Genomic DNA, 132947 nt, shown 5'->3' on the forward strand with positions numbered 1-132947 from the left:
TTGAAGCTTCCCTTATGCAATTATCAGTGGAGAGTAACCTCTGGCATCAGAACATTGGGTCAGAGGAGATCTGGCCATGTTGACATTTGCCTGAAAAGTTCATTCTCAATGGGAAAGCAGTCAGATTATTAACTTGCCTCTTCCCCCTCACTATGTGAGCACCTAAGCATACAAGTTTTCCATGCTTGTGCTGTGAACATTTTGAGGTTTGTGTAGATCACAGCTTACACTCCTCTAACAAACTTGATGATTGAAGAATTCCCTTCATTTTATTTTTTGTTTGTTTGGGGCCACACCTGGCAGTGCTCAGGATTATTCATGACTCTGTGCTCAGACCTGGCAGTCTCAGGGGACCTTATGGGAGGTTGATAGTCAAATCAGGGTCTACTGAATGCAAGGTAAACACCCTACCCACTGTACTATCACTCTGGCCTCAAATTCCCTCCATTTTAACAAAGTCTGCTTAATCCCCAACCATCCCCGCATGCACACATACTCTGTTCTAGACCCCCATGACTAGGTGTTCTTTTCCCTGGAAAAAGAACCCTTCAGAGACACTTTTTTAATCTCTACCTACCCGAAGAAGGCTTGAGTGCACATGGACTATGGCTTGAGTCCAGTACAAGATTGAGGCCATGGGGAGAGCTAGATCTCACCTGTCTGTAAACTCTTCTGCTCTAGATACCTCTGCTCTTGGCCAATGCTACTCTCCCCTGCCCACCTTGGACACCCCTCATCCCATCTATATGTGAGGTCTGAGCTGGGAAGTATGCAGCAAATTCTGTTAATTGCCTGGAAGCTATGTGGCCCCCCCTCCCATTTCACAGAAAGGTCAAGAAATGCTCTACCTGAAGGCACTGAAGCTGCTCCTTTTCCTGGAAGTCTCCTTGACCCAGGAGGAGGCAAAAGAAAGGATGAACTGAGGAGCCACTTGTTTGTGGTTCTGGCAGCCATGCCCAGCCTATACTCAGGGCAGATACCTTCTGTTCTTTGCCTCTTACCCTCTCTCCAGAGATTATCTCATAGATATCTCTTGGAATGACTTAGAGTTCTGGCTGTTTGGGACCAGAATTAATCCCACAAGCAATTTAAAGTTTGGTGAGAAACCTCACAGGAGTGTAGGGCCTGTGTCCCATATACCCAATTAGTTAAGTTTCAAGAGAGATCCAAAAAGTATTCTTTAAGCCCCAAAATTCCTGTCATCACCTCATTGACTCTCCTGGAAGTAAGGGCAATAATTAAGCTTTGACTGTGTCTTAAACACTAAAATGTATCTTTGGTTGTTATTTTTTTTTATTTTAGCTTTTAATTTTAGGCACTGTGATTTACAGGATTGTTTATGAGAAGGCTTCATGCATACTATGTTCTAGCACCACATCCTCCACCATTTTGTCTCCCCTGTTTCTTTCCACAGCATCAAATCTCTCTCCACAGTAAGATCTGTTCTGTAGACCAGTTCTCAGATTCTGTTGCCTTTGGCCATGTTATTCCTCTACTATGTTTCTTTATATCCTACATATGAGAGGGATCATTTTGTGTCTGTCACATACCAAGATATATGGTGAATATACACACCAGGATGTATCTTTTAGAAGGGCCCTCCACTCATCATTGAAAATTCATAATGAAATAAGAGATGGGAGGTTTGTCTTGACCCCATCATCCACATACAGTAGTTCCTCACTGCAGTCCCTATCCAGAGGTAATCAGGCTTGGCCTCTGCCCCTGAAAATAGAAAGCTAGAGATACAGACCACAGGCCAGCACCAAGAATTTGAAAGCTAGCAAGAATAACCTAGGGAGATATCTGAATTCAAAAAAAAAAAAAAAGCCCTGGTGAAAGTAACAGATTTTAAGATGCTTACTAAGAACCCTCCAGTCATTTGGGAATCTAAAAGCATGAAAAGATCAGAGGAAGCAGATCTGAGGGGATAAGATTCAGGGATCCAATGCAGGTGACCAGTTAGAAGAACTAATAATTATGACTTAGTATCAGATCAGAAATTTTAAAAAATGATGGCGGTTAAGAATTTCCCATTGAGACCCAGGTCAATGTGTCCCAAGGAAAAGAGAAGCACAGGACAAGGGAAAGATATTTCAGTCACCCTGACTGAACACTGTGCAGCTGCACAATACCAAGAAACTGAAACAGATAGGCAAGAAACACAATGAGAGGAAACACAGACTCAAAAGCCAAAAAGTTGGAAATCCCTCAAGCAAAGAAATCTGGGTGCCCATGCTAATATCAGACAACATAGATTTCACTCTCAAAAGGCTATAAGAGACAGAGTGTCATTTCTTAATAATAAATGAATATATACACCAGGAAAAAAATCACATATACATATGGACCCAATAAAGGGCTAGCAAAATACTTAAAACTACTGTTAATAGACTTGAAGAAAGATGTTAATAGCAACACAGTAGTAGTTGGAGACTTTAACACCACTCTATCATGTCTTGATAGATCAACCAGGCTAGGAATGAAATACTGGTTTTGAAGAAAAAAATGGAAGAGAGGGAATTAGGATATATATGGTTTTGTGTGTGTGTGTGTGTGTGTGTGTGTGTGTGTGTGTGTCTGTGTCTGTGTGTCTGTGTGTCACTTTTCATCCCTACAAAAGCTAAGATAATTACACATTCTTCTCCAATGCACCTGGGACATTTTTCAATATAGACACATGCTGGGTCACAAAACATACCTTCATAAAATCAAGAGGAAAAAATTGTATCAGCTATCTTCTTAGATCGTGATACACTTAAAATAGAAGTGAATTACAAATAGAATCAAAGAAATAACTCTAAAACCTAGAAATTAACTGTTCACTAATAAAACTAGTGGATCTGACAGAAAATCAAAGAGGAAATTAAAAGATCCTTGGGAAAAAACCATCCTTGATTGAGGACACAAACTATCAGAATTTGTGAGACACAGCAAAAACATTATTAAGATGAAAGTGTATAGCTTTGCAAACATTCATCAGGAAGAAAGAAAGGGCCTACAAAAATAACTTAACTGCACAATTTAAGAAATTGGAAAATGGGGCCGGAGAGATAGCATGGAGATAAGGCGTTTGCCTTTCATGCAGGAGGTCATCGGTTCGAATCCCGGCGCCCCATATGGTCCCCTGTGCCTGCCAGGAGCAATTTCTGAGCCTGGAGCCAGGAATAACCCCTGAGCACTGCCAGGTGTGACCCAAAAACCAAAAAAAAAAAAAAAATTGGAAAATGACCAACAAAATGAATTTAAAATAGATAGGAGAAAGGAAATAATAAAACTTGGAGCAGAAATGAATGAACTGAAACAAAAAATAATCCAAAATACCAATGAAAGTAATAGTTGGTTCTTAGAAAAAGTAAACAAGATCTATAAACCAGGGGCTAGCAAGGTGGCGCTAGAGGTAAGGTGTCTGCCTTGCAAGTGCTAGCCAAGGAAAGGACCACGCTTCGATCCCCTGGCGTCCCATATGGTCCCCCCAAGCCAGGGGCAATTTGTGAGCATGTAGTCAGGAGTAACCTCTGAGCATCAAACGGTGTGGCCAAAAAAAAAAAAATCTATAAACCACTAGCAAGACTCATAAAGAAACAACTATAGTAAACAGAAATGAAAAGGTAATGTCACAACATAAATACAAAGGAAATCAAAGATTATTTTGAGAATCTTTATGCCATTAAATGAGAGAATCTAGAAGAAATAGATAAATTCTTGGACTCTTAAAATCTCAAAGGGAAAAAAAAGAAAAAAATATTTCATAGGGTTGAACCAAGATGATGTAGAATACTTTAAGAGACCTTTTACTATCAAGGACATTGAAATGGCAGTCAAAAGGCTTCCCAAAAACGAAAGCCCAGGCCCAGATAGATTCACTAGTGAATTTTTTCAAACCTTTAAAGAGGACTTACTGCTAATCCATTTTAGGATCTTCCAGGAAAATGAAGAAGCAGAAACACTCCCAAACATTTTCTATGAAGATAATATCATACTGATACAAAAAGCAGACAGAGACACACAGGGGAAAAAAAAGAGAAATACTTGAAAGGCTTACTTTCAAATTACTTGAAAAATTACTGTAAAGAGAATTACTTAAAAGGCCGACATCTTTGATGAACACAGATGCAAATATTGTCAACAAAATTCTAGCAAATTGAATCCAACAATTCATCAAAAAGATCATACATACACAAGTCAATCAACATAATACTGTATGATTGAAACTCAATCATGAACAACTTCATAACTGTGTATCTCACAGTTATTGAATAAAAAAAAGTATTTAAAAAAGAATTTCTTTTTATTTTTGGGAGGAAGGCCACACCGGTGACGCTCAGGGGGTCACTCCTGGCTATGCACTCCGAAATCACTCCTGGCTTGGGGACCTTATGGGACACTGGGGGATCTAACCGTGGTCAGTCCTAGGCTAGCGCATGCAAGGCAGACACCTTATGGGACAGCTCTGGCCCCAAAGAGAAGCTTCAATTTGTTTTGCTTTTTTGTTTTGGGGCCACACCAGGCAGCGCTCAGAAGTTACTCTTGGTTCTGAGCTCAGATATATCTACTGGCAGGCTTGGGGGACCATATGGGATGGCAGGTATCCAACCCGGGTCCCTCCCGGGTCGACAGTGTGCAAGGCAAAAGCCCTATTGCTGTGCTATCGCTCCGGTCCTAAAAATAAATTTCTAACTGAAGAAAAGGAAAGAAACGTATACAAGCACATTCACAAATACATCACACAGTGCAGAAGGGAAAGTATTTAAGTTGGCAAAGGAATGTGGAATGGAAGTGTTGCCTTGCTATTCAATCAGAACAATGAATTCTTCACATCATCACTTATTCTATGCTAGCCACTCTGACAGTACTGGGGATGAAGAGATAAAGAAGAAATCTTCTCATAGTAGTGGGACCTGTGGGTTAATGAGCATGTAGTTGGAGTGGACATTGAGTGGACTGAGCAACACTAATATTAGTGGTTGATACTAATTGAAAACTGGAGCATTTATAGATAACCTCTTCTTCGAAGGTTCTATAGACTAAGCAGGAGTAATCAACCCTTTTGCAAGATGCATAAAGCAACATCCATAGAGATTACAGAGGAAACTGTGGGCTGCCATTTGTGTTGAGGAGGGGCACTAACTTTGAGGCCTCTTCCCTGTTCTGCTCAACTTAATTCTTGCAGTCAAGTTAATTTAACTTAAATTACATAAATTAGGTTTATAAAAGAAGAAATCAGGGGCAGGAATCATATTCAGCGGTAGGGTGTTTGCCTTCCACGCGGCTGACCCAGGACGGACCTCGGTTCGTCCCATATGGTCCTCCAAGTCAGAAGCGATTTCTGAGGGCAAAGCAAGGAGTAACCCCTGAGCATCACTGGGTGTGCCGCCCCAAAAGGAAGAAATCATTGCTTTTCTGTAAACCAAGTTAAATATACTGAAAGACTCATTAAAAACAAGGTATTTAAATAAATTGCTATCATAGCAGATGTCAGGGAGATAATTAAAATTCAAGACAGATTCTGTACTCTGATCCTTATGCAAAATGATTCCGTTGAAATTGAAAATAGCAGACAACTTGTCAAAACCTCTAAGCTGTTTTTTGTGGTTTTTTTTTAGGAGTTCTATTTATGGATTCATAGTTTAGTTGGCTTCTATGCTACTTTCTTATCTAATATGGTGTGCTCTTACTGGGTGCCAGTATTGAGGAATTTGGAGGTACTCCAGGAACTTAAGAGCCTGTGAGTTTACATGGCAGCAGCTGTGGGATGTGGGTGTGGTTTCTGGGGCTTCTGGAAGTATGGGAATGGCGAGTAGGGTTGCAGGCTGCCATCCCCCACTCCGAGAAGATTGCAAAGTTTTCATTCCCCAAATCTGTGTCCTGAGATTTTTTTTTTTTTGTCAATTTGGTGTTTCTAGAGATTATTTATGAAACAGTGAAGTTGGGCCATTACATTATTGCAACTGTGTGTGGATGTAGCTGCTGGGACTTTGAAAGGGCAGGGACTCAGCCTGCTCCACTCCAGAGCGCACCCTAAACTCTTCTGAGAATAATTGTGAATCTGTGGGGCTTGGTCAATGAGCTTACATGAGAGTGGCTGTGGGAAGTCTATTTTTATTTTTTAATTAATTTTGGGGGGCCACATTTGTCGGCAATTCGACTAATTATTCCTGGCTGTGTGCTCAGGGATCACTTCAGGCAGGGTTTGGGGAGTCATATAGGGAACCATGTTCAAACACAGGTAAGCCCCCTACCCATTCTACCATCTTTCTGGTCCCTTTCTCTTGCAATTTTAGATATATCATTGTATTCTTGAGCTCCAGATTCTTTGTCTAGTTCTTTATTTTTATGTTTTATATCTTATAAAATCTAGTTTAACTTTCCTAATTTTTACTTGATTTCTTCATCTGCTTTTTTATGTTCTCTTGTAGTTTTCTGAGCTTCTTTAGAACAATTATTTTTATTCCTTCTAAAGCAAATTGTAGATCTCCAATTATTTTGGGTATGCTACTGGAAGTTCTTTGTGCCCTTTTGGTTGTGGCACATCTTCCTAATTTGGGTGTTCCCTTTTAACTGGCACATTTTCACTTTTCAATTGGCACATTTTCAGAAATAATCATTTCTTCTAGATCCTTTATATTGCTTCAGTAAGGAAAGACCTTCACCTGTGGATTTGAGCCCAGTGAATACCCTAGAATTATGTAGCAGTGTGTGTGTGGCAAAAAAGAGGTGGGGGCTAGTGAGGACTTTGCATTCAGGTAGGTAATGAAGACCAGAGCTACGGCCCAAGGCAGACCTGGAATATGTGTGCATATGATGGTGAAGGTCATTACTAGAAACACACGAGGTTGTAGAGACTGGGACTGGAATACTTTGCTTATTCTGTGGCCAAATAATACTACTCCATCGTAACTACTTTATGTATCCATTCAGTACAAGTGGAAGATTAATCATTTCTTCCTCTGACTCTTAAGACTGCTATATACATTTCTGTACAAGTGCCTATGTGAACATATATTTCCATTCTTTTGATTCTAGGTACAGGAGAAAGCTGTCGGGTTAGATAGTAACTCTCTGCTTCATTTTTGGGAGAAGTACCAAAGCATTTTCCTCAAGTGACTGCATCAATTTTACTTTCCTGCTACCAACATTTGAGGACTCCTATTTCTCCACATCCTTGCCAACATGTATCACCGTTTGCATTTTTTCTAAGTGGTTATTTGACATAAAACATAATATAGTTTCCAGTGTACAACCTAGTAAATGATTCAATATTTGGTCTTTTGCAATACTAGACCCATTTTGTATGTTTACTATATTTTCTTAGCATATTTCAAGCTTGCAATAAAGTATTTTCTCCATAGTCCCCATGCTGTATATTAGACACAAGTACTTACTTATTTTATAACTGGAAGTTTGTATATCTTGATCATCTCTGCCCATTTTTATTTCTTTTTAGTTCTCATTTCACTCTGGTAACCACCTATCTGTTCTCTATATCTGTGCACTTTTGTTTTGTTTCTAAGTTCCTATATAAATAAAACTATAAGTTTATATTTGACTTATTTCACTTGTCATAATATTTTCAGGTTCGGGCCCGGAGAGATAGCACAGCGGCGTTTGCCTTGCAAGCAGCCGATCCAGGACCAAAGGTGGTTGGTTCGAATCCCGGTGTCCCATATGGTCCCCCGTGCCTGCCAGGAGCTATTTCTGAGCAGACAGCCAGGAGTAACCCCTGAGCACCACCGGGTGTGGCCCAAAAACCAAAAAAAAAAAAAAATATTTTCAGGTTCATTTGTTGTTGCAAATGGCAAGATTTTATGGCTTACTGTTGGGTAATATTATGTGTGTGTCTAAAACATCTGTGTGGATTATTGGGTTATTTTCTTATCTTGGCTATATGCTACTACAAACATAAAGTACATGCATCCTTTCCATTGCATTTTTATTTTCTCTAAATAAATAGCCAAAAGTGGAACTGTAAGATCATATGAAAAGTTTTGTTTTGAAAATTTTTGATGAACTGCCATAGCTTTTTTACAGTCACTTGATAACTTACATCCCTAGCAACAGGGCATAGTGATTCCTCTTTCTGTACATCCTCATCAACACTTGTTATTTCTCATCTTTCAAATAATCATCATCTGAAAATTGTGAGGTTGTGGTTTTAATTTACATTTCCCTCATAATTAGTCCTATTGAGCATATTTTCATGTCTTCTTTGGGGAGAAAGCCCTTGCCCATTTTTAACCAGATGTTGTATAAGTTCTTTATGTATTTTGAAATTTAATCCTTTATCATTTTATTATTTTATAAGTATCTTCTCCCATTCAACATATTTTTCTTTTAGTTTTTTATAACTTTTTTCACTGTAAAGAAGACTTATTTGATTGTATTTAAAATTTTTGCTTTTTTTTTACCATTGTCTTTGGAATCATATTTTTTAAAAAATCACTAAGACCAAGAATTCAGGTCCTTGTATATGGCCTCTCTATACTTTCCTTTGTATTAGGGTCCAGTTATTCCTTTTCAGGAATTTAAGATAGAGTGGGGTATTTATGAGTAATGTTCAGAGTTGATATTCTTAATTCCTCAGAGCTAGCTTCTGGAGCTAGCTTATTTCCTATCCTTGCTGGAACCTAATCCCTGAGCCTTTTTACTTTTATTGTGGGAAAAGTGAATTACAAATCTTTCACAGTAATATTTAAGGCACATAGTAGTAATGAATGAGGGGCATTCCCACCACCAATGTTGCCCTCCCTCCACCCCTGTTTTCAGCATGCATCCCACTTCCCCCTCCTCTACCCACTGTAATGCTAGTGCAACCATTTCCCCCATGTACAGCTGATGTAGATTGGGTATCATTTCTGTTGTAGTTGACTTTGAATTTTGTATTCAAGTCTGATCATTTTTTATTTCCACCAAATAGACATATGACTGTGTGGTCTTGGTACAATCCATTTTTCTCCCTCCAATTAGCCTTTTTAATCCAGCTTTTGCTGACTTCCTCTGGGTCACTGGATGCTGAAGCATTTCCTTCTCTTCTGCTACCATTGAACTCCATCCTGTCCTTAGAATCTATTCCCAATAGTATCTCATACAAAGCAGATGGACTGTTGGTGCAAATATTCCTGTTTGACTCCATTTCAAGCTATAGAGTCAGAGCATGGCAGTTGGGAGGGGACATACAGGATTGGTGAACTAACTCCAGCACACACAGGTCTCAGATCAGCTCCATCTGCTGTGAAGCCCCTGCGTCCTGCTCCATAAAGGTTTTTCCTCCAGATCTTCTCCCTGTTCTGGTCAGTTCTTCCTTGCCTGCTATTCTCTTCTTATTCACCCCTCTCCTGTCTTGAAGGAGGGCACTTGCAAAGGGATGAACCAGGGTTTCTCTGCACATTTCTGCTTTCTAGTAGTCCACACCCAGCCATCATTTGATGAATGAAGAAAACTCATTCTCTATTCGGGGCCATATTTGGCCTGTGACACATACACAGATGATCAGAAACTGACAAGAGAGTGATTTAGACACATGTCAAGAAAGAATGATGAGAAAGGACATGATAAGTGACTCCAAAGGGTCTCACTCAATAAGTTGGAAAGGAATGTACCTTGTGCTAATATGTGCACACACACACACACACACACACACACACACACACACATACAGAACACTACATCAGAACACATAAGTAGATGTGGGAATGGACCAGGATGAAAACCTGAAGGGTGTGAATGAGTGGTGTGCTCATTGAGCAGCTGGTTCTGTGCATGAATGAACCTGTGTCTTTCAGAAAGAAGGAAGGAAGAGAAAGGAGGCAGAGGGACAGGAAGAAAAGTTTCTCCGGAGCCCTCAGTATAATTGGATCTTGGGGATGTTATCCCAAAGGAGATAAAGTTTCTTGACTAAGTACAACTCACATTTGAAACATTAAATTACTTTAGGGACAGAAATGATCCCAAAGAACAAACTGAAGTTTAAATGATCTTCTAAAGAGGTGGCCAGTCCTTTAGTGCTAGTGCCCTGAGCACACACGGTTGAAGGAGACAAGCTATTGGGAACACCTTCTTCCATCACACAGTTCCCTCATGAATGCTGCAGATCGAGGATTACTCACTGACACATTCGGTCTATCATTCATGCATAGAGAAGGGCTCATTCTAGCTTCCCATGTATCTGAGAAAGGTGAGTGCACATTAAATCCTGCCAGCATTTCACTACAGAATTTGTACCATCAGGCTTGACTGTAATGGACTGGGGGCTTGGGAAGGGGAGAGGCAAAACGCTTACAATTATGTGCTTTTCTCAGAGTCCAACAGACCCATCAAGCTGCCAGGATTTTCTGCAATCATCAGCTTTATACAGAGGAAAGTGGTCTTGCTGAGGTTGTTTCCTTCACCAGTGCAGTAGTTCCCATCTGAATTAAAACTGGTGGGTGCCTCTTCCCTTCAGAATTGAATCCCAAATTCAGTGATTAGGAATAAGCACTGTGACTGGATCCATCAAGATAGAACAGAGGGAATTTTTCCTTCCTCTGATTCTGACTTCGGAGAAGCGAGTAGACAGGCCTGCAGGGAGTAAAATTCCAATTTGGGGCCAATTGTCTCCAGCACACACATCTCAGATGGACACCAGGAGATATCATTCGAAGTAAAGAAATATGTGTGTGTGTGTGTGTGTGTGTGTGCGTGCGTGCATGCACGCGCGCGCTGTTTTCATTATTTACTGATCTCTCTAGTCTATTCCTGAGTGGTATATTTGTCTCTCAGAGATATAATGTTGATTTTTTTTTTGAAGGATCTGGAAGAAAAATAAAAAGTTCTTTATTTACTTTCATGTTGATGTAAAACTGTTACTGCATCTTTGGAGACCTGCGGAGTAGAAGAGACATTATAATATCAAAGGAGCAGATAAAAAGAAGAACCAGTATAAAGGAGAACCAGCTCAGGATGAAATGAGATGCTGCAAGAGGTAGGGAGCCCCAAGTTACTGAGGTAGCCAGACCTAGGTTGGAGACCCATGAGGCATGTGGCAAGGGCCTTTCTTCATGGAAGCATGAGAGCAGCAGTAGAAGGAAGGTGGTGTCAGTAGCAACCAAGTAATATTTAGGATTCACGGTGATGCTGCGGTTACTCTTTTGCTTGTCAGCTGCCCTCCCTTGCCTTAAGCCTCTGAGATTTTGAGCTCTTGAAGTCAGGGGCTATCCCTTTCATTGCTATGCCCTTATATCTAAAATGATGTCTGGTGAAGTGCAGATTTTCAATAACTAACTTTCAATAAAATGATGATGATACTGGCTCAGTCACTGCTATAAAGCTAAGCTTCAATACAGGAGATACTTAGAGTCTCCAGGCAAGAAATACTTTATTCCCTGAAAAAAAAGGGCTAGATTAGAGAGAGAGCACCTGACAGATGCATATCTACTAAATTCAAAATAGATACGTTGAGACTGAAGAGAGTACAGGAGCTAAAGCACTTCTGTGGGGCAGACTCTGGTTTGTTTCTCAGCAGCACATTTAGTGGCCTGAGCACCTTCAGGGATCACTCCTTAGCAGAGTCAAGAAAAGCTGCATACTACAAATTTGGTCCAATGCACGTCCCCCACAAGAGATTATAGATATTATGAAAGAAAACAGGGGTCCAACATCCTGCATACTGCCATCAAGTATTTCTATTGAGCTATAATAAAATCCTAGTTTGAGAAGATTTTAGACCTCTTTAAAGGGATTGATTCTTCCTAGCAATGAGAGCTGAGTGGAACTGTGGGCATTGAGAAGAAGGGCACTTGGGAAGAAGCTGGTGTGGCTGGAGCAGGCAGGTGGATATTAATAAGAGGAAGCATCAGCTGAACACAGGGACACCAAAGGGCCAAATGATGCCCCAAATGTGCAAAAGGATCACCAGAATATTAAAAACCACAGCACTGGGTGGTCGGAACGGTGGCGCAGTGATAGGGTGTTTGCTTTGCACGCGGCTGACCTAGGACAGGCCGAGGTTTGATTCCCCGGTGTCCCATATGGTCCCACAAGCCAGGAACGATTTCTGAGCGCATAGCCAGGAGTAACCCCTGAGCATCACCAGGTGTAGCCCAAAAACAAACAAAAACGAAAAACAAAACCACGGCACTAGGCTGGAGCAATAGTACAATGGATAAGGTGCTTGCATTGCATGCAACTAACCTAGGTTTTATCCCCTGCATCCCATATGGTCCTCCAAACACAGGAGTGTAAAGCCAAGAGTAAGCCCTGAGTACTGCTGGGTATGACCAAAAACCAAAACAAAACAAAACAAAAAAATCATGACATTCTAGTTTCAACTAATTCTCTCATCAAAGTATACCAGAGTTTCCACCTGCCCCAAGAGAGGCTTAATTTTCTGTGTTATAAAATGAAATTAAAAAGATAAAATAAAATAAAATACACTTATTTTGAAATTTCCATAAATATGTTATTTCTAGAAATCTGCAGTGTTATTTTAATTTAAAAATTTTTAATTATTTAAAATTTTTTTTAAAGCTTAAGCCACTTTATTTATTTGGGTCATACTCAGCAGTGGTGCTCAGAGATTATTCCTTGATATGTGCTCAGAAATAACTCAAGGCACTGTTCAGAGGACCATTTGGGACAATAGGAACTGAACCCAGGTAAGTTCTATGCAAGTCAATTGCCCTAACCACTATATTATTGGTCTGGCCCCAAGTAAATATCATTTTATTTATGACACAACATTGGTCTACAAGAATAAAATGTTTTTATGTTTTAGAAATACAATGTTCCAATACCCTTCCATCACGAGAGTGCCAATTTCCCTTCACCTGTCAATTGACACATCTACTACTCCCAGTCTTTGGGAGACCCTATTCTGTCATCAGAGTCTAAGGGTTTGTTGTTAGGGAGACATATTTGTTCTCTTGAATTCTTCCATTATTCTACATATGAGTGATATCATTTGATATTTATTTTTCTCCCTCTGACTCCCTATAACAAAATAAAATAAAATAAAATAAAAGTTTTCTTCTTTTCGTATAGCTTATTGGTATTCCATTGGGTATTTATTGCCCAATTTCTTTATTCATTAGTCATTGGGCACTTGAATTGTTTCTAGATCTTGGCTACTGTATATAATGCTGCAATGGAAGCAGGTGAGACTATATCTATTCAAGTGAGCTCTTGGGATGGGTATCTAGGAGTAGAATTTCTCGATCTGATGTTAGTTACACTTTTAAAACATCTTGAGAACTTCCATACTATTTTCTATAGTTGGTGAAATAATTTATATTCCCACTAATAGTAAATGAGGGATCTTTTATTCTCCATACAAACACCATTTCTAGCCTTTTGACATACCTCAGCTCAAGTATGTGAAGTGATAGCTTATAGTATCTATTAACATTTTCCTGGTAATTAGTGGTGATAAGCATGTCAGTCTTTGAAGAAGTGTCTGTTCTCATTTTTTTATATTTTCTTTGTTATTGCTGAGCTTTGTGAGTTCCTTTTATATCCTAGATATATGAACTTTGTCAGAAGTGTGTGAATAATTTTTGGGGGGGAGCCACACCCAGTGATGCTCAGGAGTTACTTCTGGCTATGTGCTCAGAAATCACCCCTGGCTTGGGGGACCATATGGGATGCCATGGGATCAAACCATAGTCCATCCTAGTTAGCGTGTGCAAGGCAGATGCCCTACCACTTATGCCTCCTCTCTAAGTCCATGTGAATATTTTCTACAATTTAGTAGGATATCTTTTTGTCTTAGTGATAGTTTGTTTTACTGTAAAGAAGCAATTTCATTTGCTGTAAGTCCATTTGCTTATTTTCCCTCTCTATTTCCTTTGTCAATGGAGTCAAATCACCAAAGACATCACTGAAGTCTATATCCTGGAGTATTTTACCTTTTTTCGCCCAATATATTTTATACTTAGGGTGTTAACATTTATGTCGTTAATCCAGTTTAAGTTTAATTTTGTGCATAGTGTGCAATAGTGACATAATTTCATTATTTTGTAGTGTCATCTAGTTTCCCTAGCACTATTTGTTTAATAAACTCTCCTTTTTCCATTTTATAGTTTTCACACCTTCATCCAAAAGTGACTCTTTATGTATGTGAAGGTTTAGTTCTGAGATCTGAGTTCTATTATATTGGTCTGTGTGTCTGATTCATTCTGTGAGGCACCAGAATAAAAACAAGACACGTCAAAGGTTTTTCTAATGATCTGTTGCCTACTTTTTAATGTGTGTCAGATGTTTTATTTGCAAAATAATTTGTAGATATAACTTAGAGATAGCCATTTGTCCAGTTTTGGTTTTATTTTTTTTTTAGAGTAGATTTATGTTTGCTTCTGGTAGATAGGTGGAAACACCAAACATGAGGGACCACTGTAATGCAATTGTGGGAGGCATACCTGGCAGTGTTCAGGGCTTATCCCTGGCTCTGCATTCAAAGATTACCAGTGCTAGGGGTATGAATGGGGTTCCAGAGAACAAACCCAGGTTAGCATGTGCAAGACAAAATTCCTGACATCATGCAATTTTTAGGCTTGTATTTCAAAGGTGAAATACAAAATGTGTAACAGCATATTTCTTTTTGACTCATTCCTCTGGCATTGCCCTATACTGTCTCCTCCCTATAAAAACAAGTTTATTTGGAGTCCTTCATAGTGGGTCTTATTCTTCAAAATACTTACCCACCTCCCTGAGAGATTACTTGGACTTTCCAGACTTTCAGTGGCCATCTTCAGAAATTGTAGACACCCTTTCAGAGAAAGAGCTCTGAAATGTAATTTCAAATGCTCAATTTACTTCTCCAAGTTCCTCTTCTTTTCCACAATTATGACCTATAAGTTTCTTAGTTGCCTATTAATTTAATCAATTTTTACACTGATGTTTTATATCATTTGTTCAGTTATTATTTTGCAAGATAATTCTTCCAAATTAACTTGGTCATTCTCACTGGGAGCAGAAGACAGAAGTTGATCTCTACTACAATTTCCTCTGGCATTCCAAAAATGTTCAGATGGTCTGAGTTATTCTCCAATTGCTCAGACATATAGGCTTCCCTATAGAGACTGCCCAAGTTTGACCTGAGTTTCTGCAAGGGACAGAGCAGATGCACCATGGACAGGTCCAACTGGACTTCCCCAGTAATGGGCTTCATTCTCCTGGGTCTCTCAGCCCACCCAAAACTAGAGAAGACATTCTTTGTGCTTATTTTGGTGATGTACCTGGTGATATTGTTAGGCAATGGGGTTCTCATCTTGGTAACCATCTTTGACTCCCGCCTGCATACACCTATGTATTTTTTCCTGGGGAATCTCTCCTTCCTGGACATCTGCTACACCAGCTCCTCAGTTCCCCTCATTCTGGACAGTTTCCTGACCCCCAGGAAGACTGTCCCCTTCTCAGCCTGTGCCGTGCAGATGTTCCTCTCCTTTGCCATGGGAGCCACAGAGTGTGTGCTTCTGGGCATGATGGCATTTGACCGCTATGTAGCCATCTGCAACCCTCTCAGGTATCCTGTGGTCATGAGCAAGACTGTCTATGTGCCCATGGCTGCCGGTTCCTGGGCAGCAGGTATCATCAATTCCACAGTTCAGACTTCTCTAGCAATGAGACTGCCCTTCTGTGGGGACAACATCATCAACCACTTTACCTGTGAGATCCTGGCAGTCTTGAAGTTGGCTTGTGCTGACATCTCCATCAATGTCATCAGCATGGTGGTGGCCAATATGATTTTCCTTGTGGTCCCAGTCCTGTTCATCTTTGTATCTTATTTGTTCATCATCACCACCATCCTGAGGATCCCCTCAGCAGAGGGACGGAGAAAGGCCTTTTCCACCTGCTCTGCCCACCTCACTGTCGTGGTGGTCTTCTATGGAACCATCCTCTTCATGTATGGGAAGCCCAAGTCCAAGGACCCCTTGGGAGCAGACAAACAGGATCTTTCAGACAAGCTAATCTCCCTCTTCTATGGAGTGGTGACCCCCATGCTAAATCCCATTATCTATAGCCTGAGGAACAAAGATGTCAAGGCTGCAGTTAAGAACCTGGTGAGTCACAAGCACCTGACTGAGTGATTGTCATAAGTCCCAGACTCCCAAAACACACCAACTTTAATCTCTTCCTTGTGTTCCTAGGAAAATAAGAAAACAGAATATAGAGGGGACTCTCCTCTCAAGTGTCAAGAACTGAGAAGGGGAACTAGTTTCCTACTCACTGTCTCACAGGCCATAAAAGCTTCTATTTAGGAACCTAGAAGGAAAGAACCTTCATGTTTCTAGGGTCACTTTCTAGAAACGGCTACTTCTTATTTAGTGACTGTCTTTGGGCACAACCACAGAAACATCATATAAATTATTTTAGGCTGCCAATCTTAGCTCTTTAGCCACCAGAAGCTGGTCCCTATTGGTGAAGAGTCATTCATGTTGAAAAATTAAGAGACAAATAAATAACCTAGTTTGAGCAGCTCTGGTCTTGTGGAGTGCCCTGTGATGTAGAATTGCGTTCTGCGAGAATAATATGAGGGATCGGCAAGGTGGTGCTAGAGGAAAGGTGTCTGCCTTGCAAGTGCTAGCCAAGGAAGGACCGTGGTTCGATCCCCCGGCGTCCCATATGGTCCCCCCAAGCCAGGGGCAATTTCTGAGCACTTAGCCAGGAGTAACCCTTGAACATCAAATGGGTGTGGCTCGAAAAATTAAAACAAAAAAAATAATATGAAAAGGGGCAGGAGGATATTACATTGGTTAAGACTCTTGTCTTACATATGATCCACTGTGATTCATTCCACAGCACCCTATATGGTCCCCCAAGAACCAGCAGGGATCACCTCTCAGCAGAGCCAGAAGTAAGCACTGCTGAATGTGATCCATCATGGATTACCCCTGGTGGAGTGCAGGGGCCATATGGGGTGCCAGGAATTAAAACAGGGTTGCTTTTGTGCCAGGAAAGAGCTCTCCTCTCTGTAGTCTCTGCAACCCCCTATTTTAAAAAATAAAATACAGTGAATTTATGGAAAAGTAGGGCTAACTTCCTGCCTGGGCTGAAGCTCCAGCTTCTTTGTTCAGAAATTCTAGAATCTTTACTTTTCCTGTGTCAATTTTGTTCTCAAGCAGATTCATCTCACAAGGGTTGCTGCAAGTCAAGGGAAGACTACAATCTTCCCTGCATTTATGGGAGAGAAATTATTGGCTCAAACAGCCAGGTAACAAGTTTCCAAAAGTTTGTTCTGATTGGCTATATGCAAACCAGAGACCCATCCAGGTGCCGAAAGAACTATGCATACCACTTTAGAGGGAAAGGACAAACTCTGCCACGGCAGAGAAGGCCAATTTCACCTAAACCTAAGGCTTCTCTTAGAACTAAAGTCTACAACAGTTTAAGAAGGAGTGCCCATCATTTTGAGGGCCCCAGCTAAAGCATCGTGACTCTGGGGATAGAAAGTCACTGCCTGATAGAGACAGAACATTCCTCTCAGCACAGAGACTTACTGCAGACCTAAGTTTATTAAAGAAATTAAGTACATAACTACTTCTTGTACAACTGAGTTTCTGTCCTCAATTCAAACCACTTTAGGTGAACTGTTGTGCTGCTGCCTATCTCAACTCAGCAGCAGGGAAGGGTTTCTGGGTCATTTTAAAATAAATCACACCTCTCCTCATCATTGAAATGTATGATTTTTCTTTTCTTTCTTTTAATATTTTTGACATTTATTGTATTTCAGTCACTATGGTATATAAAACTGTTATTAGCTTGGTTTCATACAAGAAACATTTCAGCACTACATCCTTCATCAAAGTCTTCCCTTCCCTTCACCACTGTCATAGTGTGCTTCTCCCTTCCCTGGGATATGTTTTCCACTGGAGACCAGTGCTCAGTGTCTGTTGCCTTTGGCATTTGTTATTTCCCTCCTGTGATTCTTTATGTCTCGCATATGAAAGAGATCTTTCTTTTCTGTCCCTCTTCATCTGACTAATTTCATTCAGTATGATACTGTCCAGATCCATTCACATAACAGGAAATTGCATAATTTCATCTTTTTTTAATTTTGGGTTATGCCAGTGATAAGGGATTACTTCTGGCTCTGAACTCAAGATCACTCTTATTGGAACTCAGGGAATATGTGAGGTACCAGGACAGAACCCACATCAGCAAGGCAAGTGCCCTTTCTGTGGTATTGCTCCTGCCCAATTTCACCTTTTTTTTTTCTCTTGTAGCTATCTCCCCATCCTTCAAAACTGACAGGATTAAGGAAAACACAGCTAAACAAATATTCCCTTCCCATGGGCCCCAAGAGTATTTTCACAGGGCTTGAGTGGTAACATGGTATGTAGGATGTTTGCCTTGCATGCAGCCAACTCAGGTTCTATCCAGGGCATCCCATAGGGTCCCCCAAGTCTTCCAGGAGCAGCTTCTGAGCACAGAGTCAGGAGTAACCCCTGAGTGCTGCCAGGTGTGGTCCAAAAACCAAAAAAAAAAAAAAAAAAAAGTATTTTCACTTTGCACTACCCTCTATGAGCCCAGTCCCCTGAAATTCAATATGTTACAGAGCTTGGTGATTATAATTATTTCCACATGTAGACTTCGAAGACTTGAGCACAAACCTCCATGTGCAGATCTTAGAGAGATCTTAGAGCTTTTGTTCTGGGAACCCTTAAACATAGATCTGTCTAGCAATTGCATATGTATGAGTCACCTCATTCCCAGATTCTGGGCGGTAATGGAGGCTCTGTTCATGGCCTATAGAATGCCAACCTATGTAGTTCATGGTGGTACAGAACTTGCATGTGTGAGAGACTGGTCTCATACCCCACCACTGCAAAAAATTAAAATCCGATTAAAATGGGGTGGGTGGGTCAAGGAACTAGAGACCACATGATTTGCACACAGGAGCACCCAGCCAGGAATAGCCCCCAGAGTGCCAGTTCTCACTCAAAACCCCCACACAACACTATTATGCAATGATTAGAACTTTTTTCGAACTTTCTAGAAGGAGAGGAAACTAAGAAAAGCAAGATATATTGTTATCCTTTTCCAGCTCAGCCTCAGTAAGATGAGGTGCTAGAACCTGCCTTACTGGGAATCTGTAATATTTGGCTCTGCTGTTGACTTGGCCACACTCTGACCTTCCTCCCCATCAGAGTTGGGTAAAGTCTCTGGCAAGAAGAAAGTAGCTCTAGCATAGTGGAAGCTGGGGCCCTTTGTGGGTGTCTCTCCTTCCTGTGTTGCCCCTCCCTGCACTGGCCTTCATTTTATAGTTGCCAGCTCATCTGATTCACTACATTAACCATGTGGTGAGAACAAGCCTTATAAATAATTAATAATGGGTGGAGTTGATTATATTACAACCCTTTGTTCCACCCCTCCCCCAACTCACCAGATATTTTTTGAATTTTCTCAGTCTGGGCATATATAGATAGGCTGTTCCATTAAGACCTTAGTTCTAGGAGCTTTACTACATCAGTGCAAATGAATTCATACTTTAGAAAACAAAAATAACAAGATACTAATTTTACCTGCACTTGTATCTGTGAATCTTTGTTATTATAGCTAAAAGAGCAAAAGTAAAGAGGCTGGGATGAAAGTGTGTTGGGCAAAAAGTGGCTTCTAGGCTGATGCTTGCCAAAGCCATGGGGCCCATTAAGATTCTCAGGGGGCCTTTAAGAGACATGGGCTGGTCCTGTTTGTTCCCAATTAAGAGGAATGTTTTGTTTCCTTGGGGAGTTAAGTCCAGGAGCCTGAGTACTGTGAAAACCCCATTAACATTCCAAATTGAATTATTGCAACAGAGCCTTCTAGGCGCCCAAAGCAAACAAGATGGCTGAGCGTTTCAGTGGGGGAGTGTGGACACAAGGAAGGTCAAACACACAGACTAGTACAGATGGGCTGTGTCAGTTTGCCTTGTCCCCACGGAGAGTGTTTCATACAGGCCAGGCAGTGTGACAACCACCACCCCATTCTGTGTCCAGTATCATTAGCTACTATTTAGCTATCTGGTACTCATTATCTGGTACTTTGCTCCATTTCTTTCCTATTCTGGGACTTGCATTTCTGTGCAAAATATAAATGCATTTATTCATTCTTCTCTTTAGATGGGGTCTGTAAAATCCATTTTCCATAGCCACTGGTTAGTGGTCTTTCTAAGTTCCTCTCCAACCCCTGTCATTCATGTTCCCCACCTCCTTTCATGAACAGAGTTTAGACTTCAAACCTTGCTCGGGCCTCTCTGAAGGAGCCTGGGAGGTAACCTTTAATTCTGGCTGCCTGTGCCTGCTGCAAAGCTGCCATCTGGTGGACGGTTCTACAAATTCCTGAAATCTGGGCTTTCCCCCAATTTGAAAGTGCTCCTGAGAGAGCAGAGGGATGCAGTTGTATGGAGGGTGATGTAGCTGTGAAAAGCTGATTGAACTCAATGGCAATGAAGTGGGACTTGAAATGCACCCCCTGAAAAGTTCTTAGGGGACTCCCACAGGGCATAAGTGGTCCCTGACATATACAAGTCCTTCAGCATCAGCAAGGGAAACAAGTTCCCTGGGACCTTCCTTGGACAGATCTCTAAGGTGTGTTACATTTAACAAGTGCTTCAGCTTCTTCACCTGGCGGTTCAGAGTAGTGGGTGCTTTCATGCCAGACCAAAGCCAGTCATTATATTCGTAAAAGTTAACAGAAAAAGTCAGTTCAGACGTTAGAGATGGAAATAATTTCTCAATATGCCTATGCAAGTGTAAATGAAATGGGAACAAACATAATTCCATGCATGACAAGCTGAGCCAGGAAAAAGCTGAGTGTTGTGAGAATTGAAAGGAAGGCAAGCAACTGTCCAGGGGTCTGGAAAAAGAAATGCAATTAAAATCCCTTATTGTCTAAGGTGGAATATCTAAACTAGTAACAAATAGAAAAATGTTTTTAATATGCATATTCCTGGGTTGTGCTCCCAAAGATTCAAATGCCACTATGCCTGAGCCAACATCAGGAGGAAACTTCAGCTTAGAAGCAAAGTTATTTAGTGTTTTTAATTACCCACAAATATTCTAGTCATCTACATAAAAGCATAGTGAAAACAATTGAATAATACAAAGATCTTTTGAAGTGTCTGGTTTTTCACCACAAGTTGAGCTTATTACAAAGTAACTGAACTGTGCCCACTGATTTTTGTTTAAATATTGTTAAGTCATTGACTCTTAGAATTAACAGAAAAATTATTGCAACAATAAAAATGTGGGATCAGAGAAAGAGTAGAGGTAGGGCATTTGTCTCACATATGATTGATTAAGGTTTGATCCATTGCACTCCATAAAGTTCCCTGAGCACTGCCAGGAGTGATCCGTGAGCACAGAACTGAGAGTAAGGCCTTAGCACAGCCAGGTGTGACAGAAAAAAATGAAAATTTAATTAACTTTGCTTGAAGAAATTGCTTTTTAATAAGTAGTGGTACAGTTACAATATTCAACAACTGAGTAAAGTTGAATTCATCCCTGTGCTTTGATTCACACACCGCACTATATGCTGCCACAAAGTTCAGATGGATTAGAATTAAACAAACACAGCCATGATTACAAAAAGAGAGGAAGAAAAGAGAGAGATCAGAATGACATATTTATTCCAGCTGTGGAATGAGACAACACTTCATTATTTTCTAAAAGAAATAAGGAATCAGAATTAAAATAAACATGTCCAAACATATATTGAAAAACTTTGGAATTAGAAAATATGATCAAAGGATCTCCCATGAGAAGTTTGTCAAGTTCAATAAGTGTTTGGTTTGGGTTTCGGGTTTTTATTGTTACTGCTGTTGTTGTTTTGGATTTTTGGCCATCCCCTGGATGTAAGTCCTTAGGACTTACTTTTGGTGCTATAAGTGCTCAGGGGTCACTGCTAGAGATGCTCAGAGAATCACACATGGTGCCAGAGATTGAACCTGGATTGACTGCATGCCAGGCAAGCACTTTATCTGCTGTATCCTCTCTCCTGCCTCTGCTTTGAGATTTTTTTTAAAAATATACATATATAAAATAACTTAAAATCAAATATATTATTTAGAATGTATGTGTAATACTTAGCTATTATAATATAAATATTATATAATTTAATATGTAGTAAAACAAGACACATACAAACTTGTTACATTTTACTTTGTGAGGGCACACTCTAAAGGACACCCTCAGGGTACAATTGAGTTCCTCAGAGAACTCGTAGCAGTGCTCAGAGGGTCCATGTAGTACCAGGAGTTGAACCCAAGTTTTCTTCATACAAAGTATGATGCTCCAGTCCTTTGAACCATCTCCTTGGTCCACACTTTACTTTTGGCACACTAGAAATCACTACCCCCTTACCAAGTGTTAGTGAATTGACCCCCTTTTTTTCTGGGGTCACCCCTAGCAGCACTCAGAGGTCATTCCTAACACTGTATTCAGAAAGTACTCCTGGTAGTCTAGGGGACCATAAGGAATGCTGAAGATTGAACCCAGGTCAGCTGAATACAAACAAATGCTCTACCTACTATGCTATCGCTCTAACCCTAAGAATTGATCCCCTTTTGAGTCGACCTGGGAATATCTTTTTTTCTACCATCTCTGTCAATGTATTTTATCTTATTTAAATGTGTCCTTGATTATAAAAATGTGTAGTTCTGTGCTGATCTTTTCTTTACTCCCAGATTAAGCACATCTGCTTGAATATGCTCATTTGCTAGTACCAAGGAGTATACAAGTGGACTGTTCTCAATTAAACATTGAGCAAGTCTAAGAATCATCTGCTTTGTGCATGTTCTCAATGTGGTGTCATAGCCAGTTGCACAATCACAGTGAATATATATTGGTCATGTAGTAATAATGCCACATAATAAATAGTATTGGTCTGAATCATGAACTTAGGGTATTAGTTCTCTGATTTTATACATATGATAAGTTAACTTACTCTTTTATATTTATTCTGTTTTTGCTTTTTGTTTGTTTCTTGGGCCACAACCAGGGGTACTCAGCGGTTACTCCTGGCTCTGGGCTCAGAATCACTCCTGGCAGGCTTGGGGGGGATGCCGAAGATTGAGCCCGGATCAGCCGTGTGCAAGGCAAATGCCTACCCTCTGTGCTATCACTCCGACCCTGTTAACTTTCTCTTTTATTTTTCTTTTTTTTTGTGGGGGAGGGTTCGTCCACACCCAGTGATACTCAGGGGCCACTCCTGGCTATGTGCTCAGAAATAACTCCTGGCTGGGGCTGGAGAGATAGCACAGCAGTAGGGTGTTTGCCTTGCATACAGATGGAAGGTGGTTCGAATCCCAGCATCCCATATAGTCCCCTGAGCCCGCCAGGAGTTTATTTCTGAGCAAAGAGCCAGGAGTAATCCATGAGCACTGCCGGGTGTGACCCAAAAGAAAGAAAGAAATTGCTCCTGGCTTGGGGAAAGTTAACTTACTCTTTTTTTTTTAAAGTTAAGTTACTATTAAGGCTAAATTATCAAGTCTTATTATGAATCACCTTTAAAAGCTGTTTGCTATCTAACTGGCATTTTTATTTGTATATTTTATTTTATTGGTTTCCTTTTATGGTTGCTTTTGGGTCGCACCTGGCAGCTCTCAGGGTTTGCTCTTGGCTTTGTGTTCAGGGATAACTCCTGATCATGCTCAAGGAACCATATGGGGTGCCAGGAATTGAATCAAGGTCAGCTTTGTTCTGCTGACTGTTGAGTAGAAAGAACAGAAAAGTCACTGTATATACTTACTTTCAACACATGAGCAAACTTTTCCACCATCAGTGCTTGCATGTAAGGGTCTTTGCTACAATGACTGTACAACACAACTTACATTGGAGTTCACTCTTGGTGTTGTACATTGTATGAGTTTGGACAAGTATATGATAACATGGACCTATTATTCTAATATTGACCAGAATGGTGTTATTACTGAAGAACCCTTTGTGCTCTGCCTTTTTCCTCCTTTCCTCAAGCAAACAATACTTTTTTGTTAGCTCAAAATCCCTACTTGCTATACTATCTCGATGACTCCTTTATTGCCTCTCCCCCAGACTACCATGTAATTGAAGTCATACAGTAGTATATGACTTTTCAAATTCACTTCTTCATTTAGTAATGTACTTTCAAGCTGACTCTATGTCTTTATATACTTGATAACATTTTTTTTAGGGCTAAAGAAATTTCATTTTCTACATGGACCACAGTTTATTTGTTTATATATAGAAGGATATCTTGACTGCTTTCAGTTTTGTAAATTGTGAACAAGGCTTCTATAAGTACACATGTGCAGAATTTAATATGGATATATTTTCATGAATCAAAATGAAAATAAAAATTTCTCAGTACTCCTTTTTCAAACTACCATCTTAATTCTGTCAAAAACAAATTGTCAAAAACACTTTGACAATGCATGGTCAGCTATTTCAAAAAATATAGTCCTAGGCTAAGGAACAATTCAACAAGCTGAACATATACTTTGCATGCAAAAGATCTAGGTACAATCCCTAGCACCACATGGTTCCCTGAGCACAACCAGTAGTGACCCCTGAATATCCTTTCTACATCACCATGTGTGGTTCAAACACAAACCAAAACAAACCAAAAGCCCATAACTCTTTGTAAGTACTCATCTATATGAATTAGAATTTTTTTCTACATTTGGAAACTAAAACTAAAACTACAAACAAAAATGAATTTAAAGCTGAAACTGATAGAACTACCGAAGTTATTCATAATTCCGTATTTTTATTCATTAAAAATCTCTGAATTATTACTCATTATCTGTGAACCAATTTATAAATTTGAACTTATAAAATAATTGCAGTGATAAACCACAGCCTTATTTTCTATTCTATATAAAAGAACATTTTAAGGTTTCATTTGGGGTTTTGGGCCACACCTGGCAGTGCTCAGGGGTTACTTCTGGCTCTAAGCTCAGCAATCACTCCTGGCAGGCTTGGGGACCATATGGGATCCTAGGATTCAAACTCTGGTTGGCCACATGCAAAGCAAATACCCTACCTGCTGTGCTATTGCTGTTCTAGCCTCTAAAATGTTGAAAGATTTTGTTGGAATAGAGAAACCACTGCTAAATAATATTTTTGATGATTTAAAGTTTGGAAATTATTAAATAAATAGCAAAGAATCAAATACAATGGAGACAATGTCATACTTCCATACTCTCCTCTTTAGAAGGCACATGCATAAAATGCCAATTTGGGGCAATAGGGGCTGAGGGGTGAATTTGGACCTCATCGGACTTGGTTCAGGGATCATTCCTGGTAGTATTCAGGGAACCATGTGTGATACAGGACATCAAACCAGTGCCAGCTACATATAAGGCAAGTCTTAACTATGTGCTTTTTCTCCACCGCCAACACAATGTTGAATTGTATAGCATGGATATGGTGTATGCTTAGCGGGTGGGACTTCTTTTTCTTTTCTAAGATCTCACTTGGTGATTGGGGGCACTAGGTCTGCTCCAAGGTACAGGAATTCGTTGAACTCCAAAGCTGGACTTCAGTTCTTAAATGAATAATGAACCTGAGAACAATTAGCAAATTCCTCTGGGTAGTTGCTTCCAAGCAACAATTTCTAGAAAGGTGTTATGAGCCTAGCTAGCTGTCATTGTGAGCCCACTTCTTGCAGAATGACTTTAGCTGACACTTGAGCAAGATCTCGGTCTATTCATGGCTTCTCCCAATCTCTTTCTTAGTTTTTAGAGAAATACACAGAGCCAATCCCACCCACTGGGAATGAAGATAGGACATCTGGTCCTCAGTTGTCATCATCAGTCCCTGTTGACACTAGCATTCTCATATGGTATTCAGTAGTACAGACCACACAAATAACAGCAACATCCTCCTTGTCCTTTGCTTGATGGTTGATTTTGCTTTAGTTTTATTTGGGGTTTGGGGGAGGAAATGTCACAACAGCCATGCTCAGGGGCTACTTTCAGCATAATTTCGAAGAGTCCCTGCTAGAGGGATGCAAAGGAGGCCTGAGGATTGAACCCAGACCTCCTTCCTGGAGAGTTTATTTCTCCAGCTTGACTTATTATCTTGAAGTCTCTTTGGAGTCTCAACTCTCCTTTCTTCCTACCTTGATTTTTCCTCTTTGAAGGACATAGAATACATTCAATCTTTCTGTGGTATTCAAGCAAAAAAATAGGACATATCCATAGCCGTTTATCCTCTTCTCAGCCCATGCTATGTGCAGGGAAACTGTGAGGTAGGACCTTCCTGAGTTTCACAGGATCTGAGACTCAGATTCACTCATATTCTCACTCCCCACTCTGCGCGCACGCACACGCACACACACACACACATACACACACACATGAGAAGAGAGAGAGAGAGAGAGAGAGAGAGAGAGAGAGAGAGAGAGAGAGAGAGAGAGAGACCTGTTCTTTTGTCCAGGGATTCATCGGAATGATTGAATTTCTTGAAGAACAAATGGAAACAGGCAAACTGTTCCTGATTGATCACAGTATGCTTCCAACCCTATTATAGTTAGACACATTATATCATATAATATACAAATATGTATTTCTGCTAAGGTTCTGATACCACAAAAGATTTTGCTTTAAGGGACATTACACCCTGAACATTGACATAACGACCTGGCACCAGACCTCAGAAGAAAGGGCATAATCCATTTTCCCCTGAACCAGGGAAGCCATCCACGAAACATCCAGGCTGGTCTATAACATCACCTGGAAGCAATCCTCTACCAAGGAAGACCTACACTGCTCAGACTTCGACCTGCTCAAAAGAGACTTCCCTTAACACTGAGAAGACTTAATAACAACAACGACCTGCTTACAGGACAGGGCTCCCTGCATTGCCCTTTGATTGTGAGGTGAAAGGAGAGGATGCTCCACATCCTGACTTCAATGTAAGATATGCAGATTCCAGGATCTTTACTACAGAAACATGATACCAACAACAGAGACTGTGTGAAAAATAAAAGTGTGTTGGCACTACAGACAATGTATTGGATTGGACGATCTAGCTTGCCTGGAGCCTAGACTTGGTCTTGTGCCAGGAAACTTCAGGGGTCTGGTCTCTTTGTACTTAGGCCAAGGTTATTTCTTTCCATGTCCCTCATATTTTGGTGGGCCTATGCAAACAACAATTGCCACTCTAACACCATTTTTACTGTGCTCCTTTGACTCTAATCCTTAAAAAGAACTCACTTAAAATTTGAAGTTAACTTAAGCTAATATGCATGTATATGGAAATGTAAGAAAATACTATGCCTGTAATGTTTAAGGAGTTACGTAAGTTTTATGGCTTTAGATTGCCTTGTGTACTGTTAAGAAATATTATAATGTGTTACAATCTGGGGACTTGAGGGACAAAGTAATTGTACATGGATTCTGTCTTATTTATCTTAATGTTCTTTGGCTGAAATTTCAAAGTTAAGATATCAGCAAGGGGACTTCTGAGAATTATGTTATGGGTGATTGTCCTTCCACTGTAACTTTACCTTGTCCTCTTTCTTTGCACCCTTGTTCTCATAATTAAAAATAAAAATTAAAAAAAATATGCATGTACATGGAAATGTAAAAAATACTATACCTCTAATGTCTAAGGAGTTACATAAGTTTATGGCTTTAGATTGCCTTGTCTGCTGCTAAGAAATATTATAATGTATTACAATCTGGGGACTTGAGGGACAAAGTAATTGTACATGGATTCTTTTTTATTTATCTTAATGTTCTTTGGCTGAAAGTTCAAAGTTAAGATATCAGCAAGTGGGCTTATATTCTGAGAATTATGTTACGGGTGATTGTCCTTCCACTGTAACTTTACCTTGTCCTCTTTCTTTGCATCTTTGTTCTCATAATTAAAAATGAAAAGTAAAAAAAAATGATTTTGCTTTTAGAGTCACACTTGCTGTCTGGAATTTAGATGAAAGGATTATCAAAATGGCAGTCATACCCAAGGCACTGTACAGATTCAATGAAGAATATATAAAAGTGCCCATGATATTTGGGGGCACACCCAGCTCTACTCGGGGCTTACTCCTGGCTCTATGTACAGTTATCACTCCTGGTAGGGATTGGGGGACCATATGTGATCTGAATATTGGACCTGGGTTGGCTATGTGGAAGGCAAGTGCCCTACCTATAGTACTATCGCTATCAGCCCCCCATAATAATTTTTATTTCTTTTGTTTTGGGGCCACCCCTGGTGACACTCAGGGGTTACTCCTGGCTATGTGCTCAGAAATAGCTCCTGGCTTGGGGACCATATGAGATGCCGGGAGATCAACCCGCAGTCCGTTCTAGGCTAGCACGCAAGACAGGTGCCTTACAGCTTGCTCCACCACTCTGGCCCTAATCCCATGATAGTTTTTAGAAATATAGACCAAATACTGTTGAAATTTATATAAAGCAATATCCTACCCTTCACCCCCATAGCCAAAGGCATCCTAAGAAAAAAGATAGGAGAGTTCTTTCTTCTCAACTTAAAATTAGACTATAAAACTATATATAATAATCAAGACACTGTGATACTGGGAAAAGGACCTTCAAACCAGTGGGTAACATTGAGAATCCAGAGACATATCTACAGGTATATGTGACCTAATCTTTGACAAAGGAACTAAAAGTATGAAGTGGAGCAAGGAAAATCTCTTCAACAAATGGTGCTGAATGGGGCTAGAGCAATAGCACAGCGGTAGGGTGTTTGCCTTGCATGTGGCTGACATAGGACAGACCTCAGTTCGATCCTCGGTGTCTCATATGGTCTCCCAAGCCAGGAGCGATTGCATAGCCAGGAGTAACCCCTGAGAGTCACTGAGTATGGCCCAAAAACAAAACAACAACAACAACAATAATAAAATGGTGTTTAAAAATGATCAATTAGAGGTTAGTGAGAAAAAAAATGAACCCAGATCCTTTTTTAACACCATGCATAAAAGTTGATTTATAATGGATTAAATATCTTAATATCATATCTGAACCATAAATTATATTGAGTAAAACATAGGCAGAACCTTTCATGACATTAAATCTAGAGGTACCTTTAATTACTCAATCACATTAGTCAACCAAAGGCAAAAAATAGGGCTACATCAAATAAGTAAGTTTCTGCACTGCTAATGAAATGATGACTATAATTAAAAGACAACCCACAGACTTGGAGAAAATTTTTGCTCACCATTTATCTGACAGGGTTTAATATCTAAGGTTCATTTTTAAGACAAAACTGCCAAGATAACACTTGGTCAACTTTCTATTTCAAAAATCATTCCTGAATACATGAACACCTTTCTCATGTGTTTTAGTTTATTAAAGAAATAACTAGCATTATAAAATATACTAATATGTTTTGTCTGACATAGAGGCAAGCAAGGGCAGAGTGCAAGAGGTAGGGCAGAAGAGAAACTGGGAACATTGGTGGTAGAAAATGTGCACTGGTGAAGGGATGAGTGTTAGACAGTGTCTGACTGAAATTAAATTATGAACAACTTTGTAATTGTATCTCACAGTGATGCAATTAAAATGTATCAAAAATAGTCTAAAATATGCTAATATTTGTATAATTGACCCATTAAATACATATGAAACCAGATGTCATAAATTTTAGTGAAACAACTCAGAAATATTTATTCCTTGTCAAAGATGATCAGCTCATCATGATAAAATAATTTAGGTTTTTTTATTCAGAGCCAAAGTCTTATTTCCACTAAGTATTAATAGAAGCAATGTCTGGAGTCTAGTTGATTTTTGAAAAAATGAACAAAATACAATATTCTTAATAAAAAAGTTTCTTTTCCTCAGAAATTCAGTATTGCAGAAAAAAATGAAGAAAAAAGGGATTCTTCAATAAGAGTCCCTGTTCAAATGGAGTAGGAGGTCATATAATAAAGAACAGCATCAAAGTAATTGTAATGGATGAGGGGGTGATTTGGCATTTGAAAAACAATGAAACAAGCAAGGAGTGTGTAGTAGGCTGTCATTTTAAGACAATGGAGGAAGGTCTTTAACTTGAGACTTTACAAAGACTGAGAGTTATATATATCTGGGAGAAGAAAATTCCAGACAAAAGTACCTAAAATTTTGTTCAAGGATGCTGAGACTGGAGGCACTTACAACAAGTAAGGCACAGAGCAAGATGTTAGAGTCCATAAAAAAAAAAAACAAAACTAAGAATTTCAGGAAGACAAGAAGATGAAAGTGGCTTGAAAGGACAGGTCAAGGGGCTGGAAATATGTCGAGCATGCAGGAGGCACTGAGCTTGATCTCTGTTACTACATAGCCTGCTCCACACCACCCCATTCCCTGAGCCTCCAGAACATCCAAACGCAGTATGTGGCCCTCAGCTTTTCCAGAGGCAGCCTGGTGTCATCCAGCACTGCATGGAAGGTGCCTCCGAGTTACTACTTCATACTCTGCAAAGAAATAAAATTGAAAAACCATTATAATGCATTTGACTTTTTCTCTGTATGAGTTGACTTTGGACAGAGGACAGAAATGATGCAAACAAAATCACGTTTTTAAAAGATCACTGGTAGAACATGGCTGTTGAAGCACCTGGCCTGAGACCAAGAATTTAATCCACAGCATCACTTCCCACAATGGGTACAAACCCAGAGATTATGAAGTTTGTCATCTCTATAAGTTTAACAAAGTGGGTAATCTTCAGTGAGCACCATAAGCACGTGATGGCACCTCTTCTTTTCTTTTCTTTAAATACTTTTTATTAAGATCCATGTGAATTACAAGTCTTTCACAGTTATATTTAAGGTACATAGTTACAGTGAATTAGGGCAATTGCTACCACCAGAGTTGACCTTCTGACACTGTTCCCAGCTTGCATCCCATACATCCACCCTTAGCCTCCTGGACGCTAGTGTAACAAGTTCCTTTTGTGTATAGCTTGTTGTAGTTTGGGTCTCTTATTCTATTGTCATTGACTTTGGGTTGGGTATTTAGGTCTGATCATTTTTTAATTTCCACTCAATGCTCATGAGACTCCTTTGCCTCTTGTGGTACCTCAAAAAGTAGTATCATCTACTTTTTTTAGGAAGACATAGAAATATGAGGAGAACAAGATGATTTATGTTCTATGATTCTATAAAGAAGAAGAAGAAGAGAAGAAGAAGAGGAGGAAGAGAAAGAAGAAAAAGAAGGAGGAAGAGAAAGAGGAAGAGGAGGAGGAGGAGGAAGTGGAGGAGGAGAGCAGGAGGCCCTATCTAGAAGCTATAGATATAAATTTAAAAGAAGAAAAAAAGAAAAAGCAAGAAAGGAGGGGGCTGGTGTGGCAAGGTTTTTGTTTTATGAGGTTTTTTTGGTTTGTTTTTTGCATAGACACAGTAAGTATTGGGTAAATTAGAAAGGAAATTTCCTTGGCCTAAGAGATACAGGGTGTCTCCACCATTGAAACATACTGTCATGAGACCAAGTACAGGCTCCGGACATGTTCTTTGTTGAAATGTTCTGCTCAGTTGTGGTTGTCAAAGTCAGTTCTCTGTAATTAGAGATCTTGGTTTTTACATAGACCTAGGATGAAGTCTAGGGTAGAGTCTTTCTTTATAGTTCCAGATGTTCTGCTCAGTCACAGTTGTTATAGTCAGTCTTTGTATTTAGTGATCTTTGTTTTTCCACAGATCAAAGGATGGAGTGTCTTCTTATTTCATCTCACTGTTAGGTGATGAAGTAGGGCAACCTGCCCTTAGATTAAGTTGTTGCTGTTTCCTCATCGACAGAATGTCATATAAACCTACCCTGGGCAGTTGGTACCAGAGAGGTATTAGAAACTCCCTGGGGGTAGGGGTAGTTTACTTCCTGGTGCTGCTGCAGGGAACAATGCCAGTTCTAAGTTTGGGATCCAGGTTTTGGGGTTGAATGGTCAATGTTCAATCACATGAGGTCTAAGTCAAGACCCTATGACATATGTTCAAGGTGGAAGGTGCCCCTGTATTATAAAATTTATGGGTTCTTATCCCTAGCAGTTAAGAACTTAATTTCTATACATAAGAATTTCCCATTTTAGTGTGCCTATGCAAAAAAGGAACGTTACCATATAATATTGTTGGTACATTTGGGGATAAAAATGACAAGCTATACAATCACTGTGCCCTTGTTTTGACCTCAGCTTTTATCCTAAGCAAGACTTTTCTACTAGAATTTCATACTAAGCAGAACCAAAACAAGCAAAAAATACAATTAAAAAACGGGATGGATGGAGCTACCTTTATATTTGGAAATAAACACACTAAGATGTATAACTATTAAGGAATTAAACATTCCAAGAAAATATAGATAACCCCATTAAGTCTTTTGAGATAGTCTTGGGGGGGGGGAATGAGATCCAAGGCACATTTTCATCCCACACTGTAGTCTTATTGAGTCTGAGAAATAGTTTGCAGCAGTAAGGAATCAGGTAGTGTCCTCGAGCTGCACCCCTTATTTTCAACATCAGCAGCAAGGGGAAGGAAAGCAGGAAAATTAAAATAAAACATAATAGATAAATGAACAAAAGGATCACCATAACTGACTGTAAGAAGTATAGGATAAAGGAAGAAGACTCATGTGTAATATTGTAGGCAATATTCACTTGTGAATTTTCAGAAGATGCTGCTAAAAGTAGCTGTCATAAATTCTGATGATTCCTATACATGGATGTACACGGAATCTATTATGCTGAGTGAAATAAATCAGAGAGAGAGAGAAAAACGCAGAATGGTCTCACTCATCTATGGGTTTTAAGAAAAATGAAAGACACCCTTGTAATAATAATTTTCAGACACAAAAGAGAAAAGAGCTGGAAGTTCCAGCTCACCTCAGGAAGCTCACCACAAAGAGTGATGAGTTTAATTAGGGAAATAACTACATTTTGAACTGTCCTAATAATGAAAATGTATGAGGAAAATGGAGAGCCTGTCTAGAGTACAGGCGGGGGTCGGGTGGGGCGAAGGGAGACTTGGAACATTGGTGATGGGAATGTTGCACTGGTGATGGGTGGTGTTCTTTACATGACTGAAACCCAAACACAATCATGTATGTAATTAAGGTGTTTAAATAAATTTTAAAAATTTTATTAAAAAAAAATTCTGATGAAATAGTCATCATAATTTTCCTATATTTAATGTAATTTTATGCCCTTCAGCTGATTTTAGTATTTTATCTTAAATGTCTAACAATTTGGCTCATAGGTTGAAGTTTCTTGTATCTACCCTGTTTGGAGTTCTAAGAGTGGTGAGTGCAGGGCCGGAGAGATAGCATAGAGGTAAGGCATTTGCCTTGCATGCAGAAGGTCGGTGGTTTGAATTCCGGCATCCCATATGGTCCCCCGAGCCTGCCAGGAGCGATTTCTGAGCGTAGAGCCAGGAGTAACCCCTGAGCACTGCCTGCTGTAACCCAAAAGCAAAAAAAAAAAAAAAAAAAAACAAAAACAAAACAAAACAAAAAGAGTGGTGAGTGCAGTTAGAGAAATAACTACACTGACAACTATCATAGCAATGTGAATGAATGAGGGAAGTAGAAAGCCTGTAGTACAGGCGGGGGTTGGGTGGGGAGGAGGGAGAATTGGAACATTGCTGATGGGAATGTTGCACTGGTGAAGGGGGTGTTCTTTACATGACTGAAACCCAACTACAATCATATTTGTAATCAAAGTGTTTAAATAAAAATATAAAAATAATATAAAAAACATAAAAAATGTTTTTTATCAAATTTGGGGAATTTCAGTTACTATGTTTTCCATTTTGTTCTGCCCCTTCTTTTCTTTATCTTTCTAGAATTCTAATTATGCATTCTGATTATCCTACAAATTACCCCAGATCAGTTCATTTACTAATAATTTTTCCCTCCTTCCACTGTTTTATTTGGTCATATCCAGCGGTGCTCAGTGATTATTCCTGGCTCTTCACTCAGAAATTACTCCTGTGAATCATATGGGATACCAGGGATCAAACCTGTGTCAGCCATGTGTAAGGCAAATGACCTCCCTACTGTGCTATCATTTTGACTTTTCATGAGTAATATTTTGTTGAGCTACCTTCAAGTTTGGTAATTCTGCTTAAATTCATATATTGCACTTTATTTATAGATCTATAATTTTCTTTTGGTCCTATTTTCATAGATTCCATTTTAGCATCCATTCCTTAGCAGTAGGAAACATGCTCTTCTAATGGAGTATTTCTATTTCCAGCAAAAAGTACAATTTTATAAGATCAGATTAATAGTACAATGGGTAAGGTGCTTGTCTTGCATGGGGACTGCTCAGGCTCAACCCCCAGCATCTATTTAATTCCCTAATGTGATCCCAGAGCAGAGTCAGGTGTGAACACCCCCCAAATGTGGAACTTCACAAGAGGTGAAAAAAATATGGAGAAATGTAATCAGTAATAAGGATTAAATGCAATCTGTAGGAAACATTTCTCAGCTCACCCAGAGGTTGGAATTAGAAAACCAAGAGTTTGAAGACCACAGAGTTTTGTTAATGAAGTGAAGTGAAGACTGAATTAAGGAACCCCTTAAGATCCTGCTCTTTCTACTATATATATACTATAATATACTATATATATATTTCTACTATATTGCATTGCTCGTCTCTGTCTGGGGAAAGCTAACTGCTTCTGGAGGTCTGCATTCCATTAAAATCTCCAGATCCTGTTTATTTTGTACACACCCCTCACAGGAAGGCCAAAGGACCAAACAATAGGTCAGAGAGTGTTTGAACAAGAAGGACCTCAATCTCCTTATTTCCCAACTTTGCCAAAGATATACAATTTGAATTATCTCAACTTAGATGCTGGTCATTCTTCTAACAAGGCTGTCCCAGTTAACCATTAGGATGCTAAAGAAATTTTATCTACTACCCAGGCCACTGAGTCTCACCAGCATAACTACATTGATTCACTGATCTAGAAGAACCTGGAAATAAAATTATTTCTAACTCTATCACTGAAAGATATCCAAGTACTCAAGTATTTACTTTGCACGTAAGACTGCAGCTGTCATTGCTGCGAGTCAGAGTTGAATTCAAGCTCTCTGGTTATTGAAAAACTGAGAATCCTTTAACCTCAATCAGTAAGCTCTTTGTCTTTTTCTTCAGATTCTTCTTCAAGGTCATGATTCTGGGAGATGAGAAGGGTGAATGGTCCTTCCTTTGGGGACTATTACCAGTTGTATTGTGTGTCTCCAATGGAATATTGTTCATTTGTAAGAAAAAGTGAAACTTAGCATTTTACTCCAGTAAAACTAAAATTGAGCTTGTTATATAAAGTGAAATAAACCAGGAGAAGATAAATACCAGTTGATCTCATTCATATATGGTATATAAAGATCTAAGCAAGGAAATAAACAAAACCCTGAGTATAGAAACCCTTGGATTCTGATGACATACTCAGGTTATGGAGGTATGGGGGGAGATAATAGGGAAAATCAAGGGCTGGAGCTATAGCATAGTGAGCAGGGCGTTTGCCTTGCATGTGGCCAACCCTGGTTCGAGCCCCAGCATCCCATGTGGTTCCCCAAGTCCACTAGGAGTGATTCCTGAGTGCAGAGCCAGGAGTAACCTCTGGGCACCACCGAGTATGGCCCAAAAACAAAAAAAAAAGGGGGGGGATCAGAAGGGACCCAGTGGCAGTGGGATTTTAGCACCTTAGGGGTGGATACAGAGTAATATGTATACCAAAAACATAAACATATTACAATGTTACCTTAATATTCATCTATTATCATATCAAAAAGTATACTTCTCCAACTCCCCAAAATTAAGGTGTTGAATTTCTTTGTGTGTGTGTGTGTGTGTGTGTGTGTGTGTGTGGTTTTTTTTGGGTCACACCCGGCAGTGCTCAGGGGTTACTCCTAGCTCCATGCTCAGAAATTGCTCCTGGCAGGCACGGGGGACCATATGGGATGCCGGGATTCGAACCAATGACCTTCTGCACGAAAGGCAAACGCCTTACCTCCATGCTATCTCTCCGGACCCATAAGGTGTTGAATTTCTAATTCCTTGTACTTTAGAGTCTAGGAACAGGGTCATTGTAAACAGAGTCAGTTGAAATGGAATTAAAATGAATAGGGTGAGTTCCTAAATCAGTTATCGGTGTTTTAATAAGAGCAAATTTGGCGTCACTAAGTGCAATAATCCAGGTGAACCTGTGAGCAGAAAGGTACCATACTCCTCCCCTTGCTCATCCAACTTGACTTTTGTTTTCTAATTTTTTTGTTTGTTTTTGTTTTTGTTTTTGGGCCACACCCAGCGGTGCTCAAGGGTTACTCCTGGCTGTCTGCTCAGAAATAGCTCCTGGCAGGCACAGGGGACCATATGGGACACCGGGATTCGAACCAACCACCTTAGGTCCTTGATCGGCCGCTTGCAAGGCAAACACCGCTGTGCTATCTCTCCGGCCCCTAACTTGACTTTTTAAAGTATAAACTCAGTCTAATTCCAATGCCCTGATCTATAACGTCCTGTCTTGCTTTCCCTTAACTAAGAACAAGGGCCTTCCTCTTCTGCCCTCTTCCCTGGAAGAATTGGAGCTGAAAGCACATCAAAGACACTTGGAGAGTTCCTTGTGCCAAAAGGATCTGGAAGTGAAATCCGTGCCTGGGACCTGTTCAGAAGCAGCGCCCTTTTGCTTTGACCAGCGCACTTCCAAAGTGTGAGGGAAGCAGATCTGGGCAGACGAGGCGTCCAAGTGATGCCTGAAGGGAGCAAGTCCCCTAGTCCTGGGTTGGCTCAAGCTCAGAGAGCACTTCCCAAAGTGCTCAAACTGGGCCTGCCTCCCTGAGCCTCAGTGAGCCCATCAGCAATCCCTGGAGGCGGCAGTCCTTCTAGGGGTGGTTCCAGCGGCGACACCCTCTGACTCCCTGGAGGTCGGTGGAGAAGCGGACGCCCCGCTGGGCCCTAACAAAGGCCAAAGAGGGTCCCGGGACGTTCCCGCCCCCTGGAGGTTTATTTTGGGAAACGCCTTCCAGCCGAGGGGCGGGGCGTGAGCGCGAGACAGCCAATCAGAGAGCGGCCCCGAGGCTCGGGGGCGGGGCCTCGGGGAGCGGCGGCGGCTGCTGGCTGGGTCCGAGCATCCCGCCGCTCCAGCCCCGTCCGAGCCGGCTCGGCGATGGCGCCCGCGCGGGCCTCCCTGCTGCTGCCGCCGCTGCTGCTGCTGGCCGCGGCGAGGGCGGCGGGCGTGGCAGGGGCGCTGGCCCCGGGCAGCGCTGGTGAGTCTCTGTGGGAGCCGCGGGGCCGGGCAGCCCCGAGCGGCCGTGTCGGCGCTCCAAGATGGCGCGGGGCAGGGGGACGTGGGGGGACGCGCGACCCCCGAGACCCGCTCGAGTGCGATGACCTCGAGGCGCCAAGGGGGGGTCTGTGCTATGCAGCTAGGCCGGGGCGGTCAAGGCCCCCCCATCTTTGACTCTTTCTCCCGGCCTTGGACCCGGGTTCGAGGCCTGTGCTGTCCGTCTGTCAGCCAAGGGGCGCGCCCCCTCAGCCGAGACCCCCCGTGGGCTGGGTTTGGGGGCGCGGTGGGGACCCGATCCCGAGCTCCTCCACCCAGCAGTGCCCCCTCTCGGGCTCTGGCGGATAGCGGGACGGGACGCAGGCAGGCTAGAGGTGTGCGGGGAAGGCGCAGGGCCTCGAGCACCCCGAGGGAGGGAGAGGGGGTTCATCCCAACTCCGGGTGGAAGCAACCCCGAGTTCTAAGTCTAAGCTCTTGCTTGGAGTCTGGCTGGGATCATCAGCGTGTTCAGTGCCAAAACTTGTGGAGGTGCCCGCCTCGGAAGAACATGAACAACCAACCACGCCAGCTGAGCTCAAGAAGGTTGCTCGTGTTTGGCAACAACACCCTGAGGACTCAGGAATTGTGTTCGAACCTGATTTGGTAACTCGCTGTGCTGTAATTGGGTTCTGAGTTTAGCTGTCAGAGGTGCCAGAGAGATAGAATTCTAGGGTTAAGTACTTGCCTAAGGTGTTCTATGGAAGTAGCACAAACTATCCCCAAACCCCACCACCACACTCCCAATTCCCTCAAACCCTCCAAACCAAATCCCCTACATCTATTTCTACACCATCTCTTCCACCCTCAGCTTGGAGAGTGGGTTCAGAGCCAGGTACGGTGCCCAAAACCAAAAAAGGAAATCAAAAGGGTCGGAGAATGCTATTGTGTTCTGCGTTGCTGGCTACATCAGTTTACTTTGATTCATTTTAAGCGATTGAATCATGATCTGTAGGTCCTAGCAGAAGTTTTCATTCCCCCAGCTATTCAGTTCAAGTAAGGAGGTAGTTAAAAAAAATCCTGAGCAAGTCACCCAGGCCACCCGTGTGTGTGTGTGTGTGTGTGTGTGTGTGTGTGTGTGTGTGTGTGTGTGGTTGTGTGGGTGTGTGTGTACACGTTTTAGTATCCACATTTATCATACATGGTATCTTCTCGTGGATTTTATTGCCAGAATTGAGGTAATACATTAATTCACACATGACATTTAGAATAGATTATTGTAAGCACTGAAATGTGGGAAACACTGCACATTGGGTCTCTCTGAGTCCTGAGGATATTTATTTTTAAGATTGTTTATTGAGAGTCAGAGTACAACTGACCACAATTTCATCCCAGGATCCATCCCTGGCACCACATATGATTCCCCCATACACTCATACACTGCCAGGTATGACCCCTGAGAATAGCATGTGTGGCTCAACAGCCCAAAAGATTTGTAATGACCTAACATTGGTCTATTTATTAGTTAAGCTTTAGGGATACAACTTTATAATGCAACATCTCTTTATACTCTGTACTGTATTGTCATGAAATGTCATTTCTATCTTCTAACAACAATTGATCCCTTTTTACCTGATTTACACTTTCTCTTCCTGATGACCATTTTATTCTTAATATTCTAAGTTTGCTTTTGTTCTACTTTAGTTACCTTCCTTGTTCTTATGAAACTATAGGATATTTTTCTTCTTCTTTGTCTGACTTACATTACTCAGCCCACTACCCTCAAGGTCTGCCCTGTCTCATTCCTAAATTCACTGAATACCTTAGATTCACAGAAAAGGTCCCAGCTGTTCCTATGGTGAAGAAACTTGAGGTGCAAGGAAATGATGGTTAATGGATATGGGGTTTCTTTTTAGAGTGGTAAAATATTTTAAAAAACACAGTAGGAATAATAGTTGCACAAATATATGGACATATGTATTGAGTTTTGGACGTGGTTATTCAAGGAGAAACTGAGGGAAATGTTCTAGTAAGAAATTTTAAGTTTATTTGAATAAATGGAAAATACAACATGAAACTATAGTTAAGAGTACTGTGTTGCATCTCTGAGGACTGCCAATCAGATAGACATTAAAAGTTTAAATCAGGGGCCGGAGAGATAGCATGGAGATAAGGCATTTGCCTTTCATGCAGAAGGCCTGTGGTTCGAATCCCGGCATCCCATATGGTCCCCTGTGCCTGCTAGGGACGATTTCTGAGCATAGAGCCAGGAGTAACCCCTGAACACTGCCAGGTGTGACCCAAAAACAAAAAACAAAAAGTTTAAATCAGGGACAATTTCATTCAGTTAATCTATTCCCAGCCCTGATCTGCAATGATTCTCTTATGATTTTCTTTATGGCTGCTCTCTAACTTTCTCTATCTCACTTTCTCTGTCCTTCTCACTCTCTTTGCTTTCTTCCCACCTACTTCCCCCTTTTTCTCCCCTTCTCTGTCCTCTTCCCATTTTTTCTAAGTAAAACTATTTATTTCATATACACACATTTGAAAATTATCATCACAAGAAAAATTTTAGATCTGTTTGTGTTGTCTGATCATTTCCAGTATGTACAAATATCAGATGATCTTGTACAACTGCAGCCAACACAATGGTAAATGTCAGATATATCTGTTTTGAAAATAGGGTGAGGGGCCGGAAAGATAGCATGGAGGTAAGGCGTTTGCCTTGCATGCAGAAGGACAATGGTTCAAATCCCAGCATCCCATATGGTCCCCTGAGCTTGCCAGGGGCAATTTCTGAGCTTAGAGCCAGGAGTAACCCCTGAGCGCTGCCGGGTGTGACCCAAAAACCAAAAAAAAAGGAAAAAAGAAAGAAAATAAGGTGAGGGAGATGGTATAGGGATAAGGTATTGTCCTTGCCTGTAGCCAACCCCAATTAGATCGCCAGCATCATACATGATCCCTCAAGCACCAACAGGAATAAGCCCTGGACACCACTGGGTGTGACCCAAAAAATAAAAAAATTACTTGATCAGAAATCAATTTCAACAGGCCAGCACCTAGCTAGAAGTGACAGGACCTAGTGAAAAGACTTGAGGGAAGAGAGAGCAAAGCAAGAAAATTACCTGGTTATAGCTAAAGCGGTTTCTTTGTAATAATGTGGATGGATCTTTGTGATTAATTATTCTTATGTTTCATTTCTCTACCCACCCCCAGTTTCATTTCTTTTATAGGGGGTAACTTCTTACCTACTGGAACAGGGAGTGGTGCCTGGCCCAGTTTTCAGTCTTTTTCTTTTCTTTTTTGACTTTGCAGGGAATTGAGCCCAGGGCCTCACACATGCCAGTTTTTTCCTGCTGAGCCACATCCCAGTCCTATTTTCTCTTTCTTTCTTTTTTTTTTCTGGGGGGTTTTTGGGCCACACCCGGCGGTGCTCAGGGGTTACTCCTGGCTATCTGCTCAGAAATAGCTCCTGGCAGACACGGGGGACCATATGGGACACCGGGATTTGAACCAACCACCTTTGGTCCTGGATCGGCTGCTTGCAAGGCAAATGCCGCTGTGCTATCTCTCCAGGCCCTATTTTCTCTTTCTTAACTTTGAGACATTATAGGCTTAGGTTGTGTTTGCTTAGGTAGGCTTCTACTAAGGTACTAAAGCCACCTCAGTCTTAATGGGCACTTTCTCTAATTATTTTAATTTGATCTGTTTCTCAATGAAGTTTGTCAGTGAAATTACCGTAAGAATTACCATAGTACTTTTTCTTCATAAAATTTAAAACACTAGGTGTTTATGGAGCCAGAGAAATAATACAGCAGGTAGGGTACTTGTCTTTCATATGACTTACGCAGGTTCTATCGCCCCATACCATATGTGATCTCCTGAGCCACACCAAGAATAACCCCAGAGTGCAGAAGTATCCCTGAGCACCACTGTATGTGACCCCAAACCAAAATATATAAATAAATAAACAAATAAGACACTAGATGTTTTAGAAAATGCTGAAATGAGAAGGGCCGTATAGGTCCTAGCTTTTGATTAAGGTGTGAATTACAACCTCCTGTGGTAACATTAAAACTTAATTATTTTTAAATTGTATGATTTTTAATCAGTAAATGGTTGATTGATTTAATTATGTTATATAACAGGTCTACTATTTTATAAACAGTAGAGGCATAAAACTTTATTGAGTAAAAAGCTCTCCAAATGCAGAATGGAAAACATTTACATAAAAAGCCCTCATTTATTCATTTCAGCCGTCAGGAGAGATGAGTCATGAAATTTCTCTATACATTGATGTCCATGGAATCTATTACACTGAGTGAAATAAGTCAGAGGGAGCGAGATAGACACAGAATAGTCTCACTCATCTGTGGGTTTAAAAAAAAAGTGAAGGGGCCGGAGAGATAGCATGGAGGTAAGGCGTTTGCCTTTCATGCAGGAGGTCATCGATTCGAGTCCCGTCATCCCATATGGTCCCCCATGCCTGCCAGGAGCAATTTCTGAGCCTGGAGCCAGGAATAACCCCTGAGCACTGCCGGGTGTGACCCAAAAAACACCAAAAAAAAAAAGTGAAGACAGTATTGTAATAATCCCAGAGACAATAGAGTTAAGAGCCAGAAGGACTGGCTCACAATATGCAGCTCACCACAAAGAGTAGTACAAAAGTAGTACAAAGAGTAGTGAATGCTGGAAGGGAAATAACTACACTAACAACTAGCATGACAATGTTAATGAGAGAAGTAGAATGCCTGTCTCAAATACAGGTAGGGGAGGAGGAGGAGGAGGGAGATCAGGGGCATTGGTGATGGGAATGTTGAACTGGTAAAGGGGGATGTTCTGTTTATGACTGAAACCCAACTACAGTATGCTTGTAATTATGGTACTTAAATAAAGATTTAAAATAGGGGGGGCTGGAGAGATAACATGGAGGTAAGATGTTTGCCTTTTATGCAGAAGGACAGTGGTTCAAATTACGGCATCCCATATGGTCCCCTGAGCCTGCCAGGCGTGATTTCTGAGCATAGAGCCAGGAGTAATCCCTGAACGTTCAGCTGCCACGTGTGACCCAAAAACAAACAAACAAAAAGCCCTGAATTAGGGGCCAGAGTAATAGCACAGTGTTAAGGCATTTGCCTTACACATGGCCAACACAGGATGGACCCCGGTTCGATTCCTGGCATTCCATATGGTTCCCTGAGCCTACCAGGAGCAAATTCTGAGTGCAGAGCCAGGAGTAACCTCTGAGCTCTGCTGGGTGTGACCTAAAAACTAAAATACAATAAAAGCCCTGATTTTGATGTTTTCTTTCATAATCATTTCCCAATCTCAAAGTTCACAATATAAACTTTATATTGTTTCCTTAAAAAAGCAAAAGTTTATACTTTAAGGATTTAAAAAAGTGTTCATTGTCCCTTGTACTGAGTTTCTAGGAAGCACATATTCCTGATTATTTACATAAACAACATTGAGGTCAAGAATACAACTCAGTGTTGGAACACATGTCTTGTACATGTGAGTCCTGGGTTTTATCCTCTGTGCCCTACATACAAAAAATAATACTTGGGACTGGAGATATAATATCATTGTTAGGTCACTTGCCTTAACTCAGCCAACCTGGGTTTGATCTCAGGCAAAAAAATAAAAGCCATAGTTACATAAAGGACAATGAGTAATATAGAAGACAGAAGCAAATGTGGGCAATGCTCTTTAATCTTAACCAAAATTAAGGACACCATATTCAGTTGTATTTCAGCAAAGGCCTCTTCCTTAGCCACCCTTATGTCACTTCTCCAGGCCAATGATAGGTACTTCTGGTTGCTGGTATATGACTAGTATAAGACTCTGTTTTCTCTATTTTGACTTAGAGATTTTTATTCTTATTTGGTTAATGGGAATGGGAGGATAGAGAAGGTGGTGTTACTTGTTTTGTTTTTTTCTGACCACATCCAGCTTATTTAGGGATCACTCCTGGTGGGGCTTAGGGGACTATATAGGATGCAAGGGACCAAACCCAGGTCACTACATGCAGGCAAGCATCCTACTAAATGTACTATTTCTTTGGCCCCTAATTGGTTGGTGTTATTCTCCTGTGGTTTGGCCACACCCTCTGTCCTGGAAAAGTTCTACATTTCTCTTCCAGAGTCCTTTCCCTGTCCATCCTTGTCCTTCTCACTTGGTGAGAAGTTTCTTTGCAGGTCAGGGAGGTTGGGATACTGCAGTCTCAGAATCTGCGTGTCATGGCCTTTGAAAGTTACTGTTTCTTTTTAAGATATTTATAATCGAACAAAAGAGGGAAATATGTAACATTAAAGGCTAGGCTTCAATAAATTCACATTCAAGAAATTGTGTAATAGACTGGAGTCTTGAAAAATAAGGTAATGGATTTTAAGTCATAAAAAGCAAAGGGCTGCCTGGAAGAAAGTAATCAGAAGCAGATCCCCTGGAAGAAGTCTCTTGGCCCATCCTGTAGAATAAGTCGGAATCAGTACCAGGCCAGATGATAGAAGACATACAGCACACTGTTCCATGTCCTGCTTCCATAGACTTAGTCTTTCATTTGTCATATTTTTCACCTATCAACCACACCTAAAACGATTTTTTAAAGAGGGGTTTGTTCAAAAGCTATGATATCATTCTAGGGACAAAATTGCTGCTTTCAAAAAACATTTATTAGAGGAATAACTATAGATAATAAGCAGATCAATAAAATGATTTCTGGTAGTATTGAGTGTGCTGTAAAGAAAGCCAGATGAAAACAGAATTGTGTGATCAGAAAGATAGTGGTTCCTTACATGGTGATGGCTAGAAATGCTTCTTTTTGGTTTGTTTTTGTTTGGTGCCAGTCCTGGTGATGTTCAGAGATTATTCCTGTGTACTCAGGAATCACTGTCAGTGCTTGGAGACCTTATGGTATGCCAAGGATCTAACCCATGTCATCTGCATGCAAGGCAAGTGCTCTAGAGGCTGTTCTATCACTCTGGCCTCTAGAGAGGCTTCTGGTTTTTTGTTTGTTTGTTTTTTTGTTTTTTTGTTTTTTGTTTTTGTTTTTGTTTTTGGGCCACACCTGGCGGTGCTCAGGGGTTCCTCCTGGCTATCCGCTCAGAAATAGCTCCTGGCAGGCACGGGGCACCATATGGGACACCGGGATTCGAACCAACCACCTTAGGTCCTGGATCAGCTGCTTGCAAGGCAAGCACCACTGTGCTATCTCTCCAGGCCCGAGGCTTCTGTGTTTTGTTTGGAGGCACACCCAGCTATACTCAAAAGTTATTCCTGGTTTTGCATTCAGAATCACTGCAGGTAGGCTTGAGTGGAGATCTATCCAGGATGTCAAGTCTTCATAGGTACTGGAAGTTGTATTCTTATGAAGGATGGGGTAGGAACCGGGAATGCAGAGAACCCTACCTACAGCAAAAACAACAGAAAGTCAGTGTGGTTGTGACAGATAGAGCAAGTGTGTAGGCTGGACCTGGCTGGGGCTTGGCCTCGTAAAAAGTCATGTGAAGAGCATGAGTTTTAGTCTGTGAACAGATAAAGCCAGCAGGTGTGTAAATATGAAATGTGTTACTCAATTTACAATTTACGTAAATGGTTTTCAACCACTGATTCAAAGACCAGTGCTGGTCCTCGGTCTTAAAAGGTTGAGAACCACTGGTCTACTTGAGTAGTTGTTAACCAAAGGTCCTAGGACCAGCACACAGGCATGGCTGTGCTAATCTGTGGATGTGAAATGGTTGAAGCCACTGGTTTAAATTCTGGGTACTGGGGATGGGATAGCTGTGGTATTGTCAGAGTGAAAGCAGGGTGAAGAGGAGGGCAGGTAGTAATCCAAGCAGGAAATTGTGGAGACTCAATGGTGTGAATAATGAAGGGATTATGGTAACAGAAGTGACAGCCATACCTTTCCCTCCCTTATTTTATAGAGTGGAGGTCTGCAGGCTGGAGTGGGGAGGAAATCTGAGAACACTGGCTATTAGCATCCAAGGGGAGGACTTACCTTTGAGTAATAAGTTTTACTGTTATATTTCATAGTGATGAATAGCTTAAGGCTTTTTTGACTGGTCCTCAAAGGAACAAAAACCAAAAACCAAGGTAGCTCAGGAACTGGGCCTGTTTCCATAGTACCTAGCCAAGAAGTGCCAAGAAACCTTGCTGGCTATTGTGGGAACCATTTGTCTGCCAGGATCTAAACCCATTTTCCTGCCTTTAGTGCCTTTTAAAGCAGAATCTCTCTGTGCTGTCTTTTGCCAACAATTAGCTTGTTTTTACTTATGCTTCCCATATACCATAAAATTTCAACTTTTCCAGCCTCAACTCTTTCTGGCCTTATGCTGAGGTCAGCTATGTATACCCACCAGCTGGCTGCATACCTCTGTGTCTGAATTGTGTTTTAATCTAATTTATCTTTGACAAACACCATAACATAACTTGCTAAAGTGAGGGTTGGGTCACTTTATAATATGGATTAGGGCAATAAATAAAATTGTTGGTATGATTTTTATAATGGAAAGGGCATTTTAAAGAAATTATAACTCAAAATCCTTTAGCTGATCACTGTACTAAATGGGCATTAGAAGTTTATAATAGTACAATAGCTAAGGTGCCTTCCTTGCATGCAGCTGAACTGGTTCTGCACTCAGAAATCACTCCTGGTGATGGAGATCGTATGGGATGCTAGGAACTGAACCTGTGTTGGCTATATGCAAGTGCTTTACCTGTTGTACTATCTCTCCAGCCCTTTGAGATAGAATTTAGACCTTGGAAGAGGTTTGGAATTTAAATTAGCAAGAAGGTTAAGTATTACTACCAGGAGGGTGATTTCAAGGTTAATGTGGGTGTTCTTTGTTAAAAGCCGAGAGAATTGGAGAATTGGAATTGAAGTAGGGAGAGTTATAAGCCAGCAAATAGAAGTATGAAATCACAAAATCTGTTAAAAAAAAATTGGCAGTCACATTTGGAATTGAACATAAAGTGAAAATAATCTGCTCTTTTAACAGCTTTATATGAAGTTAGCAGTGGAGAAAGTAGACTAACTGAGTAGTAGTAGTAATTCAGGAAAAATAAGCAGATCAAACAGTATGGTAAAATGGAAGGTAAATGGAAGCAGACCCAGGGGAATAAACCCTAAGCACCACTGGGTGTGACCTAAAAACAAAACAGAGAGAAAGAGAGAGAGGGTTATTAACTCAACATTAAATTAATGTTGCAGTTTTTATAATTTTAAAGTGATTGTCATTTTTTCAGTCTATTTTGAAAATAAAAAATTGATTTAAAATAGGAATTCACAAATAATAAAAGTAATAGTAATTGCTATTAGCATATCTTTTCTTTTTAACTTAGAATGACATTTTACCAGAATCAGTTCAAATTTAGTGTTTGCCCTCAATGTGTGTATGTGACTATTTCAGTAACCCAGTAAGAGGACATTAAGGGGCAGGGCCCGTGGCCGGGGGTGGGGGGGGGCAGGGAGAGAGGACATTAAAGGGACTCTAGTTTATTTAGAAAAGAAATAATAATGACTTAACTAAATTGAATTACAGCTTTTGAGTGTAATTCTGTGGCAGAATCCATCTTCAAAAATCTTATACTTAAAAAATAATAAATAAATAAAAATCTTATACTTTTACAGGGCCGGAGTTATAACACAGCGGTAGGGCATTTGCCTTGCATGCAGCTGACCCAGGATAGACCTGGGTTCCATCCCTGGCATCTCACATGGTCCTCCTAAGCCAGGAGAGATTTCTGAGCGCCTAGCCAAGAGTAATCCCTGAGCGTCACCAGGTGTGGCCCAAAAACAAAAAACAAAACAAAACAAAATCTTATACTTCCATGACTGTTCTTAAGTTTATATTAGGGTTTTTTTTTTAAGTTGATTGGTCTTAAAGATTACATTTTTCTGGTGTACATGTTGCTGGCACATGTATTTTTTTTTCTCATGTGTCAATTTTATGTGTACACACTACCCAAAGCAGCAGCCAAGCTTGATACTTCTGTTTATTGGATATTCAGCTTCCATATTTCTCAGTTACATTAGTGCCACAGTATGCCAAATATCCATGCCCTTTAGAGATCAGGGTTTTTTTTTGTTTGTTTTTTTTTTGGGGGGGGTGGGCCACAACTGGTGGTCCTCAGGGGTTACTCCTGACTATTTGCTCAGAAATCGCTCCTGGCTTGGGGGACCATATGGGACGCCGGGGGATCGAACTGCGGTTCATCCTGGGTTAGCCACCTGCAAGGTAAACATCCTACCGCTATGCCATTGCTCCAGCCCTTAGAGTCAGCTTTTTTTTTTTTTTTTTTTTTTTTTTGGTTTTTTGGGCCACACCCCTTTGATGTTCAGGGGTTACTCCTGACTAAGCACTCAGAAATTGCCCCTGGCTTGGGGGGACCATATGGGACGTTGGGGGATCAAACCGCAGTCCTTCCTAGGCTAGCGCCTGCAAGGCAGACACCTTACCTCCAGTGCCACCTCGCTGGCCCCTAGAGTCAGCTTTTTAAAGTTAATTTAATAATTAAAGATTTTGAATAGGAATGCCGGGACCAGGCCAGAGAGATAATTGAGCCAGTAAAGCACTTGCCTTGCATGCAGCCAACCTAGGTCCTTCAAGGACCACAAGGGTCCTGGGTATAGAGCCTGGAGTAACCCCTAAGCAGTGGTAGGTGTGGCTGAAATCCATCTTTTCCAAAAATAAAAAAGAATGCAAAATGCTATATTCATGTCTTTAATGAGAGTAACAGCTGTTCTTTTTAACTTTCATCATGAAGTATCTTTCCATTTTGAATTGAACTATTTTTGCCCTTATCAGTACAATTCCATTTTATGAGAATAAGCAGAACTTTAAACTTTTTTAAGAACATGTTAGAATCAAATGACCAAAACCAAACATTTCTTGATGGGCAAACCTGCAGGTGACAAGTGAAAGGAAAGTATATTGGAAACTCTAGTCAGTTTTGCTGTGAATCTGAAGCTTTTTTGAAAAAATAGTCTCTTGATTTTGAAAAATCAAAAATAAACTTTTAAACAAGACATGTTTTCTTTCTTACTTTTTGAAAGTAAGCTTTATTGGAAAGTAAAGGGGGAAAGGAAAAGAAACTCCCCAGCCTGGGAGCCATTTAATATAGTACTAAGCTAAAAAAAAAAAAAATAAGACATTTCTACAATTCTTTGTCTTCTTTAGAAAGCATTAGACCAAGGACAATGTTTTTGCCCTGTGATAATTAAATGATGCAATTAATCTATTACCATAGCTCATAAAAAAAAAGAGAGAAAGATCTTTATTGCCACATTAATTACATTTTAATTTCTTCCTCCTATTCTTTTTTTTTTTCTCTCAAACAACTAGACCAGATAATGGTTCATTGTACGGGCCCAAAGATGCAATGCTGCTCTGACCATGGATGGTTGCTTTTGGAGATTCCTGAGGCTGCATCTCTGTGTGCCCTCTTCCCTTTGTTTGTTGTTCCTTTGTTGTTGTTGTTTTGTTTTGTTTTGTTTTAGGACCATACCCAGTAGTATTTAGGACTTAGACTCAGTGGCACTCAGGGTCAGGCTGTTGGGGGATCATATGTGGTGATGGATACCAAACCCCAGTTGGCTATGTACATGTAAGGCAAGGGACCTACCAGTTGTACTATCACTCTCTCACCCCTTCTTCCCTTTCTTAATAAAAGTATTTAAATTGGGCCCGGAGAGATAGCACAGCGGTGTTTGCCTTGCAAGCAGCCAATCCAGGACCTAAGGTGGTTGGTTCAAATCCCGGTGTCCCATATGGTCCCCTGTGCCTGCCAGGAGCTATTTCTGAGCAGACAACCAGGAGTAACCCCTGAGCACCGCCGGGTGTGGCCCAAAAAACAAAACAAAACAAAACAAACAAACAAACAAAAAAAAGTATTTAAATTAACATTTATTTGCAGACTTTTCTATATTTTGTTTTGGGGTATCACTCAACAGTACTTAGGATTTCCCTTTAGTCTGTGCTGTGAGGGTTGCTCATAGCAATGCCCAGGGGTCATGCCGTGTCAGGAATCAAACCTGGCCCCCCTGCTTTACAAGTTTGCTCTTGGCCATTGAGCTGTTTCTCTGATCTTGTAAACATTTATTTCTTGAAAAATATGCAGAATTAAAGTTGTTTGTTTGTTTCAAAGGAAGAAAAATATGTGTACTAATATAAGATACGGAAAATATGATGGCACTTTAGCCCCCTCCAGGAGGGTGATGGTGGTCTGGAAGGAGGAAATGTGCTATTACAGAAGAATGCTTGGCTGGGAGGGGGAAGTGAGTTACTACCAGAGAACTTTCCACTGTCCTCTCTAATCCTGTCTTGTTACAACTCTGAGAAGGCTTGCTTTGGAAGGACTGAGAGGAAATATGCCAAAATATCAACACAGCTTCTGGCAGGATTGTGGAAGTGGAGATCACTTTCCTTCTATATTCCAAAGTATGTGTGTGCGTGAGTGTGTGTACATGTATGTGAGTGTATGTGTACGTGTGTAAGTAAGTGTGTGTGTATAAAGTACTTCTTTATAAAATGTTTAACTTGGGGAATCACTCCTGGATATCACCATTACACTGAGAAATATATGGCTTTTAAACCTTTGCCACTATGAATTTAATTATAACATGTTTTTTGATATCTGTTCCAAATAGAACTTTGCTCCACAAACTGTTTTTCAAATATTCTCGGCCCAAATCATGCTCGTGTCTGCTTGGTTGTTTGCTTTTTGCTAAGCCTGTGCTTATTGGGACCACATGTTTCCCTGAGTTATCTTTGCGCAATATCAGCAGGATTTTCTGCCTCCTGTGACCTTTGTGTCAGAGGGGCAGTGGCAGTGAGAGACTCCAGAGGGCTTCAGAAGAGCAGCTCAGCATCTCACAGGAAAGCCTTTTCTTCCCATTGCCTGCCCATTCAGACTTAACACGATTTATTTTCCCCTTCCTTTCTCCTTTGTGCTGCTGTGATGGGGGTTGCACATGTGCTACCCTGCTTCAGAGAACAAGCACTTGGGTGTGGTGCTGGGGATTCCAAAAGTCAATGCTGTCTGGATCACACCACATGTAGGATAGTACCTGGGATCCAACTCACAGGCTTTTATATGCAAGGCAGATTATCATTGAGCTACCCTAGAGCTTCAGATCCCTTTTCCTAATCTAATATGGAACAAGACTGACTGCATCTTAGATGGTAGGGAATGCCTATGTGGCATAGCAGGACAGATGTTGAAAAAACCTCAGAGCTGATGTGGCCCTCCCTCAAATTAGAACTTGCTAGACAGTAACTATAGTCTTAAAAAGCAAGGAACTTTTTTTATCCTTCTGAAACTTAGTGATTTTATATGATCTAACTTTGCTTTAATTTATATGCTGGGGGCCCGGAGAGATAGCACAGCGGCGTTTGCCTTGCAAGTAGCCAATCCAGGACCAAAGGTGGTTGGTTCAAATCCCGGTGTCCCATATGGTCCCCTGTGCCTGCCAGGAGCTATTTCTGAGCAGACAGCTGGGAGTAACCCCTGAGCAATGCTGGGTGTGACCCAAAAACCAAAAAAAAAAATTATATGCTGAAATTATATTTGATTACATTTTAAGAGATGGCTGCAGATTTTCCTATGTAAACCAGTATATTAAATCTTGCTGCTTAAAATGTAGTATTTTCATCTTTTCTCTTTTTGCTATTGTACTTTTTAAAATATTTCTTATATCTTCTCTTTTTTATTAAAAATCTATATTTAAGCACCATAATTATAAGCATGATTGTAGTTGGGTTGCAGTCATCAACAGAACACCCCCTTACCAGTGAAACATTCCCACCACAATGCCCCGATCTTCCTCCTTCCCCACCCCTGCCTGTATTTGAGACAGGCATTCTACTTCTCTCATTCATTAACTTTATCATGCTAATTGTTAGTGTAGTTATTTCCCTAACAGCATTCACCACTTCTTGTGATGAGCTTCATTTTATGGGCCTGTACTTCTGGCCCTTCACTCTATTGTCTCTGGGATTATCATAATAATGTCTTTTTTTTTTAATCCCATAGATGAGTGAGACTATTCTGTATGTGTCTCTCTCCCTCTGATTTATTTCACTCAGCATAATAGATTCCATGGACATCCATGTATAGGAAAATTTCATGACTTCATCTCTCCTGATGGCTGCATAATATTCCATTGTGTATATGTACCACAGTTTCTTTAGCCATTCCTCTGTTGAAGGGCATCTTGGTTGTTTCCAGAGTCTGGCTAAATATAAATAGCACTCAATAAATATAGGTGTGAGAAAGGGATTTTTGAATTGTATTTTTGTGTTCCTAGGGTATATCCCTAGGAGTGGTATAGCTGGATCATATGGGAGCTCAATTTCCAGTTTTCTGAGGAATCTCCATATTGTTTTTCATAACAGTTGGACTAGATGGCATTCCCACCAGCAATAAAAAGAGTTCCTTTCTCTCCACATCCCCGCCAGCACTGCTTGTTCTCATTCGTTGTGATGTGCACCAATCTCTGTGGCGTGAGATGGTACCTAATAGTTGTTTTGATTTGCATCTCCCTGATGAATTACTTTGTAGTCTAGACAGCCCTTGATCAAATATCCCCCTGCTGTCTCTTTAGAAATGGTCTTTAGTTGATCTATTCTAGAATAGTAATTTGCCCCTGTCTCTTTATGAGTTTATATGGCAATTTATGACTTTTTCTGGCTTTTTTTATTAAAATTATTATAAATTACAAGTCTTTCATAGTTGTATTTCAGGCAAATAGTGACAGTGAATTATGGCCATTCCCACCACTAGTGTTGACCTCCCTCCATCATAGTTCCCAGCATGCATCCTACCTCTACCCTTATTGCCCTGGACTACTAGCATAACAGGTCCATTTTATGTTTAGCTTGTTATAGTTTGGTTCTCTTGATTCTATTGTTGACTTGTGACTTGCGTATTTAGTTCGGACTTTTTTTTTTTTTTTACTCAATGCTCTTGAGTCTACTTGGCCCCTGAGTCCCATCCTCCCCCCCCCTTTTTTTTCTCAATATGTAGAAAGATATAGAAAGATGAAGCAGAACAAAATGATTTAAGTTCTAAGGTTCTTTGAAAAAGGCAGGAGTCCCTATTTAGAAGATATCTATTTAAAAGGGGGGACAAGTGTGGCAAGATTTTTTTTTTTTTTGCATAGACTCAGTAAACATTGGGGGAAATTAGAAAGGAAATTTCTTTGGCCTAAGAGATACAGGGTGTCTCCACCCATGAAATATACTGTCATAAGACCAACTACAGTCTCCAGCCATGTTGGTTGTCCAACCCCAAGGTCTTTAAGTCCCAAGAGAAGTTCTGTTCAATTGCTGTTGTCAAAGTCAGTCTTCTGTAATTAGAGATCTTGGTTTTTGCACAGATCCTAGGATGAAGCCTAGGGTAAAGTCTTTCTTTATGGTCCCAGGAAAAGTTTTGTTCAGTTGTGGTTGTCTTCTGTAATTAGAGATCTTGGTTTTTGCACAGATCTTAGGATGGAGTATCTTCTGCTTTCATCTCACCATTAGGTGGTGAGGTAGGATGACCTGCCCTTAGATCAAGTTGTTGTTTCCTCATCATCAGGAACCTGATGTCAGATGAACCTACCCTGGAGCAAGTTGGTGCCAGAGTGGTATTAGGGCTTCCCCACGGGAGTTTGATTCCTGGTGCTGGTTCAGGGAACTATGCCAGTTCTAATGTTAGGATCCAGGATTTGGAGTGGACATTCGATATCTGATTGATTGAGGCCTAAATCAAGTCCACATGACTAATGTTCAGGGTGGGAGGCACCTCTGCACTAAAAAATTTATGGTTTCTTATCCCTATTAGGTAAGAACTTGTTTCTATATATAAGATTTCCCCCATTTTAGTGTGCCTATGAGAAAAGGAACCATGCTATATTATATTACTGGTGCATTTGGGGTTAAAAATAAAAAAAATTGTGCAGTCTGTGTCTCTGGCTTAATTTATAATGCCACTTGGCAATGTCTCTCCTTGTCTTGAATTTGAGGTTTATCAAATCATCATTTTAAAGTTTAAAAAGTAGGATCAAAAGGGCTGGAGAGATAGCATGGAGGTAAGGTGTTTGCCTTTCATGCAGAAGGTCATTGGTTCAAATCCCGACTCCCATATGGTCCCCCGTGCCTGCCAGGGGCTATTTCTGAGCAGATAGCCAGGAGTAACCCCTGAGCACTGCCGGGTGTGGCCCAAAAACCAAAAAAAAGAAGAAGAAAAAAAGTAGGATCAAAGAGGCCAGAGTGGTGGCACAAGTGGTAGGGCATTTGCCTTGCACACGCTAGTCTAGGATGGACGGCAATTCGATCCCCTGGCCTTCCATATGGTCCCCCAAGCCAGAAGCAATTTCTGAGCACATTGCCAGAAGTAACCCCTGAGCACCACTGAGTGTGGCCCAAAAACCAAAAAAAAAAAAAAAAAAAAAAAAACGTGGAATCAAGAAATTATTCTGTGCTTTGAGAAATTTATTTACTTAGATCCCTTTTATGAAAACAATAATATGTATTGACACATTAAAGGTATCACAAATTATTTTTTTGGGGGGGGGGGGGTTTGGGCCACACCCAGCGGTGCTCAGGGGTTACTCCTGGCTGTCTGCTCAGAAATAGCTCCTGGCAGGCACGGGGGACCATATGGGACACCGGGATTCGAACCAACCATCTTTGGTCCTGGATCGGCTGCTTGCAGGCAAACGCTGCTGTGCTCTCTCCAGGCCCAAGGTATCACAAATTCTACAGTAAACTTCTTTTTTTTTTTTTTTCCTTGACCTTGTAAGCAGTGATGCTGGTTCAATCCCCAGCCCCACATATAGTTCCCCAAGAATTTCCTAAAGTGATATCTGAAGAGAGTCAGACATAAGTTTGAACATAGCCAGGTGTAAGAGAGGGAGGGAGGAAGGGGGAAAGGGGGGAGAGGAGGAGAGAGAGAGAGAGAGAGAGAGAGAGAGAGAGAGAGAGAGAGAGAGAGAGAGAGAGAGAGAGAGAGAGAGCGGGGAGAGAGGAGAGAGAGGAGAGGGGAGAGAGAGAGAGGAGAGGGGAGAGAGGAGAGAGAGGGAGAGAGCAAACTTCTTCTCTAACTTTCTTCAGTCTTAATTTCTTAGCTTACTTGAAGGTGAAATATTTTCTCTTGAGGAATAATTACTAATAACATTTAAAGAAAAGTTTCATAAGCAATGTAGACTTGCGGATTTGACTTTACTAGAATTGACATCTGGACAAACTATAAGCATCTGAAATTCAATGTGTCCAAAGTAAAATCACAGCATTTTTTTGTCTCACTTAGCTTTATATTATAGGAATGATAATTCAGCACATAGGGTAATTGAAAGAATTAAATGAGAATACGGATACAGCAGGTTTAATAATATGCTGGTACTAGGTGAGGGTTATGATCCAAGACACCTTGAGTTCTATTCCTGTCACACATAGCCCCTTAGTCTCTGCCAGATAGTACCTAACATGTGCCTGACATGTTCCCCTTCAGCAGTAAAATAACAGAATTCTGGCATATTAGAACATAACTATTATTATGTGGCAGTCTTCTCTGTTGTACTACAAGCTTCTCAAAGTCAGGAATCATGTCCTCAAAGGTATCAGTTGTCCTTGGCTTATAATAGAGACATGGTAAAGGTCTGTTGAGTTACAATTAGTAACATTTTATAAATTTTGCTTAAGGAAGCATCTTGTTTAAGATGGGCAACATCAGGTGTCTCTTTTTTCTCCCTAGGTGCTTTGTGTTGTAGTCATTCAAAAGATAATCAGATGTGCCGCGATGTGTGTGAACAGGTAAGCTTACATAATAGTTGAGAGATTGTAATTGTGTATATGTTTACTAAATAAACTTGTTTTAGAAAATATTGATCAAGTGACTAAATTCACAGCAGCAGTAGTGTAGTAAAGAGGCACATGCTTGCTTCCATAATGTGCAGAAAAGAAGCAGATAGGAGCCAGAGCAATAGCACAGTGGGTAAGGTGTTTGCCTTGCACCCAGCTGACACTGGTTCAATCTCCTGCATCCTATATGGTCCCCCAAGCCTGCCAAGAGTAATTTCTGAGTATAGAGCTAGGAGTTAATCCCTGAACACCACCAGTATAACCCAAAAACCATAAAGGAAAAAAAGAAAAGAAGAGAATAACATGGAGGATTTCTGCCCAAAATGTAAAACCTAAAGCATAAACAATAGGGAAAGCCTAAATTAAGCAATATTCTTCCAAGCAACAGCCTGAACTCTTTCCCAAAATGTCAATATTACAAAAAGTAAAGGCTAAGAAACCTCCAGACCAAAGAAAACTGAAGAGATACCACAATGCAGCATGCAATCCTGACTGAATCATAGAACTTTAAAAAAAAGATTGTTATGAAGAGGGATATTTGGACAAAGAGGCCTCTCTGCGTGGCTCAGTGGCAGAAGCATCTGATTTATAGCTATGAGGTCACAAGTTTGACCTCTGGTGTCCCCTGCCATAGGCACTGAGCTCTTTCCCAGCAATTCTGCTGCTTGGGCTTGGCACTGCAAGAATCTGTGATCTGTGGCAAACTGCCAGGCTGGTGTGAACACTGTGCAGTGTTCCCAGTTGAGCTCTACACCTGAAAACGACTGAGCTGTGGGCAGAGAGCACTGTGACCAAAGATCACAGTCTCTGTTGAACACCTTACCTAAAAGTCTGTTTCCCCCTCCCCGCTCAGAACACCACAGCTGAGTGTGTGCATGGATACTGCAAGCACTTGTTCATTCTCAACACAGACTACAACAAGTGTGTGCAATTTTGGCCATCAAAACAATAGAAAAAGGGAGATGGGAAGGGAATTTAACGAATAGAACACAATGCCAGAGAGATGGTGCAGCTGATAAGATGCCTGTCTTGCATCTGAGCTTCACCAGAAGTGATCCCTGAGCACAGAATGATGAGTACCACCAGGTGTGCCCCAAACTAAAACAAATAAAAAGAAGCCTGTTAGTGAGAAGAGTAGTGAAATTTGAATAAAGTTAATTGTTTATTAACTTAGTACTTCAATGCCACAATCCTGAATGTAATCATTTAGAATTTACTGGAGGGTGGAGTAGGAGGTGTCCTTCGTAGGGAGCTTTAGAAATGAACAATCATGTCTGTAATGAATTATAAAACATGTCCTCAAAATAATGGCAATAATAATGTGTGTTTATGTAAAGGGAGTTCGAACAGAATGTTGTGAATAACTGAATTTAGATGAAAAGTCTGTGGCTCCTCATTGTACTGCATGGGAAACTTTCCCGTAGGTCTGAAGTTTTCTGACTCAGCCTCTTTAAGCAAGTTCCACAGAGACTGTACTTGTTCATAATAAGGGTTTTCTTTCATCATCGTGGGAGTGCAGTCATAGCCTTGGCACTTGAGAATTAATGGCTTCAATCACCATTTTGAGGAGTTTTCAAGAGTAGCTTTGATTTGGGCCTAAAACTAAAAATGCTTCCTAACTAGGATTAAAACGTCTCTCAGGTAATACTATGAACTTGTAAAGATTTGCAAGATGCCCTCTAATTGTAAAGCAAGATGGTGACTCAGCTCATTTAAATGCCTGTTAGAGATTATAGCCGTATTAAAACACTATATCAAATTAATTTTTCTGCAAATTTATTTCACAGCAGTAGCAAGAGTAAGAGCCAGAGAACTAGTACAGGACAGGGCTTCAAGGCATTTGCCTTGTTTACAGTCAACTCAGGAACAGATATTGCACTCTGAATATGATCCCCAAGAACGCCCCCCGGGAGTCATTATTGAGCACAGCCATGATTAAACTCTGTACACTGCTGAGTGTAACCATAAAATTTTTTTCAAGTGTGATATTTTATACTAGACAACAAAAATAAGGTATCAATTATGCTTACCCTGAATACTTGGTGCTTATAATACTGTTCAATACTCAAACTCTTAGTATATGTGCTGCTTAAGAAAGCACCAATGTTCAAAACTCTTAATAAATATTTCTAGATTCACTAGAGTTGTTGGGTTAAACATCATGCTGCAAGAATTAAAATAGTTTAACTTAAATTTATTATATAATATTTTGGAATTACAGAAATATGTTCAATTTTTATTTATGATATAATAATGTTATGTAGGACTTATAACTTTTTTTGGGGGGAGGCACACCTGTTTGATGTTCAGGGGTTACTCCTAGCTAAGCACTCAGAAATTGCCCCTGGATTGGGGGACCATATGGGATGCCGGGGGATTGAACTGCGGTCCTTCCTTGGCTAGCACTTGCAAGGCAGACACCTTACCTCTAGCGCCACCTCTCCAGCCCCTTACTTATAACTTTATGTAAAACAAATATTTTCTGTGCCAAGCTCTACCTCTCAGTATCTGCTCTGTGAAATATGAGTGAAAGAATGAAAGCAATGAAAGGAGGAAGTAGGATATTAACTGAGGAGGTCAGTGGGTCAGAGCAGAAGAGTGAGATTTGTTTCAGATAAGAGTCATTTGCTTGTTTGAAGACAAAGAACATAAATTACAGATGGCAGAAGACATTGAAAAGTTCCTGATGGGCAAGGAATCCTCCAGACAGGAATAGAATCTCTTTGGTCTGAGCAATCTTCCTTGAGCAGGGGCCCTGTTTTGTCAGGGAACATTTTGCTCTTGACGTGGTTTGTATGATCTTAGTATCTTCCTATATTACAGGATTCAGCATTGATGAGCTTCTGGGTAGCCAATTGCTTTTCTTCTTACCTCTGATTATCAGTTCTTCTTTGATAAAGCTACCAATTTTTCTGTGAGAAAAGAAAAGTGTACCTTCTCTAAAAGTATAATTGTGCTGCTTCTTTATTCCTGTATGTTTTTCAGCTTAACTCAGTCTATCCGAGCAGGGGTCCTCAAACTTTTTAAACAGGAGGCCAGTTCACTTTCCTTCAGACTGTTGGAGGGCCAGATTATAGTAAAAACAAAAATTATGAACAAATTTCTATGCACACTGCATATATCTTATTTAGAAGTGAAGAAACAAAATGGGAATAAATACAATATGTGGCCCGCGGGCCGTAGTTTGAGGACCATTGGCTCTATAGAGTCTTATTTTTAATTTTAAAATTTGGGGATATTGGGGCCACAATTACTCCTGACTCTGTGCTTAGCGATCATTCTTGAAGTTCAGGGGACTGTTAGGATGCTGAGAATCAAACTTGGGTGGGCTGTGTGTAAGACAAGCATTATTCCTTCTACACTCCTGCTCTCTACAGAGTCATTTTAAAGACAGAAGTCACCTGATTGTCTCATTTAAATCTCATCAGTTGTTATCTATTCAAAAACTGCTAACTGAGTAGAAAATTTTTATGTTTTCCTTACATGCCAGACTCTTTACATGTAATATTTCATTTAATTGTCACACCAAGTCCTTGAGGAGGATAATGTTATTAGATGCATTTTAAAGAGAGGAAACTGGGTCATAGAAAAATTAATTTTCCTGCCACTGGTACTTAAATAAAGATATTATTAGAAAACATTTTAAATAAATACATAAATAAAAGAAAAAGAAAAAAGAATTTGTCAGATTCCCCAAGTCAGTAAATTTGAAGAGCAGGGACTCAACCTCAATATTTAAATCCAGGTTTTTAGCCAGTGGGTTAAGGCCACATACATTGTTTGTTCCATTGTTTTGTTTCATGAGTTGAAAAAAAAAGATAAATCAAAACCTGACTTTCTTTGTGCTTCTTCCCACTCCACTCTGTGTCCTGTGCATACTCTTTTCTTTTTCTTTTCCTTTCTGTCCCTTTTGGTGGGGTTGTTTTGTGATGAAGTGGGGAAGGGGTTTGCATACACGTGTGATGCTTGCAAGGGTTTACACTCATGTTTAGGTGCACACTCTGTTGCAGTGCTCAGGAGGAGTCACACACTGCAGAGTGGCACCAGGGATCCTCAATGAATAGCAGCTGGGATTTCACTCAGACATGTGGGGTATTGCCGGTAATCATGTAGTCTCAGTGATCTCAAGCTTACAAGGCTTTCTCATGCTTTCTTGCTTTTCAATGACATCTTTCATTTTCCATTTTTTTAATTTAAATATTTTATAATATAAAAACGAGGGCTTCCAAGTCTATCTGAAGATAAAGAGAAGTATAGTAAACTCCTTTCCCATATTCACTCAACATTAAGTCAAGGCCAGTTGGTTTTCATTTGTACCTACTCTACACATCCACTCATACTTGTATTGTGTGATATAGTATACAATGGAAATGTATATGAAGCAGACCTCAGGTTTTTTTTTTTTTATCATTTGTTATCATCAGTTTTCAAGTCATTGTTTCAAATGCCTCATTTAGTTACTCTTCAAGTATTCAAAAGCCCATTGACTGTGACTGAGAAGTTTGTGAAGCCTTGTGATATAGATGTCACTCTAGGGATTATTGGTCCTCAAGTCACTCAGAAGCTAGTTGTGATACCACTTTCAAGTCACAGCAGGGAATTGTTGTCATGGCCAAGCCAGAGAGAGGAGAAAGGAGAAAGCTTTGCAACTGAAGTCACTTAGTCGACTGAAAGGTCACACTGCTTCGTGATGATCATGTTGCTTCATGAGATCTACTGATAATGAAGGCTTTAAGGAAGAACATTTCTGTTGCCTTGACTGTACCAAAATGGGTGCTAGTTCAGAGCTAGTTGATGTTCAGAATAAATATTTGCAAGCACATGGCTCAGACTGAGATACATGTTTCTGAGTGTGACAGACATTGCCATGAACATTAACCAATCATTGCTCAGGTTTAGTTGCAGAAATAAAAAGGATGTTACTTATCCAAAATGTTTGCCCACCTAGCTGCAAAGAAGCTTCTGACAGAAACAAACACAGTGTTGAATGATGTGGCAATATACAGAAACAACATTTCCAGTCAGGCTGTGGGCTCTAGTCCTACTGATAATGTGAGAGTATGGGCTATCTATGTCCTCCTCTTCTCCATGTAAATGTAAGGTGGCTGTAAAGCTGAAGAGTTCTTTTACAGTTCATTGAGCTGAGGCAAAAAGTTAAATATTTCTTCAAGAATGCCCTAGCAAATTCTTTGTCCAATGAGGAATGGGTGGACAACTTGCTATATAGCCTTCAATTTGGGGAATTTGCACAATTTGCTTTTTTACACTGAGAAATAAGCTGGATTTATTCTACAAGAAGCAGATTCTTTGAGAGAGTAACATAGAGATACCCTTGCAAGAATCTTTGATTGCTCCTGATATTGATTGGAAATTCAAAGTCAATATAATAAGTAAACATTAAAGGCCATTAGCTCAAAACTTTAATTACTACCTGGCAAGGGAGTTTGTTGAGGGTCTTTTCAAACAGAAACTAAATGGGTTTTAGTGAGTGCTTGATAACTCTGAATCAATACTTCACCATGGTTATCATCTACTTTGACAAATAGTAGCAGTTTTCACTCTAAAATTATTTGATATAAATACCATATTTTTCAAAGTAGCAAGATGTTCAGGTAGCATTTTTTTGGTTAATGCTTGGCTTCTGGTTATTTTTGGTTGAAATAACTATAGCATTTTCATTTTATATTTGATTTTTAAACTAATAAACAAAACATGCAAAAGGTTCAGATTTAGTTCCTGGCACCACATGGTTCCCTAACCTAAGTTCTGGCCCCAGAGTCCCATGTGGTCCTCTGAGAACTCTCAGGCATGATTGATGAGCACAGAGCCAGGAGTGAACCCTGAGCACTACTGGTATGGCCAGAGACAGACAGACAGACAGAATGAAGAGTTTGACAATTATTGACAGGTTCTATTTTCATTATGGCCTGTTAACGAAAAGTGACTTATAGTTTTTTTTTTCTTTCCTGTTTTAGTCTTTATCTCTTCTTACTCTAAAAGTTTATCATCTTTTCTCCATTTGGATAATTACAGACAGGTCCAGACTTTTCATATTTATGGGTTGGTTTTTTTCGTTTTTGTTTTAGGACCATGTCTAGCAGTGCTCAGGGATCACTCCTGATGGTGGTGTGGGGGTAGGTGGAGGATCATAATCTGTGCCAAGGATCAAACCAGGGATAGCTATGTGTGAGGCAAGTGCCTTAGTTCCTCTACCTCCTCTCCAGCCCCAGACTTGTCATATTTGGACTTAATTGATTATTTGCCAAACTAATGATCCCTTTTAGAATTTTGCCTCAGTTGATTTAGAACTTTCTTAAGTTTTTTTTCCCATTTATAAGAGAAAATTGAAAATACATAGATGATAGATAGGTCTAAAAGGTAATAAAATGTAATTATTATTTCTTCTGAAAAAGAATGCCACAAAATTTTTTTTTGGTTAAACAGATATTTTCTTCAAAAAGTGAATCCCAACTAAAGCATCTGCTGCAGCGAGCTCCAGATTACTGCCCTGAGTCAATGGTAAGTATAGTTTAGCTTAACTGTGGAAGATTTTATTTAAGTAAAGATCATAATGAGTTACACTTAGATTTAGTAATTCTTCAAATGTAATTTGAAGAAGTATGTAATCAAAGAGAAATGTTGAATAGAACTTTGTATTTTAAAAGATCTTGGTAGAGGAGCTGGAGAGATAGCACAGCGGTAAGACGTTTGCCTTGCACACAGCTGATTCAAACAGACAATGGTTCAAATCCCGGCATCCCATATGGTCCCCCAAGCCTGCCAGGAACGACTTCTGAGAATGGAGCAAGGAGTCACCCCTGAGCGCTGCTGGGTGTGAACCGAAAAAAAAAAAAGATCTTGGTAGAAAGTGATAGAATATTATTTTTTTGTGTATGATATAGTTCTAAAAACAATATTAAACATAAATGTATTCCAGTCTTGGGATCAGAACAATAGAACAGTGGGGAGCTTTGCATGCGATCAACCTGGTTCTATTCCCAGCATCCTATATGCACCCCCCCCCACACACACACACACCACACCACACACACACACACACACCACACACCACACACACACACCAGCTGAATACAGAGCCAGGAGTAACCCCTAAGCCTCACCAGGTGTAGACCCCAAACCAAAAAAGATTCATAGCAATGCTCAGTGGAACACATGATGTAGGGATTCAAACTTGGGCCTCTCCATGCTAAACATGCTCTCCCGCCTTTGGTATTATCTCCCAGTCCCTCAGAAGCCTCTGTAGATTTGATGGCTCACATTATGATCATACATTTGTGACCATACATCTCCTTCCTTAGTTACTCAGGAATTTAGGGACAGATATTATAGTCTTTGTCTCAGAACATTATTCCAGTAAGCATTCCGAGTAACTAAACAACTTGAGTGTTCTTAGAAAAATGAGAAAAGAGCAACATTTGTCATCAAGGCTTTAATTTTTTCCCTGAGTGACTAGTTTATTGTATTTATATAGCCCAGAACATTATGCCTAGCACAGCACAGTCAAGCTAATTAAAAATGATTTTTATAGAAATCACTTCTCTTACTGAGGAACTGTTATCTACATAAAACTTTTTGTTGATTATAATTTTAGGTGGAAATTTGGAGTTGTATGAATTCTTCTTTGTCAGGTAAGCCTTAGAATATGAAAATTTGCACTTTATTTTTAAAATTTTATTTTGTAATTAAAAATCAATATCAGGGGCCAGAGAGATAACATGGAGGTAAGGCATTTGCCTTTCATGCAGAAGGACGTTGGTTCGAATCCCGGCATCCCATATGGTCCCCCGAGCCTACCGGGGGCAATTTCTGAGCATAGAGCCAGGAGTAACCTCTGAGCGCTGCCGGGTGTGACCCAAAAAACAAAAAAAGTAAGGAAAGAAAAGAAAAAGAAAAATCAATATCATCTTAAAACTTCATGTAAACCTTTGAGTTTTTGCTCTCTTCTTTTGTAAATGAATTTTTAAATATATAATTTATTTTCAGTAACTTAATTCATAACAACTCTTGTCTACAGTCTTATATCTGCTGAAACTTGTCTTTAAAAGGTCACCTCTGTCTCTTGTTTATAGCTCTTTGGGCTCTTTCTTAGTGTTAATATTCTTTCATTTGTCTGCAGCAATTGATTGTTACTGCTTAGTTTTTCTTTGTGACTTCATCTTGACCTCATCACCTTGTCTTCTCTTACCTTTTTCCTCTTCCCCAACCTAAGGAACCTTGATTACTTCTCTGTATGGTCCTCTTCCCTTTCCTCATCCTGTCTTTTCATTCCTTCCAGGAACTGCTAAGCAGCATTGGGAAAATAACTCTAAAGCCCAATTTATTTAAACCTCACTACCTGTATATGTTCTAATCCAGTCAACACCTGAGGTATAAATCCAAAACCAAACTCAGAACTGAATGTCTCTCTTTTCAGTGACTATAAATGGGAAACTCTTAGGTTATATTTTTTATTGTTTTTCTTTTACACTTCATTAGTTTATTCCTTGCAAATCTTGTCATCTGTCATTTCAGTTCCAAGTTCAAGCCATTATTATTAACATTCTTGGGATAAAAAAATTTTTTGACCTGATAAATGGTGTTTTACCACACCACAGCTATCCTCCCCATTCCCTCTAAGAACATTCCTGAGGGGATCCACTTCTATAAGGAAAAAGTCAATCTAATCTATCTAACTAATCTGGTCATTAAAAAGAGGATTATAGCTCATTTTCCAGTCCTTGGTAAAACCAGTGGTTTTTAAAAAGAGAATTTATCTGAGGTACCTATGAACTCTAATGGTTATCATGTTGTCTGAAGTTTTCCTTTCAAACAGATAGGATAATTTGCCATCCTGAAGTTGTTTGCCTGTTTTTCTAATTCTTTCTCTATACAGTATCCTGAAATTGTTTACATATATAAACATATATTGTAAATTCTATATATATACATACACATGCACATTATACATCATTCCTACCAAATATTAATCACCATAATGGAACCAATTATATGTTTTATCTAGTTCATATTCCACATAATAGTAGATTGCTTTGTGTGTAAGTAGGGTCTCATTAAATGTAAAGGCCTGTTGAACTATTTAGTTTCTCCTAAGAGGCTAGCTACTATATGGTAACAGTAGTATGCTGCTTTATAGTATAAAAGTTTAAAGATGACTTATTGATTCCATTCAAAATTCTTTTCTATATGAGAGTAATTCTGAGTAATAGGACAACAACAAAAATTGGAGCTATATGGGTGTTTGCTGTTCTTTGTTTTCTAAAAACATTTAGGGACAGCAGAAGTTAAAAATGCAGGGCCCGGAGAGATAGCACAGTGGAGTTTGCCTTGCAAGTAGCCGATCCAGGACCAAAGATGGTTGGTTCGAATCCCGGTGTCCCATATGGTCCCCCCTGCCTGCCAGGAGCTATTTCTGAGCAGACAGCCAGGAGTAACCCCTGAGCACCACCGGGTGTGGCCCCCCCCCCAAAAAAAAATTTGCAGAAGTTAAAAATGCAGTAATTTTAGCCATCTTTAATAATTTGGTGGCTTATAATTATATTTTGAGAGCTTTATCTGCAAACTATTTCTTTCCTTTTTAGATTGTTTTGTTTTTTCATTAACAGAATGCCCCCAATATATTCTTTGTTTCATTTAGAAAATGAAATTAAGGCAATATACAAGTAAAATATATTTCTATGTTGCCTTATAAATAATAATTTTCCAAACATAAATAATAACTTATATAGATATAGGAATTTGCAGCATACTTCAAAGCATCTTTAATTTAAATTATCATTTGTGTCTCTTAGGGGCAATTATTTTATATTTATGGTAGTTAAAAGTGGTCTTAAAAACGCACTAGAGAGACTGAAGCAATAGTACAATAGGTAGGGTACTTACCTTGCATGCAGCCAACCTGGGTTCAATTTCTAGCACCACATATGGTGTTCCCCCAAGCCTGCCAGGACTAATTTCTGAGTGCAGAGCCAGGATGAAGTTTTTTGACTCTAAAACCAAAAAAAAAAAAAAAAAGGCAATAAAAATAAAAAATTACATTTTTTATAGTTTTGTCATCTTTTGTTACTACAGCAACTGGTTGGAAAATAGCTGCTGTCCATAAATTGTGCTGGGATAATTATTTACCCCAAATTTCAGTGTTTCTATACAAGTTCTGGCTCGCTTTTGTTCTTTTTGTTTATTTGCATGTTATATCAGAATTTTTACCTCTGATTTACTCTAAAGACAAGAAAGTCCGCACCTTCCTCAGAGTAAGGATGACCTAAAAAGAACTTGGGCACAGAAATGAGAACAAAAACCAGAGGAAGCTAATTATTAGAATTATTAGAGATACCTCTACATTGCTGTGACCTTGGAAAACAGGAGGAGCAACTTCATGGTTTGAAGTCTCACCCATCAGAGCCAATTTTCCTGTTGACTCCTCTGGCCTTGATTGTCAGTGGATTTTACAAACCAGTTGAGTATACAGCCTATGTTTGACACCACTACTGACCAAAACCATTTGAACATTTTGTTTTTAAGGTGTATTTAAGAAGTCCGATGGCTGGGTTGGCTTAGGCTGCTGTGAGCTGGCTATTACCTTGGAGTGCCGACAAGCGTGCAAGCAGGTAATAGGGTGATGAGGCATTTCAGCAGCAGGAGATGTAGCTTGACTTCTAACTGCATATTTCTCAAGCCTTGCCCACTACATACCTTTGAAGGGTTGACCTATAAAAGCTGCAAATTTAGCGTTTCTTGCATAGACTACTTTATCTCGGACTGCATTTTCAGTTATGGCTGCAGCACGTAGGAACCCTCTGTCTTACTGTAACTTAACTTCTCTCTTAAGCTTCTGCACAAAGGAAGACTTATCAGAATCAAAGCCTCGGTGCCTGTCTTGCTTTTCATCACTCCTCTCTTTAGTACTGGGTGTGCCCTGAGCATGTTCTTACATCCTTGCACGTCTGTGTTGGACATGCCTTTCCAGTGAGCTAGGAATGTTCTTGGATATGGTCTGTCTCAGGCTTGTTTCCAGGTAGGATTCCATTTATTTATTTTCATCCTGGGTCCTCAGACTACTATGGGAGGGAAAACATTTCTTCTTGCTCTTCAAATTTAATGGGAAGGAAACGACTGCCTGGAAAAATATGGACATACCAGAAACCACAGTTGGAATGATTCCTCTCGCTTTCCTTCCAGTGACTGGTCTCTCAACAGGCATCTCTGTGACCTGATGTTACCTTCACTCTATGCCACTGTGTGTTTTCAGTAGCAGTACTTTGGGCAACACACAGCAATCACACAGGATGGTGATTCTTCTCCAAGCACAATGTTGAAGCTGATTTGCAGAGGATCTAGTAGAGCACAAAACAGTTATCTGTCAGTTCTGCCACTTCCTCTTCCTACCCTCAGAAACTGATCTATTTAAAAGTGCATGCACTGAGCTAGCGCCAAAACGAACGAAGACCCAGAACTTGGGTGGCTCTGGAACTTCTCTTAATGGGAACTGATAAAATGGAGAATACAAACCATCTCCCAAACAGCTTTGTATGGGCGTGTTTCAGAAAGAAACCCATACTTAAGTGAGAAAGAACTAGCTCTTTCTCTGAGCTTCTATTTTCTCATTTGTAGAGAGGATAGTAGTGTCTTCATAAACTTGCTTAAGGGAATGACATAAAAAAAATAAGCTGTTAATTGCCTCTCATAACCATCCCCTGTTTAGAGCCCTCTTTGTTGTATATGGATCTTTTCAGAGAAAATTGGTTTCTGTATCAGTAAGGAGTAGATTCTACAGGGTTAAAGAAAAAGCAAAAAAGAATGTCCTGGCAGGACTTCAGAAGAAAATTCGCTGTGGCAGATCTTCCAAGTAAATTCGCTACAGTGGAATTCAGCTAAAATAAATTCTCTGATTTACATTTCCTTCAAAGTCATCTAGTTTCTAAAATAACAGAAGAATTGTGTTATTATGTCAGATTAAAGCCATAAAGTTAAACTGAAGTTCTAGCATATTAGTTAGCTTCCGAGGCTGATTTTCACTTTTTAAAAAATTGCATGAAACTTGTTTGTTATATGTTAGGAACATTCAAGTATTTAAAAATAGATTTTTCTTGATACACTGAAAATACTATATCAATTCACATGTATTAATTTGTGTTATTTTATGTCCTGTGATAAATAGTATTTATGATAAATTAATGAAAATTGTTATCTTATAGGCATCTTCAAAAAATGATATTTCCAAAGTTTGCAGAAAAGAATATGAGGTATGCATTTTATTCAACACGTTTGAATAGGGTATGTTATCAGGACTGAAAAGTTCATTTAAAATTTTGAAATATGCTAATTTACATAAATTGTTTTACTTTAAGGAAAATATAATCTATACAAAAATGTCACTTAACTTGTTTAGAAATTTATGACTAATTCTTAGTTGAAATTAAGCATCAATTTTAAAGAAATACTTAAGTCAGATACACAAAGGACAAAACATATACTTTCTTAATAAAACCAATGGTTGTATCTAAGGTTTTAAAATTATTTTAAGCTCCACACCTTTTGACCTTTTTCTTATCTTTTGACTTTTTTTATAAACTATTTTTCATCAAAGAAACAGTAGCATACCACTAATGTAAATAGCTTTTTACTTTTCTACTGTCTGGTGTTTGGGAAGAAAGTAAATATCAGGAAGGTGAAGGGAGGTGTTTTTGTTTCTTTTTTAATGATTAAAACCCAACTACAATTATGTTTGTAATCATGGTACTCAAATAAAGATATTATTTTTAAAAATCTGAAATTCAATGCTAGGGCCTTATACTATAGCTACCTGCTATTTAAATACAATTATTTAAATGTTTTATTTTAAGTTAGATAAATCGGTAGAACTTGGGGCTAAAAGCAATAGTGTAGTTGCCTTGCACATCACCACCCAGGTTTGATCCCCAGCAACACATATGATCCCCCCATCCATGCAGGATTGGTCCCTGAATGCAAAGCCAGAGTAAGACTGAGTGTGGTCCAAAAACAAACAAATATGAAGGATTCATTTTCCCCACTGGTGATATTTCAGGTAGGAAATTACTGGGACAGAGGAGGTATTTTATATCATGAAATTTGTAAGATTGTCCCTAATACACTGGGGTGTTTTGTCCCATTTCTAAGCCTCATTAGCTATTGTTAACTATTTAGCAATAGTTATACGTGACAATGCCTTTGTTTTTCATAATGTAATACCATAGAATTAGGATACTTGATTATATGTGCCCTGTTTATCATTTTTACATACAAGGGTTGGGATGCCTATTGCTTTCAGGAGTTTATGTTTTCTTATAGAAGGTACACCTCTTTTAGCTAATTCTGGGTTATTGAATTTTCCCCTTTTTCAAGACCAATATTTCTTGACTGATATTCTTAAACAGAAATCTTATGAATCTTTTACCCCTCCACACTATTTGCTAAGTCATATCTGTTCCTCTGAAAACAAATTTTCAAATTAACTGAACTCTCCCTGTTAAAGAACCTTGCTACAAAGAACTGATCCTCCTCTCCCCACCACCAATCTCTCTACCTTTGGGATGATTAGTTAGAGGTTCTCTTCAACAGTGGCTAACTGTGACAATTCCTTCTTTTCTCCTACATGATGTCTCACTGTCCGTCTCCTGTAGCCTGTCTTCCACTGTCTTAGTGTGCTTCCTTCTCTGCTCTGGATTTCCGCATTGCCCTACAAGTCTGCCCGTGTGTGTTGAAGGTCGGGACAGGAAAGGTAAGAGAGAAATGCTGTCCTATGAAAGCAATACTAAATGGGCCTCGAGGTAGTACAGTAAGGTGCATGGCATATAGCAGACCCCAGTTTGATCTCCAGCAACAATTTATGGTCCCCTGACACCACTGGGAGGAACCACTGAGCATCACTGGTAAAAAAAAAAAATCTGGTAGTGTTTTATATAATAACTAAACTATTACTGAGTTTTAAAGGAAGAGAAAATGAACATCTGCAATAGCATATGTATTTGGAAGGGAGTTTAAAGAAATTGAAGCATACTGAATAATGTCATTTTGAATGTAAAGGCTCAGATCTCTGGCATAGTTAAAAATACAGAACCTAAAGGGAGTTCAAGAGATATTACGGGATTAAAGGACTTGCCTCAGTAGAGTCCCAGCACTATACCCTCCACCTCCACCCCAGCATTACCAGATGCAGCCCTGATGACCTCCAGGATGGCCCAAATAGTCCTGGATCCACTGAGTGTGAACAACAGCGTACCCTCGAACCTTCTCATTGAACCTGTAACCCAGTTGACCTAGAATTGCTGGAAAGGACTCTTGAACCTCCTGAGCATGGCCTGGGAGCATTCCCTCCCCCCCCCAAAAAAAGAAAGAAAAAGCAAACATAGGGCTGAAATAGAAGAGAACCCCACACCCCAAGTGATTTCTAAAGTAGCCCTTGAACCCTGAGGGTAGAAGAAAACAATATAAAAGGAAAAGCATAGGAAAAAGAGAGCTAGATTTGCAAATTTACCTCTAGAAGGACCTAACAGAGGAGAGGAGTAGCCAGATACTAACATAACATTTCAGTAGCAGAACTTTCCTTTGCATTCAAATCCTAAATGAGATGCTCCCAGCAAAGAAGAACATTTGACATGTTTCAGCAGGAACTTGGGGGCTTCTATAATGTAGAGGAAATTTCTGTAATTGAGAAGAGATATGAGAATCTCCCAGCTTTGCTATATTTTTGTTTGTTTGTTTGTTTGTTTCTTTTGAGTCACACCCAGCAGTGCTCAGGACTTATTCCTGGCTCTACACTCAGAAATCATTCCTGGGGGCCGGCGAGGTGGCACTAGAGGTAAGGTGTCTGTCTTGCAAGTGGTAGTCAAGGAAAGATCGCGACAGCGGTTCAATCCCCAGGCGTCCCACATGGTCCCCCCAAGCCAGGGGCGATTTCTGAGCCCTTAGCCAGGAGTAACCCCTGAGCATCAAATGGGTGTGGCCCAAAAAACAAAAACAAAACAGAAATCGTTCCTGGCAGGCTCAGGGGACAATATGGGATGCCGGGATTTGAACCACTGTCCTTCTGAATACAAGGCAAACACCCTGCCTCCATACTATCTCTCTGGTCCCAGCTTTGCTATATTTTTACTTTCACCAAAGTCAAAGAAAGCACTTTCTTCTGTGCTTAGTAGTACTTCTTCAATACCTGTTAGATAAGAGCTATGAGAAACCACCAGCAGTTAGATAACTGTGACATGATGTGTGTACATACCATGACGTGCTTGCTTCTAGTCATTCCATGCACATTCATGGAATGGGGGCATTGGTCTTGTATATAGGTTCCTTGATGCATTCATAATGTTAGACCCACAGGTGATAGTTCAAATGCTCTGTGATATCACAGGCATGACAGTCAGAACAGATGCTGCAGAGATCTGTCTCACCACACTCCTGCATGTGGGTTATTCAGAATGAAAGAAAAGGCACACTCATTTCTCATAAGGTGTGCAACATGTAGCAGAGTTTATTTTTCTGTTTATTGTTTGCAAGTTTGCTGAAAATATTCTTTTCTAAGAAACAAAATAGCCATTAAAAAAACTGGTTGTTGATTGTGATCTTCTTTCTTAAATGTCAGAATGAATACCAAATTATGAAGACTAGTAAACTTTCAGATCTAGAAATGACTATAAACTGAGACAGATTTTAGTCTGGGCTCATAATCTATTTCACACCTCCCACTTTTCTCTTACTTAACAGAATTACTATAAGTTGATTCCCATTTGTTGCATGCTCCACTAAAATAAGATGCCATACATTTTGATTTCAGGCATGTACTTTTTTTTTTTTTTTTTTTTTTTTGGTTTTTGGGTCACACCCGGAAGTGCTCAGGGGTTATTCCTGGCTCCAGGCTCAGAAATTGCTCCTGGCAGGCACCGGGGACCTTATGGGACACCGGAATTCGTACCAATGACCTTCTGCATGAAAGGCAAATGCCTTACCTCCATGCTATCTCTCCTGCCCCAGGCTTGTACATTTTTACTTGTCTCTTTTTTTAATATTCTTCTCTATGATTTTGTGCATATTGTTTTCCTTTTATTTCCTTTGTGTTCTTTTTATTTCCTAGTTTTACTCTGCAATTTATTTTGATATTATTTTACTAAGAAACTATGAAGGAAGCTAGTACGTAATATTTTTGAGGACTCACATTTTTATATTTAAAAAAAGCTAGATAAGAATTAAATAATGTTCTTCCTGATTCTAGTTCTGTGAGAATATTATGCCAAAATTAAGACCCTGAGAGACCGGAGAAGTATAGCAGGTAGTGGTTTTGCCTTGCATGTGGCTGACTCTGGTTCAATCCCCAGCACCACATATGGTCACCCAAGTCATCTAGGAGTGATCCCTGAATGCAGAACTAGGAGTAAATTCTGAACACTGCCAGCTGTGCCCCCACAATAAAAGACTAATGCCCTGAAAATAGTAGAAAGAGAATAGAATAACAAGATGTCCAGAAGTGCGAATTCCAGACTCAGTTCTGTCAATATTATCCTATCAACACACAGCTAAGAATAGTAGTATAGATGGCAGATATGTGTTTGGTTCTATTTTTTAATATTCATGTTCAAAATTCAACATAGTCTGTAATAGAACTTTATAAAACCTTTCCTATCTTTTGAACTCCTACTTAAACAAATTGTCCATGGGCATTTTATGCATACAAAAGTAAAACTATCTCCATTTCTCCTCTCTCCCTGTGGTCACTTATGTCAACCCCTGATACATTTGTGTTTGCCACAACAGGCTAGATAGTATCTCCTCAGGAACTGTCATTGTGAAGTGCTCTCAAGATTTCTGTGTATTAATTTTATTTTGTTCCAGTTTCTCTCAAAATAGCCTTGATTCTAGATTTACTACCAGCACATAAAGGAAAAAGGATCAAAAAAAAAAAAAATCCCCATCTAGAGATAGAAGACAAGGATGCCAGGAACAACAGAGTTAATGTTCTCTGGATGCCCCAAGGCCTCCTCCCTGCAATGTCCTCAGATCTATCTGCAGGGCTTTGAGGAAACCTTGTAATGTGACAAATGACAGAGTAGGCTGTGGGTGTCATCTTTGTGTTTAATGCAAAGAGTTATGTGGTCTCCTTTTCTTCAGCAAAAGATCTGAATATAAGACTTTAAAAAATTTTTTGTAAAAAAAAAAAAAATTTTTTTTGTAGTTAATACTAAGGAAACTCCAAAAATTGGTGGGGTGTAGTCTGCAGTCTGTAGTTAAAAGTTTTTAAATGTTGACACGTTCTGAGGGAAGAGTATGCCATTCGAGCCGTTACCTGCAGCTGATGAGCTCCAAAAAGAGCGAAACCTCTTAGGTCCTGCAGTACTGGCTTAAGAGAGCACAAAGCCTTGATTATGTTCCACTTATGTTATTTTCGCTATGCTCGTTGCATCAGAGTTCAGGCATGGAATAACACATATTAAGTCTCCTTATCCTCATGTATTTATTTTCTCATCCCTTCTTCTCAGATGCTACTTGAAGGTGATCATCCCACAAGGGAAATCTGATCAAGTTAGATAGTGACCTGGTTAGAGAGATGACTATGTTGTTTCCCCTAGCCAGCCTGTTCTGTCACCTACTTCTAAATTTTTATTGCCTAGACATGCATGATGACAAATCAAGAATGTTCTTTGCTAGCCCCTTTTTCTGAGCTCTTGAATTTAAAAAAAAATACACTACTGAAAATATGCATTTTTGATGCTCAATTTTCAGTCAGCTGTTATGCTCCTGACCTCTTAACCCCATTCCCCATTTGACATACTGAGACAGAGACAGAGGGGATAGCTCTCTGTATAGCTCTCCTAAAAATCTCAACAGTGCTTTTTATCTTCCTTTTCCTCTTTCTCTCCACCTCCCATAAATTAGAGGTGGTCAGATGCTAAAGGTTTGCCTCTGACTCCTTTTCCAAGTCTGTTATTACCTCTCTCAAACATTTATACCACTTTTCTGACTACTACAATAATTACCCAACTAGCTCCAATTTCTTCTCTTATCCACTCTATCTCGCCTTCTCCTAAAAATGTGGTCATACTGCTCCTTTCACGGACTTTGGACTTTAATGGCTCCACAAAAGGGACATATCGGACATTCCTACCTAGAACTCCCTCCCCTTAAATCAACACCACGATATGCCCCACACCTTCCCTGCCTGGCCATATGCTGGAACCAATTTATGCTTAGGAGCATTAATACTACTGGCATTAAATATTTAGCAGTTTTACAAGCCACTTTCTAATTTGAAAACAGCCATGATAGAAATATTTGCACCAAAGACAAAAACTACAAATCCAGGCACCCCCACCCCAGTCCTACTCCATCCCATCCAGCTGTCAATCTTAGGCCTAAAGCCTCAGTTTCTGGTTAATAAATGCTCTCTCTTCCCCCCCTCCCCCTCTCTCTCCATCTCTCTCTCTCCCTCTTTCTTTCATTTAAACACTATGATTTACAAAATTGTTTATAATACAGTTGTTTGGGGCATTCAGTGTATCAACAATAATCTCATCCTCAGTGTGACCTTCCCTCTACCATTGTCCCCTGTTTTCCACTCCCCAAGTGGCCTCTTTAGTAGGCACAAAATAATGTTTTTTATTTGCTTGTTACAACTAAATGACTAATGGAATTATTGAAAGATACTTCATTAAAAATTATGAAAATAGTTCTATCACAGTGGGTTTATTAAAGTCATTGGGAGTTTATTGAGCTTTTTGTTGATAGTTGACCTATTTTTTTTGTTTGTTTATTGAGCTTAGTTGGCTTCTGCTATGTTCCTATCTAATATGGGTGTATTCCTACTTGGCTGTCAGTATTGTGGAATTTGGAGGTATCTGCCTCTCTTCTTAGGGGACTCCAGAGTTTTCAGGCCAAATACCAGTGTATGCATAACTTTTAGCTGCTTGGCTTGCATCTTCTCCAAGATTAGTTGGGAAGCTGGGTCATTGTTTACCTGGCAGTGACTCAGTGGTTTCTCTTTAAAACCTTTCCTGCCTCGCTCTCTTCCACTCACATATATAAAATTGATTCCAGTGCCTTAAGTCTTTCTGATAACATTTGTCATCTTATAGCATAACTTTATGTCAGAGTCTGTGTCTTTACTTTTTTTTTCTTTATTGAGTCTATGTCTTAATTGTCTTTGCATTTGTCATTCATTCAGCTCCACTATACTGACAATCAAACCAATCACTGGATGTACCAGGTGCTCTTCTCATGGTTCAGAGATGAAAGGATTCAGCTATTCTCAGCAGAAAACAGATAGTCTAGTTCACATATTTCATAAATTATCATAAATTTCATAGGGTCATGTCCCCTATATGGTATCAGGTAATTTCTTAAAGCCTTTTTTAAGGACCAGAGAGATAACTCAAGGAATTAAACACCTGGAAAGTTCAGATTCAGTCTCTGGCACTACATGGTCCCCCAAGCATAGGGCCAGGAGTAGCTGCTGAGCATGGCCACGTTAGCCCCTAAAACTAAATAAGTTAAACTTATTTTAAGTATACTTTTTATGATTTTTTTATCAATTATTTGTATGCCTATGTTTCTGGAATCGCACAAATATTTCTCTGGGGTCACAGTAGAAAAAATTTAAGAAGTTTTAGGCTTGTCCTTGGAAAGAGAATTATTCTCACAGGCAAGGGACAAGAATCTGTAGACATCTATACAAGACACATTAGAACCTGAATTAGGGGGGAAAAAAACTTGCCCAGGGTAGTCGGAAAAATCTGCACAGCAGGTAAGACTTCGAGTATGAGCAAAGATTTGCTCCCTCTCAATAGGTACTAGCTACAGCTAGTATATTTATAGGTTGAATGTTTTCCTGGAAATTTTGTTCCCTCTCGGAACTACACAAGGTTCTTTGTTTCAGAGTCAATAGCAGTTTTGTGTGGAGACCCTGTATAAATGGTGAATGAATTAAGCATTCTTTGAGGAAGTAGAAAAAGCACTGAATACTCTGTCAGTGTATCACAGAAATATGCAGCAAACCATCCTCAAGCTCCATAGCCTGCAACAACAATGTATTGTTTCTTAGGAATATAAGGGACTGCTAGTGAGTTCCAGTATGACCAGGCTTAGAAAATCCTGATTGGGCTCATTTCTGCATATAGAATCAGCTGTTAGGCAAGGGGTTGGTGTGTGTGTGTGTATGTGTGTGTCTGCATATAGAATCAGCTGTTAGGCAAGGGGTTAGGGTGTGTGTGTGTGTGTGTGTGTGTGTGTGTGTGTGTGTGTTAAGAGAGGTCATGTAAGTGTGGGGAAGACCTCAGCCTTCAAGCCTGCTATAGTTCAATTGTCCAAAGTAGGTGATAGATTTCAGTCCAGTTAGTATGAGGGAAGGGAAGGGAGAGTGAAATGTGGAGGCCATTACTACAGGCAGGAGCACTAGAAACACAGGCTTTATACTACGCTCAGTTCTCAATCTTATGTTTTTCTGCCTGAGAATTCACTAAACACTGGGTGGTCTCTGTTGCTAATAGGCAAACTTGTGAGCATTCTAGAGGAGTGTCTCTCACCCAGGGGCCTTATTGGGTATTCCAAGGTGGCTACATACCTATGTCTTAAGCCCTATCAAAATAATCATCAGTAGCTTAAGGAGTAAAAAGATAGTTTTCTATACTTTCATCACATAAATTCATCACATAAAGGGGGGGAACAGCACAAGATTGGGGTCAACCAGTAAGTGGGTCCATAAGGAGACAATATCAGTCAAAAAAAAGGTTGAGAAAAAGTGTTCAAGACCTTCTGTCTTCAATTGGGGTGCTCAAATATATGCTGCTATCAAAATGATATCATTTGGTAGGTAGAAGGAATGAAAGCAGCTCATATTGATGCTAACCATGCCCTGATAGTAAACCCTTTACATATTCTTGTCACTGAGGCTTGTTGACAGCCGTGGTATCCACAACATGGAGAAATCTTGTAGAGAACAGTTTACAAATGTGCCTGTCTTTCAAAGGTCATCTCTTCATTTCTCTACCTTCCTTTAGCACTTGAGCTAGATGCTTCCTAGGAAACAGAAAACTTCAGGCTGGACTTGAAGATCTCCCAGGACTCTGTCAACTCATTGACCTGCTCTTTGGGCTCTGAGGTGTGGTAAAGCCACACTTCTGTTACCTCCATTGTGGTCTAGATTAACGTAACTAACTGGGTTAGAGAAGCTGTTCATGCATGGAGACAGGCAGAGGGATCCAGTGAGTATAATCTAGTCAGCTCCTGATTCTACCACGAGAGGGCGCCCAGACAATTGAAAACATTTTAAGACCTGACTCACTAAAACCCCAAGAGTTAACTGTCTAAAATTAATAGTGTAACTCATAGGCATGTCTTAAGCCCTGTCGAAATAATCAACAGTAGCTTAAAGAGTAAAAAGTTAGTTTTTTGTACTTTTTACCTAGGTTTATAATTTACATCTAAGATTAAGAATCTTTTCTCAGGGCCGGAGAGATAGCTTGGAGGTAAGGCTTTGCCTTCCATGCAGAAGGATGGTGGTTCAAATCCCGGCATCCCATATGGTCCCCAGAGCCTGCCAGGAGTGATTTCTGAGCGTAAAGCCAGGAGTAACCCCTGAGCACTGTCGGGTATGACCCAAAAAAAAAAAAAAAAAAAGAATCTTTTCTCAAAGAGGGGAACACGATCAGTCATGAACATAAAATCAGTGAGTAAAAAGTCAGCAGCAGAAAATTGATGGAATCGGGGCCGGGCAGTGGCGCAAGAGGTAAGGTGCCTGCCTTGCCTGCGCTAGCCTTGGATGGACCGCGGTTCGATCCCCCGGCGTCCCATATGGTTCCCCAAGCCAGGAGCGACTTCTGAGCGCATAGCCAGGAGTAACCCCTGAGCATCACTGGGTGTGGCCCAAAAAAAAAAAAAGAAAAGAAAATTGATGGAATCATTAAATACAAGTACATAGTATCCACCACAAATATCTCCTCAGCCACAGTTTTTCTTTGCATGGTTACAGTAACCCATGGTCAAAAGCAGTCCACAAACTGTGTACAGTAAAGTAATTTTGTTATTTTCTAAGTAATTTTGTAATGATGTATCATTTACTTATGGCAGGATAGAATTTCATAGGGACAGCTTGATACCTTTTTCCCACCCTGCTGACACATCAGTGTGTAAGAGTGTACGTACTCCCACTGATCTCAAGTTCTAGTGTTAACTCCCTGTCATTCTGTGGGCACCCTCTGTGCCCATTCTTTCCACCGCATTTTACCTCTGTTAGCCACCATCCTTTTCACCAGTCTAAGAGTTTGTTATCGCTTCTCCCTTGTTTATATTATGATTAAAAGCATCCAGTAATTGTTTCATTCCCTTACTTCATTTAGCATAATCACACCCCAGTTCCAACCATTTTGTCCCAAAAGGCATGCTTTTCTCTTTTTCTTTTTTGTATATTTTGAGATCATACGTTTTATTCAGGGCTTCCTCCTGGCTCTGTGCTCAGGGATCACTCCAGACTTTGTTCAGTAACCATATGGGATGTTGTGGATTGAACCAAAGTCAGTTGCATGAAAGGCAAGAGTCCTACCCACTGTGAATTTGCTTTCTTCAGGCAGGGGAAAATCCCACTGAGCATATCTCAAGAAGTATGTCTGCTTTATTTGGTTACCTATTGATGAGCAAATTTTAGGTTGATTGCATGTTTTGGCTTGCAACAAGTTATTTGAGAGAAAGACCCCTCATTTTGTAACTTTTTTTCCAATATATTGATAATGGTTCTGCTTTGTTGTTAGGGGTTTGTTTTGGGTTTTGTCTTTGTTTTATTTATTTATTTTTTTAAATCTCTTACTGTGTCTAATTTATAATTAAACTCGCATGACTGTGTCTATAGAAAAAAAAAGAATTGTGTGCATATGTCTTGTCCCATATTACTGTTTTACCCTAGCAGCAGTCCAACACCAGCCATAAAAGGGGTCTGCCCCATTAAGAAAGACCTTAATCAATTATCATTGCCTTACCTGACCTTACCCTGATCCCAAACTCAACTCTCTCCCCCATTCTCCCTCTCCTGGCCTAGGGGTTTGTCATAATGTCCCTCCCTGGATTCTCTATTAAAAAAGGCTTGAAGTGGGGCTGATGAGGTGGCACTAGAGGTAAGGTGTCTGCCTTGCAAGCGCTAGCCAAGGAAGGACCGTGGTTCAATCCCCCGGCATCCCATATGGTCCCCCCAAGCCAGGGGAAATTTCTGAGTGCTTAGCCAGGAGTAACCCCTGAGCATCTAACGGGTGTGGCCTGAAAAGAAAAAAAAAAAAAAAGGCTTGAAGTGTCTTGTTAGAGTCTTGCCAGTTCAGCCTCCTGCAGGTTAAGGGCCCCAACTATGGCATATATGGTTTCCTACTATCCTTGATTCCACTGATCCACTGTTGGTCTTGGAACATATTCCTGTAGATTCATTGAGGCCACTAGACTTGACTTAATGACTGACTGTTCTCTTCCCCTATTTTTTCGGGGTTTTTTTTCGGGGGGTGGGGGGGATGAGCTGCACTCAGTGACGCTCAGGGGTTACTTCTGGCTATGCACTCAGAAATCGCTCCTGGCTCTGGGGACCATACGGGATGCAGGGGATCATGCTGTCGCTCCAGCCCCCTTACATTTTATTTTATTTTATTTTTGGTTTTGTTTTTTTTGGGGGGGGTCACACCCAGCAGCGCTCAGGGATTACTACTGCCTCTATACTCAGAAATCACCCCCTGCAGGCTCAGGAGACTATATGGGATGCCAGGATTCAAACCATCGTCCTTCTACATGCAAGGCAAATGCCCTACCACTGTGCTATCTCTGGCCTTGTTCTCTTACATTTTAAAGCTGATCAGAATGAAGATATGCAGTATAGTATTTGCACTAGAAATGTACTATGTGGAAAGAGGGCTTTTAATTCAAATTAGAGCAAACCTATACAAACAAACAAAAAGAAATGACCATTAAACACAATGAGAAATTTAGGGAAAAACTCTGATCTTTGGATGTGACATCCAAGAAAATAGTTGTGCTCTTTTTTAAACATCAGGGTTAGCAAACATTCTGAAAATAACCAGAGAGCAAATATTTCAGGCTTTTGGGTTCCTGCAGTCTCTTTCTTTCTGACTCAACCATCCATGATAGTTTGAAGTAACTATGAAATAGAAAAATTAGCAGATTATGTTCTAGGAAAACTTTTATTTAAACAGGGACAGGCAAGGTTTGGCCTATGCACCATAGTTTATTGATATCCTTTTGGGTGAGAATTAGGATTTATGAGTGTTTTTTCCTCTCCAGACCTATCTTTGACTTCTGTCAAGTAAGGAAAGTACATATAATTCAGACAGTTTTTTGCTGTTGTGTTCCTTTAGTACCCACAAGGAGAACTTTGGGGGTAATATTTCTTTTATTAATTAAGACCAAATTAAAAAAAATAGCTTGAGTAAATGAGTATGTCTCTACAATGAAGTTTCTCAAACTATTTGGCACCATGGTTATTTGGGGCTGGGTAATCTATTGCAGGAGAGCTGGCCAATACTTTGTGGGAGGTTTCCAGGTATTTCTAGTTCCTTTTGTTTCCTAAATGTTAGTGGCATATAGACTCCTCCCTTGTCTCTTCTCATTATGACAATGAAATATGTCTCCAGATGTTGTCACATGTCTCTCTAGAAAGCAGAGTAACCACCACTGTAAGAGTAGATAGGAGAACATAAAGATGAAAATCAGATGTACAATCCAGAATGGCCACAATGAAATATGTCTCCAGATGTTGTCACATGTCTCTCTAGAAAGCAGAGTAACCACCACTGTAAGAGTAGATAGGAGAACATAAAGATGAAAATCAGATGTACAATCCAGAATGGCCACCTAAATTATAAGCATGTTCTTCGGGTACAAGGTCAAAAAATCAAAATCAAGAGAAACAACTAGCTTATTAGAAAGATAAAGGCAGGGCCGGGAAGATAAAACAGTGGTAGGGCATTTGCCTTGCATGCGACCAACCCAGAACGAATGTGGGTTTGATTCCCGGCATCCCATATGGTCCCCCTGCCTGCCAGGAGGGATTTCTGAGTGCAGAGCCTGTGCACAGAGCCCTGTGTACCACCAAGTGTGACCAAAAAAAAATAAATAAATAAATAAATAAAAAGAAAGATAAAAGCAATATGATTTCTGTTTATCCGATCAGAACAGGCAGAAAAAAAAATGGTGGCAGATTGCTTACTAACATTGGGCTGGAGTAATAGTACAGTGAGTGGGGAAGAACCCAAGTTCTAGCCCTGTTACCTATGGTCCCCAGAGCCTTACCAAGAATGAGCCCTGAGCACATAGTCAGAAATAACCCCTAAATATTTGGGTGTGGCTTCCACCAGAAAAAAATTATTCCTGTCAAGGAAACAGTTGGGAGGTTGAATGAAACTTGGGGACATTGGTGGAGGGAAGTTGACAATAATGGGATTGGTGTTAGATTGTTGTGTGCCTGAAGCTCAACTATAAGTAACTTTGTAAATCTTGGTGCCTTAGTAAAAAGTTAGTTTTAAAAATTGTAATTTGACTTTCTAGCCTTCACTCCCCCACTCAAGTTTTGCAATCTAGGGTAAGACCTTGGGAACCCAGTAAAGCCTAGTCTTCATGAAATATTAGAGATGATTTTTAGAGTCCTTTTAAGACAATTATAGCGGTTATAGGAAATGTATCACTTTCTAAATGATTTGCATTTTCCTAAATTATTTTCTGGTAGCTTTATTGTGTCCCACAAGAACAAATTGAGATAAACGTACTATAGATTGGCATATACTCATTAGTGTATATAAACTTGGTCCTGTAATCTTGATTTGCTCTAACAGGGTCAGTTTATGTCTCAGGCGATCATCTTGATCCTCAATATGTGTTAGAAAATGGTTTTCCTTCCCACCATATGTCATTTCAGTTTAATTTCTTTTGGTCTTTGCTTTATAGAGGAATGGAATAATTTGATATTTTAATTTCCATTGTATTCATAAAGTGGAATAAAATTCTATGCTCTGTTTAGTTAATTGGTTTTTCTTTCATTTACAGAATGCTCTTTTCAATTGCATTAGCAGAAATGAAAGTAAGTATCTTGTCAATGGTTATACAAGCTGTGCAAAGAGCAAAATGCAATTTCTAGAATGTGATTTAGCTTTTATAGATATGGCTTGGAGCTGGCTTTGGGAAGCGGCCATCACAGAACCCATTAGGCCCTCCGAAGGTGTGTGCAAAGCAGAGTTTTGGAAGGATCTTTGCAGTGTTCAAAACACACACAAATCACAACAATCCCCAGTTAATGGTTACATTGACACAGCAGATACGAGTGCCAGGTGTGAAGGCAATGGTACTCCAATAGAATAAACAAGATGAGAAAAAAGTGGTCCCTGCTCTGTTCTGCTTCTCAGTTCACTCAGCATCACTGCTTGTTCTGGACCAGGCAGATGAACAGCTATGAGGACAGAGCTGATACAAAGAGAACCAGGGACTTTGCATTAAGGGAACAATGTCACTAACGAAATGCTCTATGAGTCAGAAAGGAGAGAAGCCCATTTCATGCTCCTCTGGCATGTTCCTCTGGCATGCTCAAAGGAGAATCCCTGATGTGGATAGCTGGGCTTGGCCTGGCAGTGAAGACTCCTCCCTCAGGAGAATATACACATGAGGAACAAAAGTGTGCTTGCATCAACTGGGCAGCAAGGTGTATCAAAGGAGCGTCTGTGTTGGCCGCCTATAAGGAATCAGCAGTTTCTGTGCTTTTTCTTCTCCCTTCTCTGTTAGGAGCTGAGTTCAGTATTCCCCATAGCCTCAGACACATGAGATTCCACCTCCACTCTGGGGATGAATTATGGCTAAGCATTCTTGTTCTGTTTTTCCTCAATGCATCTGTCTTTCATATATAATGTTTCTTCCTGGGGGGGGGGGACCCTAATAACCATGAATAAAATTATACTTTGTGGTGAAAATGAATAATTCAGTGAGCACAGTTAAGTTCGGAAGCAATTACAAGTCAAAAGCAGGTGACATAGGAGCCGGAGCGATAGTGCAGGGGTAGGGCATTTGCCTTGCATGCGGCTGACCTAGGATGGACCTCGGTTTGATCCCCGGTGTCCCATATGGTCCCCCAAGCCAGGAGCGATTTCTGAGCACATTGCCAGGAATAACCCCTGAGCGTCACTAGGTGTGGCCCATCCCCCAAAAAAGTCAGGTGACTTTGCTGCTTGTGAGGTTTTCTGGCTCAGGATGTTGAAGTCTGTCCTGCTTAATCCTAATTTAATTTGCAAATGATTTTGGATTGGAGTGATAGTACAGCAGGTAGAGTTTTTTGTTTTAAATTTGAATTTGAGAAAAAGAATACTTCTCAAATTCAAGAGGACACGTTATGTCTTGAGTTAGTGCTGACCATCCCCATTTCTGTGCCCTCTCCTCCCACAGTGGGCTCACTGTGCTGCAGCTATGCCGGCCATCACACCAACTGCCACGAGTACTGCCAGGCCATCTTCCGAACAGACTCCTCTCCTGGGCCATCTCAGATCAAAGCAGTGGAGAATTACTGTGCCTCAATTAGCCCACAGCTTATACACTGTGTGAACAATTACACCCAATCGTACCCAGTGAGGAATCCAACAGACAGTAAGTAAAAGGACCATACTTTTCTTATTTCCCTCAATGACTGAGAAAAAAAATTAGTCAAAATGTAATCAATGCTTGTCTTCAGTCTGCACCATTTGGGATATCACCGGACTTCTGTTGCGTGGATGACACAGCTTGAACATTGCTGTAACAGCTAAAAGGTGCCAAGAGAAACAGAATTGTCAATGGAGGGGCCTGTTCTGAGGGTGGGAGAAGTCACAGGTATAGACATTGGGTAGGAATTTGGGCTCTAGGACTTTTTCCATTTAGAGGTGGTCAGACTTGAAATAGCTGACTAGCTTTAATCAAACACTAATCTGAGACAAGAGTGATAGCAAATTAGTGATTGCCTTGCATGCTGCCAACCTGGGTTCAATCCCTGGCATCAGCTCCCCAAGCCTGCTAAGAGTAATTTCTAAGTGCAGAGCCAGAAATAGCCCCTGAGCGCCACCAGATGTGGCATAAGAGAAAGAGGAAGGAAGAGAGAGAGGGAGAGATGGAGGAGAGAAAGGAAATGGGAAAGAGGGAGAGAAGTGAAGAGGGAGGGAGAAAGAGAAGAAGGTCCGCTCCTCCATTCATGCTCTTTGGGGTACTTAGAGGGGCTCAGTGGTCATTCCCAGCAATACTCAGCTGATTATGTGGGCCTGGTAGTGCTTAGGCCAGAGATGCATTACTGGGACCACCAGGGCTATTTCTTGTGGTGTTCTGGGGGTAACAGGTAAGTAGTGCGAGGGTTTGATCTCAAGTCCTCTCACATGCAAGATATGAACTCTAGCCCCTTGCACTATCTCCCCAACCTTCTTCATTCATTTTACTTTAGTTGAAGGGGTAGCATTGGGGCCACACCCAATGGTGTGGTCCAGGGATTCTCCCATCTAGGTGCCCTGGATTGATTGCATGGAAAATTGCCCATTGATCTGTATTATTACCCCCTTTCATTTATTATAAAGGCCAATCTGTTTTTATTGGCATGTAAGCCATAGAGAGGCACTGCTAGAGTGCAGATGTCATAGCTAAGGAAAGAAAAGAAAGTTATAAGCAGAGATGCTTGAATAGGTTTCTACAAAGTCAGAGACAGGGCCAGCGATGTGTCAGAGTGCAGGCCTTGTATATGGGGAATCCTGGTCTGAATCCCCAGCATCACAGAAAGAAAAGTCAGAGACCTGGGTTTATGACTTCAATGAATCCTTCTGCCTTTTCATCTGGTTGAAAGTATTCTTTCACTTTCTGTAGAAAACTAGGGCTGGAGGTAAATTGATATCTCGTCCATTTTTAGCCATTCTATTATTTCAATTTTGACTTGGATTACTTATAATAACTTATAATTATAGGCTTTATGCCCCAGAATGTAATGAAATCTAGTGATTTTTTTAGTATCTTTATTTAAGCACCATGGTTACAAACATGGAAATCTGATGGTTATGATTATTGCCATTAAAATGTGTCAACTCAGCCAATGGTAAATAGGTGAAATTCGATTTAAACAAGTGGAAAGTAAAATAAAATTAGTCCTCCCATTTTTATATTAAGAGTACAAATTTCTTTATGCAGTCTCATTTTAGTATGAGCTAACTCCAGATCATGCTTAAAAAAGATTGTTGGATATCTTTTTCGTGGACCTTGCTAGATAGAGCTAAGACTGGGGACAGTAGTGGTTCCTGATGATAGAAGCTTGTCCACCTTTAGTTCTTTGTCTTTGTGACACTGTGCAAAGTAATGGAGAAGCTGTTGGTAGGCCCTGTATTCAGCTTTAGTTGACAGGTTACTCAGAAGTAATGATTTCCCATATACTGTGTTCTTTCTGAGCAACAAATGTCCTAAGACCAGCTCAATAAAACCATTATATTCTGTACATGTAGGCTTATATTGCTGTGACAGAGCTGAAGACCATGCCTGCCAAAATGCCTGCAAGCGAATTCTGATGTCTAAAAAAACAGAAATGGAGATTGTTGATGGCCTCATTGAGGGCTGTAAGAACCAGCCCTTACCTCAGGACCCTCTTTGGCAGTGCTTCCTTGAAACCTCACATTCTGTTCACCCTGGAATTACCTTACACCCACCTCCCTCCACTGGGCTTGATGGAGCTAAATTGCATTGTTGTTCTAAAGCAAACACTTCAACTTGTAGGTCAGTATCTCATTTCCATTGTTAAGGTCAGAAGAAAATATCCTTTTAGTTAATGTTGCAGATCTAGCAAATGTTTGTTATATTCTTGCACTGTTTAGAACCAGTTTAGAAAATATGTAATCTTTCATGTTTGCATCCATGACTTATTTCTATAGTATCATATACCCAGGGAATTGGACAGTATGTGCACTGTGTTTTGAGGTTTGGAAGATTACTTTTAGCAGAGCAGCAAATACTTAAAAGATCCAGGGGCTGGAGAGTAGTACAGTGGGTACAGTGCTTTCCTTACACATGGGTTCAGTCCAACGTGGGTGTAGTCCCTAACACCTGAGCCTCACCAGGAGTGATCACTAAGCAAAGAGCCAGGTGTAAGCCCTGAGTATTGCTGGGTGTGGCCAAAAAAAGAAAAAACCCTCTTTGTAAAGGTAATAATGAGACTCAAATATGATGGGAGTGAAAAAAATTCACTTGTGACTGCGTATTTTAAGTATATTAAAATTTATACATTATTTATGTATTATATTTATAAATAATATCAAATTAATGAGTACAATATGTGGAAGCAGTTTAGAATAAGTCCTGAAAATAAGAATGTCATACTTTTTTTTCTACTTTTTTTTTCTTTTCTTTTTTTTCTTTTGGGGGTCACACCCGGCAGTGCTCAGGGGTCACTCCTGGCCCCATGCTCAGAAATCGCCCCTGGCAGGCACAGGGGACCAAATGGGATGCCGGGATTCAAACCACCGACCTTCTGCATGAAAGGCAAATGCCCTACCTCCATGCTATCTCTCCAGCCCCAAGAATGTCATACTTTTATTGTATTAAAACAAACCTTGAAATCCACAAGGTTTGATGTCTGTCTTGATATCTTTTAAGGAATTTAGTGGTTTGGGATATTTTTCAGAGAGAAACACTAAACTCAAGTCTATAATGCTTCTTAAAAGACACATGAGGAGGGGCCGGAGAGATGGCATGGAGGGGGAGCATTTGCCTTGCGTGCAGAAGGATGGTGGTTCAAATCCCAGCATCCCATATGGTCCCCTGAGCCTGCCAGGAGCAATTTCTGAGCACATAGCCATGAGGAGTAACCCCTGAGCACTGCCGGGTATGCCCCCCCCCCACCAAAAAAAAAAGACACATGAGGACCAATATCACAGGTTTGTCACCAGTGCTAGAACATAAATATAGTGGAATATATTTCATTGAGGTAAACCCATATGCTTAACTTTGCTTTACATAAAAATAAGATCAGAAATATAGGGGAAACAACTGTGTCTAGAATATTGATCTGAAGATATATATCTAAACAGTAAAGTTCACTGAACTTTCAAGAAACTGTTCCCAAGAAAAGAGATAAATGAGAAAAGGAGGATGTTTGTCTCTCATGAGAAAGATCACCTTTTCGTGACTCTGTGTTACAAGAGTTAGATCTTGGTTTTATAGCTTTTGTCTTCTTTATTTTTTTCTTGATTTTGTTCTAAAGTACAATGCATAGAGTTCAGGTTTTTCTGAAATTTAGATTGTTTTTCATTTGAGTCATCTCTATTTCTGTTTTTTTTGTTTTTTTGTTTCAGGGAACTGTGCACTAAACTGTATAGCATGAGCTGGGGCAGTACCCAGAGTTGGCAGGAGTTTGATCGCTTTTGTGAATTTAATCCTGTGGAAGTGTCCATGCTGACCTGTTTAGCTGATGTTCGAGAACCTTGCCAATTGGGCTGTAGAAACCTTACTTACTGTACTAATTTTAACAACAGGTAGGAGCACATGGAATTATTATACATGGAAGGGAAATGTTTTATCACATCAATTTACTCTGTTTTTGTTCCTGGTAAGTTCAAAAGCCTTAGTATCTTCTTTATGACTTGATCTATAAGTTTTCTCTTCCATCTGGCGAATCATCTAATGAGAAGCGAAACACAGGAACTAAGCCGTTCATATCTGGAGAAACTTTTAGTTCTTGGTTCCAAAATACCTTCACTCTTCCCCCTCTTCCTCTTACTGTACCACTGGATAAAACATTTCATTGCAGAATAAACCATTGTCCACTCAAACCAATGCTCTCCCCTCGGCAGCTTACTCTGAAGGGTCTTCAGGATGGTTGAGGAACTCACATGAGCCCCCTATTCCACATACTAAATACTTTTTTATAGCAGCAATTCAAATAAGTGTGTCTTTTTTTTCCTTTGTTTTATCTTGGGTTTATAGCCATACCCAGTAGTGCTTCCTTCTGCTCCCAGTGTAGGGATCAGCTGTTTCTCCTGGTATTGCTCAGGGGACCATTCAATACCAAGAATCAGAACCAGAACTCCCACATACACACATGCAGTTCAGCCTGAGAACCATTTCCCAAGCCATAATATGTCATGTGCAATAAGAAAAATGAGAGACCAAGAGCTAAGCTAATGACAAAGAAATAGTGAAAAATGCAATAAAAGAGCTTCCAGAAGCATAAAGAACCCCTCATCACTGGAGCTTGTGAGGTTATGCTAGTATTTGGGTTGATATCACCAAGACTTTTTGGAGTGAGTACAGGCATCTTCCACCCACCTCCCTGCCTTCTGGTATTTCTGGAAGCCCTGGCAGCTGAAACCATACCCCACACTCCACAGAAGCCACGTATCAGGCATAGAACTTGGAATTCCTGATTGCATGGCTGCATATGCAGCCACACAACAACTCCAGTTTTTTTCAATACTGTCATCCCAGTAGGAGCATGCCAATTTATATGTCAACAAGGATTCAAAGCCACCTAATGTTTAGAAACAAAACAAATAAAGTCAACTAGCAACAAATAAATTAGCAAACTTTCTGATAACGACTTAATGACCTCATTGCAAGATACATTCATTTTCACAAAGTTTCTTATTGCTATACATATTAAATATTTTCATTACCACTTACTTATAAACAAGCAATATGAAGTATATTATGTTATGCCTGCCACTGAGGTAGGTTTGGGAATGGATAGGAATCTAGGGACAATGGTGGAGGGAATTTTACATTGGTGGTGGGATTGTTCTTGGAACAAATGTGTTATGAGCAACTATGTAATACATGGTCTTTAAATAAAGTAGTTTTTTGTTTGTTTGTTTTTGCTTTTGTTTTTGTTTTTGTTTTTGGGTCATGTCCCAGCAGTGCTCAGGGGTTACTCCTGGCTCTCTGCTCAGAAATCCCTCCTAGCAGGCTCAGGGGACCATATGGGATGCTGGGATTCAAACCACCAACCTTCTGCATGCAAGGCAAATGCCTTACCTCCACGCTATCTCTCTGGCCCCAGTTTGTTTTTTTCTTTAATATTTTAAAAACAAAAAGCAAAAGAACCTGCGAGGGAATTTCTACAGAAGAGGCTGGTTTTAGGAGAATAAGCTGAGAGTCAATAGTAAGGGATTGGGCAGGGGGCCACCAGAGAAATAGCACAGCAAGTATGATGCTTGCCTTCCATGCAGCCTACCTAGGTTTGATCTCCAGCATCTCATATATTCTCCTAATCCTTTCCCGGTGTGATTCCTGAGTACAGATCCAGAATAACCCCTGAGCACCACTGAGTGTGGCCCTCAAACAAAACAAAACAAGAAAAGCAAAACAAAGAGATAAGGATGCTTCATATCAGCCAAACAGAAGTACAATAGGAGCTTACCTCAAGCTAACATCCACTCTTGCCTCTTAAAACTCAGGGGTGGAGGGAGGACAACATTGGTGGTGGGAATGTCCCTGATTCAATGTCACTATGTACCTAAAATACTACTGTGAAAGATTTGTAATCCACTTTGGTCAAAATAAAAATTATTAATAAAAAATTAAAAAAAAAACCCTTATCAGATTAGGGACAGGAGAGATAGCTCAAAGGCTGGGGTGAAGAATTTGCATGTAGGAAACCCGGGTTTCATACTCATACTCTGCACCACATGCATGGTCCCCAAGCACCAAGCACCAAGCTGGAATGGGGGCAGCCCACACTTTCAGACATGGCCAAAAGTAACAAAACAAAAACAAAACAAAGAAGTTGAGCTGTGTGGGGGCCGGAGAGATAGCACAACAGCAAGGCATTTGCCTTGCATGAAGAAGGACAGTGGTTCGAATCCCGGCATCCCATATGGTCCCTGGGCACCACCAAGGACAATTTCTGAGTATAGAGCCAGGAGTAACCCCTGAGTGCTGCCAGGTGTGACCCAAAAACCAGTAAGTTGAGCTGTGGCAAATATAGCCATCTTGCCAAACAGCCAAGGCTAAATAGGAATGAGGTGCTTAAAATTTACATACTGCATAGTTGTAATACCAAGATGGGATGCTACTTAAACCAAGATGGGGCCTGCAGTAGCATCTGGATCTTTTTTTTTTTTTTTTTTTTTTTGGTTTTTGGGCCACACCCGGCAGTGCTCAGGGGTTCCTCCTGGCTGTCTGTTCAGAAATAGCTCCTGGCAGGCCGGGGGGACCATATAGGACACCGAGATTCGAACCAACCACCTTTGGTTCTGGATCGGCTGCTTGCAAGGCAAACGCCGCTGTGCTATCTCTCTGGATCATTTTAAGAATTTTACAGTCAGAGGCTGGAGCGATGGTGCAGTGGTAGGATATTTGCCTTGCACACAGCTGACGCAGGATGGACCACGGTTGGATACCTCTGCATCTTATATGGTCCCCCAAGCCAGGAGCAATTTCTGAGTGCATAGCCAGGAGTAATCCCTGAGCGTCATGGGGTGTGGCCCAAAAACCAAAAAAAATTTTTTTTCACAGTTTGATAAATGAGCTGATTTTAAAAAGAAGTTTTCCAGGGACAGGAAAGATATTATAAAGGTTAAGGCACTTCCTTGCCTTGCACCATCTGACCTTAGCTCAAATGCCCAGAACCACAAGGAGGCATTCCTGTGCACTGAGCCAAGAATAGCCCCTGAAACTGGGTGTTCTCAAAAGGTTTGAGACCATTCCAATAAGCAAAATATGTTCCATTTATTTATGTAATACTACAAAACAACCACACACACACACACACACACACAAAATAAAAACAGTTTATATACACAGCAATGTGGGTGAGTCTCAAAGTATTACTCAGCTAAGAACTCCAGAACCTAGAGAGTATATACAGTATAGATCCATTGATTAATTTCTGTAATGGGGATATAAACTGGAATGGTAAAATTTATATTTATATAGAGGAAATTAGCAATGAAAGCATTAACTGGACATATCAACAAGGGAGAATTGACTTGTGTGATAGAAATTCTTAATCAGTTTAGACCTGCCTATATAGATCAACAAATTTATCAAGGCCATTTTAGCATTTTTTTGCTATAAAATTGTACCTCAAATTTTTTCTTTATTTTTAATCATTGTAGGATACATTTACAAAGTTGTTCATGCTTGAGTTTTAGCTACACAGTGTTCAACACACATCTCTTCACCAGTGTATATTTCCCGCCACCAATGCCCCCAGTTTGCTCCCAACCCTGCCTCCCCCATACCTGTCTCTATGACAGACATCTTTTTTTTTTTTTTTTGGTTTTGGGCCACACCCAAAAACCCCTGAGCTCAGGGGTTACTCCTGGCTATGCGCTCAGAAGTTGCTCCTGGCTTGGGGGACCATATGGGACACCAGGGGATCGAACCTCGGTCCATCCAAGGCTAGCGCAGGCAAGGCAGGCACCTTACCTTTAGCGCCACTGCCCGGCCCCAAGCAGACATCTTTTCTCTCTCTCTCTTCTTTCTTTCTCTCCTCTCTCTCTCTCTCTCTTTCTCTCTCTCTCTCTCCCCCTCTCTCTCTCTCTACCCCTTTAATCTAGATATGATGGTCCCATTTAGAGATTGTCAAAGTTTTGAATTGCCTCACAAAAAAAAAAAAAAAATATATATATATATATATATATATACACACACACACTAAAAAACTACAACAATCAGCTTCTTGAAGCTTTATCCTTTGATAGGTTCAGGCACTATCTTTGTGCAAATCAAGTTTCCCTGGTGCATGCTTTTCTCTAGAAAATAATTAATTACCTCTTGATTTCACTTGCACATTTTTCTCTTCAGGCCAACAGAGCTTTTCAGGAGTTGCAATGCCCAGTCAGACCAAGGAGCCATGAATGACATGAAGCTGTGGGGGAAAGGAAGCATCAAGATGCCATTTATCAGCATACCGGTTCTTGACATTAAAAAATGCCAGCCAGAAATGTGGAAAGCAATAGCTTGTTCTCTGCAGATCAAACCTTGCCATAGTAAATCTCGAGGAAATATTATTTGCAAGTAAGTTTTATGGGAGGTTCAAATCCTGGAAAGTCTCCATCCACAGCCTATCATTAGGACTTTTCTCTCCCAACACTTGGCTTTATTGTCATTCCCACTTGCAAAATGCCTTCCCACATTTTTCTTTCTCTACTTAAAATATTCAGTGCCCCATCACCATTTGCCCCCTACCTATCATTGACCCTCCAAATACAGTCAGGTATGGGATGAACCCTGGGGATCCATTCTGATATATGTGTCATTGTGTGGACAATCTCATTACACAAACCTAGATTAGGTAACCTGCTTCACACCTCACCTGTTCGTGTAGCCCATTAGAAAAACCATTGCTTCTGGGCCACCATTGGCCACCATTGACCATGTATAAAGTGATGCATGCCTAACTGTGCCAGTCATTCCGAGGAAATCTCCCCAGATTTCTCTAATTGCTCCTCATTTCTACTTACCAAGATTGTTCTATATACCTTTACTTGCCTTTCTCTTCAGAGCTTTAATCCAAGTACCACTGAGTACCTGTAGTACACAGTTCTATTCTGTATATTTTAATGAGTCCTCTGTCTTATATCCTTCTAGACATTGCTCTCCTTTTAGAATTTATTCTTCATGATGCTTCTTTCTTCTTATATCCTCTTTACTCTGTTTTGGGATTAGCAATTCCCTAATAGGCAATAGATATTTGTTTGATAGGTGAAGAGTGAGTATAATCATTAAGGTGTATTCATAATAAGTATTTTATGAGTGGTTTGCCTAGGAGATCTAGGATAAAATTAAGATGAAACTTACTGTAAAAAAGAAAACCAAAAAACATTGAGTACATAGTAATCAATGTTAACTTCTCTTCAAATATCTTCTTTTTTTCTGAAAGTTTTTTTCCCCAAATCAAGTTTATATAACCCTAAGCTGTTGGTATAGTCCCAGTGCTGTTGGGTACTTGATTGAAGATCATTTCAACTCAGTCTTTCTCACAGAGGACTGATAAATGATAACTGTTACATGGCAAGCAAGAGGTAATGGGAAGTTAAAGCACAAAAAGTTTATCTTTCATGTAAACAAATTCCTATTGAAGACTAGGAAAAATATTAAGTAAGTAGACTTCCCTGCTGTTAGAAGCCAGACACATAATTTGTTGGTAGCTAAATATATTTATTTTTAAAGAAAGCAAGGGGAGGTGGATCAGTAGCACAGCAAGTAGGGCATGTGGCTGACCCAGGTTCAATCCCTAGCATCCCATATGGCCCCCTGCCCCCCCCCCTGAGCCCACCAGAAGTAATTTCTGAATGTAGAGCCAGGAGTAACCTCTGAGTGCGATGAAAGAAAGAAGCAAGCGACAAATGATCCAAAAGAAAAGACTTACGGGTCTGGAGAGATATCTCAGTGGGCTGTGAACACACTTTGCATGCTTAAGAAATGGGCTCAGTTCAGATACTACATGGTCCCCTAAGCAATGCCAGGTGCAAAAAGAAAAAAAAGGATTTGAGAGGAATAAAGACCAATCAATTACAAATTTCTTTTTAAAAACAGTTAAAAAAAATAATAACTATACTAATAGTAGTAACAGTAACTATAAAAATAAATGTTGGGACCAGAGAGAGAGCATGGAGGTAGGGTGTTTGCCTTGTATGCAGAGGATGGTGGTCTGAATTCTGGTATCCCATATGGTTCCCCCAAGCCTGCCAGGAGCGATTTCTGAGCATAGAACCAGGAGTAACCTCTGAGTGCTGCTGGGTATGACCCCAAAAAAACCTAAATAAATAAATAAATAAATGTTGAGCAAGCTCTGTTTTGTCAGGAAAGAAAATGTAAAGGATGCCTTAGAAGAATAATGCAGAGCTTATTTTTCAACACAAGGTCCTCCATCTAGATAAAGCCTCACTTTTTACACTGCAGTACATGCCACCAAATATGAGGGTCATGAGAATTTTTTTGGGGGGGGGTTTGTTTTTTTTTAATAATTTTTATTTTGACCAAAGTGGATTATAAATTTTTCACAGTAATATTTTAGGTACATAGTGACGTTGAATTGGGGCATTCCCACCATCAATGTTGTCCTCCCTCCACCCCTGTTGCCAGCATGCATCCCATATTCCCCTCCTTTGCCTGCTGGGCTGGTAATATAAGTGGCCCCCTCTGTGTCTAGCTTGTTGTAGATTGGGTATCAATTCTGTTGTCCTTGGCTTTGGATTTGGTGTTTAAGTCTGATTTTTTTTTTTTTGGTTTTTGGTTTTGGGGTCACACCTGGCAGTGCTCAGGGTTACTCCTGGCTCTACACTCAGAAATTGCTCCTGGCAGGCTCAGGGGACCATATGGGATGCCAGAATTTGAACCACCATCCTTCTGCATGCAAGGCAAATGCCCTACCTCTGTCCTATCACTCCAGCCCCAAGTCTGATCATCTTTTATTTCTACTCAATGTTCATATGAATGGTCTTGATACCCTCAATTATTTCCCCCTCAATTTATGAGGCAGAACAAGATGGTTCAAGTTATGTGGTTCTATTTGAAGAGAAAAGGGGGGGGCAAAAAACAAACAAACAAAAATGAGAGGAGTCCTTCTAGAAGTTATACATATCAATTTAAGAGAAGAAAGGAAAAAAAGGGAGGAAAATATAACAAGACAAAAAACATCAAAAAATAAAAAACCTTGGGGCCGGAGAGATAGCATGGAGGTAAGGCGTTTGCCTTTCATGTAAAAGGTCATCAGTTCAAATCCCGGCGTCCCATATGGTCCCCTGTGCTTGCCAGGAGCAATTTCTGAGCATGGAGCCAGGAGTAACCCCTGAGCACTGCTGGGTGAGACCCAAAAACCAAAAAAATAAAAAATAAAAATAAATAAATAAATAAATAAATAAATAACCTGAAAACCACCACAGCACCACAGCAATAAAGACAACCATCAAACAATAACCACAGTACCAAAATAATTTTTTTAAATGGGAAAAACAAACAACAACAAAATTCATTTGTGCTTCTCTCTCTCTCTCTCTCTCTCTCTCTCTCTCTCTCTCTCTCTCTCTCTCTCTCTCTCTCTCTCTCTCTCTTTCTCTCTTGCATAGGCGCAGTAAATATTAGGGAGATTAGAAAGGAAATTCCCTTGGCCTAAGAGATATAGGGTTTCTCTGCCCTTGAAGTATACTGTCATGGAATAACTACAGGCTTCGAAATTGCTCTTTTACTCTCCCCTAGCTCCTTTTGTGGTTTCTAGAAACTTTCCACTCAGTCGTGGATGATAAAATCAGGCCTCTGTAACTAGAGATCTTGGTATTTGCACAGGTCACTGTTGGAGCCTAGGATCGTGTCTTTCTTTATGTTTTGTTTTTTGTTTGGGGACCACACCCAGATGCTCAGTGGTTACTCCTGGCTATGCGTTCAGAAATTGCTCCTGGCTTGGGGGACCATATGGGAGGCTGGGAGATCAAATCACAGTCCATCCTAGGTCAGATGCATGCAAGGCAAACGCCTTACTACTACACCACCACTCCGGCCCCAAGAAGCCCTGTTCTGTTTACATTCCTAGCCAATTGTGAACATCATGAAGTGATGAAGTCTTGCTTTCTAGAAATCTTCAAAAATAGTTGATGTTGGCTAGACTCATGAAGGGGTTCCTAAAAGCTTATATTTGTATGTTTTCATGTTCAAGATCAGATTGTGTAGAGATTCTCAAGAAATGTGGGGATCAAAACAAATTTCCTGAAGACCACACAGCAGAAAGTATTTGTGAGCTTCTGTCACCCACAGATGACCTGGAGAGCTGTATACCTTTGGAAACATACCTCAGTGAGTACCGACAGACCTTGATCAATGTCATTTCTTTCACTGTCATTTCAAATCAGGGTCAGCATTAACCAAACTGTGTTATTCACAGAGCTGATTTCATCCCACTTCTCTTTATTTCTAAGAACTTAGCACAGGGGCCAGAGAGACAGCACAACGGTAAGGCGTTTGCCTTAGGTGCAGAAGGATGGTGGTTCGAATCCCGGCACCCCATATGGTCCCCCAAGCCTGCCAGGAGCGATTTCTGAGCGAAGAGCCAGGAGTAACCCCTGAGCACTGCCGGGTGTGACCCAAAAAAGAACTTAGCACACTGTCAAGTGAAGATTTACTGTACATTCATTTGCTTATATAGCTAGACATGCGAGTATCATACTGAGTGAAATGAGTCAGAGTGAGAGGCACAAAAATAGAATAAACATACTCACTTGTGGGATATTAAAAAATAGTATGAGAATAATAGCCAAAGTCAGTACAAATAAGGGCCAGAAGAACTGGTCCATGGTAGGAAGCTTGCCACAAAGAGCAAGAGACTGCAGTTAGGACAGAAAAGGAATTATTATGACAATAATAGTTGGAAATAATTATTCTGGACAAAAACTAGGTACTGAAAGGAGATAAAGTGATATGCATGATACCCTTTCAGTAACAGCATTGCAAATCACAGTGCCTAATGGGGAAAAAATGAATGAGAGAGAGAATAATATCTGCCACAGAGGCAGGCTGGTATGAAAGGTAGGAGGGAAACTGGGGACACTGATGGCAGGGATGGGTACTGGAACACTTATGACTGAAGTTCAACTGCTGTGTATGTAAATATTTTAGGGGATTACTATGTTACTCACCCTAAACTGATTGGTGATTGTGCCCTACCCTAGGGTGTGACCTGGCATTCTGCCCCCAACCTAGGGTAGTACCTGATTCTGCTTCCACCATTGGTTGGTATCTGATCCCACCATTGGGTGGTACCTGATTCTGGTGGATTAAAACAAGAGTCTGTGGAAGGCCAGGGCTTTTTGGCTGGAACTGAAGCTGAGTCTTTGGACTTCAGTCTTGTCCACCGAATAAAGCAAATATTTCAACGAGCTGACTGTCTGCGAGCTGTTTACCCGCCGTTTCCCGTTTCACCTCAGAACCGTCGGCTAGACAGGGTGGCAGACACGTGCTCCGAGCTGGAAGGGAAAGACCTCATCCTCCATCCCTCCATCAGTCAACCTCTTCAGGGGCTGACTTGCTACATTCAACCATGAGCAACTTTGTAACTGTATCTCATGATGATTCAATTAAAATATTTTTTAATTTTTAAATTTCTGCAAACTTATTCTACTTTGTTACAATTTTTCTTATTCATTAAACTTGTATTGTTTTGTCACACTTTAAAATACTATTAAGTTGTTGTTTTACAGTTGCAGGGCTCTGTCAAGATTTTAAACATTTCTTCCCAATTCTCCCCTTTACATTTGTCTCAGAAGAGCAATTGTCTGTGGAGAACATGTGGCTTAATGATAGCTACTTCAGCCAAAGACTTTTATTGTACTTGCTAGGTCTTTAGGTCTGGGGCAAGAATTGCTGCTTAAATTTATGTTTGTGGAACTGATTATCATATCAGTCAGAAAAAGGGGTGAGCCAGTTGTCAAGCAGGAACTCTAAGCTGTGAATCAGAGATATGCATTCTCAGATAATCAATTCCTTCTTCCTGCTCTCTCCTGGTCATGGTTTGATCAAGAGTATCAGTGAACCCAACTCTAGCATTGACTTGAACTATCCCTCCAAATAGAGAACCTGGACTCATGGTCTGTACTAGTACATGAAAATGGAACCTTTCTCTGTTTTGTTTTTGTTTTGTTTTGGCAGTGCTAAGAGTTGAACCCAGGGTCTCACACATGCAAACCAAGTGCTTTGCCACCTAGTACATCCCTGGTCCCTAAAAATGGAAGCTCTTTCTCTCTCTGTCAAATACTCCTGCCAAGATGTAGAAGAATAAGTTATTTTCTCATTGTGGGATACTGCAGCTAATTTATGGCAAGAAGAAACTGTGGTGGTAGAACCCTGGTGCAGGTGCGGGGGTACGTGGGGACGCGGTTAATAAACCAAACACAATGGAGTTGGTGTTTGAGCATCATCAGCACACATTAGAAATAAAAATTAGCCTAGAAATAAGTCATTATGACAATATCGTGGCTTCATCATTGAGACTCCAAGTCACTGCATGGCTATTGCAGGGACAGCCTGACATATCAGCCACATTTCCTCAAGACCCACAAACTTTGTCCATTAGCCTTGGGGAGAGAGCAGAAGAGAGGTTGAGAGGGCCTTGGCTAAGCTTCTGTGCCCTTGTGTAGAGCCCTCTGAGTCCTCTATGGCCTGAGCATGCCCCAGCACCCACTCAGGCTGCCCACTGTAGTCCTTCTCCCAAATTTCTTCTATCTCTCCTGGAGAGGGAGACCCTCCCAATTCTGGGAGGGGTCTATGAAAGGTAACAAAGGGGTTGCCTCAGGGGCAAAAAAGGGTTTGAGGGAAGGATTCAGCAAGATAAGCCAGAGTAGAAGGTGGCAGGAAATAGAGAACAGAAACAAGTTTAGATGCAGGGCAGCTTATGGAGCTTGCTTAAAAGGTTAGCATAGAAGCCACACATGATGGCTAGGGCCTTATTAATAATGCTGCTTATCTCCTGACTAATACTGACTGCTTGTGGATCATGTCCTCGCCACTACCCTGAACCCTAAGACCCACCAGCTGGAAGGGGGTGCAGGCACCTGTCCCGGCCAAGAAAGACCTCACCATCATCCAGAACCATCTAGATCTCTTATTAATTTAATTGATACTTCACCCACTTATAGTTCCAGTCCAGCCTGAGCACCACACACACTTGAACCTCAGTATTCTCATGAATTAGCACACTTTTAGTGTTTTGCCACACCTGCCAATGTTGGTGTAGCGTTGGGCAGGAGGGTCACTCTCCTGGGTACTCAGGGGACTACTCGGTGCCAGGGATTGGACTCAGGACTCTCACATACAAAGCATGTGATACAGTCTTTTGAATCATCTGCCCAGTTCTCACATGTTTCTTATATTAAGTGAAACTCTCACTTGCTCATCATTCTACAAGTTAGCAAATATAATCATGATCTGGAGCTCATCCAGCCTTAATAAATGATATCTTTATAGCTAAACTATGCTAAATTATCCTTCTTACTCTTTTTTTTATCCTTCTTACTCTTAAGTACCAGTGTGACCACCTACCCAAAATGTACCTGTCTACCTCTTACTCTCACTTTTTTTGAATTTTTCATTTACAGCGCGCGCGCGCGCACACACACACACACACACACACACACACACACACACACACACACGCACGCATGCGAGCTATTGGCTATTCCTCCATTATAAGGTAAACTATTTGAGATTTGTCTGTCTTGTTCACATCTGTTCCATATTTTAATCACCCAGCAAAGAAACTAAAAATATCTTTATGTGTGCTAATCTCTTCCTTGTCCTATACTTTGCATCATACCCAGGAGCTCTCCACTTGTTTACTCATATTTTATAGACCTCTGTCACCCTTTGGGGTCAGTTCAATCAATCTGTCATTATCTCTTTCAGGACCAAGTAACTTAGGTAACATTGTCGAAGAGGTGACTCACCCCTGTAATCCAAACCCTTGCCCTGCTAATGAGCTCTGTGAGGTGAACCGGAAAGGGTGCCCCACCGGGGATCTCTGCCTTCCCTACTCCTGTGTTCAAGGTAAGAGGGAGGTGAATGTGGCAGAGGGACAGACGAGCTTCCATGCTGCTTTATAGGGTTTGCCTTTGTAGCCCGATTACAAATGACTTTATTCTCTAAATGACTTTTTTATATAACGTTGGTTTTTTTCCTAATTAGCACTTTAGGGGCCGAAGCGGTGGCGCAAGCTGTAGGGTATTTGCCTTGCTTGTGCTAACCTAGGACGAACCACGTCCCATATGGTCCCCCAAGCCAGGAGCAATTTCTGAGCACTTAGCCAGGAGTAACCCGAGTGTAACGCGTATGCACCCCCACCAAGAAAAAAAAGCTAATTAGCACTTTAATGTTTTTTTGACATTTTTTCCAGTAATCAGAAGGCAGAAGAAAGGGCTAATGTAACATTCAGTGGTCTTTTAGATTGCAAACTAAGCCAAGTGAAAAACCTACTTTCATAATTTAAAACAATGGTTTGCAACTCTGCAGTCTAGTTAGTCTATAAGTATTGAAAGATTGAAAATAACTGACTTATAGGCTTTTTTTTAAGTAAAAACAGATTTTAATCAGATATACTGAGTGAGGAAGGGAAGAAAAAGAATGAGAGAGAGAGGGAGGGAGAGGGAGAGAGAGGGAGAAAGAGAGAGAGAGAGAGAGAGAGAGAGAGAGAGAGAGAGAGAGAGAGAGAGAGAGAGAGGATAACAAGTAATATGCTCAAGGGAAAGCACAGGCTTCTCCAAAAGTGGACAGAGCACCAATACACAACCTAGAATTAAAGTATGAAAGCACATATCTCAAGAGGAGAGATGCAGGTAGCATGTGCTCAGGTACCCAGGCAACACATGGGTCAATTTATAGACTAAAGGAAAGAGAACCTTGGTTTTCTGGAGACATACTTGATGGTCCTGAGGGGTCACTCCAAACTATGCTGGAATTCAAACTCAGGGCCTCACACTTGCAAGCAAGTGTTTTACTGCTCAGCCACATCTCTAGCTCAAGAAAAGAGAACCTAGAACCAACATTTTATTCTTTGTTTTCTATTTGAAAAAGAAATCACTTTTTATCACAAGAAATGGAGTATATAATAATCTCCTAAAAATTAATGTTGAGAATATTGAGGTTAGACCCTTCCCTTATATGTGGCCAAAATTGCTTTATTCCCAAGTACTTCATATGGCCCCAAGCATTGTTAGGCTATCCCTGAAAACAGAATCAGGAGTAAGGTATGTAAATACCTTACACACTGCTGGGCATGATCCTTAAAAAATATTTAATTTTGCATTGAATGCATGTGATTTTAAGATAAAAAAATTTAGCCTATAGGAGAATCTTGATACATTATTTCTCTGTAGGTCTTTCAAATATACTAGGCAGTATTTGGTAGCGTTTAGCTATTTTCCAATTGAAAATGTTTATTGTATTAGAGTGAATATTTTTAATATCAGTGAAAGAAAAGCGAACTAAGATTAACTTAAGTAAGCATAATATTTTAAAGGCTCACCAATAACATCTCAGCTAGAGTCATAATAAATTTTGATAATATTTTAAGTGAGTTGTTTCCTTAAGTTGACCCAAATATTTGGGGTTTTATATGTTAAGTTATTCTTATATTTCATCCCTAAAGTTTTCCCCAAGATTTTTCTAAAATCAGGTGTTCATACTTATTAGAATCAGGCCTTAAGTTCTATACCTAGGACACTGGAGAGAAGTGGGTCTGGAAGCAAACATTGATGTAGGAAATAATCCACACATACTAAAGAGGTGAAATGAATTCAACATGTAAGCCTTCTGCTCCTAAGAAGGAAGCACAGTAGAAGTCAGAAACACAAGAGAGCATTTTCCTGAGTCATGAGGTATTTATTAAGAAGGAACAGACCAGGGGCCATCGCAATAACACAGCAGTAGGGCATTTGCCTTGCACGCGACTGACCCAGGATGGACCTCGGATCAATCCTTCAGCGTCCCATATAGTCCCCCAAAGCCAGGAGCGATTTCTGAGTGCATGGCTGGGAGTAACCCCTAAACGTCACTGGGTGTCATAAAGAAAAAGTAAAGAAAAAAAAAAAGAAGGAACAGACCACATCCAGAGGTGGGATTAGGTCATCTAAACACCAATACAAGGTACTACATTCAAATGTGTTTGCAACCAATGAGTAGCAAAGCATATTCTGAGTGGGAATGACTCTGACACATACTCTTAAAAAGTATCTGTGATTGGGGCTGGAGAGATAGTATAGTGGGTAAGGTGCTTGCTTTGCTTGCAGCTGGCCTAAGTTCTGTCCCCAGCATTCCAAATGGTCCCCTAAGCACCACCAGGAGTAATTCCTGAGTCCAGAGCCGAAAACTACTGAGTATCACCAGATATGGGACCCCCATCAAGAAAAAGTATCTATGATTTAAAATACCTTCAAGAACACCAAAAGAATTTTTTTTAACTCCTACTAGTAGTTTTTTAGAAATATGGTCAACACTAGGATCTCTATCTTTAATCACCCATATCTCTGAAACAGGAAAATTTTATTTGAGATTATATGTTTTGGGCAGTGAACCAAAACATTTCCTTGGTTTGATAAAAATCCTGTTTCATGACCTTTAGCAGCCGCACACTATTTGTAAGCTGTGTGAAGTATACCCATTGTCATGGAGCAGTACTATCTGTCAGCTAATTTTCTCTTGTACAGGTTGCAAATTGGGAGAAGCTTCTGATTTCATCGTCCGTCAAGGAACACTCATCCAAGTGCCCTCATCTTCAGGGGAAGTTGGCTGTTACAAAATTTGCTCATGTGGACAAAGTGGACTTTTAGAAAATTGTATGGAGATGCACTGCATTGATCTCCAGAAGTCTTGTATTGTTGGGGGCAAAAGAAAAAGTGAGTTTTGAACTCTATTTGTTTATTGTTTTTTAATCATGAGATTTCTAAATTTTTTACCATACTTGGAATGTTCAGGGGATTTTCCTGATTCTATACTCATGAATCACTCCTAGTGGTGCTCAAGAGACTGTGTATGGTTCTGGGAGTCAAACAAGGGTCTGCCACGTGCATGGCAAGTGCCTTAACCCCTATACTATCCATTTGGCCCTGTTAAGCATCTTTAGCTTATCACTCTAACAATGATTTTATGTCAATATATGACCTCAAATCTGTTTTTCAAAAAATGAAACTTTTAGATGTATCCTACACCACACAGATTTCAGTTTTACATTCAGTTTCTTGTGGAGCTGAAACTGCAATGGGAGTTGCATGGGATAGGAGAGAAATATTCACCACAAAATGAGCAGGTGAAGGCCAAAGAAACAGAACAAAGGTTGAAAATTACCCTGCATGTGGTCAACTCCAATTATATCCCCTGTACTGCACATGGTTTCCTGAACCATCCCATAAATGACCACTGAGCACCTCTGGGTAAGGCATCAGGAATCTTTGATCCAAAGTTAGCTTTAGAACTGATCATAGAAGGAAAGTTCTAGAAGGAGCAAAAGAGTCCTAAGAGCAGAAAAGGCATTCAGAAGGTCTGGAGCAATAACACAATTAGTAAAATGCTTGTCTTGCATGCAGTAAAATCACTTTAGATATCTCACTTCTCCTATGGTCCCTCAAGTATCTCCAGGACTGATTCCTGAGTGCAGAGCCATTGTGCATCTCCTGAAAAAAAATTTTTTAAGAAGAGGCATTCAGAGACATTGTCAGAGACATAGGACTAATCTAGTGGGGCCAGTAAATCAGGTGAATGGAGGGACATGGAGGGAGATCAGTAGGAGACTGTTCAGAAGTCTTCTTCCCAGAGTGTCCAAGCATGCACCGTGTCCTATACTATTGAGTCATTAGTATGATCTGTAGCTTTCAGTTCAAGCTATAGAGAAAACATGCTGCTCTCTCTCTCTCCTTTTCTTCTTCCTCCCTCCCTCCTTCCCTTCCTCTCTCTCCCTCTGCCTCTCTCAGGCCACGGAGCATCCTTCAGTATCGACTGCAATGTCTGCTCTTGTTTCGCTGGCAATGTGGTGTGTTCTACCCGCCTATGCTTGAGTGAGCACAGCTCAGAAGATGACCAGAGGACCTTCACAGGTACTGCTCCCCAAAATTGCCCATTGTCCCACAGGGATGCATCTGGCCTTGCCTTAACTGTATGTTTACTTCAGAAATTACAGTTGGACCAGATCAGTGGGTAGAGTGTAGGGCATTTACCTTATGCACTCCCTACCCAGGTACAATCTCTGCCACTACAATCATCCCCAAGCCTGTGTGGCCCAAAAATCAGATAGGTAGGTAGAGAAAAGAAAAGGAAAAAGAGAGAGAGAAATGAAAGGAAGGAAGGAAGGAAGGAAGGAAGGAAGGAAGGAAGGAAGGAAGGAAGGAAGGAGGGAGGGAGGGAGGGAGGGAGGGAGGGAGGGAGGGAGGGAGGGAGGGAGGGAGGGAGGGGGGGGAAGGGAGGGAGGGAGGGAGGGAGGAAAGAAAGAAAGAAAGAAAGAAAGAAAGAAAGAAAGAAAGAAAGAAAGAAAGAAAGAAAGAAAGAAAGAAAGAAAGAAAGAAAGAAAGAAAGAAAGAAAGAAAGAAAGAAAGAAAGAAAGAAAGAAAGAAAGAAAGAAAGAAAGAAAGAAAAGAGAGAGAGAGAGGGAGGGAGGGAGGGAGGGAGAAAGGAAGGAGGGAGGGAGGGAAGGAAGGAAGGGGAGGGAGGAAGGAAGGAAGAGGGAAAGTGATTTTCTTTCTCTGAGAGGGAGGGAGGAAGGGAGGGATGAAGGGAGGGAGGGAGAAGGAAGGAAGGAAGGAAGGAAGGAAGGAAGGAAGGAAGGAAGGAAGGAAGGAAGGAAGGAAGGAAGGAAGGAAGGAAGGAAGGGAAGAAGGGAGGAAGGAAGGAAGGAAGGAAGGAAGGAAGGAAGGAAGGAAGGAAGGAAGGAAGGAAGGGAAGAAGGGAGGAAGAAAGGGAGGGAGGGAGGGAGGGAGGGAAGGATGGAGGGAGGGAGGGAAGAAAAGCAATTTTCTTTCTCTGGATCACCCTTTCTCAGAGTTAAACTAATTGACTTGTTTTTAGATATTTTGTTTTGTTTTGATTTTTTGGGCTACACCCAGAGTCAGAGGTTACTCCTGGCAGGCTCAGGGGACCATATGGGATGCCAGGGATCAAACCCAGGTTCATCCTGGGTCAACCGCATGCAAGGCAAATGCCCTAACGCTATGCTTTTGCTCCAGCCTAATTGACTTCTTAGTGCCTTTCCAGTACAATATAATGGAATTCCTTGATTCAGAAAGCATAGGACCTGTGTCAAGGATAGTTTTTGTAGAATGGAACTTTTCTCTCTGCTAAAATACTGCACAAAATCCTACTATGGGTTTTCTAATTTTGTTTCTGTTACTATGTTTTGTCTCACTGTCTTCTTTCTTGGCCTGCCTTAGCATACTGATTCATCTAGGCTCCCACGAATAGTACTATCCAAGAATAGTATTTTCTCAACTTTTCTATGATCCATGCTGCTTTTCACAGCAATTTGAGTAGAAAACCTGGTGAGCTGAAATAGTCTGCAATGAAGCCACAGTTGCCAATAACATCAGTCCAGTCTCCTGATATCACTTGGTATCTGTTTTGTATTGGACCTGAAAGCAACCTTGGTTAAGGAAAAAGAGGCAGCAGACAGCTGCTTGTCCCATTTCCTGTTGCCATGGCAGCCTCATCCTTTCCTTTCCCGGAAACAGTATCACACAGGGAGCAGGTGGGACAAAACAGGGAGGGGCTATAAGCCCAGTGTTTCCCAAAATTGGGGTGGGGGGATTTGCTGGAGCTATCTGGAAATGGTAGTAGTTGTAGGGGTAATTTGGGAATGCTTTCTTTTTATTCACTAAAAGAAGGTAAACTTCAGGGATGGAGCAATAGTACAGAGGATAGGGTGCTTGCTTTGCACACTCCTTAACTGAGTTTAGTTCCTGGCCCCTCATGTGGTCTGAGCACCACCAGCAATGATGCCTAGGCAGAGACAGGAGTAAGTCCTGAGCAGAGCCAGGTGTGGCTCAAAAACAAAAACAGAAAAGGCAGATTTCTAGGGCAGAAGGAGGTGACATTTTTTTTTTCTTTCTGAAAAGGAAATGGTAGGTCAATTATATTTGGAGAACTCTGATCTAGCCCATTGAGAATTAAAAGATTAGAAAGAAGTGAATGAGTCTTTTTTTAATATATATCTTTATTTAAACAGCTTGATTACAAATATGATTGTAGTTGGGTTTCAGTCATGCAAAGAACACCCACCTTCACCAGTGCAATATTCCCATCACCAGTGCAACATTCCCATCACCAATGTCCCAGATCTCCCTCCTCCCCACCCCACCCCCACCTGTACTCGTCTTAAAAACAGGACTTAATACACCCTATCCACTTTCCATTTTATTGAGTACCAGCATTTGCTGTAACCTTTTCATTGTCTTCATTACCGTCCTCTCCTGAACTACTTACTGTTTAAAGACACTATAAAAACAAACAGGGATGAAGAGTACGCTAAAGATTTACACAGAAAAGAGGCCACACAGACCATACAGCCAGTAGGGTACTTACCTTTCATGCAACTGACCCAATTTAATTACCAGTTCCACATATAGTGCCCTGAAAACAGAGCCAGGGGTATCCCCTGAACATCACTAGGTGTGGCCCAAATAAAGCCCCCACAAGAAAAATGTTTTAATATTTACACTAAAAATTTAAGTATTTATCCACTTATATCTAAATATTTTAGAGGATAAACTTTATAACTAACTAGCTTTTTTACAATTTATTTCCTGTGTCCTGTACAAATAAAAAGTTTTTATGTTCTACATCAGTTTTTCATATTCTGTGATAAACAATCTCATGACTATTTAGTGAGGAGACTAAAGAAATTTTACCACATTTTTTGTTTGTTTGTTTTGCCACATTGCACAGTGCTCAGGGTTAACTCCTGGTTCTGTGATCAGGAGTTACTCCTGGCAGTGCTCATGGGACCATATGGGATGCTGGGGATCAAACCTGGGCACATAAAAGACAAGTGCCTTACCTACTGTTCTATTGTTTTGGCTGCAGATACATATATAGGACTCAGATAAAGTCCCAATCCACATCTAACTCATATGTTTGTAAAAATTCATGTCTCTGTTTTTTATGCTACTATAATTTCCTACGTTGTCTTCTTGTTTTCCCCCCTCCCCAAGGAAGGAGAGCAGAAGGAACCTAGGTGAGGCTTTTATCACCTTCATTCTTTGTCCTGTTTCTTCATGGTTTTTTTTGTTTGTTTGTTTGTTTGTTTTTTAGGCCACACCCATTTGATGCTCAGGGGTTACTCCTGGCTAAGCACTCAGAAATCGCCCCTGGCTTGGGGGGACCATATGAGACGCCAGGGGATCGAACCGCAGTCCTTCCTTGGCTAGTGCTTGCAAGGCAGACACCTTACCTCCAGCGCCACCTCGCCGGCCCCCTTCATGTTATTTTTTAAGATCCAGAAATTTCTCAAAACCATACTTCAAATAACTGAGCTCTAGATTTACGTGATAGCTTGGGAGAAACTTTCCTAGCTGAAATTTAGTTTACGGGGTTTCTGCCTTTGAAACCAACATCTAAAGCCCTTTACCAGCTGATAGTCGATAAAGTAAAGGAAAGTATCTTTCAGATGATGCCCTTTCAGATCCCTGCTCATTCTAAAACCAGGCCAGATTGGAAGCCTGTGTATATGTCTTTGTATGTGACAGTTCCTGATTCCATGTTGACCCGAGATCGCCATGTGATTGTGTGCATGATGGGTCCCTGACAGAGGAGGGTTGGTACATGACCAGTGCCCATGGTGAAGCTCTCTTGCTCTCCTCAGGCCTGCCGTGTAACTGTGCGGATCAATTTGTGCCCGTGTGTGGGCAGAACGGGCGCACCTATCCCAGTGCCTGCATCGCTCGCTGTGTGGGCCTCCAGGACCATCAGTTTGAATTTGGCTCGTGTATCTCAAAGGATCCATGTAATCCTAACCCCTGCCCCAAAAACCAAAGGTAAGCTGGTGGCATCTTCTCTTTTTCAACCATAGATCAGCACTTGCACAAGATCCCCTTGAAACAAGGTCGTGAAAATACAAAGATGAATTCAACAGGTCTCTGCCTGAAGCATTTGGAGTCTGGTAGAGCAGTAGATGCAGCTAGGAATAAGCCTGGGAGAACATGCCTTTTAACTCCAAAGGAGAGTGCAGAAAAGTAGTGTTGGTGAGGCAGAGAATAAGAGGAGCAAAAATCTTGGCTACTGGCAACCAGAAGACATGGCATGTGTATAGACTGTAGCTGTGTGAGGCCAGGGGAGGAAGCAGATGAAATGAGTTAAATGGGCGTGTTCAGATAATTAGCTCTGTAGACTGAGTAGTGAGAAAGTTTCTATGACCTATCTAACTCCAGTGTTGGGATTGGAACTAGAAAATCTCTAGAAACATTTCATCCAAAGCCAAGTTTTTTAAATTTATTTGGCTTACTGCCTCCTTTGGGGGTGGGGGGAAGAATCACTTTCTGGCCCTCTGGAAATCTTCCTTCTTTTAATGAACAAGCAGAAAGCATCCCTCAATTGTATCTGAGGTGACTATTGCCCCCAGGATCATTCCAGGTCAGATTGTATAAAAAAGGACATACAGGACATACAGGAGGCTAGAGGGATAGCGCAGCAGTATGGCGTTTGCCTTGCATGCAGCTGACCCAGGACAGACCTCAGTTTGATCTCGGCATCTCATATGGTCCCCCAAGTCAGGAGCAATTTCTGAGTGCATAGCCAGGAGTAACCCCTGAGCGTCACTTGGTGTGGCCCAAAAACCAAATAAAAACAAAAAACAGAACGTACAGGGCCGGAGCAATAACGCAGCGGTAGGGTGTTTGCCTTGCATGTGGCTGACCCAGGACGTACTTGGGTTCCATCCTCGCATCCCATATGGTCCCCGAGTCAGGAGTGATTTCTGAGTACATAGCCAGGAGTAATACCTGAGCATCAGGGGGTGTGGCCCAAAAACCAAAATTTAATTTTAAAAAAAAAAAGGACATACCAGCCTTGAACCCTGGATCCCAAACATAAAATCGGCACAGTTCTTCACAACAGCTACAGGAAACAAATCCCATCCGGGACATCCTTAATACCACTGGGCCACCAGAAGTGCCAGCTCTAATATGATATCCTGACAACAAGGAAAATGGGAACAACTTGACCTAAGAACAGGTTATCCTACTTCACCAGCTAACAATAAGGCAAAATCAGAAGACTTGTCACCCTTTGGTAGGTCCAAAAGCCAAGATCGCGATTTACAGATGACTGACTGCTAGAACCATGACCAGACTGAATATATCTTGATACCAATAGAAAAAGCCCTAGTCTAGGGTTTGAACTACGACCCGCACAACAACCATGATCCCCAGTTCCAAAGGTCTGGCAAAGACAATTGCAACGGAATGGGGCTTTAGGAAACACAATGAAAGACGCTATCCTAGGTTCCATCGTAGGATCAGTGCAAAGACCAAGACCACCAACCACAGAAGATGGATTAAAATGACACTGAGGGAACAGAACTTCTAGAATCTAGAACCACAAAGAAAGACATAAGTCCCACTCCTGGACCTGTGCAGATACTGAGATCTCTAGATACAGAGGTCTTATTTCATCACCCAGGACGGAGCAGAAATCTTCCAAACAACACGAAAGCACCACCAGGAGAGTAAATGAACCTGAACGGAGTCTATAGTTAATCCTGTGACAATATACTCCAAGGGTGGAGAAACTCCATAGCGCTTAGGCAAAGTGAATTCCTTTTCGAATGACCCCAATATTTGCTGTGCCAGTGCAGGAGGGGAAAAAAAAGGCAAAAAGAAGCACAAAACGTTTTTTATTTTTTATATATATATTTTGGTTTTTGGGCCACACCTGGCAGTGCTCAGGGGTTACTCCTGGCTGTCTGCTCAGAAATAGCTCCTGGCAGGCACGGGGGACCATATGGGACACCGGGATTCGAACCAACCACCTTTGGTCCTGGATCGGCTGCTTGCAAGGCAAACGCCGCTGTGCTATCTCTCGGGGCCCTATCTATCTACTTTTTGTTGATTTCTTTGTTTTGGTGTGGCTATTGAAGTTGTTGTCCCCATTTATATTTATTTTTTTTCTTCTTTTCTTTTCTTTCTTTATGTGCTCTGCCATGTTTTTTAACTCAAGACCATGGTTTTTTTGTGGTGCCTATCATTATCACTGGAGTGCTCACTGGATATTTGACACTTCTTTTTGTACTGTTGGGGTGTTTCACCTTCTTTTTCTCCTTCGTCTCTCAAACCGACAATGAGAGCCTCTAGAAGGATTCCACCCATTTTCGGTGTATTAGACTTTTACCCCAGTTTATTACTTTTCTCTTCTTCAAATAAAATCACATAACTTGAACTATGTAGTCCTGCCTCCCAGTTAGAGGGGGAAATAAGGAAGGCACCAAGACCAAGACTACTAAGTACTAAGTACTACTAAGCTAGGTACAGAGGGGACCACATATTCTCGCAGCCCCTTGGGTGAGGAAGGAGGTAGGATGAACACGGAAGTGTAGGGAGGACAAATCGGTGATGGGAACCCCCCCTGATTTTATGTAAATATGTACCTATAATATTATTGTCTACAATATGTAAGCCAAAACGATCAAAATAAAAATTATATTAAAAAAAGAAAAAAAATCAAAAGTCAAATTTCAGGCACTTAGATTTTATACTATTATCTTATGAATTTGCAATTATTTCTTTCATAAAATATTTTTGCATTTTCCAATATTTCTCCAATAAGTATTCATTTTTATAGGTATAGAAACCAGTAAATTCCATTAATCTACCTATACTTTCCAAATCAACTATTTATTACTTTGAGCAAATTATTAGTCAAATTAACTTTGCCACAGCAATTTCTGAAGGAATGAGAGCCTATGGTTACTAATTACAACTTAAATGTTCTTTTTTTTTTTTCAACTTAAAATCTCTATGGGCTCTCTTCTGAATAGAGAACTACATCCACAGAGTATATTCATAAAGAATTTGTATAAGTCTTTTACTTTGGGTTAATGTTCATGTGAGTTGAAACTACACGATTATATACTTTAAAAAAAAAAAAAAAAAAAGGACATACAAATGGATTTGGCTTTAGGGGTTTTGTGCCTCCTGTGCTAGAGTTTCCTAAGGTAATTCCTGGTGATATTCATCCAAGAAGGTGTGTAGTGCTGTGCTCAGGCTGAGTGCTAGGGTCACTAGAGCGCCTCCCAGTGGTATTGGAGCTGTGTGCAGTGCTGGAGATGATAAAATCCAGAGCCTCCTGCATGCAAGGCATATCTTTTTAAATGATTTTTAAACACTTGGAAAAGGCGCTTTTATTAGTTAGGGCAAGTAAATATTACTATTGTCACAAACATCAAATATTAGCATTTTGTCAACATCAAAGTCCAAATACAGAGACTAGAGCAGTAGTACAGTGGGTAGGGTGATTGCCTTGCATACAGATGGTTTCCCAAGCCTGCTAGAAGTGATTCCTGAGCACAATGCTAGGAGTAAGCCCTGAACACAGCAGAGTGTGGCCTCAAAGCAAAACAAACAAACAAAAAAACTAAAAGAAAAGTTCATATACAGTCCATTTGAAGTTCAAAAACTCTTTATGTGGTCTAGTGTATTTCCAGGAGATTCAGACTCAGCCTTCTTTGCCCTCTAGCCCCACACAGGTCTCTGTCACAGCATTTTGTCAGCAAATACAAGGAAGAGGGAGGTATTCAAGTGGTATCTCTCTGTCTCTCTCTCTCTCTCTCTCTTTCTTCCTCTCTCTTTCTCTCCTCTTTCATAGGCACATTCCATTGTGTGAAACTCTGTGCCTATGTCACAATACTAATGTTTTTCAGATGCATACCCAAACCACAGGTCTGCCTGACAACTTTCGAGAAGTTTGGGTGTAGCCAATATGAATGTTTGCCAAGGCAGCTCACCTGCGATCAGGACCGAGATCCTGTGTGTGACACAAACCACATGGAACATAACAACCTCTGCACTTTGTACCAGAGAGGGAAAAGTCTCCTCTACAAAGGTCCCTGCCAGGTACGGGTGTTTAGCTGGCCAGCCCGAGGTCACTGAACATAAAATTGGGTTATGTTCTTTTATATATGAAATCAGCATAAGAAAAGGAAAGGATCGTCTATGTCTTCTGTCATATCTAAAGGACTTAGTCCCCGAGCAGGAGACATCCCATAACTGGCTAAGATTCTCTTGTTCATATAGGTACCTGTGTGTCTCTAAGATAGCTGCAGTGGGCTCTGGGGGAGCAAGTGTGGAATCTTTCTTCACTTCCCATGGCTCTGTGTGTCCTCAGTAGTCAACAGTTCAGGAAGATGTGAGTTAAATCAACAGGAAAAGAGTTCCTTTCCTACTCTCTTCATCATCTGTTCCTTCCACTAAAATGAGCCCTTCCTAATACTGAAAGTGGGTGAAAATTCCTCAGACTGTCTTCTTGAATTATTTTCTCTTTCAAACTTTGGAGGTTATGAAATCTGTATTTGCTTCAAAAAATAATCCCAAAGACAACTCCACCAAAGTATTCTACATACTCCATTATTGTGGAGCCTCCTTCTGGGAGACATTCCAGCAGTATGTTCCCAGCATCCTTCACCACAGTCAACCAGCATCAGCCATGATCTTGTCCCACTCTGGTCTGTCATGATCACATCTCACTCTGCTCTGTGCCATCATCACATCTCACCCTGGTCTGTGCCAAGATAGCATTTCTCTCTGTTCTCTGCTATGATTATGGCTTACTTCCTGGTCAGGAAAATACCTTCCACTTATCTCCCTAGGTTTGTATTCTGATAATGTCAGTCACTCTCTGCTACTCTGACCCACCCCTCACACCCCCTTAATCTTTCCTTCCCTTTGTTTCCTTTCTGGCCTTAATTTCTCTTACACATTCCTCACTACCTAAAGGAGCCCAAGTCTCTCTGCTCTTTGAGCTCTCCCCCACTTCCCTCAGCCTGAGGCCTTGTGAAATGATAACCCTTTATTGTTCAAAGAAGATTGGTCTTGTTTTTTTTTTTCTAACAGACACTTCTGAAGTAACAGTACTCAGTTTGGAGGGAGTGGGGGTTGTATTTCAGAGATGAGTACCCAAGTTGCAGAGAAGCGGCAGAAAGTAATGACACCCTTCCCCTTGGGACAGCGCATTGTCACCACAGCCCTGAGTGTGCTCTCTGCAGAGTAGCGTAATGAAGTCAACCCCAGAGTTTGTTCCTGTCTTCTCTCCCTTCTTGAGACAAGGATACTTCCTCAGTGCAGTGTGGAGCTCTCCAGGCTAAATGTGATTCATTTACCCTCAGTCCTTCTGCAGAGACACAGAGCCCGTCTGCGGGCACAATGGGGAGACCTACACTAGTGTTTGTGCTGCCTACTCAGACCGGGTGGCGGTCGACTACTACGGGCCATGCCAGGCCGTGGGGGTCCTGTCTGAGCACAGCTCTGTGGCTGAGTGTGCCGCTGTCAAGTGCCCTTCGCTCTCAGCAGCCGACTGCAAGCCTGTCATCCCACCAGGTAGGCTGCACCTTTATGCTGGGACAGGGCTGGGAAGGTGTAGATGTGCCCATTCTCCTCCAAAGGGTGAGCACTAGGGAGAGGTGGGAAGACTCTTGAGTTTGCATTTTTCAAAAATACTGAACTCCACCCACTGCCGAGAAGATGCATGACTTCGGGTCAACCTTAAAAGACTGTGGGTCAAGCCGGAGAGATAGTATGGGGTTAAGGCACAGGCCTTGCTAAGCACAAAACCAAACTAAACAAACAAGCTATGGATTGCCTTGGGCATCCTGGCCCTAAAACCACTTGGCAATTTTTCCAAGCAAATTTGTACACTATATTATGCTGGTAATACAGCATTTAATCACTCAAATTATGGTTGTTCTTAAGTATATTGCTTGCTTATTACAATGTTAATGAACAAAGAATTAGTCACTCTCTGTTAACAAATTCACTAAGAATGAATCACTGAGAGGGTTTTGGTGAACACAAACATTTGAGATCAAGAGCAGCCAAAGAGAATCCTAGTGTCTCACTTCACTGTTTCTCTTGCATATCATCAAGGAAATTCTATTCCGTTGAGAATGTTCAGTAACTACTGGCAGGACAATGTCATACTCATCAGGTCAGAGAAGGAGAAGAAGAGATTTTTCTGTTTTAGTGCCTCACACAGTGATGCTCAGGGATTATTGCTCAGGAATTACTCCTGGGGGGCCATATAGGAGACCAGGAATCAAAAATCGGGTCAGTTGCATGCAAGGCAAGTACCCTACGACTGTACTATCTCTCCAGCTCCAGGGGCAGAAGAGATTCTATCTCGTCATGTGCAGAACAGTAGCTCAAGTGTTTTACTGATTTCTCCCTTGGTATTTAAACTCATCTAGTGTTTGTGGGGTACCCACTCAGTACCAAACACTGTTCTAGACACTAGCTTCCCAAACATGAGCGAACCATTCCCCACCCCACCACCTTCTGATATTTTGTTACTGTTTTATTAACAGTTTAAAATCATCCTAAAGACTAAATAGGTTAAAAATGTTGGGATTCTTGAAATCCCTGTTTTCCTGACAGACAGGAAAACCCCAGCAAGTGCTTACAGAGAGGCACTCAGCACTGTGGGAGCGGAGGCTTATTGAGACCCCATGTCTCTGAAAAGGGCCAATCCAGTTCCTTGTGGATCCAGACCCTTGTTCCATGTACTTGTTACAAGTACATGCTCTGACTGACATATCTTCTACTAGTCCCCAAGAAGGGGCAGGGAAGAGAAAGTAGGTGGAGAAGGGCTGAGGCCATCACTAAGACTGGCGCAGTGTGCTCAGATAAGCATCATCACTGTCCTAGTCCTCACTCCTCACTCCTGTTTCTAACTCACGAACCCCAAGAATGGTTTCTGTCATACAGGTGCCTGTTGCCCATTGTGTGCTGGTATGTTGCGAGTTTTATTTGACAGAGAAAAACTGGATACTATTGCTAAGGTGAGTACATGCTATACAAAATTGAAAGAGTACTAGGCACAAACCTCTTTGTAATACTATTACAGAGATAGCACAAAGTCCCCAGTTCATAGGTAAAGAAGATTTTAGGGTAAATGGCTTGCTCAAGGCACATTGCATAAGGAATAATTTTCCTTCTTTTTTTTTGGGGGGGGGGTCACACCCGGCAGCGCTCAGTGGTTACTCCTGGCTCTACACTCAGAAATCACTCCTGCAGAATTGCGGGACTATATGGGATGCCAGGATTCGAACCACCATCCTTCTGCATGCAAGGCAAACACCCTACCTCCATGTTATCTCTCCAGCCCCAGCATAAGGAATACTTTTTGAAACGAATAAAATTATGACTCAACTACAGAATAAGCCCGTGTTAAAGATTGGACTTAGTAACAAGGATGTTACAAGGACTTGGTAACTAAGATGTTACAACAAGGAAGACTTGTACCCAAACATCTTTTCTCCTGTCCTAGACTGTGCCTCCAGCCCCAGCTGTGGAGTGACCTGCTCTGCCACCAGAGACAGCCTGTATCTGGTTTTAAAAGTCCTTGCTGGGGGGCAGGAGTGATAAGAAAGCCAGTAAGACACTTACCTTGTACACAGCTGACCCAGGTTTGATCTCCAGTATCCCATAGGGTCCACCGCTAGGAGTGATTTCTGAGAACAAAGCCAGTAGTAATCCCTGAGCATCATCCAGTGTAGCCCAAAACAAAACAAAAAGCTGCTGCTACCAGAACCAGAGAGATATGACAGAGCAAAGTCACTTGGTTTGTGTATGGACCCCAGTTCTTCTATCTTCAGCACCACATAGTCCCCTGACCACAGCCAAGAGTAGCCTCTGAGCAGAGCCACATAACCCCACCCCATCTCACTCTCCCCAGTAGTGCCTGGTGTCTGCTAAAATGTATGAAGGCCAGAGGCAGATCTAGGCAACCAGAGACAACTCAAGACCCCAAAGTGGGTAGTACTAGTTCAGGTGGGATTAGTCCAGGTGGGCTACTCTCCAAGCCCTCATTGTAGGGGACTGTTACCCTGATTGGGTCACCTCCCTGAGACCCTTCCCTTTTCTGGGCAGTCTCTTGGAGATGGGGCTCCAGAAATGTATCAGCCAGCACCCACCACTTCCTAGAAGGTTCTCCCCCATTTGTTTGGTTTTGTTTGGGGATCACAGTCAGCAGTGTTCAGGAGATCATGCAGTGCTGGGACTGAGTCCAGATCTCCCTGCCACTGACTAAGCATGTGCTTCATCCCAATGAGTTCTCTTTCTCTTTCTCTCTCTCTCTCTCTCTCTCTCTCTCTCTCTCTCTCTCTCTCTCTCTCTCTCTCTCTCTCTCTCTCTCTCTCTCTTTCTCTCTCTCTCTTTCTCTCTCTCTCTTTCTCTCTCTCTCTTTCTCTCTCTCTCATCCAGTTATGCCTCATTTGATGGGGGGAGGACTATATTTTGACAGAGACTATTTTTTATGACCTCAACCCAAATAGTCACTTATTAAAACCCACATCTGGAAAGAATTCGTTCCCAAACTCCAAAACTCCTTGCCTGAAAGCAGGCAGGGTTCATTGGAATGAACACTGAAGAGGAATGAAACAGCCAGCAGGGGGTAGACACACCTAGGGTTAAACATGTCTACTTAGGCAGGGTAGCAAAGCAATTGGGACAGGCAAAGAATTTGTTTCAGGGGCCAGAGAGATAGTAGATAGTAGGTCATTTGCCTTGCTGGGTTCCATCCCCAGCATCTCAGATGATGCCTAAGCACCACCAGGAGTAATTCCTGAGAGCAAAGCCAGGTCTGGCCTGAGAAAAAATAAGTATTGTTTCAGGTAACTGACAGCTTTACTTTTCTCTTTCTAGGTAACAAACAAAAATCCAATAACCATCCTAGAAATACTCCAGAAAATCCGCATGCACGTGTCTGTTCCACAATGTGATGTATTTGGCTATTTTAGCATTGAGTCTGAGATCGTGATCCTAATCATTCCTGTCGATCATCACCCGAAAGCTTTGCAGGTGGGGCTCAGAGCCCATTGGTCAGCCATCCTGTCAGTCTAAGGGGCGAGGTGCAGTGGGCATAAATCTACTGGAGGGGAGGGGCAGGCCAGTGGGGAATGAGAAAGGCATTTGGAGCAGGACAAAGCCTGGTTTCTGAGAGGGGTGCTATTCAAGGTAAGCGCCTGCCAGGGCTGAGACCGGGGACACATTTTGTAGCACATCTGAAGACAGAAGAGGAGAGGTCTGAATGATGACATTTAGAGTAGGACACAGACAAGGCAGCAGAGGTCCCAGGATAGTAGGGCCCAGCACAGGTCAGGCAGTAGCCAAGCCAGGTCGACACTGGGTACCCAAGCAGTGGTCAGTGCAGAGAAGGGCCCTGGAGCTGGACTGATAACCGGTCTTTCCTCACAATCCCGACATGAGCCTTACTCAAGCAGATCTAGTTTCAACATTAGTATTATGAGGTCTCAAGTGGGGTGGGGCTTGTTTGTGTGTGGCCACACAAGATAGGTCTTTGCAGGCCTGATACATGTTTCCAGATTAGAGCTCAGGCCTCAAACATGCCTGGTCCTGGCTTCAACACCCTGCATCGGGAGGGAAATAATGTTCATTAAATCCAACTTTTCATCTTCTTGCTTAAATTGGCATTGAAAATATTTCCCCCCAAAATAAAAATTTTTAAATGTTTTAGAAAAGAGAGTTTCTCCTCCAGGGCTGGAAGTATCCTTCTCTAGCACTAGAAATACAGAAGAGAGGAAACTTGCCTCATATGGCTGACCCCAATTCTATCCCTGGTATCACATATGGTCCCCTGAGCACTGTCAGGGATCAGGGATCACTCCAGAGCACTGAGCTAGAAATAGCCCCTGAGCACAGTGGGGTATGATTCCAAATCAAGAAAGGAAGAAGAAAAAGAAGGAAAGAAATATATTTTCCTTGACTGGGTTTAGCCATGTAAAAATAATGTTTAAAGGCCAGGAGATGGAGGAGGGGTTAGAACCTTGCAAGTATCTGAAGCCAGGTCTGATCCCCCTCCTAAGTACCTAAGGACCTGGTGGTCCCACCCAGCACCGCAGGTCCCAAACAACAGCACCTCCTCAGGCCCTAGCATTGACCAAAAGCCAGTGTTAGATGAGTATCACAGGGAATGACTCCTCCCACTGAAAAGAAAGTATGTAAAGTGGGGGTAAGTGAGGAACAGGCTTCTAGAGAAGGGAAAAGCTAGAGACATGATTGATCCTTTCTTTTCTGATTTGACTTCCATTGCTACTTGCAATGTGTAATGAATTATAGTAAAATATTACTCCAGCTAAGAAAAAGGCAAAGATGGGCCGGGCGGTGGTGCTAAAGGTAAGGTGCCTGCCTTGCCTGCGCTCGCCTTGGACGGACCGCGGTTCGATCCCCCGGTGTCCCATATGGTCCCCCAAGCCAGGAGCTACTTCTGAGCACATAGCCAGGAGTAACCCCTGAGCATTACCGGGTGTGGCCCAAAAAAAAAAAAAAAAAAAGAAAGAAAAGAAAAAGGCAAAGAAACTGTAATTCCTCATGTGTGGAATGTGTATGTAGTTGATTTGACCTTCTCACTGGTTCTTGTATTCAAAAACATGAATTTTCTCTCCCAGATTGAGGCCTGCAATAAAGAAGCTGAGAAGATCGAATCCCTCATCAACTCTGACAGCCCCACTCTGACCTCCCACGTCCCTCTGTCTGCCCTCATCATTTCCCAGGTCCAGGTATCCAGCAGTATTCCCTCAGTGGGTGCCAGGATCAACCCCCATTGCTGCTCCCTCCCTTTCCTCCTCAGCCTGGGTTTCACCTGGCTCTTGCTCTGGACACAAAGCTGAGGACCAGCAAAAAAAAAAAGTGGAGTCTTCAATCTGCTTTTATTCTACCTTGTGAGAACTCCAGGACTGCTGATTTGCTGTTGAATAGAGGCCAAATACCAGTACTTGTCACCTCTGTTTACCACACACTATTGTGTCACTGCCAAGTTTAATAGGATCTGGTTTGCCTTACGCACATGTTAAAATGCACCCTTCAGAATATTGATGGAAAGAGAATGATGACTTCTCCCCATAGAGCCCGGCCTTTACAATTCATATTTTGCTCATTTATGGGCCCTCCACTTTCAGAAAAATTCACTGTCATTGATGCAGGAAAGGATCACTTTTTAGAAAAGTAACTCACTTCATAACCCAGAAACTTCATTTCAAAGCTACTTCAAAGTATGAAGGTGCCCCTTGGGCATTCTTGTATTCATTCACAAGGTGATTCATTACATAGAAACTAGGGCTCATGGGGTATGACAAAAGAAGCTTCTTCAAAATGATAGTTTCTATCTAGAAAGGTAATATAGGGCCCCCACTGTTGTGTTAAGCAGAAGTAACTGACCCTCATTATCACCGGTTGTAACTGACAGTCACAGCAGTTACTAATGTACGTGCAACGTTTTGTGAGAAGTCACAGCACATCAAAGCATCTTGCATTCTACCTTCTGATCTTTACCAGGGACTAGACTCTTGGGCAGTCACCGGGTTAAATTTCAACTTTTTGAACATCAATTTTTAAACCAATTGCTGCTACTTATATAATTGCCAAAAAGTGAAATGATTAGTAGTTCATGTAAATAATACATGATTTTCTATTTTATTATGAAGAAGGTGAATAGCCATATTTGTAAAATGACAATCATATTTGTTAACCCAGTACTTTCCGTTTATGAAGACACATTTGCTTTTTGTGATATGCACAGTGTAGGTAAGTGTTCTGTCCAACTTTCCTTTATATAGAGAATTATAAAGAATTGTGGTATATATATTTAAAATTGTCAATCTACGTGTTAAAAGTTTGCATGTTGTCTAAGATATTGAAAACTCTGAATGTGTTTCACAGTTTAAATAAGCTATTCAATGTAATACTTCTTGTTGGTATGCACCTAAGCTTAGATTTTTTACATTAAGTATTTTTCTCAGTATTATATGTACTCTCTAAAATATATAAGAATATGCTTATTATACCAAAATGTTTTTAATGGGCACTTAAAGCTTTCAGAATATTTCAGTGCTAATGTAGCATATTTGTTGCAATTGCTTTTTTCTATATAAATGTCTTTAATGCAATATACTGGAAAACTTTTCTATTTTAATAAAAATAATTTTATATGATTATGTGTACTTGGAAGCACTGAAGCCATTCAAAATCAAATCTTTCATCACTTTTGCAGGAATTTTGACCTTTGGTATGGAAGAAGTGGCTATGAGAGAAGCTAGATAGTAAAGCAAATAAAGTACTTGTCTTGTACACAGCCAGCCCTGTTTGATCCCCAACACCCCATATGTTCCCCAGACTGCCAGAAGTAACCACTGAGTAGAGCCAGGAACAAACCCTGAGTACCACTGTGTGCTGCTCACATCCTACCCCTTTCAAAAAGAAAAATAAAGGAAGACATTATGGAAATATGGTTATTCCAAACTAGCGGTCCTGAGGACATCTGGAAGAGAGCTGGTCACACCAGACTTGGATTAGAAGTCAGATCACAGAAAGTTGATACAAAGTCCCCCAGCTGGAAAGAGTGAACATCCCCCCAAGAATTAGGGACCTGGCCGGAGTGATAGCACAGCGGTAGGGTGTTTGCCTTGAATGCGGCCAACCCAGGACCAACCCTGGTTTGATTCCCTACATCCCATGTGGTCCCCTGAGCCTGCCAGGAGTGATTTCTGAGAGCAGAGCCCCTGAGTGCTGCTGGGTGTGACCCAAGCACTAAAAAAAAAAAAAAAATTGGGACCAATTAGCAGATCTGCTCCCTACTTCTTGGGTTCCCATTTCGCTCCAGCTTCTGGTATGTCTTAGGGTAGAGAGTGTTAACCTGTAGAGACAGAGGCCTAGGGTTTATTTTGATCAGGACAAGCAATTCTTTGAATCAAATGAACTCTAAGTTCCCAAAACGTTCTATATCCGATATTAGGGGCTGCAATTCTACTCCCAGCTCATGGTCATTGTGTGTTTGTCAGCTTCCTTTTTCTCTCTATCCCTTCTTCTCCAGGACCCACACCAGTGTCCTCAGGAAAGACAGAAAAGAGACTAAGAGAAACACACACAGGTCTCTGCTCAAATGTGGCTCTGGAATTATAGCTTAGCCCCAAGAAAGTCACATTAGTGCTCCTGAGTTCTAATGTAGAATGTGCGCGCGTGCGCGCGCGCGTGTATGTGTGTGTGTGTGTGTGTGTGTGTGTGTGTGAGAGAGAGAGAGAGAGAGAGAGAGAGAGAGAGAGAGAGAGAGTCTAAGACCTGAGTGTTTGAGTATGTGATGTGAATGTATGAGTGTGAGTGTATGAGTGAGAGTGTGTGAATCAGTGTGAGAGAGTGAGGAGTCATTTGGCTTGCATGTCGCCAAACCCAATTTTATCCCTGGGAGGGAGGGAGAGAGAAAAGGAGAAGGAAAGAAGGAAGAATGGAAGGAAGGGAGGGAGGGAGGGAAGGGGAGAGGAGGCAGGGAAGGAGAGGGGGGGGAGAGAGAGAATGAGAGAGACAGAGAAGAGAAATGGGAGAAGAAAAAGAAAGAGAAGAGAAGGAGGCTGGAGAGATAGCATGGAGGTAAGGCCTTTGCCTTTCATGTAGAAGGTCATTGGTTCAAATCCCAGCATCCCATATGGTCCCCTGTGCCTGCCAGGAGCGATTTCTGAGCATGAAGCCAGAAGTAACCCCTGAGCACTGCCGGGTGTGACCCCCCCCAAAAAAAAAGAAAAAAAAAGAGAAGGAGGGAGGGAAAGGAAATGGAGGGGAAAGAAAGTGAAGAAAGAGAGAGGAAGGGAAGAAAACTATCTGATTCCTGCCTTATAGTCAGTTCTTAGCTCTGGAACGTGAGATGCAAGTTTGCTGTATCACTGGATGGTACCACTTACTAGTTTCTTCTAAGCCATCATTTTTCTGTAGGCCAGGGATGACAAATGTCTATTATTCCTGCCATCAAATCCTTGCTTTATCATCCTGGAGAGAGGACAGCCCTGGGCTTCATGGTCTTCTGGTCTCTCCCAGCATGAGCAGAGCTTCAAGGCTTTTGTTTTGTTGCAAACAAGAACAACCTTGGAAATCAAGGTCAGGCAAGAATTAGGAAGACAAATCACCATCAGCTCTTGCAGCAAGATAAAACTGGATTGGGGAGGTTCTGTTTTTGTTTTTGCTGTCTCAATTTGTTACAGATATAAATCTGAAAAAATTATATTTTCTTTTTTTTAACAGTGGGAGATTTGGGTCACACCAGAGATGCCTAGGCTCTGTACTCAGAAGTGGCTCCTGGTGGTGCTCTGAGAATCATATGGTACCAGGGAACCAACTAGGATCGCAGCAAGGCAAAGGCCATACCCCTGTACTATCTCTCTGGCCCAGAGACACACATCCATCTGGGTGTACCAGGTTTCCCAGGTTGAACTGGGGCTATCTGAGCTCCACTGAGGGGAGAAATTAAAACCCACAACTATACTCATGGTCCTGAAGACTTTCTTTTCCCTCATTTGATTTGTGTCTTTCCCTTCGGTGCTAGACTGATAGGAGAGAAACCCATCTGCTTTCTCAGAGGACACAAAGGGACCAGATGTCAAGTTCCAGGAACATCTTCCTGCTCCTACAACCCCCACTATATCTCAGCTGCTGGAGGGAGAGGCACAAGGGATGAGCATCACTGAGGATTGGAAAAAGCAGCAGGACCACTCCTGGACTCATCCATTCTCACTCCAGCTGTCTTGGAGCTGGAGAAATTTTTTCTGCTCTGTATGTATGGGGGTAGATGGCAGGGAGATAGTTCCAGAGCCGGGAAGTACTACCCTAGAGTCATTCAGCAAGTTCAGGCAAAGCATGGTCCTGGGAAGAATCTGGCTTTCCCCACACTGACCAGGTTAGAGCTGCTCTGGAGTGGAGCAGGGCCATGCAGGTACATTCCACTGAGAGGGACAGAGATTCTCAAAGAATCAGGCTCCATGCTAGGTTAGACTAGCAAGACCAGAACACAGGCTGGGGCCTAATAGGCAGGTGCAAGGGGCAATAAAATATAATGTAACTGGCACAGCCCCCAGAACCTTCACTGCAGTTCCCATAGCTTTCTCACCTGTTCTTCCACTCACTCAGAGCAACTTGATGCTCAAGAGAGCAAACACAAAATCCGGAGTCCCCTCTGGAGCCAAACCTGAGAAGGCTGGGTAAAGGGAATCAAGGGGGAAATAAGGGAACACCCCAAGTATCCCACACCCCTGCTTGTTTTCCAAAACAAAGCTCACCGGATTGTTTTATTTCCACAAAATACCTGAAAATATAAACCAAAGAAAAAGTTACCTATGTATGCACTTTCTTTTCCCTACTTGTACCAGACAAGTACAGATCCATCTAGAACCTTCTCTGTAAATGATCCTCCCTCTCTCTAACTCTCCTCTGTCCTCATGGCCACAGAAGGTTCCTCACTGCCTTGTGAAGATTCTAGAACATGGTTTTATGTCTGGGGTGTTGTCTGCTGCTCTATGCTATTCTGCCTCTTCCAAAGGGCCATTCTCTCTGATCTTCAGCCTGTTTTCACGAATCATTGTTTTTTGAGGCAGACAGGTCTGAGGCCAGGTGGGTCCAAAACCTAGAAGGAAAATTTGTGGAGTATCCAGGTCAGTAAAAGACTTTACATAGGGGCTATTTTCAAAGGCATGAAAAAAAAAGTTATAAGGAAGCAAAGGGAGGGTTCAAAGTATAGGCTGTAGCATGGGGCTGTTAGTACCTGGATAACAAATGTAAAACCATTTAAAAATGGCACCAATTGAGAGCAAGCTCACAGCGGGTAGAGCAGGCACATAAACAGGTCTTGCCTATTTAAGTACTACACAGCCTCCAGCACCACCAGGCTCAAGCACCAAACTGTCCTCTTGAAATCACATCAGGTCTTTGGAATGGGGCAAATCCAGCATCCCAAAGGACCAACAAGAGCAAAATGGTCTTTCTTGTCTGAGTGCTGAATTGGTGTGCAATGAGTAGGACACTTGCTTTGCATGCCACAGACCCGGATTTGACCCCCAAAGCCCCATATAATCCCCATATCCCACCAGGAGTGATATCTGAATGCAGATCCAGGACTGCCAGGTGTGACTCGAAAACCAAATAAGCAAGAAAGAAATGTTCTGTTTGAAAGGCTAATAAAGTGAATGCTTACTTGGTGACCCTGTTGCTCATCCTTCTTTACTCCTCTGGCTTTTCTCCCTCTTCAAGACATGGGGTTTCTCACCTGAATCTGTGCTCCTTAATCTCTCTTTTTGACTATTTGCACACAACAGCATTCAATCCTCCTGCTCACCTGTTCTCTTACCCAAGATCAACAGCCTGAAGCAGGGAGGTGGTTACCAGAACAGAAGAGTCCAGTGTCTGCAGAGAGGTGCTAAGCTTTTTCCCTGCAGCTCAACTGTCAGAAACCAGCCAAAAGGAAGTATGATACAGGAATTCTCCAGGTCAAAGGTTCCACTTACAAAGGGACGTAACACAAAAAGAAAATAGCAGTTTAGGGGAGACTTAGTACAGCAGGTAAGACAATAGCCTTGCATGCGCTGATCTGGGTTTGATCCCTGACATCCCATATGGTCCCCTGAGCACCATCAGGAGTGATTGCAGAGCCAGGAGTAACCCCTGAGCACTCTTGGGTGTGAGAGATGGAGAGATTGTACATGGTAGAGACCCCAATCAGTCCCCAGCATTGCATAAATTCACCTCAAGAACTGCCAGGAGTCACTCCTGACCACAGAGCCAGGAATAGCCCCAGAGCCTCCCAAGATGGGGAAGACATCTTGGTCAAGTTTTTGGAGATGTCCTGTTGAACAATCCTGTGTTCTGGCTCAGCTCCTCTCCTTTCCAGAGTCTCTTCCCAGATCCCTCAGACTCTGCAGTCCTCCATTGTCTGGAATGGGGGAAGAAGGAAAGGCCTCAGACCCCTCTTCAATCAAACAAATGAGTTCACAGGTTGTGGCCCTACAGAAGATATTGGAAGTCCAGGCTGTGACCTTAAAGCTAGGACACAAACTTTCTTCAGACTGTGCCTTGCTGTCTCTGAAGTGAAGGATGAGGGTTGGGGTCCATGAGGGAAATTTGGGCTCTGCTCACTTTTCCCACCAGCCAGGACAGCCCAGGAGCAAACAGCCCTCACCAGAGTGAGTTGTCCTTTCCTTCCTGAAACAGCCCAGACCAGTCACTGGTAGGAAGATATATGATCCTTAAAGTAATAGGAATTTGGGTGACTGCTTATATCCACAGTGCTTTTTAAAATATGCTTTTGATACCAGAGAAATAGCTCAGGGGTTAAGGCTCTTGCCTCACACAGAGCTGACCCACTTGTATCTTCAGGGCTTACTCCTGGCTCTATGCTCAGAAATCACTCCTAGTTGTTCTTAGGGGCCCTATGCAATGCTGGGGATCAAACTAAGGTCAATTATATGCAAAGCCAGCAAGTCATTTTAATATCTCTTGGACCTCAATACTGTTTTATTTAATTTTTTGGTTTTGGTTGTGGGGGGGCACCACATCCACCTGTGCTAGAGCATCCCTCCTGGCTCTGTGCTCCAGTCACTCCTGGCTACACTTGGTGTAGCCAATATGAAGTATTCTAAATGAATGAGCTCATGCAACTCTCACAACTTCCCAAAGAGATAAATAATGTTTTGTTTTGTTTTGTTTGAGGGGAGGAGGGTCACACCTGGCTGTGCTCAGGGATAACTCAAGGCACAGATTCTTTTTTTTTTTTTTTTTTTTTTTTTTTGGTTTTTGGGCCACACCCAGCAGTGCTCAGGGGTTACTCCTGGCTGTCTGCTCAGAAATAGCTCCTGGCAGGCACGGGGGACCATATGGGACACTGGGATTTGAACCAACCACCTTTGGTCCTGGATCGGCTGCTTGCAAGGCAAACGCTGCTGTGCTATCTCTCCGGGCCCACAAATTCATTTTTATTGTGTTTATTATGCCATGTCTTTTCCTAACCCCAGCTTTGACTGCATCATATATATTTTCTTTCCTTTTTTTTTTCTTTTTTTTTCTTTTTTTCTTTTTTTTTTTTATTTTTGGGTCACGCCTGGCAGTGCTCAGGGGTTACTCCTGGCTCTATGCTCAGAAATCACCCCTGGCAGGCTCAGGGAACCATATGGGATGCCAGGATTCAAACTACCGTCCTTCTGCATGCAAGGCAAACGCCTTACCTCCATGCTATCTCTCCAGACCCCACATATATATATACATATATATTTTGGTTTTTGGGTCACACCCGGCAGTGCTCAGGAGTTACTCCTGGCTCCATACTCAGAAATCGCTCCTGGCAAGCACGGGGGACCATATGGGATGCCGGGATTTGAACCAATGACCTTCTGCATGAAAGGCAAACGCCTTACCTCCATGCTATCTCTCTGGCCCCCCACATATATTTTCTAACAGCAGTAAGAACTAGAGCAGAACAGGATACAAAACGATTCTCTGCCAGGCTCCCTTGCCCTCACTTTTTCAATTCCCAAGTCCTTCTACCATTAAACTCTTATAATTGAATTTTTATTCCAAGAAGCTCTGCAGATTGGGAGCTAAAGCTTACAGGGCCAAAAGCAGTTTGTCACCATAGTTCCAAAACCGAGTTTGGAGAATTCCTAATGTTGAAAGAGTTTAGACACTGAGTGGGCTGAGTCATAGAAGCAGCTGCAGCACACTGAGGAAACAAATTTAGAACAGAAACAAAATTCCCTCCTCTGAAAAAAGGGATAGGGCAGGCAGTGTCTGGTTTTCAGTCACACAGCCTGCAGTAAAGGCTGTTGTCAGTTCATACAACATCCTGCACCTGATGATGGCAGGTGAGCATGGTCTTCGTTTGCCTCTGCTTTTTCTGAAAGCTGGTGTCATGGCCTGTGACCCAGATATAGCAAATGGATGTTCTTGCCCAAGAATATGAGGCTGAAAGAGCTCACCAGAGGGGTGTAGAGGGCCAGAGCTAGACTCTGAATCACTTGAATATCTAACCCCAAGAGACTAAAGTACATGTGACTGATTTAACTTCAGTGTTCAAGTTTAATCTTACCCTCTGTTGCTCACAGGCCATATCTAGTGCTGAAAATGGAATCTTTGTTCATACAAATTAAATGTCTTTACTCTATTTCCAGCCTCCCACCCAGGACCAATTTTTAAAATACAAATGGAAAAAATGTTTCCTTGTCTTTAGCTTTATCACCTTATGTTCATAAATTTGACAGAATGGTTTCTACTGTCAGGAATTTATCATGACTTGTTTTAAGGTCTAATTTTGGACAATTTTTGTATCTGTTCCATAGACATTTGAAAATAATGTTTTCAAAAATAAATGATATAATGCAAATTAAACGGCAAATGCTTTCAGATTGGATAGAAAGAATGCACCAACTACTTCCTTTACCTTACAAGCTATATCAAGTACCATATCAAGAAACCGACAGATTCAAGGTTAAAAGATGGATGGAGCCAAGGAAGCAGCTCATAGGACTAAGCTCATGCTTTGCATTAGGAGGCCTGGGTTCAATTTCCAATATTGTATGGTCTCCTGAGTATCCCCAAAAGTGACCCCAAACACAGAGTCAGAAGTAGTCACTGAACACCACCAGGAAAGGCCCCAAATAAAAATGTTAAAAGGAGTTGTGGTAAACATTTCTGTAGTGCTTATTATCAAAAACTATTATTCTACAAGCTGGAATGATAAGTAGGGCACTTGCCTTGCATATAGCTGTTACTTAACGGTGTCATTAGGTTCCCCGACTCTGCCAGGAGTGAACCCTGAGCACAGAACCAGGAATAAGCACTGAAAACATCCAGGTGTGCCCCCCAAACAAACAATTAGACAAAAGAGATTGAGCAATAAAAATGCCAGAATATGTCCTTTATAATGACAAGTATCAATGTATCAAAATGATAAAAAGAATTGTCAATGCTTATGGTACATTAGTGCAGCAGGTAAGGTTGCCTAGAGTGCATCTCACCCCAGTTCAATCCCCAACACCTGCAATGATCCCCGGAGCACCACCGGGAGTGATTCCTGAGCACAGAGCCAAAATAAGTCCTGAACACCACTGAGTTTGGCAAAAAGAAACACAAATAAAAAAACAAAATAGCTGTCAAAGTTTATGCAACAGACAAAAAATTTCAAAGTGCATGGACCAAATTCTATAAAATAAAAAACAGATTAATTGACAATTGGAGTTGAAGATTTAATATTTCTCATATATTTGATAGAAGTAGACAGAAGATCAGAAAGAATGTGAAAAAATATAAAACACCAAAAGAATACTTATGGAACATTCTACTGAGTTACAACAGAACACAATATTTTCTAGTATACACAATATTTACCAAAATAAATCACATTTTGACCCAAAGCATCATCGCCAGAAAATAGAAGAAAGGAACCAAGTCCTACAAGCTCCTCCCTGGTAGAATGGGGGGTGGGGGGGCGCTCCAACAGAAGCTGAGCAGCCAGGACTTTGGCAAGATACTTCAAACCCTTTTAAATAAAGAAGCCAGGGAGGGGTCTATGACAAACCCCTAGGCCAGGAGATGGAGTCAGAGAAAGAGAGCTGTTTTGTGGATCAAGGTAAGGTCAGATTGAGACCAAATAAAAGGAAAAGGTATATAAAATAATACATAAGCAGTCCAAAAAGATACAGCAGAAGGTCTGCTGAAATCAGGGAGAAAAGCAGTAGCCAGGAGTTGGGTTGGATTACTTCTCAAACTGCCTCTTCCAACAGCCACAACTCTCCCCTCACCTCCTCTCCTCCCCAGCACAGGAGGGTGTTAAAGTTCCAGCCAGCCAATAACTGTTGGAGCTGATCTTTCTTAAAGGGGCGGACACCTTATGGCTTGTGCAGGACTGCTGCTGGCTGGGGTAGCACAGTAATGTAGGACAAGCCCTTCCCATGCAGGGAGTCTCTTTTCCTTTATCATCTACTTTCCAATGAACTTTTCTACCTTCTAACTCTTGAGTCTGAGCATCTTTATTACTCAGTATTTTCATTTTTGTTATTGTTAGTATTTGTATTTTTAATCTGTTTAGCTTTTTTTTTTAATCACTGTGAGATACAGAGTTTAAAAGTTGTTGATAGTTGAGTGTTGGTCATACCCATCTCTTTAGCAGTGTTCTTTTCCTGACACCAAATTCCCCAATGATCCATTCTTAAAAATATAGAGAAATTGGGGCCGGAGAGATAGCATGGAGGTAAGGCGTTTGCCTTTCATGCAGGAGGTCATCGGTTCGAATCCCGGCGCCCCATATGGTCCCCCGTGCCTGCCAGGAGCAATTTCTGAGCCTGGAGCCAGAAATAACCCCTGAGCACTGCCGGGTGTGACCCAAAAATCACAAAAAAAAAAAATTAGAGAAATTAAGGTACCGTAGACCATCAAAGAGAGATTTTTGTCACCTCTCCTGCATCAGGATGACAAACAAGAGACAGCTGACTGAACATTATTCTTGAAATAACAGATACATGAACCCAAAGAAGATGATGTAATTTAAAAGCATGAAGCCATACATTTGCACTTGTTTAGGTAATGCTCCCTCCTGATAGAACCACAATGCCTCAGGATTCCAACTGATAGAGTCACCACCACATCAGTGGTGTAAATCCACTACTAATCTCTGCAGAGATCTAACAGACAAAAACTCCAGGTATGATATTTTGAAAACTCTAGGGTCTTCTCAAAGAGGGGAGCGGACATACACACACACACACACACACACACACACACACACACACACACATCCACTGTGACTCTGGAAGACCCAGAAACCACACCCACGCCACTCATTCACTGCCAAGTAAACTGATCTGCCCATCGCCACAGATTCTAGAATTCCTGGAAAGCGTGGCTTCTTATGCAGCCATGCAATCCTTCCAAATTCCTCAATACTGACACCATAGTAAGAGCACACCAAATTAGATGGGAAAGTAGCATCGAAGCCACCTAAGTTCAACAGAAAAAAAAAAAAAAAAACACATAGAATACACTACTAGTAACAGTTGAGTAAACCATCAGACTATTTAATGACCCCATTGTGAGATATAACAATTTTCACAAATTTTCTGTTACTGAAGTTATTTTTTATAATTTCATTACCATTTCTTTGTATGAAGCAATATTTGATAAATTATTTTATGCCTTCCAAAGGGGAAAATTTGGTGGTGGTGGTGAAACTGGGGACAATGGTGAAGGGAGTGTTACACTAGAGATGAAATTGAAGCTGAAATTTAAAGCCAGAAACAATTATGGACAACTTTGTAATCCGTGGTATTTAAATAAGTTAATTTAAAATAATTAAAAATTGCAATATCGAAATTGTATCATTATATCCTCTGTCCACACAGAACTAAAGGGAGAATCAATAACAGGAAGTTATCTGAAAATTTCCAAATGTTTGAAAACAAAATTATATATATATATATATATATATATATATATATATATATATATATATATTGGTTTTTGGGTCACACCCAGCAGCGCTCAGGGGTTACTCCTGGCTCTATGCTCAGAAGTCGCTCCTGGCAGGCTCGGGGGACCATATGGGATGCCAGGACTCAAATCACCATCCTTCTGCATACAAGGCAAATGCCTTACCTCCATGCTATCTCTCTGGCCCCACAAAATAATATTTTTAATAGCCTGTAAGTTGAAGAATAAATTGCCAGAGAAATCAGAAATTAGTTTGTACTGAATGAAATGGAAACAGAACATCAACTTTGGTGACATATAACTAAAGAATCTTTTTTTTTTTTTTTTTTTTTTTGGTTTTTGGGCCACATCTGCTGACAATCAGGGGTTACTCCTGGCTATGCACTCAAAAATCGTTTTTGGCTTGGGGGACCATATGGGACACTGGGAATCAAACCCAGGTCTGTCCTGGATCAGTCACGTGTGCAAGGCAAACACCCTACCGCTGTGCTATTGCTTTGGCCCCACAACAAAGAATCTTAAAGGGAAATTTATGGTACTAAATGCTTTGAGAAAACATTTGCAATCAATTGCCTCAGCTTCTAAAAAGCAGAAAATGAGGTTGAAAAGATTGTACAGGAAGTAAGGTCCTTATATTGCACACAGTAGACATAGCTTTGATCCCTGGCATATGATTCTGAGCTTCACCGAAATGATCCCTGAGCAGAGGTAGCTATGGCCTCACCTCCCCCCCCCCCCAACACACACACACTCACAAAAAAAGATAATATTAAACTCAAGGTAAGCAGAGGAGAAAAGTTATAGATACAAAAGCCACAGAGGTGGCACAAAAGAAGAGTGGTTGGTTTACATGTAGGACCCTGAGGTTCAATCCCTGGAACTATTGATTTCCTGAGTACCACTAGGTGTGGCCACCTAAAAGTAACAAGAAAGTAATAGAAATCGATGACTATTAAATTAAATTAAAGGGGGCCGGGAAGGTGGCGCTAGAGATAAGGTGTCTGCCTTGTAAGCTCTACCAAGGAACGGACCGCGGTTCGATCCCCCGGCGTCCCATATGGTCCCCCCAAGCCAGGGGCGATTTCTGAGCACATAGCCAGGAGTAACCCCTGAGCGTCAAACAGGTGTGGCCCAAAAACCAAAAAAAAAAAAAAAAAAAAAAAAATTAAATTAAAGGTTAATGGAACAAAACGCTGGGTTTTGTTATTACAGTTGAGAGGGTAGGAGATCACCCAGCAATAGAGTACACACCTAGTTTGTGAGTTTAATCTACACCACTGCTGCATACCTCCCACTCCCCAGCATTGCTAGGCATGACTTTTGTGGCCCTCTAAACACCACTAGGGATGATTCTTATTTTAAAAATAGTAGAGATAGCTCATTGGGCTGAGGAGTTAGCTCAATGGGCTAAAGTGCAAGCTTTTTTTGAAAAATGCCTGGATTCAATCACTGGCACTGCCTGGTCAACCCCAACACTGCCAGGAGAGATATCCCCAAGCAACCAATCTGGGAATGTTAGCTCTTGAGCAGTTCTATAAAGTTAAGGACACCAAATTAGAGAAAGCTAAAGGGGAGTTCTTAAGAAAAATACAGCAACAAATAAATACATAAATAAAATGCAAGCTTCTGAACACATTTTTGTCAACTAATCAATGACACCCTTGTTCCATGTTATCCTACTTAGTATTGAACTTGTAGCCAATGACATTATAACTCTTGCCTAAACAGGCTTATCCAACACAGTTTCCCTAAGGCATATCATAACCTTCCCATACTTCTGAACATCAAACATGCTATAGCACTTAGGAACTATTGGGACAGCAAATCACCACCACCACCACCAATAATAACAAAGCAGGGCCGGAAGGATAGCACAGCAGCGTTTGCCTTGCAAGCAGCCAATCCAGGACCTAAGGTGGTTAGTTCGAATCCCAGCATCCCATATGGTCCCCTGTGCCTGCCAGGGGCTATTTCTGAGCAGATAACCAGAAGTAACCCCTGAGCACCGCTGGGTGTGGCCCAAAAACCCATGAATGGGCTAGGGAAAGGACATATCTGTTTATCATATGAGCTGAACCAAGAGTAGCTTCAACTAAAAGCCTGTTGGGCAAATTCATTTTTTTTTTTTACTGCTTTATGACGCTGAGCTACAGTCTCATAGTATTTATTACAAACAGGTTGCGGAAATCTTTAGCTGGTGAATCTGGAGTCCATACATAATGGACTTGCGCTTATTGATAAACAGCTAGAAGATACTCTTGGGAGGGTGGTGGTGGTGAGACTACTTTCCTAGCAGTGTTAAGGAAACCCTTTGGCCACTCCTGAGGTTACTCCTACCAGATGTACTAGCAGGTGATGTGGTGCTGCTGGAGACATGTGGTACTGGGTTTGAACCTAGGGCCTCTCACTACAGTTTTTGCATACCAGCCCTTTGAGATCACTTTCCAGTCTTAGAAGATACATCTTACCAATTTCAGGAATGATGAGGGTATATCACAACAGGTTCTACAAACAGTAAATGCAATATTATTGACACTTGTTCATAATTATTAATAATTATTAGATGAATTAAATAGATATATTCCTTGAAATATTCAAGTTACCAAATCTCACACAAGAAGAAACTGGGCATCTGACAAGTTGATTCTATATCTGTTAATTAAACTGAATTTAAAAGTTAAGACCCTTCAGAGATGGGGGGAAAAAGTTAAGATCCTCCCTTCTCTAAAACACAATAATAAAAATACCTCTATGCCTAGAGTGCTTTATTGATGGTTTGTAGCAAATATTTAAGAAAAATGACTAATACCTGTGCTGGACAGATTCAGTACACACTTTCTAGGCTGGAGGCATGCAAAGGTTTTCATCCCCAGCACCACATTGGTCCTTCGGAGCACTACTGGGATAAAGCAAGCAAATGAAGCACCAACAACATTTACTAAATATTTATGCACTCTTTCAGAAAAAAAAAAAAAGAACCTTTCCAACTTCTTTATAAGACCAACATTACCTATCCCCTACATCTGAAAGAAGACATTACAAAAATATAAAGCAAAGAGCAAATATCTCATAAAACAGAATTGAACCAAATTAAACAAGACAAATAAGGAGAAATAGATAAATAGTAGATATCAAATAATAGTAAATAAATGGTAGATAAATAGAAGAAAATAAAACATGTTTATAGATAAGCAATCTCAGAATTGCTAAGAAGTCAATTTTCTCTGTTTCTATCTGTAAATTCAAGGCAACCTAAAATAATATTTAATAGTTTTTTTACTTATTTATTTGGGAGGAGAGGTTGGACCACATTCACAAGTGTTCAGGGCTCACTCCAGGCTGTTTTCAGGTCAGGGATTATTACTCCTGAGAGGTGTTTGGGGGACCATAAATGATGTCAGGGATCAAACTTGGGTTGCTGAAGGCAAAGCAAGGAACTTACCCCCTACTATCTCTCTGGCCCAACTTTAAATTATTATTATTATTATTATTATTATTATTATTATTAGCTGGGGGAGTACACCTGGCGATGCTCAGGGTCACTCTTCACTTTGCACTCAGGAATTAGTTCTGAAAATGCTGGGGGACCATATGAGATGCTGGGGATCAAACTTGGGCCAACCACATGCAACACAGATACCCCACCAACTGTACTATTATATCGCTAGTTCCCTTACTTTTAATTTAATTATAGTAAATATAAGTTGATTCTAAAATTTAAATAGAAAGGACTGAAGTTCATGATTTGCATGCAGGAAAACTGCATTTAAACTTTGGCACTGCCTGGTCCCCCACCCATGAAGTATAAATTAAGACTTATATGGAAATTCAAAAAATCAAAAATGAATAAAATAGGGGCCGAAGAGATAGCACAGCACTAGGGCATTTGCCTTAGATGCAGAGGGACGGTGGTTCAAATCCCGGCATCCCATATGGTCCCATGAGTCTGACAGGAGTGATTTCTGAGCACAGAGCCAGGAGTAACCCCTGAGCGCTGCTGGGTGTGACCCAAAAACAAACATACAAACAAAAATAACTT

General features: G+C 41.0%; 2 protein-coding genes across 2 annotated transcripts; both read left to right on the plus strand.

Moving 5' to 3' along the window:
* The first annotated feature begins 15101 nt into the window (after positions 1-15101).
* Positions 15102-16061, plus strand: LOC126009387 (olfactory receptor 13C7-like). Its single transcript, XM_049773796.1, has one exon. It carries the CDS (start codon positions 15102-15104, stop codon positions 16059-16061), a length of 960 nt encoding a protein of 319 aa, XP_049629753.1.
* A 19261-nt stretch (positions 16062-35322) lies between these two features.
* Positions 35323-117689, plus strand: RECK (reversion inducing cysteine rich protein with kazal motifs). Its single transcript, XM_049772428.1, has 23 exons — positions 35323-35328; positions 36413-36577; positions 36871-37135; positions 54865-54923; positions 61416-61490; positions 62584-62620; positions 65511-65596; positions 67184-67231; positions 81015-81048; positions 82398-82595; positions 84455-84722; positions 86297-86476; positions 90750-90962; positions 94600-94736; positions 98337-98477; positions 101132-101320; positions 102392-102514; positions 106267-106438; positions 110317-110509; positions 111778-111988; positions 113372-113445; positions 115310-115465; positions 117073-117689. Exons 1-23 carry the CDS (start codon positions 35323-35325, stop codon positions 117292-117294), a joined length of 3252 nt encoding a protein of 1083 aa, XP_049628385.1. The 3' UTR covers positions 117295-117689.
* Positions 117690-132947: the final 15258 nt, after the last annotated feature.

Source organism: Suncus etruscus, chromosome 1, assembly GCF_024139225.1.
Source record: "Suncus etruscus isolate mSunEtr1 chromosome 1, mSunEtr1.pri.cur, whole genome shotgun sequence".
NCBI classification, from domain to species: domain Eukaryota; kingdom Metazoa; phylum Chordata; class Mammalia; order Eulipotyphla; family Soricidae; genus Suncus; species Suncus etruscus.

Bases quoted from the DNA above. Each gene is read 5' to 3' on its own strand.
- LOC126009387 (XM_049773796.1), top strand. From the start codon at position 15,102: ATGGACAGGTCCAACTGGACTTCCCCAGTAATGGGCTTCATTCTCCTG.
- RECK (XM_049772428.1), top strand. The intron at 81,049-82,397 runs GTAAGTATCTTG...CTCCTCCCACAG, and splicing joins TTGCATTAGCAGAAATGAAA to TGGGCTCACTGTGCTGCAGC. The intron at 94,737-98,336 runs GTGAGTACCGAC...TATCTCTTTCAG, and splicing joins ACCTTTGGAAACATACCTCA to GACCAAGTAACTTAGGTAAC.